At 43.6% G+C, this 144179-nt stretch overlaps 3 protein-coding genes and 1 long non-coding RNA gene across 11 annotated transcripts in view; 3 read left to right on the forward strand and 1 right to left on the reverse strand.

Annotated features, from left to right (window-relative positions):
• LOC308468844 (TLR adapter interacting with SLC15A4 on the lysosome-like) overlaps positions 1–574 on the forward strand; it is a 12530-nt gene extending 11956 nt beyond the window's left edge. For all 5 annotated transcript variants that reach the window (XM_080991323.1, XM_080991322.1, XM_080991324.1 and 2 more), the window contains one exon: positions 1–574. This exon is cut by the window's left edge and continues 695 nt beyond it. In XM_080991323.1, coding sequence (XP_080847449.1) covers positions 1–271 — 271 coding nt within the window. In that variant the 3' untranslated portion in view covers positions 272–574.
• A 19060-nt stretch (positions 575–19634) lies between these two features.
• LOC308468826 (sodium/hydrogen exchanger 2-like) lies at positions 19635–52566 on the forward strand. Its single transcript, XM_080991292.1, has 12 exons — positions 19635–19706; positions 23866–24329; positions 26455–26705; positions 27660–27877; positions 29134–29330; positions 33717–33806; positions 35954–36024; positions 39913–40077; positions 42249–42360; positions 43223–43357; positions 50911–50983; positions 51900–52566. Exons 1-12 carry the CDS (start codon positions 19682–19684, stop codon positions 52037–52039), a joined length of 1941 nt encoding a protein of 646 aa, XP_080847418.1. The 5' UTR covers positions 19635–19681; the 3' UTR covers positions 52040–52566.
• Positions 52567–56750: 4184 nt separating this feature from the next.
• LOC308468847 (transmembrane protein 182-like) lies at positions 56751–78590 on the forward strand. 2 transcript variants are annotated; one of them, XR_013981891.1, is made up of 6 exons: positions 56751–57034; positions 58397–58511; positions 61811–61909; positions 63585–63722; positions 72575–73999; positions 74693–78590. XR_013981891.1 is itself a non-coding variant. In XM_080991329.1 (5 exons), exons 1-5 carry the CDS (start codon positions 56882–56884, stop codon positions 72802–72804), a joined length of 735 nt encoding a protein of 244 aa, XP_080847455.1. In that variant the 5' UTR covers positions 56751–56881; the 3' UTR covers positions 72805–78590. The 2 variants fall into 2 exon arrangements, 1 of the variants encoding a protein (XP_080847455.1); XM_080991329.1 differs by having other exon boundaries at positions 72575–78590.
• Positions 78591–121041: 42451 nt separating this feature from the next.
• LOC308468871 lies at positions 121042–129258 on the reverse strand. Of its 3 annotated transcripts, XR_013981912.1 has the most exons (5): positions 128429–129258; positions 127218–127638; positions 125084–125177; positions 121600–121843; positions 121042–121323 (listed from the first exon to the last, which is right to left on the reverse strand). It is a non-coding gene; the product is annotated as an uncharacterized lncRNA (long non-coding RNA). The 3 variants fall into 3 exon arrangements; XR_013981913.1 differs by having other exon boundaries at positions 121641–121843; positions 127218–129258; XR_013981914.1 differs by having other exon boundaries at positions 127218–129258.
• Positions 129259–144179: the final 14921 nt, after the last annotated feature.

Below are 144179 nucleotides of genomic sequence, written 5' to 3' on the forward strand. Positions count from 1 at the left end.
CTATAAGCAGTTTTTGGAAGAAAAGCTGACCAGGTGCAGTTCCTTAACTCACTTCCTGACATCGAATATGCTGGTGAATAACATCAGTGAGGTGAACCTCCAGCTGCCTCATGAAAAACATGGTGAAGCATCCAAAGCAACACAAACTCTTTTCCATTCCTTAGCTTGGCTTGGTTTGCAAAACACTGGCAGTGGAAACAGCAGTGAATTTAGCACTCCAAATTTACAAATCTCAACACCACATAGCAGAAGGAAGCCCTCTGTGATGTAGTATGCATCATGACAGAAATACACGGTAGAACTGTTGATTTGTAAAGACTGTTTGGTTTAAACAAATTAGCCTTTAAGGTAGCAGAGGGCTCTTGCAACAAAACCAGCAACAGGCTGACAATCACTGCCTGTTCGGTGCTGAATCTCCAACCATTGTACCCTGGCCATAGAAGATGAGCTTGTGATACAAGCAGAAACTAGTTACACTACTGGAGTTTTCAAACAAAACCTCTGCATAGCCTATTAATGGTTGATTGTGAGCTGCTATGGAATTTCAGTGCTATTAAACATCTGCTTTATACCATTTATTGTTATCCAACTGAGATTTCTTATAAAACCCAGCTTCTAACATTCTCTGTTTGCATGGTACTTCTGTCTATGATAGTGATTTATAAAGGGCCCTTCCAGACATCTTTTTTTGCCCTTTCATGATGGTACCAGGGCAGTTATATGCAACCCTACTTTTAATACTGTAAAAGTTTTGGGTAGGACATACTGCTTGGTTTCCAACTGGTGCATATCTTGTAACTTTCTGCTGAAATCCTGTAATTTTTTTTATACCACAAATGGTCCAGTTTATTCTTTGTCCTGCTTTTCTTAGGCTATAGTGCAAGAATGCCCCTCCAGATAGAGGAAAGATTGCAGAACAGCTTACAAAGCGGAATGAGGTGTTGATGGTCCAGTATAAATCTACCATTATCACTGTTGCATCCCTGACATGTTTCAGAATGCATCCTTAAGAAATACCAGTCTTTAGGAGCCCTTGTAATGTGCATGGTGTTTTGAAGAATACAAGAAAGCAGGGTTCTGCCCTGAAGTACCTACAATCTAAAATTCAACATAGGAAAAACAACAAAAAGTAGGGGAAGGCAATGGAGGCAGGGGTAAATGTGAAGAGTATTGGTTCACTTCAGTTACGGATACTCACATCATTATAGACTGAGAGGCTGTGCTACAGGAAGGCTCATTCAAATAAAGCTACCGGTACTTCTAGATGTAAATGTTTTACTAAGGATACCCCAGCAGGTTGATTGGGTGAGTTTCCCAGGGGGTTTTAAGGATGGCAGATAGGACACCCTTCTACTCACAGATCTTTCTCTGTCCTCTGCAAACTCCTCCTCCTGCAGCTGCATGGTGTGTGGCAGGGATATGATTTCAGTCCAGTAGGTTTTAAAAACAGTCTTGCTTAGGGCATCTGGATTTGAGGGAGATGATTCTAGGTGGACTTTGGAAGCAGTCATTGCTGCCAGTTTTCACTTCATTTGTGTTATGGAAAGTCATAATGGAACTTTCCCAAGAAGCCCAAATGTGCTTACATATAAATAAATCTGAATTGTTCTACTGAAATACACACACTTCCCCATCATGACATGTTCAAATATATATTTATGGAACAGTTGGACTGCTTAAGGTCTTGTGATCTTTGCAGAAAAGCAGAGGAACAGAAACAAACCAGGACTTCTCCTTTCCATAGCTGATTTTGAAATGCCATATTCTTGTCACTGTGGAAATCCTTTTTATAGAGCTTTTCTGCTCTTGAAATGCAAACCTTTTTCTCCATTGGGCAGTATTTAGTGAGGATGTAATATTTCTGGGCACTGTGACAAAACAGCTGCTGGGAAGTGTTGTAGGTTAGTGATAGCAGGGGTGAATTTAAGGCAGCACGACCAGGGCACTGTGCTGAGGGAGAGCCTTCCTGTCCAAAGCCCTGTAAGTGCTTGCCCAGCTTTAGGGAGAAGACAGGAGGACCAGAGCCTCTGCTCCTCCTTCCCCAAACCTGGCACCTTGCTTACCTGGTAGGGCTAGGCGATATCTGGTTTTCAACTTTGCAATATATCACCACCTAAACATTGTGATATACCAATATATTACAACGTCTGAAATAAGGATGGAGACATTGGCTGGCTCCATGGTTTCCCCCGCATTGTGATTTTGGCATAACACACACACATCATGATTCACAATTTATTGCCAGGTCAAAAATTATGAAACAGATATTATGATATGGACTTCAAACCAGTTTTGGACAATATCTGGTTTTGGGAAGCCGGTACAAGAGGTAGGTGTGTGTGTAAAATTTTGGCTTTGCACACGGCGCCATATTGCCAAGGTCTTCCACTGGTGCTAGAGCATTTGCTTTGCAATTGCCTGAGGTTCATTCCTCTGCATTTCCTGATGGGGTGGAAATGTCCCCTGTCCAAAATCCTAGAGAGCAGCTGTCAGTCACTGTAGACTATACTGAGCTAGATGGACATTACTGGACTTGGTATAATGCAGCTTCCTATATTCCTAGCTGGTATTCTGATTGTGCATCCAAAAAATTGATCTATGGCTGGATGATGCATTTCTGGCCATATGTTTTAAAGGGGAGGACCATAGATCCTTACAAAGTTTTTAGCACAGGTTTGGGAGAATTTTAAGAAACATACAGTACAAGAACTGCAAAGTTGAGTAATTCCTGATCTTAATGGATGAAAGAATGCTGAGCATGTTAAAGAGAGAATGGAAGTTTCATAAGGACTGATTCAATAACCAAGAAACCACTTTTAAGGGTCACAAGTTATAGAAGAAAAGTAGGTTAAAAAAAGTTTTATTTTATTAATTTCTTAACTCAAAATATTGATTAAATGGACTTTAGCAGGTAGATGATACAAAATATACCCCTACCTCAGAGTAAGCCTCAATAAACCCATTGACCCTTGTTTCCTTCTAGATTGCCAGTCTGACTGAGATTTATTTACTTACTTAAGGTATTTGTATATCGCTTTTCAGGCAGACCTCACAAAGTGGTTCACACTCGAAATAGAGGTGGATGGTCCTTTATAAAGTAGACCAGGAGGTTACTACCTTATGCCGTCCTTTGTACGTGGCTGGAATTACTACCAATCCTAGGACTGGGAAATTTTCTCTGGTTTAAGTCCTTAATTTCACTATTGTCATGGCCAATGAACTTGGGCCTCCTCTGTGTTGTTGATCTCTCCATTGATGAGTGTAACAGAAGTCCCTGTATCTATTTCTATGGCTACTGGATGATAATTGGACAAAATAACTATTTTATAAGGCTCCACTATTTTTTACTTTACACAGTAAACAGTGTGGACCTCCTCATGTGCTTCCTCTCCCTCTTCCTCCTATAAATGATAGGATTTTTGTTTTCTTGCCTGACTCTTGCACTGACTTGGTTGTGCAACCAAATATCTGCCTTGATTGTGCAACCAGATAGTTCTCTTGCTAAATGCCCAGTTTTTCTGCATTTCTATCATTGGGACATTTTGTGTCTATAGAGGATGACTGCATTCCACAATAACAACACCAAATCTCACCCTCTCCTCCAGAACATCCTCCTTAAGCCGGCCAGAAGCTTTCATACTTTAATACTCTAATTTACTGGGAACATTTAGGGGACTTGCCTGCTCCCCCTAGTCCACCGAGCATGCACCACTGGTTTACTGGTGAGCAGGCTAACACAGAACAACATAGGAAAATGAAAGCAACCACAAAAACAAGCTGCTGATTCTTTTAGACCTGTCAGCAGCCTTCGACATGGTCAATCACAAACTCCTGGACCACCGCCTTGCCGACGTGGGGATCCAGGGCACAGTCCTTCAATGGCTGCACTCGTTTCTCTCTGGTCAGGGACAGAGGGTGGTGCTTGGGGCGGGGGAACTGTCGCCGCGCCACTCCTTGGTGTGTGGAGTGCCTCAGGGTGCGATACTCTCCCCGATGCTTTTCAACATCTTTATGCGTCCCCTCACCCAGCTTGTCCGGAGTTTTGTGCTGGGTTGCCATCAGTATGCTGATGACACCCAACTCTATCTGTTGATGGATGGCCATCCTGACTCGGCCCCAGACACACTGATCAGATGCTTGGAAGCTGTGGCTGGATGGTTACGAGGGAGCCGGTTGAAGTTAAATCCTTCGAAGACAGAGGTCCTTTGGCTGGGATGGGACGATATGGGATTGGGGGGGCAACTCCCACCTTTTGCAGGGGCGCAATTAGTGCCAGCACCATCTGTCAAGATCTTCAACACCTCCCTTTCCATGGAGGCGCAGATTGTAGCTGTGACAAAGGCGGCATTTTTTCATCTCCGCCAAGCTAAGCAGCTGGCTCCTTACCTCTCTTACCCTGACCTAGCCACTGTGATCCACACGACGGTCACCTCCAGACTGGATTATTGTAACTCACTCTATGTGGGGCTGCCCTTGAGACTGACCCAGAAACTCCAGCAGGTGCAGAATGCCGCGGTGAGACTCCTTACGGGGTCCTTGCTGCGGGATCACATTCATCCAGTGCTATACCAGCTGCACTGGTGGAGTACAGGATCAGGTTTAAGGTGTTGGTTTTAACCTTTAAAGCCCTATACGGCCTAGGACCCTCGTACCTACGGGACCGCCTCTCCTGGTATGTCCCACGGAGGACCTTACAGTCTTCAAACAAAAAACATCTTGGAGGTCCCAGGCCACAGGGAGGTTAGGCTGGCCTCAACCAGAGCCAGGGCTTTTTCAGCTGTGGCTCTGATCTGGTGGAATGCTTTGTCACAAGAGACTAGGGCCCTGCGGGCTTTGACATCTTTTCGCAGGGCCTGCAAGACAGAGCTGTTCCACCAGGCCTTTGGCCAGGGCACAGCCTGACCCCCTCTTTTGGTAATCCTCACAGAACTCTAGCTCAATGGTTGCCATTAATTTGATTTGAACTGATTTTATAATGAATTGATTTTAGAATGCTGTATTACTTTACTGTTGTTAGCCGCTCTGAGCCCGGCTTCAGCTGGGGAGGGCAGGATATAAATAAATTATTTATTTATTTATTTATTTATTTATTTATTTATTTATTTATTTACTACATTAAGCCAACCTGCTTATGCAGGTTGCCACTATTTCCCCCCTTAGCACTGAGATTTTCAGAGTATACTCCATGGAAGGGGGAAACTGTGGAACAGTCAATAACATCTATACTTGGCCCTGCCTTGTTTAGTTTTTTAAATGACACAGTGCAAGGCCATTTTGATCAGGTATAGATTATCGAACGAGCTAACAAAGATCTTGCCTAGGACTTGTGATTAGCAGTGCTTTTTTCCTAAAAAATGTTTAGGGGTGACTCAAGAAAATCACCATTTAATAGTTCAAATTGGGAAAAATAAATACAGTAAATGGGCAAAAGTACAAAGATTCACAAAATGTTTAGGGGTATGCTTACCCCTGCATCCCCCCAGAAAAAAGCACTGGTGATTAGCATAATAACTGCACCAGGCTGGCACTGGTGCTGCTGCTAAAATGTATTATGTATGTGCTTGATTTGCTTAGCAAAAAAGTTCCTTAAGTGATTTGTTCTGTCGCCCAGTAAATTTCAAGTGGTCTGCAATCTAAAATAAAAATAAAAATCGGAGAACCACATTCTAAGCACACTCTTGTGAACAACCCCATTTATTTTGCAGAAGCAGATGTGGTTTTGAAACACAAGAGGGCAGCCAATGACAATCCAAAAGAAATTCCATCCCCTTTTATTTCAGTGTTTTTTTCTCCCAAAAGGAAGGCCAGCTAGGATCTAAATTCCATTAGTTCCAGTCCTGCCCAGAGCTTGGAGAGTTCATTTTAAAAAGGACCTACTTCTAGTCCAAGTCCAACATGTCCAAAAAGGAATTCCAGTACACATTCAGCTATTGATCTGCCCTGAATTTTCCAATATTCAATTTCATTTGCTGGTCCTGAGTTCTGTCACAAGAGAGAAAAAACCTTCAGTTTCTCCACCACATGCACAAGCTGTTCTGCAACCTCTGAACGATAGTTTGTGCGTGTGATTGTGTGTGTCTTCTAAACAAACAGACCAGAACAGAGCACCATGTTGCTACCAGCAATGTGATTATACAAAGACCCTTCTTCGATCAGTGCAAAGGTCCATCAAATTTCCAACAGTGACCAGTCAGATACCTCTCTGGGAAGCTCACATACAATGGCACAACAATCTCCTCCATTGTTGTCCCCAGGTTCTAGCAGCCAGGGTCTGCGTCTGATCCTGTAAGCTCCATTTACCTGTAAGGGCCAATCGCCAGGGTGGGGCAGTGGTTATGAGTGTTGTACAAGGACAGTGTAAGCCCAGGTTTGAAACCTTGCTCAGCCATGAAGCTTACTTGCCGACCTTGAGTCAGTTTCTCAGCCTAACCTGCCTCAAAGCGTTGTTAGAAAGGATGAAATTGTGGGAAGGAGCACAAAAACCATGCTTCAGCTTCTTGGAGCAGTAGGAGGATTTTAAGGGCCACATTCTCTTCTGGACAACCTTCTGGGGGCCACATGCCGCATGTGCTGAAGCTAAAATAGGCAAGGGTCTCTGTCTTCCATTCAGGCAAGCAAGAAGCATGGTCAAGATTCAAGGTCACATTCCAGCAGAGCAAAAGCCAGTGAAATCTGGTGCGGTATTGGACTAGGGGCTGGGAGACTAGGGTTCAATCCCAACTTGACAAAGAAGCTCATAGGGTGACCTTGGGTTAGTAACGCTGCCTCTCAGAGTAACCTACCTCACAGGGTTGTTGTGAGGATTAAACAAGGAGAGGGAGAACCATGTACACCACCTTGAGCTCCTTGGGAAAAAGGGTGGGAAATAAATGCAATAATAAACAAACAGATAAAATTAGTAAATAAAAAGAAGGTGCAAAGCAATGAGGGCTGGGGCTGGGGAGCGTGCATGTGGCCTACAAACAACCCCCAAGGGCCAGATAGAGAGACTTGGTAGACCACATTCAGTGCCTAGTCCTGAGATTCCCCACCCCCCGTATCAGATAACAATATTGTTGTTGTTTAGTCGTTTAGTCGTGTCCGACTCTTCGTGACCCCATGGACCAGAGCACGCCAGGCACTTCTGTCTTTGATAACAATATAGATAATGGTAATAAAAATAATAGCTGTCAATAGACTTGTGCTCCATCAATACGTCTAATTCCTTTCAAAGCTGCCTAAATCAGTGGTCATCTGGTGGCATGGCAGTGATCTCATTTAGATAATTATGTGCTGTGCAACTGACACTGGGACTCTCTTTACAGAGGAGCTCAGGCACATCCTATAAGATGCAAGTGAGGGACTTGTCTGCATACCTAATTGTATTTATATTAAACAGACCGACTGAGTGCACAAACATTGGTAAACAGTGCTGACAATGAGCTCTCTGATTAAAATTACATGGTGCAGTATGGAATGTTTACATTTTCTGTGACAGCACATAACATCCCCGGATAAGTGCCTTGAAGAACGGATGCAAATCAAGCTCTCAGTGTTGTTTGTTACCATCTTAGAGGCAGGAGTGTGTAGGCTGTGGGGAAACCAGACTCAGAGAGAGGAAGCTTGACATCACAGGGAGAAGTCCCTAACCAGAGCTACGCAGTGGGGAAGACAAGGATTTGGCAATCTTCCTTTTAATGATGTGTGTTGGTTTGATTGGCAGCAGCTGAGAATAGAGCATCTGAGCCTGGCTGAGACGAAACACTGCCACTCCAACTAACTGTGTTTACTTTAAACAGCTACGAACATTGAACTGAAGTGTTCCTTCTCCTCTCGCATGCCCGGGTTGAACAGAGGCTTTCTGTTTTGTTAAATCAGCTTCCTGTGGCATTGATGCTGGGGAACTGTGGTTTAAGCACTGACCCAATGCCAAGCTTTTAAAGATTAGGTGGGGTGACCTCACTCATGGGACTCTCACACTCTACAAATCTGCTACTCTCACACACGTATGCCTCATCTGGGTGGACACACCTGATCCCACCTGGGCAACAGGTAGCTAGTCAAAGCCCTTCCCCATCCCTCATGAGGCTATGTGCTTTGCAGGTGAGAAGGCCAGCAAATCTGCTTCCTGTGCTCTGGCACCTAGATAGAAGGGAGGACTTCTCCCCTTCATCTCTGGGTGCCTGCCTCCTGGCGCCTCCTTGCATCTGCGGTTGCCAGGTCCTGTTGCAGGCAAGGGGTACATGACACCCAGGTCCACCACAGGTTATCTGCTTGAACAGCGTGTGTTTTTTGGGGGGGGTGCTGCTGTTGTTACGCTGTATGCGTTGCTCTTGATTTTTTGTTTTAGAAGTTTTCATGTTCAAGATCAGTGTTGGCTACCAGGGATGATCTTTGTGCTGGAAAGGTGAAAATGTCAGCTCCTGGTCTGCAGGGCTCGTTGGCAAAGTTCCCTCTCATTGACCTCTAGCCACAGGCATCTCTGGCAGCTGTGTGGGGTGGTGGTGACTATTTTATTCCCCCCCACCCAACCCCAGTGCTCAGAAACGCCTGACATGGCAACACTCTGGAGAACTCTAGGAAATTTGAATAGCCTCCGATTGCTACCAAGCGAGACCACACTGAGGTGTTGAGTAGTGCAGATCTCATGGCTGATGGGCCATGGCAGGGTGCAGTACACATCTCAGTACCAGTTGCTGGGTGGAGTCACAGGTGGAGAGAGTTGCTGTTGCTCTCTGATGCTGTTCACAGGTTTCCCAGAAAAGCAGCGCTAGCCCAAGACATTTTGGCACCTGAGGCAAATCACAAAATGGCGCTCGCCTGCCAGGGAAAAAGGAGTGAGCGAAGATCTACATCAGGAACAATGGGAGAATAAAGATCTACATCAGAAACAAGGGTGGGAGGAGACCAGCAGTGCCTCCTATTTGCCAAGAGGCCGTAGAGGTGGTATGGGGGAGGGCTGCCAAGGCAGCAGCAGATCTGGCCTCTAAGGAGCATGCTGCAGTGGTTGTTGCCACCATGGCAGCAGCAGCAGCAGAGGGTGATGCTTTCCTTGGAGGCTGGATCTCCTGCCCTATGGATCCTGCTGCTTGAGGCGGTCACCTCACTTTTTCTCTTGGCCCTGCAGAAGAGGCATCTTGGTTGGCCACTGCAAGAAGTTGAATTAGATGGGCCTTTGGCAGGGCTCTTCTGCAGGGCTCTTCATGTGTTCTTACGAGGATTAGACAGATTCTCAAAGGATAAGACTATCCCTAGCAAGTAGCAGGAACGGCTATATTTCTACCTTTGCTGCTGCAGGGAGTATGCCTCTGAATATCAGTTGCTGGGGATCACAAGAGGGGAGAGTGGGGTTACATTTAGGCACTGCTTTTTGGCTTCCCACAGACATCTGGTCTGCTGTTGTGAGATGGGCCTGATCCAGCCGGCTGTTCTGGAGAAAAGGGTGCCAGGTGTGGTCACTGGCCTGAAAGGCAGGAAACAAATATGTTGAATAAACAAATAAATGTTACTTGGACTAATGTACTACTTGTGGCTTAGAGTAGTTTTAATCTGAGCTGTAAACTGTCTCTCCTGTCTCTGTTTCAACGAACGAAAGGCAGGCTTTTTGCTGCCTTGCATGACCTGCTGTTGATTTGATTCACTGCTGTCAGAGCTGCTTCCAGATCCTAGCTCACAGAGGATCACGCTAGCCAGCGATCATTAAATAAAAGTCTTTATTGAGTTACAGTTTCCATTCTCAAGCTGCTGCGTGCAACTCTACGTCTCATGGTTAGATCGGCGAAGCTCCATCTGAGTCTCCGCCCCTTGTACACCAACTTAATATCCTAGCCTTGCTCCACCTTTTCCGCCTGACTGTTCTTCTCTGGGTCCCTCTGCCCCCCGGGGTCTCTTCCTTCCGGGATTCCTCTGACGCTGACGCTGACCCCCCTGACTCTTCTCCCTCCTTTCGGCGGGCTTTAGGACCTGGCTCCCTTTCCGGGCTGCCTACTGCGCCACCTTCCTGTGCATTTGAACTTGGCACGCGCGCCCAACCTTCCACCTTCCGTCTGACCGTTTCTTCGCTCCCCGATGGAGGTGTGGCCACTCCTGACTCGTGCCCTCCCCCCTGTTGTGAGCTGCCAGCGCTTGATCCCTGGCGCCCTTCCTCTTCCCTGCTCTCTGGCGGTGACGCTGGTCCTGATTTCCAACTGCTCCCCTCTGAGTCCCCTCTGGCTCTATCTTCCTGGGGTGTCCCCCTAGGCTCCTCCCTTGCCCTGGCCACTGGTGCTCCTTTCTGTGAATCTTCTGATTCACTGGAAAGACTCGGAGATCTCGGGTCGTCGTCATCACTCATCTTTTCTTCTGCCTCCTCTCCCTCGCTCTCTGTTTCCTCCCTTGCCCTTGCCTCTGCTCCTGAACCCCTGACATCCATCCCCCCCTCGAAGCCCCCTCTTCCCCCCTCCCCTCCTTCCGGTGCGGGATCTGGGTGCTGCCGTGTCAGGGGGACGAATGTCGGATACAGTTCGCTTCCCGTGGCGGGCCGCCATCCGAAGTCTTCCGGTTCTTCCTCCCTGCTCTCGTTGACGACGGTCACCTCCGCTTCCATCTCTGTGCCGCCGTGCTCGAAACCCGGGTCGTCCCCGAAAACGTCCATGTCCGTCTCTCCCTCGTTGCCTTCTGGAGACGTTGCTCGTCCTGGACCCTCCAGCCACCTTCTGCGGAACTGCTCCTCTGGTCGATCATCCCACCAATACGAGGGTTCTGAAGCAGATCCCGAGGGTGACCCCTCTGGGGAACGGGCGTCTCGTGTCGGTTCCTCGTCCGAGTCGAACCCCCGGAACGTGCTGGCTGAAAGCGTGGGCGTGAAAAGCCAGTCGTCGAAAAAGTCTGCTGGCATTGGCCTATGTGGGAAGAGGGCATGAAACTCTTCTTTGAGCAGAGGTTCGTCTAAAGCGTAGCCCGGCACCCAGCTGTTGGCACTGGCCGGGGTGCCCTCCTTGGCGAGAAGGTATTCTACCCCCTCTTCCCCCCATCTGGAGTCCAAAATCTCCGTGACTTCGTTGATGCGCTCCTCCTGTGCCACTCCCCCTTGCCCGGTTCTCTCTCGGAGCGGACCCGGTGCCGTTCCTGGTTCCTGAAACCTGTGAGGTGCCTTGTAGGGAGTGAGCACCGATCTGTGGAACACCGGATGCATTCTGGAACCCTCCGGAAGAGCCAGCCTGAAAGCCACCGGGTTGACCTGTTCGTCGACTTGGTAGGGCCCCAGTTGTTTATGCCCTAGTTTCTTCTTCGCCAACGACCTGGCCGGCACTGCGTGGGCTGCTAACCAGACCCAGTCTCCCACATGGATCTCTTCGCCAACCCTTCTGTGTTTGTCCGCTTGTACCTTGTATGCGTGTTTAGCCAGCTCCAGGTGCCGCCGCAGCTGATCGTGGACCTCCTGCAACTCCGACGCGAACGCATCTGCTGTCTGCGGCTCCCCCTCCCCCATTCTTTCCAGTCCCGGGAAGGTTCTAGGGTGCCTCCCGTTGTTGGCGAAGAACGGCGTGACCCCCGTGGACACGTGCTTCGTGTTGTTGTAGGCGAACTCGGCGAGAGGCAGGTAATCCACCCACGTCGCAGGCTGTTGATTCGCATAACATCTCAGGTACTGCTGCATGATGGCATTGACCCGCTCCGCTTGCCCGTTGGTCTGCGGGTGTCTAGCCGACGCCAGGTTGATCTTGACGTTCAGGAAGCCCATCAGCCTCTGCCAGAAGTTTGAGATGAACTGTCGCCCTCGGTCGGACAGAATAGACCGCGGCAGACCGTGAACCTTGAACACGTGGTCTATGAACAGTTTGGCGGTTTGTTCCGCCGTGGCCACCTTCGCACACGGAATGAAATGTGCCATCTTGGAGAACAAATCCACCACCACCAGCACAGCCGTCTTGCCCCTCGAGCTGGGCAGATCCGTGACAAAGTCCAGGGCCACTCTCTCCCATGGCTCGAACGGAGTTTGCAGCGGTTCCAGCAGTCCGGCCGGCGGTCTGTGCACTGGTTTGGACCTCTGGCAGGTGTCACACCTCGCCACGTAGTCCGCGACTTCCCCTCTCATTCCGGGCCACCAGAAGTCTCTGGCTACTAATTCCACCGTCTTCTCCTTGCCAAAGTGCCCGGCAGTGGGCGCGTCGTGCAGCTGCTGCAGTACCTTGGCGCGAAGTTCGTCTCCCGGCACGTAGATGGCCCCTTTACGGATGAGCAAACCATCTCGCAGCTGGAACTCGTCGGTCGCTGCCGTGCCCCTGTGCACCTCTGCCATCTTTGCTTGCGCGAAGGAGTCATCCTGCAACGCTCGTCGCACCGCATCCAGGTCAACTGTTGCCGCCGCGCACGCCCACACTGTCGGTGCGAAGATGTGCATGGCGGCCGCTGGCGTTGCCTCCTCCAGATACTGTGGCTTACGGGAGAGAGCATCCGCCATGATGTTGGTGTCCCCCGGGACATACTCTATTCGGAAGTCGAAATTCGCAAAGAACTCAGCCCAACGTATCTGCCTCTGGTTCAGGAACTGTGCCGTGCGCCAGTGCTCTAGATTCTTGTGGTCCGTGCAGACCTGCACCGTGTGCTTGGCGCCGATCAGGAAGTGCCTCCACGCTTTGAACGCTGCATGAATGGCCAGCAACTCCCTGTCCCAGATGGTGTAGTTCTGTTCGGACTTGCTGAGCTTCCTTGAGTAAAACGCTCCCGGCCTCCAAACCCCCTGCGGGTCTTTCTGCAGCAGGACTGCTCCCACGGCTCTGTCCGAAGCGTCTGTCTCCACCCTCATCGGCCTGCTGGGGTTGACATGAAGCAGCTGCTCTTCCGACGCGAAGAGACGCTTGAGTGCCTGAAAGGACTGCTCCGCCTGCTCTGTCCAGATGAACTTCTTTTTCTTGGAGCTGAGCGTGTCCGTGATGGCCGCTGTCTGCATCGCAAAGCCTTTGATAAACTTGCGATAGAAGTTCGCGAAGCCGACAAAGCGTTGGACCTCCTTCCGGTTGCGTGGGCTTTTCCAATCCAACACTGCTCGGACCTTGGCGCTGTCCATGGCGAGCCCTTTATCAGACAACTTGTAGCCCAGGAAATCCACCTCGGTCACGTCGAATTGGCACTTCTCCAGCTTGGCGTAAAGCCTATGTTGCTGTAGCCTGCTCAGCACTTCCTTGACGTGTCTGTCATGCTCCTGCTGCGATTCCGAAAAGATCAGGATGTCATCCAAGAAACAGACGCACGTCTTGTAGAGGAGCCCCGCCAACACGTGATGCATGAAAGCTTGAAAAACGTGGGAGCCATTTTGCAATCCAAAAGGCATAACTCTATATTCGTAGGTGCCCAGGGGCGTGAACATGGCTGTCTTCCACTCATCTCCCTCCCGCATGCGAATGAGGTTGTATGCCCCTCGCAGGTCCAACTTGGTGAACACTCTGCCCTTCCGTACCTTTGCGAGGAGGTCGTCGATTCGGGGCATGGGGAAGTCCGATGGCTTGGTCACACTGTTCAAGATGCGAAAGTCCACTACAAGTCTTTTTTGGGGCGTGTCCCGCTTCTTAACAAAGAATACCGGACTGCCCCCCGCTGCCTTGGACTCTCGGATGAAACCGCGCTCCAAATTATGATCTATGAACTCTTTGAGTTCCTGCAGTTCGTCCTCAGACATGGAATACAGCTTCCCTTTGGGCAGCGCCGCCCCCGGCAGCAGGTCAATTTTGCAGTCATATGGTCTGTGGGGGGGTAGCCTGTCTGCCTCTTTCTCGCAGAAAACCTCCAAAAATTCTGCGTACTTGTGGGGAACCGCTTGCAGCGTGCCTAGCTGCAGCTGTGACTCCTCTTCCCCTCCTTCCTGCCTGGGCACGATGCAGTGTTCAGCGCAAAAGGAAGAGCCGAAGGTCAGCTGCCTCTGGTACCAAGCCAGCGTCGGGCTGTGCTTGTCCAGCCAACTCATGCCCAATACAATGGGCGTGTCCGATAGTTGAGTGACATTGAAGCTGATGATTTCCCTGTGATTCCCAAGTCGCATCACCATTGGTGGCGTCTGCTTCACCACTTGCCCCCCTAGCAGCTCCCTGCCATCCACCGTGACAACCTGCAGGGGCAGCGTGGCAGGCAGCAACTGTATAGCGTGCCGGTCGACAAAGTCCTGCCCTATAAAGTCCGCATTGCTTCCGGAGTCAATGGTGATTGGCACGTCCATGGTGATTCCATTGGGCAGCTGGAGCGACGCGGTGAGCCTCACTACCGGTTTGGGCGGGAGGGGGTCCATGGGCTGTAAAATCTCTGGGGACTGCTTCACTGACACGTCTGGTTGGGCCCCAGTGCCTCTTCCTCCAACCAGACTCCTTCGTTTCCCTGCTGTGGTTGTCCTTGCTGCGTTGCTGCAGTTACCATTGCTGAGGCTGCAGTGTGCTTGTGGAGCCTCTGGGGACACTCTTTCGCCATATGCTGTGGATCATCGCAGATGTAACACTTCCTGTTCCCTCTAGGAGGCTTCGCTTTCACTGCTGCCGGTGCTAGGGCTCTGGCTGCTGACTGAGCCCTTGCACCTCCAACCTCCATAGGTTCCGCTCCTCCTCCTGGCGGAGGCGTGGATTGCGCACGCGCTGCTTCTCTGGGAAGGAAGGAGGAGCCCCTGGCTGGTTCGCGCCCTCCACGCCCTTCGTCCCTGCTCCACGGACGTCCTTCCAGCCGCACCCCCACCGCCAGCGCCCTCTGAACGATCTCCTGCGTGGTCCGGGGTCTCTCCCCCCTCGCAATTTCATCTTTAACCGAGCCGTGCAATCCCTCCCAAAACAGGTCTCTTACAGGAGCCGAATCTCTGTCCCATTCCAGGGCACTGACCAAAGCGAAAAAGCGGGCATGGTACTGCCTTACGCTGGCCCTCCCTTGCTTCAGTCCATGTATCTCCTGCCGAGCAAGATCCACGTCAATGCTTGATAAAAAGCACCCATCCATCGCTTTAATAAAGGCATCCGCATTTTGGAGCGCCGGATCCTTATCTCTCCACAAATTGCGCAGCCATGCTTTAGCATCTCCATGCAAATGGGACATGATGAATCCCACCTTCTCTTGCTCATCTCTAAAGTCTTTGTTCAGCAGTTGCAGTGCACACATTACATCTGCTCTAAAGTTGGGGTACTGTTGCAAATTCCCATCGAAGTGGACAACTGCATATTGTAATTTTAACATTGTTGTGTTTGGAAGAGAATGTTATGCGGCTGCATACAAATGTCATTTAAAAACAAATAAGATTAAAAAGTGAGGGTTATTTTTGGAAAGGCATTCATATCAATCTTAATAGCAACAGGAGCAACACTAACAATGATCTGTTTGTTACTCCTCTCCTCTGTTTTTCTTTCTCTATTGATAGTATTGTTAATATGATATATTAACGCTAGCTAATATACTATTTCCTTCTCTTTTATTTGCTATTGTTGACAGTATACTTTGTAGATGCATTTATAAATAATACAATTACATGTTTAATTAACAACAACACTCCAATATGATAATTCATATTTTGTCCTGGTTTACAGCTTCCCTGTTCTACCCTTTTATGCACCACATTGATCAAATGGCTATTGATTAAAAATAAATGGTTCCAGACCATTACACAGCTTTTCCTTTTAGCCCTCCTTCCTTCTGGAGAATCCAGTTCATCCTTTTGGAGGAAAGAAAAATACGGGAGGAAACATAGCTCACAAATATGTTATACTAGCAGCTGAGCCCTTTCTCACTCTACCCCCCACCCCCTGCCATTCCCCCCATTAACCCCCAGAGTTTCCCTTCCCACCCCATGCAGCTACTAAGCTTGCTTTCCACTTTCCCAACCCCATTTCCGAAGCCACTTCTCTCTTCTGTTCTGCAGCCCCACTCTGAACCCGTTTTCACCCTCACCATGTCGTTGCCTCCCCTCTCCTTGTGTGCAGCCCCCATGGCTACCTCCTGCACCTTGTTCCTCCCCCATTGCATCACAACTATTAAGCTGCCTTTTCACCACCAGCACAATTATGATGCCCCCACCCCTCCTATTCCTCAGGCCCTTTCATGCACCAGTCTTTATCATCAGCCCCATTCACAGTTTTTATCATCAGCCTCCCTCCTCTCTTTTTTTTAAACCTCTGCTGCTGAACCCACATTTTCCCCTTCACACCCTTTGCCCCTCCTCCCCCACCTTCCTCCTTTTCTCAGCTCTCTGTTGCACACAGACCATTATCCCGTATCCATCCCTCCTCCACTCTCTCTCCTTTTTCTGCAGCTGATTGAGGTGGCTGCCTCACTCTGCATAACGCTCCGGCCAGCCCAGATAGCCCACCACCACCACCAGTGTTCATTCAATAAAGAATCGTCAAGGCAAGAGTGCCCGTGACTAATGCATCTCTATAAAAAGCTGTAGGGGAAAAGGTTGTTTGGCTCTTTGATGGCCAAGGTGCTGCTGAATGTAATACTGTAATCCTTCAGGAGGACTTCTCCTTGCACCCTTGCTGTGTGCTAAAAATGGCATCAGAAAGGGGGTTATGTTTTGCTGGTGTTGACAAGCAGTTTTGGACCCCCCCTCCCCTCTCTTGATTTGAATTAGAAGAGAAATAAATAGATCACTAATTTGCCCTTAGTTCAGGTCTGGTGTCATTTAGGAAGCTGGAGCCAAAGTGGGCCATTGATTTTCACCCAGCTGTATTAGCCTTGGGCTTCCACGTTTTAATTAGCTGTGCCCTTCCGAATTCCAGCTATAACATCACTGACTCCAGTGCACCAAGTAGAGCACTGTGCACTACGTAGGGCTTCACATCATTAATATACCTGATAATATCAGCAATTGTGCTCCCTGCGTCCCAAAATGTGTAGGGTGGCCCTGTGTCCTTTGTACAGGGAATTTCTGTATCTGAAGGAACAGGAAAGGGTCTGGCAGTACCATATAAAGGCTAGCAAATGGATCGTGGTATGAACTTTTGTGGGTCCTTGCCCACTTCATCAGAAGCATGAAGTATTAAACCTGAGTTTCATACACACAGGGCTCATCCAGACTTCCCTCTGTGCAGTGTTTCTAGGCTCAGGCTTTAAAGCGCTGTGTCCAAGCACTTTTTGCTTTGCGCTGGTGCTTTCCACCTGAAAAGCTGCTTTTTACTGCTGCAAACAGCAATCTGCAGGAAACCCAAAATGTTGTTTGTTCCAATTCAGCATTAAAGAGTTGCTCTTCGTGTGGAAAGTGCTGGGGCAACGACGACCAAAGCTCTTAGACACAGCGCTTTAAAGCTCCTAGAAAGTATGGGACAAAAGGTATGTGTGGATACACCCCCCCCACTGCCTTACTTCCTGCTTCTGGGGAAGTGGGCAGTAGTCTACAAAAGCTTATGGCAGGATCAATATTTCAAACAATAACAGATATGAAATCTAGAGGTGCATATGCAGAAGGTTGGAAGATGGGAGGAATGAATGTACATTGCTTCATTTACTTCAAAGTATAAGCTGGCCTTGTTGCATTTGGGACTTTCTGCACACTTCCTGTTATGTACTGAAGTTCTCACCCTGGGCCAGCAGGGGGATACTTTAGATAGTTTTCACTCAGGTCCACGTATGCAAATAAGGAATGTAAAGTGATGTTCAGTGATTGGATAGTTACAGAAAGTTGTTACTGTTACGTTGTAGTGGAGCTCTATATAAGCAGGTTGGCTGAACCCTTCAGTTCTGTTTTGTTCTGGGTCTGTGAATAAACAAGAGCTGTTTGAAGAATCGCTGTGTCGTCTGAAATGTTCACCCACAACTTAACACTTCCCTCCCTGATGTTGCCACTGCATGAAAATCAACAGCTTGTTCTCTGCCACCCCAACAGGGCAGGACGAGGGGAGGCTTGCAACATCTCTGGGAGGCTTGTTAATGCCTTTGCTCCCCTGGCACCTTCTGCATCTGTCACCAAGGCCAGGGTCTATGAGAGGCATCAGCAGCCACTCTGGGAGCAAGTGCTTGGCCTGTGTGGGAGGAACACTGAGCTACTGAATTGTAAGTTCTAGGCCAGGAGACTCAGCTGCACAATGTGTATGGTGGCGTATGGTAGGCTCCACCTGCCCACCTGAAAATTTTCATTTGAACTCCTAAGCAGAGAGCCAGACACACATCAATAGCTCAGTTCAGGAATTCAGATACACATGCTGAGTTACTAAACCTGTGCTTTTGTCAGGGAAGTCCTACTATGACTGCATTGCCCCTAAACTGACCCCTTTGCCCAGGAACATATTGCTTTGCTTGGACTATGAGAAGGATCTTATGGGAACACACACACAAATATGTATATATACAGGTATTTGTGTATGTATAGATAAATATCTTGGATCTGCTGCAATGGCTATTGCCTGATTGTCTATCTCATTGTGTTTTAAATGTATTGTAAGCTGCGTTGAGAACTTTAGGTAGTAGGCAGCATGTATAGATCCTCTTAAATGAACAAACAAATTGACTTCAGTGGTAGGAAAGTAGATTTCAATTGAACTTTAGGAAAAATGAATGATTAGTAAGAGCAGTTTCACCACGGAACCAATTTTTTGGAGCCAGGAGCGGACTTTGGTCATCTTTGGTAATATGGTGCTCTCAGTGAGGCCAATATTGGGCGCTCCAAAATGGTTTTTCTCAATTATGGATCTTTTTGATTGTGCACCCTCTGGGCTCAGCACCCAGTGCAAGGGAACCGCCTGTACTGTCCTAAATCTGGCGTTGCTGGAACTTCCCCTCAGGTTGTTGGGCTAGAAGGCCTATGAGGCCTCCTTCAACTCTGTGACTAGTGATGGCTGGTAGGATGGAAGGCAAGGAGGCCAAGAGTAGGTGTATCCAGAGTCAGTGACGGACAGAGGTAGCTAATTCACATTTTGTCCCCATCCTCCGCTTTCCTGATGCTTTCCTGTAAGGGCCACACTAAGAAAGAGGAGGAGGAAGCTGACAGGCAACACTACTCACTGGACTGGTTGAAAATAGGAAGATAGACAAGCAGGTAGGAGCTAGCTGAGCATAGATTGAGGTTAGTGGGACAGTGTCCCATGTGCCCCTAATGGACCACCCTCTATGAATTGGTTCACATCAGGCTGGCCTGCTTTGCAACCTGGGTTTATATGCCTCTTTGGCTTGTTTTTGTTTTGCAAAGTTAGAAGGATTGCTTAGGTTAGGCAGCATAGTTTAGAATGTCTTGATCTGGCTAAGTGGAAAATGCATTTTCCAAGTGACGTAGGTAGTTGCTGCTGGGACTCTTTCTCCCCTCACTCCCTGCTCCAGCAGTGGCTCTTCCCCTTGCACACCCATCCATATAATTTACAGCATGCAGCAGGGTGCATTAAGTAGAGCAGCCTCCAGAACGCTCAGGCAGAAGCAGCAAAAGAGCTGGGCGCCAGTCAGTCAGCCAGCCAGCCAGCCAGCCAGCCAGCCAGCCAGATGCTTGCCAGCCAGCCAGCTTGGCACTTCCCCTGACAGTGAGAACTCCAACTGGCAGATGGAGGCTCTGATCCTTGGACGGGAGGCCATGCCAGGACTTTGGCTTCTGGGATCCTCTGCCTCTGTCCTCCTCTCTCTGCCAGTAGCTGCTGCCTTCAAGAGTTCCACGATGATGGAGTCTCTTGAAGATATGGATTTGGAGACAAGCCAAGCGAATGAGTCTAAAGCCCACCCAGTCTTCTTCTCTCTAGACTATCAGCATGTCCAAGTGCCCTTTGAGATTACCCTGTGGATCATGTTGGCTTCCTTGGCTAAAATAGGTATGTTTCTCCAGGCAGGGGTGGGTGGGCTGGGTAGTAGAGCATCTGCTTCACGTGCAAAAGTTCCCAGGTTGAGGATACGGATTTAGAAGAAAAGACAAGCAAATGCATCTAAAGCCCATCTAGTCTTCTTCTCTCTGGACTATCATCCAGTTAGGGAAGTGAGAGACTCATACCTGCAACCACTAGAAGTCAGTGTTGACAATATGAAGCTAGACAGACCATTGGTTTGACTTGGGATAAGGCAGCTTTCTGTGTTAGTCCCAGGGAGTGGGTTGGGATGGTGGAGAAATTTGGTTTGGTTTGCACTGTAATCTGAACATACCTAATACAAGCTTCCCAAAAGTATATGTGAGTTGAAATGCAGCTGCACTTTGAAATTCGCTGTATTTTGTGACATGGTTCTTCAGCCAGATAATGCGAACAAACGTGCATAATGTTAGGGGGAAGTGTTGCAGAAAAATGCACAAGATAGTGAAAGTACAAAAATGCATCATATTAGGCATAACTGCTTGCAACAAGCTGTATATTAGGATAAATTCACACTAATATGCTGGTGAATTTTCATGAGGACTTAACAAAACGGTTTGCAAACTGATGCGGAAATGTGGAAAGCTGAATTTAAGATTGGAAAAATGGAAGAATTTTTTTAGAAAGTCTGATCCATTCATCTCTAGGGGTGAGGTATATTTTACGAGTGTTTATTGGGCACCATGCCTCTTGCGGGTACCGTTTTGAAATGCATGTAGAGGCTTTTGTTTAACAGCAATGCCAAATGCCAAAACTGTACACCAGCGTCCTGTGAAACAATCAAGAAAGTTCAAAGAAATCAGACCACGTCCAAATCTTTATAGAGGCATATCAATGAGTTATTTTTAGCAATATAAACTGTGACATAACATAATGCATGGTTTAAATTGTAAACAGTGCTTTTTTTCTAGGGAAAAAAAGCACTGATTGTAACACTTTGAAGCTCTTGTTTTGTCTGTACAGGGACTCTGCAACAGGCCTCTCTGATTGCTATCTGTCTATAAAAAAAAATCCAACCTCCTCCAATCCATTTGTTTCCTTCAAGAACAATAAAACAGCTGAATCTTTCCAATGAGACAGTAAGAATCCCCCCATTAATGTATTATTCAGATGCACAAATTAGCCGGCTGCATTGTGCAGCAGTATGGATGGAGGGCTTTAGAAGGCTGCATTGATGTTTTCCGTTCATTTGAAGTATGAATGATTCACGTACATTTAAATTGAATTCTCCACAACTAATAAAGCAGTCTCTGATTACAAGCACTCAAAAGCTTTTTGGAACTGCAGACAATAAACCCTGAGTATATATATTTTTTTAAAAAAGTTAAATGTCTTTCTGAAAGATTATGTTGAGTTGACCACATCATATATTTTGCTTGGGGAAAGTATTTAATGAGCAGCTGTTGAAATCTAAATACCTCTAGCTATTTTTAAAGGTAGGGCTAGATCCAAAAATGCTTGGGATGCAGGATTCTCCCCCCCCCCCCATTGTGCGTCCCTTAATTTTGAGGTGGCTAAGGGATGTTTGTGTATGTCCTTTCTTTCATTCTATATAGCTTGGGCCCTGGTTAGCGAAAAGATCTTATGTCCCTTTGCAAACCCACCTGAATGCTAAGATTCTTGGGTTAGCACATTCTCTTAATCCCATCCACCGCACGGTTGGCGGTGCCACAAGAAAAAAGTCATTTCTCTGGCTGCTCCCGTATCGTGGGATTCCCTTCCAAGAGAGGTTAGACTGGCTCCCCCCTTGTTGTTTTTCCACCTGCAAGCTAAGACCTTCCTATTCTGACAGGCATTTGAAAACTAAGGTGCAGACAATGCTGACCACTAGGCTGCTGTCAGGACAAAGCGTAATTTAATTGCTGGTTAATTAATAATGAAGGTCCTATATGTGTTTCAATGCATTTTAACAATTGTTTTTAACGACCTTGTTTTTATTACTTTGTATTTTATAATGATGTTTTTTAAAAAAATGTTGTAAGCTGCCTTGAATCCCAGCTTGGGAGAAAGGCAGGATAGAATACATTAAATAATAATAAATACAATCTAAAAACTATTTAGCTAATGACCGCACTCTGCAGGAACACCACCTCCTGCCCCCCCCCCCGCTTTCTGCAATTCAGTTAAAGCTCTGAAGAAGACATCACGAGGTATCTCCTTCTTAGGGGCTTTTTTAGATCAGGAAAAGTGGGCAGCTAGGGAGACTGCAGAATGCTGGAGAAATGCTTACTAGAAAGAAACACCTAGACAGTGTGTATACACACCCAGAGGCATAGCAAACCCAGGTGGTACCCAGTGCGGAAAATTTTTTGTCATCCACCCCCCCAAATCGACAGCTCAGTGTAGGCTTGGGAGTCATGGGCGGGTGCCAAATGTCACCCCCTCAGCGAAGACACCTGGGGTGGTCCGCTCCCCCTTCCTACACCTCTGCGCCCCCACCCCCCGACTCCCAAGTACCCTGAGCCATCGGGGAAAGGGGGGAGCGATGCCGCTTTGCCAGGGTGCTGGCAAAGCTGCACAGCTCATCCTCTCAGGAGCCACGGCTCCCGTGCATCCCCCTCCCTCCCTCCCTCCGATACGATACGATACAATAATCTTTATTATCATTGTCCCATACAGAACAACGGAATTGAAAAATCTACATAAAACATTCAAAACCCAACAAGCCTGCTATCCCAGCTATCCCAACCTGGTTAGCCCCCTAAAAACTCTGATACCCCATTTTTAAATACAATATACTCTCATAGAGACTCCTTACACTGTGTTTAAAACCAAAATCGCATTTGGGTAGAAACTTTTTCTCAGGCGGCCCCCCTCCCAGTCTGCCTCCCTCCCTGGCTCGCTGTAAAGCTGCAAAGTAGGAGCCGCTTACGGAGAGCCGGGGGGGGGGCTGCCAGCTCACTGTAAGTGGCTCCTGCCGGTGGTGGAGGGACCCCCCCGCCATCAGTACAGTGCATGTGCGACGTTGCAAAACACAGTGCATGTGTGTGACACCACGCATGCGCTGTACCTAGCGTTTTGTCACCGGCGCTGCCTGAGTGCCGTACGGACGGTGGTGGGATCCTCTGCTTGCGGCTGCAGTGGCAACAGAGGGATCCCACTGCCATCCGTACGGTGGTCGGGTGGCGCCAGTGGCAGACCGCTATCTACAGCTCATGTGCGGCATTGCTATGTACAGCACATGCGTGCGACACCACACATGCGTTGTACATAGTGGTTTGCTGCCGGTGCCACTTGAATGTCGTACAGATGGACAGTGGTGGGATCCTCTGCTTGCGGCTGCAGCCACGAATGGAGGATCCTCGACATGCGGCTGCGGCGGTGCAATGGCTGCTCGTGCCGACACACCCAGGCCGGGTTGGCAGGGCAAGCACCCCCGCGGGGTGCCTTATTGTAACCCCACAGCATGGAACCCGGGGTGCACCGCCCCCCCCGCCCCGACCTTGCAACGCCACTGTACAGACCTATTTACCCTTCATCTACTGTGCTCCCACTGCTGGTTTGAAAAGAAGTGTGCACATAATTTTAGCCACAGTCCATCTACCATAGACAGCCACACTGCCCCCAGCCACCTTTATGATAAACTAAGCTTAAAAAATGCACATCCATTGAAATGAAACCAAATGAAATCAAATGAAATCAAAAGTCCCTTGAAAACGACACAAAAATGAAAGTTTCTGAATAATCCCTACCAGCATTTTAGTGCACATTTCTCCTAATAATCACAAATAACCACATTTTTACTCATGTGCACCTTTCCCCCCAAGCAATTTTCTCCACTTTACTGTATGTGTTATGTTCACCAATATCTTCATTTTTATGCACCGTCTCCCCTAACATGCTTTTTTGTAAATGTCATTTGAAGAACTGCATCACAAAATTGGAGAAGTGCAAATTTGGAAGGATAGTATTTGATTTCCCATATTGTTTTGGAAAGTGGGAATATGATAGGTTCAGCTTTAATGCATACTAGTTCTGACTCCAGCCCACCAGGTGATTAGTTTCTGCTTCCTGACCCACAATTCACACAACACTTGGCTTGGTGGAGACACAAGCACATAAGCTGAAATGACCACAAAGCAACAGATGCTTCTGATTTCCCACTAATGTTGCCTCTTGACCTTTGCAGGTTTCCATTTGTTTGAGAAACTACCTTCCGTTGTCCCCGAAAGCTGCTTATTGATTTTCGTGGGGCTTATCATGGGAGGGATCATTTATGGCTTAAACGACAAATCCCCTCCGGTCATGGACAGTGACATCTTCTTCCTCTACCTCCTGCCACCCATTGTCCTGGATGCTGGCTATTTCATGCCCAGTCGCCCCTTCTTTGAGAACATTGGGACAATCCTCCTATATGCTGTTGTGGGGACGATATGGAACGTCTTTGGAATTGGATTCTCGCTCTATGGGATATGCCAAGTGGACACCTTCCAGCTACGTGATATATCTTTGCTTCATAACCTCTTGTTCAGTAGCTTGATTGCAGCTGTTGACCCTGTTGCTGTGCTGTCTGTGTTCGAAGAGATACATGTCAATGAGAAGCTTCACATTTTGGTATTTGGAGAATCTCTTCTCAATGATGCTGTGACAGTTGTAAGTATGTCTTCTTGAGACCTTGATGTACATCAAAGTGCTGTTTCTAGGGTAGGGACGGGAAACCTCTGGGCCATGTTCCAAATGTGGCCCCCCAGGCCTTTTTATCTGGCCCTCAAGTCTCTTCCCAAGTCTCACCCCTCTCCCCAGTCAAATCAATTCTCTACAGGCCACATCCTTCACCAGACCTGCATTGCACATTGGACATTTTTGCCTGCCTAGATTGTTTCCTCAAATTCTGATAATGCTTCATGCTCGCTTGGATGGATGGAATTTTTGTTGGTTGCTAGGAAAAATAGGTATATAAAAGGATAATCCCCTGGATGCCAAGATCCAGGTTTGGGGCAAATACTCTTTGATGAGAGAACCCCAGCAGAGATTTAAAATCACAAAATATACAACAAAGTAAAGCGTGAAAATTTGGCTGTTAGACCTTTAAAATATGCCCTTCTAAGTACCTTCCAAAGTTCCCCTTTTCCCCAACATAGAAAAACACCACACATTTGGTAAGTTATTTTTTTTATATATACTTACAAATTATTCAAAGGTTAGGTTCATGTGCTTTTCCATATGTCAGTCAGAAAACACAGGCAGTAACACTTGAGTTACTGTGCTGAAAGTTCTTAAATTATTGGTATAGAAACACAATAAAGGCATATTAGAGCCATGCAGTCTGAGTTTGGAGCAACCAGCTCAGACCTCTTTACATGCTGAGCTTCTCAACTACAGGCCTGATTACCTTCCTCCCAAGGTGAGGGGGAGTGACCTAGCTAAGCTTGGCAGGACAGCTTACTCTATGGCATTAACTCCATTCATGTATTAATTAGACATGCTGGAAACCCAGCCAGATGGCTGGGGTAGAAATAAGAAATTTTATTATTATTATTATTATTATTATTATTATTAATGAGGCTGGTTATCCCACAATTATGTGTTGGTCGTTCATTGATGGCATGTGATGCACAACCTTATTGAGGGCTGAGAGTCGGAATGGAGTAGTGGTTGCAGTAGAACTTGGGAGGCAAATGTTTGAACCCTTGCTCAGCAATGGAACTCACTGATTGGCCTTGGTCTCAGTCATTGTGCCTCATCCTAACTGAGTAGTGTGGTGGCAAATACAGAAGTGCAGGGTCACTTCATGATAGTCACAGCCACACACCCCAGAGCCATGCCCCTTTCTAAAATTATACCGCCCCTAAGACTTATAAAGTCTTATAATTATACAATAATAATAATTAGAGAATGCATTGCAGTGATCAATGCAGATCTCCATGTGTTGTCTTTCAGCCAGACCTACTATTTTCTCTGTACATAGATGAGTAAATGATTTGAAGTGCTCCAATATCTTCTTTCAGAATGACTTGTGTTTTCCTTGAAGTTCCATTGCACAAAGTATTTATTGAAACTGAAGCACCTTGTGTTTTCAGTCTTCATAAATTCATAGCTTTGAAGCACAGAGAACAACTCCTTGGTGCTCTTTCCACATGCCTTCTCCAGAGTGACCCTGGGAGCCAATCCTCAATGGCCAACTAACTTGATTTTAATCTGATGGACTCTAAGCAGCCCAAAGAGTGAGAAGACTTCTTCCCAGCAGTTAAAAAGCTTCCCCTTTAAGCTGATTGGGCAGCTCTAAGATGCTGGAGACAGGACCCTGCTGGGACCCTGCTGCAGAAATAATAATGGGTCTTTGATTACCTTCCTCCCGCACTGCACAACCCTAGACCACTACACCTCTGTCCTAGCCTACCTCTTAGAGTTGTTGGGAGGATAAAATGGTATGGGGGAAGAACCATATACATGGCCCCAAGCTGCTTGGAGGAGGAACAGGATTGGATATGTGGAAATCTGGATATGGTCAATGCCTAGACGGAAGACCGCCGGGAATGTCTGTATGCTGCATACTGGGTTCTGCCATGCCGGAAATGCAAAAGATAAATGCAACACACCTATGGATTCAGTAATCCTGCTTAGACCAAAGGTGAAAGGACCAGAATAATAAGCAAAAATGGAGATGATTAATTTGCCACATGTTCCACTACATGGGGATCTCACCTTGTAAAGCTCTCTCTCTCCATCTCTCTCCATTAAAACCTTTCTGTTTTGTTCATTTCTGTCTTCTTCTTAGGTCTTGTATAAGCTGTTCAGGTCCTTCTGTGAAATGCCGTCAATTAAAACAGCGGATGTGTTCGCAGGAATTGGGAAGTTTTTTGTGGTCGGAATCGGCGGAGTCCTGGTGGGCCTCCTGTTTGGCATGATAGCCGCCTTTACCACACGATTCACCAAAAATATTCGTGTGATTGAGCCCCTTTTTGTCTTCCTCTACAGTTACCTGTCCTATCTCACAGCAGAAATGTTCCACCTGTCTGGTATTGTGGCGTAAGTAGATTGAGGAACTTCAGAGTATTTCAGGCTTGCATGGCTCAGTGTTGAACCAAACTGGGCCTAAAGTGCAAGCTTTCAGAAGTATCAGCATTGTGGTTAGGATTATGAGGGTGGTGGCAGTGGAAATCAGTGTGGTAAACAGAAAGTTTTGAGACATTAGCCCAGGGACAAAAACCTATCTGTTGTGGCTATATGAACAGACAGAAATTGGGATGTGATTTCTTTCAAATGTAGTCTGTCAGGGCTTATCCACACTTACCTTTCCTCTGCGCTTTCCAGCTTGTGCTCTAAAGCTCCATGTCCGAGCACCCCTTTAATTGCTCCAGAGCTGAACTTATGAAAACCTGCTCTTTAAAGCTGAACTGAAGAAAATGGCAATCTGTGGAAAAACCAAATAGCTCTTTGCTCTGATTCAGCTTTAGAGAGCAAGTTTTTGCACGGACATGTCTGAAGCAAAAATTAAAGGGGCACTCAGACACAGAGCTTTAAAGTGCAGGCCTTAAAATGCCTGAAAAGAGGTGGATAACCCCTCAGTCCATGTATTGCATTATAATTTGTGGTTTGGAAAGGGAAAGGAATGGGAAGAGCCATTGTTTTGTGGTAGATCATCTGCCTTGCATGCAGAAGACTCCAGGTTCAATTTCCAGCATTTCTAGGTAGGGCTGGAAACCCTTGTATGAAATCAAACCACACAGGCAAAGGCACAGAACTTTGCAAGGCTCCGTTGATCAGCTGACTGTTGGCCCTTGCAAAGCCCTATGCCTTTGTGAGCGCCAGCAATCATAGCAGAACATGCAAAGGCACAAGACTTTGCAAGTGGCAATTGGCTGATTGTTGGCACTTGTAAAGCCCTCCTGTGTGGCTTGGTGGCTTTCTGTGTGCTGGAGATTCCCCACTGTTGCCTGAAGTGGAAAAGTGTGCGGAACTTTCTTTTATTTTCTCTTTCAGAATTATTGCATGCGCAATGGGCATGAAACGCTATGTGGAGGCCAACATTTCTCTGAAGTCCCACACGACCATTAAATACTTCATGAAGATGTGGAGCAGTGTTAGTGACACCCTCATCTTCATCTTCCTAGGAGTCTCCACCATCGGTGACAATCATGAGTGGAGTTGGTCGTACATTTGCTTCACAGTCATTTTCTGTCTCCTTTGGAGAGCACTAGGTATAGAGCCCTTGAAAGATGGTATAAGTTCATGCATGGATCTGATCACAATTGCACAGTATTTACATATACATCCCTGTATCTACCCACCACCAGTGCTATTTGTTCTGCTGGGAAGAAGAATGCAAGCATAGTGCATATATATGTGTATGTGTTTGTATTTTTAACAGTTAATAGCAGCTTTTGGGGAGATGCTTAGACTGGAGAAGTGGTAGAGGAGGAAAGGATTAAATATCCTCTCCACCAGCCCTGGTGTTCCTTCCCCAGTCAAGCTTTGCAATAAAGAAAAAGAATTTCTAGAGGCAGGTCTCTAAGGCCCCAAGACAGGGCCTAGGGGCAGCAGATGACTTCCTCCAGCAAGCACTCAAGTGCCACTGGGCCCTTTCATAGTCATCGGCTGGGGAGCCTCCTGTGGCTCCACTTCCTTTCTGAGAAATGCAGAGCCTTAAAATTGCAGTCCAGCATGTTGCTGCCTGTCCAAAGATTTTTTCACTGGGTATGTTTTCTGTGTCAGCAAGCAGGGTTGGTGGAGTGTGCAGCTTTTAGGAATGAGACTGTTAACCCCCTGATAGATTTGGAGGTCCAGGTTCAGGGCTTTCATGCCTGGTTATTGTCCATTAGTGTTGGGCCTGGACTATGTGTTGAGTCTTGTGTGTACTGCCTTCTGGGTCTCCATCACTAGCCTCTTGTCCCCTGTGTCACTGCTGGAGTCATTACAGAGCATTGGGATTGGCCTTTACTAGGGATGTTGGAGAATTCCAATGGAAACAGGAGTAGAAACTGCTGATATTTTCTTATTTGTCCCATGTCCAGAACATAGCTGTCAACTTTCAGATTTGAAAATAAGGGATCAGCAGTCTCACCTGTCCCGGGGACAGTCTAAGGGGTATCTAACAATCCGGGATAGCAGCGGGAAACAATGCTGCAATAAGGGAATTTCCCACAAAAAAAGGGGTCCAGAACGGACTGTTGTTGCTTTCAGTCTGCAAACAATATGTAATTGATTTCCTCCCACCATTTGGATTGTGTTTCCTTTGCATTGAAATTCATGGGATGGAATAATACGATGACGATGCTGTTAATTCCATCAGTTCCATAACTTATGTAATGTAGTTTTCAGCAGAAGACAAACTGCAGTGAAACATAAGCAACTCTGCATGTGAGGAGTACAGAGTAGATGATGCCTAAACTTCACAATTACCAGTTTAATTCCCTTTCACTCCTGATAACTTGCCAACTTACTTCATCTGTTTTAGGAGTTCTTGTCCTGACTTTCATCATAAACAGATCACATGTCAACACCGTTACACCCAAGGACCAGTTCATTATTGCCTATGGGGGGCTTAGAGGAGCCATCTGTTTCTCCCTGGTTTTCTTGCTCCCTGACTATCCGAGAAAGAAGCTCTTCATTGCAGCAACCACTGTTGTGATCCTCTTCACTGTGTTTGTACAGGTAAAATGAAGGCTGTGACTGTAATTCTCCTCTGAGTAGATTTGTTAACTACTATTGTAGTTTTCTCGTAGACTTGTAAACTACTATTCTGAAGACGTCCTTACATGAAATTTTCACACAGATCTGAATCTGGACACTCTCTCAACACACACGATTATTTATTTAGAGCAATTCAAAAACTGCTTAATGAAAATGAAATCAAATCTCTAAGTGGTGTGCTTAAAATAATGTAAAATAGTAATCAACAAAGCAAGCAAAATCAACCAAGTTTAAAACTGAAAACTACCCGTATTTTTTCCCCTATAAGACGCACCAGACCATAAGATGCACCTAGTTTTTGGAGGAGGAAAACAAGAAAAAAAATATTCTGAATCTCAGAAAGCAGCGATCCCTCTTGTTGTTCTGGCTTCTGGGATAGCTGCGCAGCCTGCATTCGCTCCATAAGACGCACACACACATTTCCCCTTACTTTTTAGGAGGGAAAAAGTGAGTCTTATAGAGCAAAAAATACGGTAAATTATAAGTCATGTTAGGCTTGCTGGAATAAAAAGGGGACAACTGTTGTGAAGGAGTCAACACTGGAGGCACAGGGCATTTTTAGTCAGCACCATGCACTTGTGTGCTTGCATGGGCTGCTGGCATCAGTTGGCATTGCTACTTTGTCAGCAGCTGTGCATATTATTGTGTGCTACCCAATTCTCCTGTCAGTGAAAGACTCCAGGGGTTCCTATGCTTACGCAAGGACTGAGGTGCCCCCTGCCTCCATTGCCACTTTCCAAAAGCCAACAGCAAAGGTGGGCTGCTTTTGCCTCTCATCTCAGCCAATCCACAGGCAAGGCAATTGACTACCTTGAGAAAATACCTGAAAATGTGCAAATGTGTACCAGCTGGTGCACATTTGAAATGATTGCACTCTGCTTCCCCATATTACCTGTGGCTTTTCAAGAGATAGCCTAGGCTTGCCGTATTTCAAAAAGGAAGACCCCAATTATTATTTTTTACAAAAACGCCAATGAAACATCAATTCCGCCTTTGAAATGTATGGCAGCCCTAGGTTTGTCACTCCTACAGCAGATGATATTGTGAGTTTCACCAGAATTAAATTTCTGGTTGCTGTTGACAGACATACTTGTAAACTCCTGAGGAAGATTCTATGATTCTAGGAAACTTTGCTCAATTCGTGTTTTTTTGTGGCATCATGTGCCCTTAATGGGGTGGAGAGGGGTGAGTGGAGGGGGGAATAGCATACAGTATACTGTGCTGTAAAACAGATATAATGTATATATTTGCCTTGCACTGCCATCTTGTGGCTAAACTACATCCTTAATTATAGCACATCTGGGACCTAAATATATTTTTAAATATCTAACTTGAAACAGGAAAGTTGAAACTGGGTACTGGATAGCCCCCCCCCCAATAGCTTTATTGAGTTTTTAAAAATATATATTTTATTTTATTAAAATACAAAATCAAGTGTAAAGCAAACTAGTAACTGAGAACTGGTATGATATTCTGAAGCAGAAACAAAAAGGGGGCCATAGACATCGGAAATGCATTCCGGACTTTTGATATAATAGAAATTATATCATATGGTGCCGTTGCTGTTATATAGACTTGTTATAAATCCAAATAACAACATCAACAGCACCACCATTAACATGCATATCCTTTATGGGATGAGCTGCATTTCCAGTTAAGCTTAGGTTTGTGAAACTATGCACATATTCCTATTTTATTGTACTTTATTCTACTGAGTTTCAATAATGACAGGCAGGTACATTACAAAGAAATGGAACAAAAATAGGTTTTTAAAAAATAAATAAATAAGATTAGTTGTCACAATTCTCAATAAAGAAATATAGTATGCAACTATGTAATTTAAACACAGGGATGTGTGGCGTACAATTACAAAGGGCTCCATGGTCTAAAGCAAAACTGTTTTTAAAAATTCACTTCAAAAAAGAATCTGAAAGCTGTACTAAAACCAGACAGGCACCCAGAGCTGTGGTACCTGATTCTCCTGAGCCAAAGTGTTTGTATATAATATAACATTAAAGCAATTGGTAAAGAAGTGATCTCGAACACTTTGGCCTACGGACACTGAGTTTACATCAGATTTCCCCCCCAAGAAGTGCTATTTGCCAAATCTTGGAATACCAATAGAATGTAGGGTTTCCATTTACAGTGGTGCCTCGCAAGACGAAATTAATTCATTCCGCGAGTTTTGTCGTCTAGCGAATTTTTCGTCTTGCGAAGCACGAAATCCCATAGGAAAACATTGAAATTCAATTAATGCGTTCCTGTGGTCAAAAAAAGTCCAAACAAAGCCAAATTTGGTACAGCAAGAGTTTATTAAGTGCTATTTAAAGTCACACATACTGTAAAGAGCATTTCAAAAATTGAAGGAACAATAAATTCAAAAATTGAAGGAACAATAAAAATCATAAAAATTCAGGAAAAAACCACACAAGCTTCCAGATTCTTGCAAACCCCTCCTCAACTGTTCCCCCAGCCACCCACCACACAGAAATTCAAACCCAGATTTTTTTTTAAAAAAACACAGCAGAGTGGCCCAATGGTCACAGAAAATCATAAAAATTCAGAAAAAAACACACAAGCTTCCAGATTCTTGCAAACCCCTCCCCAACACCAAGTCCTTGAATTCCAAACACCCCAACCCAAAATCCAAAAACCCCCAACAAAGTTTTAAAAGTTTAACTTACCAAATGGCTGCAAAAGAAGTTTTGGAAAAGCTTCAAAAATCACCAAAGTCTTCAAAAACCTCAAAAAAGGCTACCACACCGCGTGCTATGAGTTGTTCCTCGAAGTCAAGTCACAACTGCACCTCTTCAAGCAATGCACCCTGGGTATTAACAGTTTTAAGAAACAGGAAACAAACTTGCAAGACGTTTTTGTCTTGCGGAGCAAGCCCATAGGGAAATTCGTCTTGCGAAGCAGCTCAAAAAACGCAAAACCCTTTCGTCTAGCGAGTTTTTCGTCTTGCGAGGCATTCGTCTTGCGGGGCACCACTGTATTATGTTCACAAGCAAAGAGTCATCACTGTATAGCCCATTTTACAGTGATTTATTTACACATGACATTAATGTGAATTCAAATTTAACATGCAGATTTCAAACAGCATTAGCTTGGGCTGAGGGTGGTAGCGATTGGGATTTCGGCAGGCAGGAATCCACCCAGCACTCATAGGAAATTGTTGCATGATAAAAGTCTGTAATTTTATCAGGACAAGTTATTTGTTATTTACCGTTGTAACAATTGTTTTCTCAAAATTTGCTTTCTCAAAATAAATAAAAACAGTAAAAGAAAAATAGTGGCAGCCCATTTTAACTGATGAGGGTGCAAATTAAGGATAGACGTCTTATTTTTTTGAGGCTATTTTAGTTCTGGCATATTATACTAAACTAAGAAAGCAGGAAGAAAATATGAAGGTTGGCCTTACCTTCTGACTACGAGTGATCAATTTTGTTTGTTAAATATTCTGCCCCCTTCAGCATCTCAAAGGGGCACCTGTGGTTTGTAAAGACAAAATGTAATTTTGCTTTAATAAATTCATTTTATTATATTGGGAGGAGAACCCCCCAAAGCTCTCCTTCCCTGCTGTGATCCTAGGGGGGGGGGGAACCTCCTTCTTTAGCTGGTATTTAACTGGGTGAGAGCAGGGTTTTCTTCCCAGTGCAAATAGCTCCTCAGGACTACAGCAGAAGTGAGAAGTGTTAAACCCCATCTCTGTACCTGCTACATTGCCAGTAAAGTTCATCATCCCAGATGTTTCAGTTTACATTACTGAATCCTGCATGTTAAATGTAAAGACGCATTGGTGTTGCATCTACATTTGGCCCACAGTTTCATTCCTTGTTGAACCTCATGACCTCCTTTAGTGGGCAAACCCCCAAAAGATGAATAGAAAGCCATTAAGTGGAACCTGCAACAAAACGTTGTAGTGTTAAATTCTCCTGCTTGGTGTGCCTCCTTACTGAACGCTCCATTCCAAACCTCCAAACCCCGGGTTTTCTGCCCTCCTTCCCCAAAGTCAGCTGCATTCTATAACCAAGCATGGCCAGCCCTCATTTGCCTGTTTTTGTGTTTCTTCCACACCTTAGGACTCCATCCCCACCACAAGATCTTCTATATTACTTGTTAATATTGTAGTTTTCAGAGCCCACTGACAGGTTCCTCTTGTAGATGGTGTCATTTGGCTCCATAAGCAACCGCACACACAACTGAACATCAGAAACAGAGAGAATGATTTGCCCTGTGATTGATATAGATTTTGAATGAAATGTGCAAATTCTCTCTCTCTCTCTCTCTCTCTCTCTCTCTCTCTCTCTCTCTCTCTCTCTTTTTCATTCTTGTACTCTACGGCAGGGCATGACCATCCGTCCTCTTGTTGACTTGTTAGACGTCACCAGAGAGCAAGAAAGTGCTCCCACCGTGGGAGAACAAATTCATATTCGGGTAAGTTCTCCTCTCTGGGAAAGCAAGGATGTTTGGAAGAGGGCTAGTGGCTACCAGTCATGATAGCTGAGTACTCTCCCCACTCCTGGAGACAGTATGCCTCTGGATATTAATGAATGGGGTGCATAAGGTGGGAGAGAGTGCTGTTGTGCTCGTGTTCCAGGTATCAGGCTTCCACTGTGAGAACCAGAACCTGGACTAGATAGGTGTTTAGGCTGCTCCAGCAAGGCTTTATGTATTTATACCACCTTGAACTCCTTGAAAGAAAGTATAATCGTAAATGTAAGTGTAATAGTAAATTATTTATTTATTTATTTCATTTTTATCCCACCCTTTCCCCAGAAGGCGCTCAAGGTGGAGTACATGGTTCTCAGCCTCCTAATTTAATCCCCACATCAACCCTGTGAAATAGGTTAGGCTGAGAGGCAGGGATAGGACCTGCCCAATAGTTTTTGGTGCCTGAGGTGAACCCCAAAATGGTGGCCCCCCCAACCTCCAGGGAAGAAGGGCCGAGTTAATATCTACATGAGGAACAAGGGGTGGGACGGGACTAAAAATCAGCATCAGGATATGCTGCCCCTGTGGATCCTGCCACCTGGGGTGGTTGCCTCACCTGAAGATGCCAGGGATCGAACCTGGGACCTTCTGCATGCATAGCAGCTGCTGTTCCACCGGAGCCCTTCCCTGGCATTTCCTGCGGGTGGGGTGGGGTGGGGACCCTGCATACATGGCAGCTGAGTATGTGTCACATTCAAAGTAAATTCAGAATCTACTTCTGCACAAGGTCTTAACTGGTGATTATGGTATGACATTCCAGAAAAGGATGTTTGCGCGTCGAGGTCCCCCAGGCCACCCCAATAACTCACACTTCACACATCAATTTTTCTTTAAGGTTTTTGGCATGAATTTGGCCACAACTTTATTTAAATACACACACGTGAATGGTTGCTTAGGCATTGGTTACGACTATCTGTCCTTGCCCCAGGGACAGAACCGACTTCCAGATTCCAGCGGAAGCCAGTATGGGAGAACCATGTGGGGAGAAATGAAGCTGGGCATCAGTCCCTCATCTCTCACCCTCATGCCCCCTGGGGCTTGCACGGCCCAAGTCCAATGCCAGGGACTAGGACAAAAGGGATGGCAAGCCTCTGGATTCTTTTAACGGAATTCCCTTTCAGCACCACCATTGGAGGGGTAGGCACAGCCAAATCCATACCCCTCCACCAATCAATTTTAACCAATGCCTAACCGCCAACCTTACAAGTTGTGACAATTTGCTACGCAGTAGGCAAAAACCAAATGGCAACAGCCCATCAGCCAAATGGACAAAATTCCTACCAGGCCCCTGCCCCAAGGCAGACGACCCCATGACGGGCATAGCAAGGTCAGAGGACAACGAACCCCCCCCCCACACTTTTCAGGGAGGGTGGGCGGGTGATCTGGTGCACGCAGCCCAAGAGAAGGCCCCAGGCTGCGAGCCCTGTATTCAAGACCTCTGACCCCTCCCACACTTTAGCAACATAACATTCTCCCCAGCTACACTCCTTGCCCAATCACAGCATGTGGCCAATTTGCCCAACAACAGTGTGGTGGCCTTTTTGGCCCCCACCGCAACATGTGCTCTCTATTATGGAGAACACGCTTTACAACACTCTAACTGATGTAGTGCTTTTTGTTATGTTTTTTCCCCTCTCCCACCACCAGTTTTTTATATATTTAATAAGTGCACAAAATTGAGCATTTTAAGGAAAGGCAGTTGAGAAGATATCTACCAGTGGAGGATTAAATGGGAAGCTATATAGGCAAATTTCCTTTTTTAAAAAATTGCAGTTGTCGCCAGTGGCGCAGCGTGGGTTGTCAGCACCCGGGGCAAGGCAAGTAATTTGCGCCCCCTAACCCGTGGATTTTAGCAGGGGGCAGAGAGCTGCGAGTGTGAGCGCGCCCCCCCAGATGTTGCGCCCGGTGCGGCCGCCCCCCCCCGCACACCCACGCTACGCCACTGGTTATCTCCTTTGCCAAAAATGTGGTGTTGTTTTATCTGTGGGCTGATAAAACTGTGGGCTGTGGGCTGTCTCTTAGAGTGCATACTTTATGCAACAGCAATCCAGTTTATGTAGCAAAATCCTCTCTCTCTCTCTCTCATTTAGTTCTTGGATCATTTATTGGCTGGCATAGAAGATATATCAGGACACTGGGGACAGTATTATTGGAAAGACAAGTAAGGATTTGATAACAATACAAGTCTCTACATGTGTAAGTGTAAGAAATAAAACTCACAAGCCTGATTTCTGTTTTCACAAAGTCCCTGCTAGGGGTGGCTCAGCACTGCTTGATGGCTGCACCACAAAATGGGACAGCTTTTCCCTTTTCTTCCTCTTTTTCTTTCAACATGAAACACAAGACTCGATTGTTTGGAAGATAAGTTTCTTTACAAAAGAAAAGAGTTTCCCCATTGCTAGGTGTTGCTCACCCTCTGAGCATTAGAACATTTTTCACAGTGGCACCATCAAAGAGTCAGTAAAGAAGATTCTTCAAAGCCAAGATGGTTATTGCAGATGGGTTTCTTCCACACTTTCAGGATAAAATACCAATTTCCTTCACTGGGTTTAGGAGAACTAATTCCTTTTAAACAAGGGAGAAGGACTGCATGCATGGGGATCAAATATGGCCCTCCAGGTCTCTCTCTGTTTGACCCCATGTGAACCTTCCTTGGTCACACCCTATTTTCAGCCACACCCTCTTTCCTAGGCCATGCCCCTCATCAGGCCTACTTAATCACAGAATCACAGTTTTATAGTTGGAAGGGACCATGAGGGACATCTAGCCCATCCCCCTGCAATGCAGGAATCTTTTGCCTAATGTGAGGCTTGAACCCACAACCCTGAGATTAAGAGCCTGATCTGTCCTTCAGCTCCATCTCCTTGAGTGTTTTTGCCTGGCTGGGATGTGTCATTGAATTCTGGTAACACTTCTTGCTGGCCTGAATGGAGGGTAGAGAGGGATGCATGGACAAAGAAATTAGCCTTCTGCACATAGGTGAAATTCTCATTTTTTGCTCTGTCCACTCTTTGCCTCTGGTCGCACCCAACACTGTCATGGGGCCTTGGAAGGTTGCCCAAAAAGGAATGCAGCTTGCCAGCCTGTGCTGCTCCTTGCCACTTTGGTTTCTTGAGCCTGAGACAGAGGGAAGGGCTTGGGTTCAGGTGGAAACCAACTGTTCCTCCAGCACCTTCTGCAGCAGGCATGGCCAAACTTGGCCCTCCAGCTGTTTTGGAACTACAGTGGTGCCTCGCAAGACGAAATTAATCTGTTCCGCGAGTCTCTTCGTCTTGCGGTTTTTTCGTCTTGCGAAGCACGGCTATTAGCGGCTCAGCGGCTTAGCGGCTATTAATGGCTTAGCGGCTTAGCGGCTATTAACAGCTTAGCGCCTTTAAGAAAAAGGAAACAAACTCGCAAGAACTCGCAAGACGTTTCCGTCTTGCGAAGCAAGCCTATAGGGAAATTCGTCTTGCGGAACGACTCAAAAAACACAAAACCCTTTCGTCTAGCGAGTTTTTCGTCTTGCGGGGCACCCCTGTACAGTTCCCATCATCCCTGACCACTGGTCCTGTTAGCTAGGGATGGTGGGAGTTTTAGTCCCAAAACATCTGGAGGGCCAAGTTTTGCCATGCATGTTCTAGAGTAACTAACTTGCCTGCCAAAGACCTCCGGGCCTTGGGCATTCCCAGGTACACCTTCTATCCATAAGCCTTACTTACAGAACTTGATCCAAAACAGACACAAAACAATCACATCCAAATAGCTGCATAAAATCATGTGCTTATGCCACCATATTCTTGATTTCCAATTACTTAGCTTTCCTGACAGACTTCCGTCTTCCTCAATGCGGGTCTGTCTTATCTTTTTGTTAATCTGCTTCTTTGGTCATTTCCCCATTTCCTCTGTTATCTATATGCTATACTTAGAATCTGTCTTGTAATTTGCGAAATTTAATCAAAGCATGTCCAGATTTTGACTTGGGGACAATGCTTTTTTAAAAATATTCTCTATAAGTTTCCCACTCCTTTTTGAACTTTTGGTTTGGCTGTCTCCTAATTGTCTCTGTCATTTTAGCCAATTCTAGATATTCCAATAATTTATCCTGCCATTCCTCTTTTGTTGGTACTGATTCTTCTTTCCATTTTTGGGCATTCAGTATTCTCGCTGCTGTTGTAGCATATAGATTCAGATATTCTCCTTTTTTCATTTGGAATATCTGAATCTAAAATGCCCAAGAGGAAGGCTTCTGGTTTCTTTATAAAATTTTGCTTAAACATTTTTTTTTCAATTCCTCATAAATAATATCCCAGAAATTCTTATTTTTTTGCAGCCCCACCACATATGAAACAATGTCCCTTCTGCCTGTTTACATCTCCAGCAAGTATTAGATCTCATTTTATACATTTTGGCCAGTTTGCTGGGAGTTATATACCACCTATAGAACATCTTCAAGAAATTTTCCTTTAGTGTGTAACAGGCCGTAAATTTCCATTCTTCGTTCCATAATCTTTCCCATGCCGACAATTGGATATTGTTACCAAAATCTTTGGCCCACTTAATCATTACTTCTTTCACCTCTTCATCTTTCACCTCCCACTCCAAAAGAAGCTTGCACATTCTAGATATTACTCTTTTCTTATTTTGTATTAATTCTGTATATAATTTTGATTCTTCTGTTGCAAAACCCTTTTTCCTATCTGTTCTTAAAAACCTCATTTAATTGGTAATATTATAGCCAGTCCGTTAGGTGATGTCTGATTTTTTTGAATTTTTTCATTTTCAATTGGTTATCTTCTAATAGGTCTTTGTATGTGGCTCAGTTTGTTTCCATATTTTTTCTTTTCACTGCAATCGCCTCCAGAGGGGAGAGCCACCAGGGAGTTTTTGGTTCCAATAAATCTTTATACTTCTCCCATACCTTATATAGTGGCTTCCTTATGATATGATTCAGGAAGCCTCTATGAGTTTTAACTTTTTCATATCCCAGGTAGGCATGCCACCCAAAGCAATTATCGAAACCTTCCAAATCTAGTAAATCTGAGTTCTGCAATGTCATCCATTCTTTTAGCCAACATAAGCAAGCTGATTCATAATAAAGTTTCAGATCTGGCAGTGCAAATCCCCCTCTGTTCTTATTGTCTATTAATAATTTGTGTTTAATTCTAGGTTTTTTTGCACTGCCAGATAAACCTTGATATGTCTTTCTGCCATGTCTTGAAGTTTCCCATTCCCCCTCTCACCTGGATCATCTGAAACATGAACATCATCTTTGGGAGTACATTCATTTTTACTGTGAATACTCTCCACCAAAGCGACAGGTTCAGCCTGTTCCATATTTCTAAATCCTTTTTAATTTCCTTCCGTATCTTTATATAATTATCGTTGAATAAATTGCTATTTTTAATTGTAAACCAAATTCCCAAGTATTTGACCTCGTTAATTATTGTCAGACCTGAAATTATTTGCAATTCTTCTTTCACCCGCGCTTGCATATTTTTTTCCAACAGTTTGTTTTTATTTATATTTATTTTAAATCCCGCCACCTTCCCAAATTCATAAATTCTTTCTAAAAAAAATATTTGTAAACTTTCTGCTGGGTTTTTGGTAGTTATTATAAGATCATCTGCAAAGGCCTTTATTTTGTAAGATTTACTTCCTACTACTATTCCTTTTATTTCTGGGTCTTTTCTTATTGCAATTGCCAGTGATTCTAACACCATAATAAACAGAAGAGGTGACAATGGGCAACCTTGCCTAGTCCCTTTCATTATTTTAAAACCTTTTGTTATTTCATTATTTATAATCAGTTTTGCTCTCTTATTTTGTTATAGTGTCTCTATGCCTCAGACGCTTAATTATCATACATCGTTAGTGCGCATAGAAAGAGTGCAGGAGCAGGGCTTTCAGAAGTATTTTAGAATTCCAATTCCTTTATGGTAATCATTATATGGACAGAAATAAAGCTTAATTCTCTCTCTCTCTCTCTCTCTCTCTCTCTCTCTCTCTCTCTGTCTCTCTCTCTGTCTCTCTCTCTCTCTCTCCCCTCCCTCCCAAATTCCCTGGACAGATTGGAATACTTCAATAGCAAATATCTCCAGAAATTTTTGCTCCGGGAATATGTGCAGCCCAAATCGAGCATTGTGCTCCTATATGAGAAGCTGGAGAGGAAACATGCCATTGAGCTAGCTGAAGCAGGGCAGCTCATTTGCGGTCCAACCCATAGCTCATTGCTGTAAGTGGATTTTAACAACAACAACAACAACAACTTATCCATCTCAGGAACGTAGCAACCTGCCTTATCCTGAGTCAGATCACAGGCTCACCTAGCCAAGTACCCTCTACTTCTTTTTATTTGTTTATTTTATTTATTACTTTTATGCCCCACCTTTATCTTCCAAGGATCTCAAGGTCGTGTACATTGTTCTCCTCCTCCCCATTTCATCCTCCCAACATCCCTGTGAGGTAGGTTAGGCTAAGAGATGGTGACTGGCTCAAGGTCACCCAGTGAGTTTCAGGGCTGAGTGGTTGTTAGACTACAGCTCCTGGCATCCTTGACCGTAGGCCATACTGGCTGGGACTGACCGGAGGTCAGCAACATCTGATGAAGGGTTGCAGGTTGGTCTACTTGGATTGCCAGCAGCTCTCCAGGGTCTAGGGCAGAGGTCCCTTTCCCAGCACTGCCCATACACCAGACCATTTTCCTATCAACTTGTTGCCATATACAGAGTATTTTAATCTTCATGTGTGCCAGGCTATTACTCTGCACTTCCTTGCATGTTATAAGCAGGTACTGGGGGAGGAGGTATGGATGGATGGAAAGAAAGATCACTCTGTTTCCAGTTCATGCCGCTCTGCACATCAGTGGTAGAACATCTGTTTTGCATTCAGAAGGTCCCAAGTTCAACCCCTGGTTTCTCCATGTAAGCCTGGAAAAAACTCCTATCTGAACTCATGGAGAGCTGTTGCCAGTCAGCATAGACAAGATGGACCAATGGTCTGACTCAGTATACGGCAGCTTCCCATGTTCCAGTGTCCTGTTTCTGCATTAAAGGGTGATTGCAAATAAATAACTCCGGAGAGAAATTCATATTTAAATGCCTACTTCTAAATGCCTATTCTCTCAAAACACTGCATTAAAAAATGTACTTTGATATGTGTTTTGAGTTGAGAACTGTGCTGCAGTGTTTGGCAAAGTACAAATGCCAATAGACAGCTATGTTGCAACCCACACATGAGTCCCAGAGGTACAAATCAGATTGGTTTGTGCTTAAATTGAGAAAGATCGAATGCCTCAAGCATCCCTTCCGTGTGAAATGTTGGGGAGAGAACACAGTTTAGATGTAGATAATATGTCTTGTATGCGGATGAGCCAAGGTTCAATCCTGCAGTTAAAAGGAACAAGCAGCTTATTATTTTGTTAGCAGGTGTCATGAGCCCCATGCCCTCTGGACACTTCAGCAGAAGTAACCTGAGTTTTGGAAAACATACACAGAGCTGAAGAAGGATTGTGAAGGGGTGTTGCTTCTCCAGCTTCTTCCTTCAGCTCTGTGTACTTCTCAAGGGAATAGAAGGCATACATACCACTTCATGATGCGGGGAAAGGAATTCCAGAGGCTTTGTGGGCACCAGAGGAGAACTTCCAAGCATAGCATCACACCCACAGGAGCTACACTTGGAGACTCACAGGTGCTCAACAACTCTGACTTGGTACAAAGTACCTTCCTGTGCAATCTTTAAAGAAAACCTGTTTCAGTAGCAAGGCTGCATATACACACCATGCATTTAAATGCAGGCTAAACCACAGAGACTAGGGCTTGCCAATCAGAAGGTCGGCGGTACGAATCCCCACGATGGGGTGAGCTCCCATTGCTCGGTCCCTGTTCCTGCCAACCTAGCAGTTCGAAAGCATGTCAAAGTGCAAGTAGATAAATAGGTACCGCTCTGGCGGCAAGGTAAACGGCATTTCCGTGCGCTGCTCTGGTTTGCCAGAAGCGGCTTAGTCATGCTGGTCACATGACCCGGAAGCTGTACGCCGGCTCCCTTGGCCAGTAAAGTGAGATGAGCACCGCAACCCCAGAGGCAGCCACGACTGGACCTAATGGTCAGGGGTCACTTTACCTTTATTTCCCCCAAAGAACCCTGGGAACTGTACTTTAATAAATGGTGTAGTTCCTGCAGGATTCTGTAGGGGGAAAGAATACACTTTAAATGTAATTTAAAGGGGTATGTGCAGAAAGACAAGAGTCTCTCTGTGTCCTACAAAGCATGCTGCAGCAGTAGAACGGAACTCGCTCTCTCCTTCCAGCTTTAATGTCCATTTTGAAGGTCAGTAACTGGTTGTCCTCTTACCTCATATAAAGCATCTTTATAATATTCTATTTCTCTCTTCCCCGCCCACTGTAGCAACAATGACAAACACCCCACCACAGTCAATGACTCGGACAGTCTCAATCTAGATGTGGTGGATGATATCCAGAAGATATTGGAAAGGAACCTGTACAAAACAAGGAGAACCGTGAGCTTTTTTTCTTTAGTTGATAGCAATAGCTATGTAAACAAAAATGTGGCTGGGTCTGTCTGAGCCACCAATGCTAATTTCCTACAATTGCCTTAAAGTGATATTCATTTCCCCCCAATGTTGCATTGTTTGAGGGTACTGTGAGAAACTTAATGGCGGTTCAGATAATGCGACCATAGGCTAATGATGCCACGGCTGCTGCTGCTCACTTCAGCTCAGTGGTGGTTAGTGCCCACTGGGACTGGTAGGGTAGAATTCAGAGAGGCCAACAGTAGGTGGCGCCAGAACCATGGATAGGTGGAGCCAAGGAATTCTAGTTTTCTCCCCATCCTCCTCCCTGCTGAATTATCCAAGGTTAACACTGAGACCTAGGAGGAGAAAGGGGTCACAGGCAGTGTTGCCACTCCCTGGAGAGGTTGTAAGTAAGAAGGCAGACAGGTGGGGACTGGTAGAGGGCAAACTAAGGTTTTGGGGGGAGTGCTCCATTCACACTAATGAACCAGCATCTACTGCTGCCACTATCACAAGCACAGTTGCTGTCCACTGTGGTACACCAGCATAGAATCATAGAATTGTAGAGCCGGAAGGGACCACAAGAGTCATCTAGTCCAACCCCCTGCAATGCAGGAATCTTTTGGAACCTCCCTTGGAAGTGACTTGCAGAAAAGGGTCTCTGAAAATAGCCTAAGGGTCCTGGCAGGCATGCCTTGAACTTCTTGGAGAGGTAAAGCAGGATATAAATATAACATATAATAAATGAACCAATCTACAATGGACAGATGAGTCGGCTCCGCTGGGTAAAGAAGAAAGAAAGAAGCGTTAGCAATTAACATGTCTTGCTTGCATTGTGTATTACCAGGTGCCAGCATACAACAGGCACACTCTGCCTGGAGAAACAGAACCAGTGGAGCAAGCAAAGGAGATCTTGATCCTCAGACACAAGAGCTGGCAGATCCACATGAACAGAAGTGACTCGGATCGCTTGAGCAAAGAGGTACAAGCCAGGGTGGGCGCATTGAAACAGATTCAAATTAAGTAAGCTTTAAGGGACGCGGGTGGCGCTGTGGGTTAAACCACAGAGCCTAGGACTTGCCGATCAGAAGGTTGGCGGTTCGAATCCCCGCGATGGGGTGAGCGCCTGTTTCTCGGTCCCTGCTTCTGCCAACCTAGCAGTTCGAAAGCACGTCAAAGTGCAAGTAGATAATTAGGTACTGCTCCGGCGGGAAGGTAAACAGCGTTTCCGTGCGCTGCTCTGGTTCGCCAGAAGCAGCTTAGTCATGCTGGCCACATGACCCGGAAGCTGTACGCTGGCTCCCTCGGCCAATAAAGCGAGATGAGTGCTGCAACCCCAGAGTCGGCCATAACTGGACCTAATGATCAGGGGTCACTTTACCTTTTTTAAGTAAGCTTTTACTCCAGTTACAGTTCTCAGTCCTCCTGACCTTATGGCAGGGGTGGGGGAACCTTTTTCATCCTGGGGGGGCCACATGCCCTGATGGACAACCTTACAGGGGCTTCATGGCAGTGGTGTACAGTGCCAGAGGTAAAAGTAGCTAGAGTAGAAAGTGTTCATCTTACCTTTGTACATTATAGCTATGCAAAAGTCAAGAGGTTTCTGCATGTACTCCATCCTCCACAAAGGCAAGCTAAAGCCATTGTTGCAGTTCAGGGACACATTTGAGCTTAGCAAAGGCACTTATGGAGGGCGTGGAGAATGGCCATTGAGGGATGCAGACTGGGGGTAGGTAGTGTAGACTGGGAAGAGTCCTGAGGACCACAGAGAGACACAGGCATAAAGCTCTCCAGCAGAGATTTAAAATAGTAGTAACAAAAACATGCGGCAAAGTAAATTGACTCCTTAAAAGGTTTCTTTCCAAAGTTTCCCTCTTTCATCAGCATAGGAAAAGACCACAGGTAAGTTAAAAAAACAGTTTACTTACAAACTTCTCAAAAGGTCAGATTAATATGCTTCAGAAAATTGCACAGGCATTAAACTTGGCTTAGTTGCAAAGTGGTGACAGTTATTAATTATTGGTATAGGAACCCAAGAGTGGCTTGTGTGAGCCTTGCGGCAAACCAGCACAAACCACCTCACCTGTAGTCTGCAGTCATACAAACCAGACACAGGTTTATTCATTTGGTGACAAGTCTCAGGAGAATGTAGCACAATATTTCGGTGTGGCTAACTCTCCATGATAACTCTTCAGTGACAACCAGGCCCGGTTTCACATGGGGTGCTAGTCTTCTTCTCACCACAAGATGGAGCCATTACAATTATTATGTTTACAAGAAGAAGAAAAACACACAGAAAGAATCTTGGGAAAACCATAGGGAAATAATTGTAAATTGTGAAGTATTAAACATAATGGTTAGGAGGGTCATATGTAGTTTTAAAAAAAAGTTGGGAGAATGAAATGAAATATCTTATTTTGGTTTGTGTTTGTGAATTATTTATTGTGAATTATTGTGAAGTTGTTATCTTGGTCATTTCTGGTTGTACTGTGATTTTAAATTATTGTAGGCTGCCCTAAATGGTGCATGGACATGGAACAGATAAAGAAACAATACTTATTTTATATAAAAAAATTAAAAGGACTGGCCAACCTATAAAAATGTGTGTGTGTGTGTGTGTGTGTGTGTGGACTTAAGCTTAAGGGAGTGGACAGACTTGGTGAAACTACTACATTTTATGGGACCCCTTAAACTTGATTGACTTTGGAAAGAACCAAGGCTTTGGGAGTAGAACATCTGCTTTGCATGCAGGGGGTCTGAAATTCAGTTCCCAGCACCTCCAGGTTGGGCTGGGAGAGACCCCCTTTCTGAAATTGTGGGGGGCTACTGCCAGTCTGTGTGGACAGTATTGAGCTAGATGGACCAATGTCTTGACTCGGTACTAGGCAGCTTCCTGTGTTCCTTGTACACCAGAGTCAGGTTCAAAAGACAGATAGACAGACAGAATTAAAGAACAGGGTGCTTCTGTGCACATTTTGAGTCTGGGAATTTGCTGTCGGAGTCTGAAGGGAACTTGCACTCCTTTCTGTCACGTCCACTCCCAGTTACACCAAGTCTTCTAAATTTCACATGTCCCCTCCATACATCATTTTTATTGTCCTGTTGCACGCCACCCAAATCTCTGAGTGGTGGGAGATTCCAGGGGTTCCAGGCATTTAACCAGTGTCCGGCTTCCTCGGAATGAGAGACAGCAGAAACCACCTTGTCTTCAGGATATATGGTCTATTGACACATATATGCAATGAGCATCTATGTAACCTGCTAGAGGGGCTCACAGCATTAACACTCCAATAAGGAGTGTTCTTCCATAGCCACAGCCTTGAATTTGAACAGGAATCAAGCATCTCTCTCCCTCTCCGGTTTCTGTCTGCCTTCTACTTCTAGTCCAGCTCTCTCTCACACACTTGAACTCCCACCTTTCTCCTTCTAACTACCTACCAGTTTCCTGCCAACCTAGCAGTCCAAAAGCACATTTATTGGCTCCCTTGGCCAATAAAGCGAGATGAGTGCCACAACCCCAGAGTTGGCCACAACCCCAGAGTTGGACCTAATGGTCAGCAGTCCCTTTACCTTTACCTTACCTACCAGTTGAGGAAGGCCTCCCCCCTCACTTGACCAGAGCCACAGAGCCAGTTCCTTTGTTACCCTATCAACCCATATTTTAGGTCATTACCAAGAAGCCGGTCTGGCTATTCCAACAATTTAATCCTTGCTGGACCCAGGAATTAGGAGAGTCTCAGGCATGCAGTCTACCCTCCCCTGCCCCCAAACTCACAAATAGTACATTCATGATTACTTGTGCTCACGGTGCACTTGGAGCAGTTATGCATTCAGTACTGTACTGTTTTCATCTGCAAAAGTTGTGTGGTGGGGTGCATGGACTACTTTGTTCCTATTTAGTGTAAGTCTCATAACCTCCTGCTGAAATACTGTTAACTTTTTATACAGTGGTACCTCGGGGTGTGAACAGGATCCGTTCTGGAGCCCCGTTCGCATCCAGAAGCAAACGTAACTAGCGACGGCATGCCTGCGCACGCACGTGTCGCTTTTCGCTACTTCTGCGCATGCGCGTGACGTCATTTTAAGCGTCTGCGCATGCGCAAGCGGCAAAACCTGGAAGTAATGCGCTCCGTTACTTCTGGGTTGCTGTGGAGCGCAACTCGAACGCGCTCAACATGAAGCATATTCAAACCAAAGTATGACTGTACTGCAAATTTTCCATTTATTTCTTTTTTGTCCCACTTTGGTTGTGCTGTCGTGCAAGAGTGCCTTTCCAAACAACAATAATGTTCTCACTTTGGGAAGCATTGCAGAACAACCAGTGCTTTTTTTCTAGAAAAATGTTCAGGAGTACTCTCATTTTGACTCAAATCAAAAACCACCATTTTATAGTTCAAATTGGGAAAAATAAATACTGTAAATGGACAAAAGTACAAAGATTCACAAAATGTTTAGGGGTACGTGTACCCCCGCATCCCCCCCAGAAAAAAAGCGCAGAGAACAACCAATAAAGGCCTATGGGAAGCCTTATACTAGGCCTTAAACCCTTGGTTCATCTAGTTCAGTATTGTCTACACTGACTGGTAGTAGCTCTCCAGGGCTTCAGGCAGGGAACCATTCTCAGCTCTACCTGGAGATGTCAGGGACTGAACCTTCTGCATGCAGAGCAGGTGTTCCACCACTGAACAAAGGCTTCATGTTTCTTTTTTTCCTACTAGGAAAAAATATATATTAAGCACCATATAGGTAACTCTATTCCCCCTCCCCAGGAAAGTTTGCAGAAGCTGTGTGGTCTTTAGGTCAGGAAAATGACAGAAAACAATCTCTCTCCCAGTGCCACTTCTTTGACCAACACCAGAGTCTCCCTCCTCCTTTAAATTACCGTATATCTATAGAAAACCCTCAACAACAGTAAAGCCCAGGAGATCTAATGACTCACCTTCTGCATTATATCTGCTTTTGGGTCCTAAGTTGAATAATTCATTTTTTTATTGCTAAAACTATTACCATCACACAAAACCAATTCCATCTATACATACAAATTTAATGAAATCATACAAATAACATAGGACAGGTTTATTTGATATCCTATTTCTGATATTCAGAGGAGACTGCTTCTGCTTAGGCTACCAAAATGGCAGGGTCCATGAACAAAAGGGAGGCATCAGCAGGATTGTGGGAACTCAAGCGCTTGCTGAAGGACATAAAAAAGTATTTAGGAAGAAGAAGTGGTGGAGGGGGGGACCCAAGTACATATCCTCCAAGTGTCCCGATTTTCCAGGGACAGTCCCAGAATTATGAAAGCAATCCCTGCTTCTGATTTCATCCTGGAATGCCCCTATTTCCTTTTGCCACTGAGCTTGAAGATAAGGATGAGACAGTGGAGTAATGCGTGCGTTATTGTTGTTTTTAAAAAGAATCACAGAATCAAGCAAATAGTTTGCAGGCCATTAACTATGTCAAACTGTATCAAATGAATCCAAATGCTAGAAATCCCCAACATTGCAAACCAGTTGCTTTTTTTTTAAAAAAAAACCCCAACAAATAAAATACATTTCACCATAAACTTCATGTTTGATTATTTTGCCCATTGAAAACACCGAGGCATAGGAAGGTCCCCTTACACTGAATCAGACTACTGGTCCATCTAGTATTGTCAACTCTGTAGGGTTTCAGCTCTGCTTGCAGATGCCAGGGATGGAACTTGTGTGCACAGCAATGATTCTATCACCGAGCTATGGCTGTTTCTCAGTAGATCTACCCTGAATATATGTATATGAAGCTGCTTTTTTGGGTCCCACCAGTGACCCTCTAGCTTTGTATTGTCTATGTCGACTTGTAGTGACTCTCCAAAGTTTTGGGCAGGGATCTCTCACAGTCCTGCTAGGAGATGCTGGGAATTGAACATAGCACCTTTTGCATGCAAAACATGCGCTCTACCACTGAGCTATGGTCCTTCCCCAAACTGGAGCTTAAAGAAAGAAGGGGGAGAATGACCAATTCTTGAACATCCTTTCTACCCTTGATGACCTTTTCAGCTTGAAGAGACACACGCACACACATACACAGAGTGTGCTGCTCAGAAACAATCAAAATAGGATTTGGAAGGCTTATGCCCTGCATGGTGCCTTGCATGTGTTTTATTTTTTGCAATTGTATCTCCATAAAAGTCCTTTTGGGACCTCATTTGGATGACCTTCTCAGGAGTCATTCAACTTCTGTACAACCATGAATCCTATTGTTATTACAATTGCAGAGACATTGAAAAACAATGGGCAAAGAGCACAGGGTCCCTTCTTACTAGTGAAAAGAAACAAAAGCAAACATGGGAAAAAAAATGAATTGGGAAGTATCCAGACTTATTTGGCAGCCCTTACTCTGGGGCCTAGCTGCCAGATCACACATCCATCAGAGGCTTACACTCTGCTTTAGAAACATAGCAGGCATATTTAGGCTTTCAATGTGGGAACAATAGTTCTTGAGGAATGCAGATTAGTGCTTTAGCAAAAGGACATGGCACTCATTTGCACGAGTCTCTTGACTAGCAAGCCCTCCACTGGCTTCTCGTCACAGAGCCAAGGAACACCTCTGCAAAGACAGGCCAAGTTTCTGTTCGATTTTGTGTGGATTGGCAAATCTGCTGCTTTCCAGATTAGGTTGGACAACTGTGTCCAAGGTAGATTGGACTTTGTGCATCACCTTAAAAAATGTATGATCTGTAAACATCACTCCTTGTAAACTGTGAGTCTTGTGTATTTTTAGAAGTCTTTTTCTTATCTTGGCGAAAAAGGAAAATAAATGGAAATAGGCTGGGTGGGAGAGTAACAGATGGCTGTTTGTATGATCCAACTTAATGGTAATCTTCAGGCAAATGTAGAATACTGGAGTTGGAAGGGACCACCAGATGTTTCTGGGACTTTGCTCTCATCAGCCCTACGGAGGGACACAGGTTCCCCATCCTTGCCATAGATAATCAAGCTCCCCAACCTATTGGAAGCTGGAATCTCATCCAAAGCCATCCATGTGTACCCTTACTTCCAGCCATGGATGTATTTGGCTACTGTATTTTGCCGTTTATGGGGCTGCCTTTGGAAACACACTGAAACTTCAGTGCATACCTCTGCTAAGACTCTGAATGGGGAAAAGTATTTGGATGATGTACCCATGTTGTCATGCCTGACACATTGGCAGAGGCATACCTAGGGTCCCTTGCACCCTTGGCAAGAAGCTGTATTGGCATTACCTCCCCACCCCCCATCACCTTTGTGTCACATTTGATCTTGCCACAACAGCAGTGGTTCATTGCCACACATTTTTGCCATACACTGGCTAGTCTGATAGCTGATTTTTGTGTGTGTCCCCCTTGGCCTGTGTCTCCAGCAGGGGCTGGTTTTGCTAACCCCTAGGTATGCCTCTGCACATTGGCTTTTGGTCCAATGCAGGTTCAGTGACTGAGGTGATTTTCTAGAGTTCTAAAATGGGTGAGGTGCCAGCCTCCATGGGAACAACAGGCTCACTCCTGAGATAGTCCGTGTGTCTTGCATTGAAATTAATAATGGTAAATTTATTATTGTGGACACCCATCTGTCTCGAGAGACCACAGAGTATGCCTCTGGGGGTGACGTCAAACTGCTGTGTTAGCAGCGCCAAAGTGACTTCCCTGGGGTGCACGCACACTTAATACATCTAGAAGAGTTTTAACATCACCAGGAAAAGCAATATCAGCAGAATAAAACAATATACACATAAAGCATATAAAACAAGCAATAAAAAACAATGTTTTAAAGCCTGCAACAGTAAGTCTCCAGCGTACATTTCAATTTAAAGGTGTTTGGATTTTTAAAAAGGGGTTTCTTCATGCAAATACAGACCTTCCAAGGACCCCTATTTTCCAGGAACAGTCCTGGATTTACAGAAACCATCCTGGTTTCTGATTTGATCCCAGAATGTCCTGCTTTTCCTTCAGACGTCCCTATTTTCATCAGAGAAATGTGGAGGGTATGGAGTTGTGAGACCCCCAAGCCAAGGAGATAAGTAACTATGCAACCTTTAGAAGACATCTGAAGGCAGCCCTGTATAGGATTTTTTTTAATGTTTCATGGGTGGTAGATGATGATGATGATGTCCCTATTTTCATTGGAGAAATGTTGAAGGGTATGCAAAAATGTGCTCTTTCATATTGCTGGCATGTTCCCTTGGAGTCTTCTGTGGGGCATGCTTAACAGGAAGGCGTGAAATTGTATAGGTAGATGCACAACAGACCCATTTAAGCATATTACACTGGGGATGTGGAACCTGTGGCCCTTCAGATGTTGCCAAACTACACTCCCACCATCCCTTATTATTGGTCACACCGGTTGGGACTGGTGGGAAATGGAGTCCCCTAACACAGGATGAGCTTATCCATCCCTATATTCAGCCTATTCTCTTAAACTTTGAATGTTTTTTCCAATGTTCAGTTCCAGTAATTTTGGGTCTATTATTTCTAAATGGTTAAAGGATCAGACTGTGAATTATGTTCTTTCTTCATTGCAGAAAGATGATTCTTATTCATCAGAAGGGGCTGATGGGACTAACCCCAAACCCAAGTTGTGCAGGTCCCTTACTGGTAAGTTGGAAAACTCTGAGCCTAATTATCCCAACACTGGTCCAGTTTGAGTTCCACATGTTTTCTGTGTGAGAAGATTTCAGATTCATTGATAGGCCTTGATGCTGACCCTGACCCTTCTCCTAGCCACCAGATGCTTTTTGGTAAGTGACAGGAAAATCGTTCTTGCTGAAAATGAAAAAGGGCAGTTGCTGGAAACTTCAGGTGGGAAGAGTGCTGTTGTTGCTTGGGTCTTACTTATGGGTTTCCCAGAGGCATCTTGTTGGAGGCTGTGTGAGCTAGATCCACCTTCCTGATCCAGCAGGCCCTTCTCAGGTTCTTATGTTCAGATGCTGGTGTGTGAGTTTGGCAATGCAATGGTCTTTTGATGTTGTTTCACCTCCTTTGACTAATAAAAGTATAATTGCAACAGGTTTTTATACATGTATATGCAATGGTTTTGTACTACTACTTAGAAGCCTACTTTGGCATTAAGTAGTAGTAGTAGTGCGGGACGCGGGTGGCGCTGTGGGTTAAACCACAGAGCCTAGGACTTGCCGATCAGAAGGTCGGCAGTTTGAATCCCCACGACGGGGTGAGCTCCCGTTGCTCGGTCCCTGCTCCTGACAACCTAGCAGTTCAAAAGCACCTCAAAGTGCAAGTAGATAAATAGGTACCGCTCCGGCGGGAAGGTAAAGGGTGTTTCCGTGTGCAGCTCTGGTTCACCAGAAGCGGTTTAGTCATGCTGGCCACATGGCCCGGAAGCTGTATGCCGGCTCCCTCGGCCAGTAAAGCGAGATGAGCGCCGCGACCCCAGAGTCGGCCACGACTGGACCTAATGGTCAGTGGTCCCTTTACCTTTTACCTTAGTAGTAGTAGTAGTAGTAGTAGTAGTAATGTTTCTAATCAGGCACATATCTTTCCTTCTTTCCTACAGCCAGGCATTCTAGAAAAGCCCCGAGTGTGAAATCTAACAGATCAAAGTCAGTTGGTTTTATTATACCTCTGCAGCCAAGTACTACCCGCTGGGTTAATGACGAAGAAACTGGGAAAAGGCCAATATCAGAAGAGAAGTAACACCATGTCTTGGCTTCCCCCCTGCACTCCTTTTGTACCTGTATTCTTTTCCTGACTTTGTAGAAAACAATAGAAAGTGCTTGAAATGCACTCCCATGTTATCACATTTCCTCTTTCAGTACATTGGAACTGGTTTGTGATTATGTTAAACACTGTATTTATTTAATTAATTTTATTTAGGCAATGCATATACTGATTAATTACAGGCATTTCTATGCAATGTACAAAGAGTGCAATACATTGGTGGGAGGTATGGATCAGCTAAAGCTATAAAATCAGTTAAGATGCCTGCTGGAATAAAAAAAGTTTTCAGGAGGTCCTGGAAGCTCAACAGAGATGGGGCCTGTCTCAAATGGAAGGGAGCTCCATAAAATAAAAGAGGCATGTTCAAACTTATACAGTTTCATGAGGAAATCTCAAAAATCTTAAAAAGAATCCATATGATCATTTTATTTTATTTAACAACATTTAAGATTACAGATTAGGGATGCGGTTGGCGCTGTGGGTTAAACCACAGAGCCTAGGACTTGCCGATCAGAAGGTCGGCGGTTCGAATCCCCACGACGGGGTGAGCTCCCGTTGTTCAGTCCCGCTCCTGCCAACCTAGCAGTTCGAAAGCATGTCAAAGTGCAAGTAGAGAAATAGGTACCGCTTCGGCGGGAAGGTAAACAGTGTTTCCGTGCGCTGTTCTGGTTCACCAGAAGAGGCTTAGTCATGCTGGCCACATGGCCCGGAAGCTGTACGCCGGCTCCCTTGGCCAATAAAGCGAGATGAGCGCCGCAACCCCAGAGTCGGCCATGACTGGACCTAATGGTCAGGGGTCCCCTTTACCTTTACCTTTAAGATTACAGATTAAGATAGACACCAATTTTACATGTCTGAGTAGCTAGCCCTGCAGAAAGATAAAATATTTTAGCAGGCACCTCCCCAAAAACTACAGCAAAGACTCCTGGCTAATTTCAATGGGCTATTTATTTTTTTGTTTACCAACCTTTACCAGTCATACAACATGAGTGAATTTTACAGTGATTGCTTGAGACAGTACATTAAGGAAAAAGAAACCGTGTGGCACAACCCTTTCAGAACAACACACTTTCAGAAGCAGGGGGTAGGTGGGTGGGTTTCCTGCCACAAAAGAGCTCTGTGTTGCAACCCTATGCACGTCTACTTGGAAGTACCTTCTGTTGAGTTCAGTGGGCCTCATTGTCACAGGTGTATGCATAAGGATTGCACCTGGAATCTAGTGTTTTAGTTGCCTATGCCCAGGGAGCTTTCTATGAGATGGAGCAATAAAACATGTGATCACACCTCTTGCTTTCTAGAATGGCCAGAAAATGGCAGAACCGTCTCTGCTCCTTTTCCTGAGCATATAGACTGGCTCTTATAGGCCAGATTCTTTGGAAAAGAGCACTTTAGCAGTGCACTATCTTGACGGCAGCAACCATTTAATGTAAACTCGCTTTAAATGAAAAATATATATTAAACATTTCTGTATTTTGTCTGTCTATCTCGCTATCTATCAGAAATAAAAATGCAGTGTGTGTGTAAGAGAGAAGGTTTGCATCTATGTGGAGTACAATAGTGTTGTCATAATATTTTTACTGTCACTACAATTACTTTCATGACTATTATTCCTTCTGATTAAGATACTTTGTGTGTGTGTGGTTGTATCTATACACCATCCCATTATATTGCTGAGTCCACTGAAGCTGTAAATCAGGAATGGGGAACCTGTGGTCCTCCAGAGTTCATCAGATTCCAGCTCCCATCAACCCCAGCGAGCACAGGAAATGGCCAGAGATGAGAGGAGCTGTAGTCCACCTAGGGAGGGCCACAGGTTCCCTATCTCAGCTGTGGATGATGACCTGTGGGCTGGATGATACTATGGATAGATTCACAACTTGGTAGAGCAACCATACCCAACAGATGCTCATGAAAGGCTCTGTAGATACCTGGAGAGAGGTCTCAAGTGGAATGGCCCTGTGCAGTTGAACATTTCTATAAATAATTTAGATGCTGCTGCAGATGGCTAATCAAATCTACAGATGGAACAAAAGCAGGGCAGAACAGAACAGTGGACTGAAACCAACAAGATGAAATTCAGCAGAGATGTAAAGTTCTGCATTTAGGTACCCAAAACAATTGAAACAAAGGACAGAGGAGGTCTGGTTTGGCAGTAGCATATAAGAAAATGATCTAGGTGACTTAGTAGATCACAATGTGCACATGGGCCAGCAGTGTGATGCAGCTGCTAAAAAAAACGCAAATGCAACCTTAGACTGCATTAACAGAAGCCCAGTGTCCAGATCACATGGGTCCATCTTCTTCTATACTGGTCAGGGCACATCTGGAATAACTAGGGTTGCCATGTGTTCAGAATTTCCTGGACATAGCTGGGATTCGGTCATCAGAGACAGCATCCTGGTGGAAATTGCTTAAATGTCTGGGAAGTGTAGATTTTGGTGAATTTCCTTAGAAATAGCTCAAAAGCTATTTCAAAAAGTGTCTAGTTTTTCACTTTTTGAAATATGGCAACCATAGGAATAACATGCCCAGTTATGGGTGTCATATAAAATGTTATATTACATATGTCCATAAGAGGGTGACTCAGCAAGGGAGCTGGAAACTGATTCCTATGATGAATGCTTGAAGAACTGGGGTATGTTTAGTCTAGGGAAGAGAAGATTAAGGGGAGACATGATTTCCTTCTATTATTCTTATTCTTATTCTTATTCTTATTACTGCAATTTATAGACCACCCTTTATCAAAAGGCAGCAGAGGATGAAGCAGGGGAGAAGAGTGTGAGGGGGCACTGTTCAACATGGCAGTCCTTCAGATATTTGAAGGCAATTATGTGTCCTTGAACGATGATAATGCCTTCTAGTAGTTGACTGGAAGACGTATTTGTGTGCTGTAAAACCTCTGACTTCTGCATGGCTGGAAAGTAGGCTATTGCACAGAGGTAAGAGTCATAGTCACTGACCCACCCACTTTTGCTACTGGCCACTCCTCTTTACCTGCGACCCCACCCACCACTGGCACGTGACCCACCCACCCCAAAGCAAAATGTCTTGTGCTGGCCCTGAGTTTTGCCCTGCAACTCTGGGTCCCTCACACCGAAAGCAACACCGATTCCATCTCAGAATGATCTCTTTTGATATGCAGCATTTCAAAATCCCACAGTTAAGTGGAAAATGCTTTAAAAGTTGGGATCTCAATGCATGGCAAATTAATTCGCTGTGGAGTTTCAGGCTTATGAAAAGTGTTTAAATTCACTGTGTCATTGAGTACTGCATGCCTGTGTGGAAATAAATTGTTGCCATTTGATCCACACACATTTCGCTCACACAGCTCCGAAATCCTCTCTCTTCTTCTTCTTTCACTAGAATAGCAATAACATCTTTTAGCTGTGTACCTTTTGGCTTTTTTTTTTAAAGGGTACACCTAAAAATCTGAAGATTGAATGCAGCATATACATGCTTGCAAATACTTGTAAGGCACATGCTTTAGTGGGCTGGGGTTGGCTCCACCTCCCTGTGGAGCACAATTTCCCTGACATACAGTCATACCTCGGCTCCCAAACGCCTTGGAAGTCAAATGTTCTGGCTTTCGAACGATCGAAAACTGGAAGGAAGTTTTCCGGTTTTCGAACGTTCTTTTGGAAGCCAAACATCCGACAGGGCTTCCATGGCTTCTGATTGGCCCAAAGGAGCTTCCTGCGGCCAATCAGAAGCCAAGCTTTGGAAGTCGAATGTTTCGGAAGTCGAATGGACTTCCAGAATGGATTCGGTTCAACTTCTGAGGTACGACTGTATGATTCTGTGTAAAGTGGCCCTTCTAGTTGGTTGACTTTTAAAAGCAGAAAATAAATAGGTGTTCACTTGGGAACACTTAATGCAATGGCACTAAAGTCTTCTTCACCTTTTACTTGTGCAAAGGCACAAGTGTGTAGAAAGAGAAGCTGTGCTACAAGGATCCCACACCAGCACCATAAAACCGGGGGGGGGGGGGGGCAGGCGACCAAAACACCTTTCTTCTTCAGTCAGGGTCAACTCTACTATTAGCAAACTGTTAGTTATTTAATGCCACTGCCAGTGGGGAGTGGCAAGGAGAGGCCTTTATGGGATCTTTTGCTTTAGGGGATCAAATAGATTTATGAATCTTGGGCACCATGTGATTTGTTTGAGGTAGATTGGGTTGAGATGTCAGGTGTAGGGAGACTGTGAAATGAGATTTGCTTTTCCTTGGAGCAGGAGATTTTGAGCCGATGCATTTTTTTGCCCACAGGAGCCCCAGACTTAATTTTATTTCTGAGTAATTTGGTTTGTGGAAGAGCCATAGCTCAGTGCTAGAGCATCTGCCTGCCTGGAATCCTGAATAGGAGAATTCCACACAGCAACATCTTGGACTCCCAACATTTTGTTGCAGGTTCCACTTCTCTATTTTCATGAGAGAATTTGGTTGCAATATGTGCAGGTGACAGCATGCAGCTCTTTTTCGGACAGAATGTCAGTTACCTTGATGCAGATTGAAAGTTCAGAGTATACATACATGGGTGTGCTTTAATGCCTTAGCTGCTTGGTAGGCCCAAGTCATCAGCTTTTCATAGCTCTCTCCTTAGTGCCCTGTGAAATGAACACCAGTCATGAAATGATGCTGATCTGTGTCTTAAAATAGAACCCCTACTCTTCATTCTCTACTCCCTGCTCCTCTCTCTCTCTCTCTCTCTCTCTCTCTCTCTCTCTGCCTCCCTTCCTCTCCCTCTCCCCAAAACAAGAACATTCTCTTCTTCCTTTGCTGAGTTTTGAGCTGCCCACCCCCTCCTGCTTTGTCTTTCTGTCATGAAGATCAAAATAGCTGCCTTTTTAGCAGGGATCATCGCAGTCCTTGGGGTCCTTCTCTTTCTTGTAGCCTTTGGGACAGATTATTGGCTCCTGGCGACGGAGACGTGTGGAGGATTCATACCTGAGAACGGCACCTATCACACTGAGGAGGTAAACCTGGAGAAATAGTTTGTGAAGAACCTTCTGTAGCTTTAATGAACCGTTATCAGGGGAAAAGAGAATGCTCTTGGAAAGGAGAGGAAAATGAAAGAGATTGAGAGTTTTGATCTCAAATAAGAAACTCTCGTGCATGCTCTCTTTTCACCTGACATAGTCAGATTAAATTAATTCTTAAACAACCAGACTATCACCAGTGACTGTCATCTGCAAAGAAAATACAATGTTTTCCTTAGAATTATGTGTGTGCCCCCCCCTTACATGCAGATCTAATGGATGAATTAGTGCAGTAAAACTCATATAATGACTCGGCTAATGTTTATTTAACCTGGTGTCACCCCTGCTAAAAAACAAGGACATATTGTAGCAAATATTATACTCCAGTTCTGGTAACTGGCTAAGCCTAAGGTCCTATTCACCCTTACCTGGGAGTAATCTGATTGTACATACTGGGCCTTACTTTCAAAGTAAATATGCATAATATTAGAGGGCAAAAACCAGCCAGGCTTGTAAAATTCTGTAAAATGCCAAATAGCAAACCTTGACTGTGTGAATGTAGGAAATGTCCTTGGGGATTCTCTCAACTCCATCCATTGTGTCTCCAGTTTCTTTGGCATGTTACTCACTCTTCCAAGTGGAGGAGGAAGCAGGGGAGAGGTCCAGTTCAAAACATGCTTTTACCCAGTGTATTTATTCCAACTGCTGGAATGAGATATTATTAACCCCACACCCAGATTCTTTTAAAACATTGGCTGGGATCCAAAGAACCAGGCTGCTTGTTCTGTGCCCACCAACCAGACTTTTAAGGCTTATGTTTTCCTATGGTTTCCCCCACCTCTCCTTCTGCATGACAATCCACTTTTGAAACTGAAGGACCTTCAGAAACAGTTTGACTTTGTGACAAGCCTTAGGGAAATGGACTGCTGCTTAAAAAAATGAGAAAACAGCACCCACACACCTGCAAAACACACTGTGAATGTTTCCAGTCCTTGGGTGTACATAAAGTAGTCATTTGGGTTTTGGAGAATGATGTCCAAAACTTGCATTTAAGTTAATAAACAACAACACATTGGCTAGCTAGTATGCTCTGTCTTTGTATATATAAGCAGTGATTGGTATATTAGGGATTCAAGCTCAATTTTAACACTATCTGCCTATTAATACCTTGTTTAAAAATATAACCTATCTAACAAGAGTTGTTGTGATGATAAAATGAAGTGGGCAGTACCCCATACAATATCTTACAAGAAAAGTGGGGTACAAATGTAACTGTAAATGAATAAATGCTTCTGTGCTAAATGGAATGCAATAATTTCCATAGAACTCCAGGATTTTCATTTCATTTTTTAAAAATAGGTTGGGACGGGAAATTGGACAAAAGGAATTCTTACGTTTCACCATGAAGGTTTCTTTTGGCGGTGCTGGTTCTTTGGTGAAGATTACAAGGAGACCATATGGAACTTCTGGTTTAGTGAGTACAAGTGGAATCGGCAGCACAGTGTTGCAGTATTTAGTAGCTACCTAACAAGAGTGCTTCTGTTGAGGTTGTAGCCACCCAGAAGAAGGCATTGATTTTCGTCCTGCCCTCTATTAATCACATGTGTCACTGTTTCTATTCCACTGCAGTTCACCTTCCACCAAAAATGACATTATTCAACTCACAGTCCACTGTGGCAAAATTATGTAACGTACATTGTGATTACATTATTCTACTCCCTTCATTTCACTGCAAAGGAAGCTTAGTACAAATGGTGGGAGATCTGTAATCAATTATGTGTCATTTGCAGACTGAAAGCAGCAGTCGTATTTGTTGGATTGGTTTGCCATCCAGCCTGCAGCTTTGGTTTAAGCATAGTAACCTTGAGACTGCATTATTGAACTGCACTCTATGTGGGGCTGCCCTTGTGCCTGGTCTGGAAGCTCCAGCTGGTGTAGAATGCAATAATTGGTCTGCTGATGGGGGCAGGTGACTGACAGCATCTGCTAAGACACCTGCACTGGTTGTCCATATGCAACCAGCCAGGTTCAAGGCTCTTGTGTTGATATACAAAGCCCTGAATAACTTGGACAAAGCATACTTTGAGCCCTTGAGCCCTTATATCCAGGTTTAATCAGCAAGAAAGCTGTTGTCCCCCATGTAACAGAAGCCTGACTGGCCTCAGCTGCAAGTTGGACATTGAGTGTCAATGGTCACATGCTGTGGACCAGTCTTCCAGCAGGGATTATTAGGCAGTCACCCTCACATCTGTCTTTCAGGTGCCTCTTGAAGTCCTTTTAATTACAGCAGGCCATTGCAGGTGTTTTAATTAGTCAATTGCTTTTATTTGAATTGCTTTTAACTGTGTGTTTTTTATTTTATTATGAATCCCTGACCTGATAGTTTATGGTTTGGGAGTAGATAAATATGTTTAATAAATAAGCATGATAGTTATCCAGGAATTTTGTGTATGCGCTTCCACATTCCTGATTCTAGAAACTCACCAGCATTTTATTCTGACTTCTGATCCCAAGCATATTTACTTGGAAGCAGACCTCACTTGGCCCCACAATGCCAAGTATGTGTGCACAGAACTGCCAACTGAGTCTTCTAATAGCCTTCCTTATATTGTACTTCTAGCATTCATCGATAAAGTATAGATAATTCTGGATTGCCACGTTAATGTAATAATGGAGGCCATCCAAGCCTAATTATTATAATACGTTGTATAACATGATATTACCTTAAGTCAAATGATCAAATTAAACATCACTTGAAGCCCATTCCCATAGCGCAAGATATTCTTGATAACCAGGAGATCTTTTATTACTTTTTGTGTCTGCATTAATGAGACCGAACGCAGCAAATTCATTTTGCCGCTTTTTGCAGATGCAATAATTAATGCAGTTGAAATTTCATTAGTCACTTAGCACGAACGAGTGTCCATTTATTATAAAGTGCCCCCCATTTTGTGGGAAGCATTTTTAAGTAAAGTGGATAATCATTAATTAATTTGTTGAACATTCATCCTATTACCGTTCATCATGATAAGCCTTGGTGACATTAATATTGATGGGACACCTCTGCAGTAATGGCCCCTCTACTTCCTCGGAAGTATGCCATCCTTAGGCACTGCAGCACTCAAAAATGGTAACTATTCCTAGGTCAATTCCCAGGCAATGCAGGATGAATTCAATCAATAGGTGAACTGCTACCTGAAAGTGGTGGTGGGGAGATCATAGATTATGATAGCTTCTACCACATCAAGCTTAGAACAAAGTAGGAAATGCAACAAAGGTCACACCAACGCAATACATTGAAAGCACATTTAACACGCATTTAAAGTATATAAAGGACCCCTGACCATTAAGTCCAGTCGTGGCCGACTCTGGGGTTGCGGCGCTCATCTCGCTTTATTGGCTGAGGGAGCCGGAGTACAGCTTCCGGGTAATGTGGCCAGCATGACTAAGCCACTTCTGGCGAACCAGAGCAGCGCACGGAAATGCCGTTTACCTTCCCGCCGGAGTGGTATCTATTTATCTACTTGCACTTTGACGTGCTTTTGAACTGCTTGGTTGGCAGGAGCAGGGACCGAGCAAGGGGAGCTCACCCCGTCACAGGGATTCGAACCGCCAACCTTCTGATCGGCAAGTCCTAGGCTCTGTGGTTTAACCCACAGCTTCTCCCAAAGAATCCTGAGCACTGTAGTTTGTTAAGGGTGCTGGTAGTTGTAGCTCTGTGAGGGGGAAAACTATATTTCCTAAGATTCTATGAGGGAAGCTATATGCTTTAAATGTGCATTGAATGTGCTTTAAATGCTTGGTGCGGATGTGACCCAAAGGTGTAGTGTGGAATGCATCTGCTTGGGGTTGAGGACCCTCCATTCCATTCCCACTTCCACCTGATTTTCTATCTCCTCCCATCAGTCAGTATTCTAGGGGCACTGAACATGCTCAGTCCTCATTAGGTTGCTTGGGAATCTCCCACGCTGTGCCTCCCCTAAAGATTTTTTGTACTTTTGTAAAAACAGAGATTTTCCCAAGCTTGTTGCTACCCTCTACTTGCGTGTGGATGGTGCCATGTTGGCGGCAATGACACAAACAGCCTTGACATTGTAAACAGAGAGAATAATGATTTACTAAAGAAACAGTCATGTAAAAATATATATAGTAACGAGGATTTTCATTGGGATTTCTTCCCACTAAATAGTGCCCTTCACCACTCTAAGAGATACTATTGACAAAAACTCAACCACCCTTGGAGTAACTTTTGTGTTCATGTCAGACAGATAGAATCTGATATTTCCATTGTGCCGTGATGTTAGACTACGTGTTTGCCTAGCTGGTTGTACAATGGACAGTAGAAAAGAATAAGTTCTACAGTGTCTGGCCCCCAAAAATGCAATTTTTGGTTTACTTGTTGAAGATCTAGGACAAACTGCCACCTTCTGGAAATCCCCCCTGGACGTCACTTCCATCTTTGAAATCCTGGTAATGTCTGGGAAATCCCGGATGTACGGCAGCCCTAATTAAAAGCAAGACAGCTCCTGCCTGCAGGCTTACAATCTAAAAAACAAACAAAAAGACTCACAAGGGGAAAGGTCAGAGCTGGTAGGAAATAAGTAAACTTGGGCACCAATTCTTAAACAGTTGCTCTGATAACAGCCAGCTTGCATATTTTAGATGTTCTTGCATTACAGATGCATGATTAGAACCCTTGTAGACCTGATTACCGTGACTGTTAAACCACAGAGGCAGCAGACAACTGTCCTGTTTTCTATTTTTTTCTTCCAGCGAGTCAAGCACATCCAAAACATTGCATGCATGGCTACCTGTTTCCTATGCCTATTGCACTTGGACCTCATCCTCACCCCTCCTACGATGCAACTGCAGGTATGCATATGTTAAGAGGTAACCAAATAACACATGTATTAGGTCAGCTGTTGTTGTAGGTGTATGTTGAGCAGTAAAAATGTAGCAAGCAGCAACACCTCTACAACTGTGTTTTAGGGCTGGGGGGTAATGGTGGGAAAACCCCTGTGCCCAGGCCAAATGAGATGGATGATGCAGGCAGCAGATGTCTGGGATGGCAGCATCCCTCCTATCATTCCCCCTGAGCTGATCTACAGCCCTCAGGTACTGAAAAGTATGTTGTCTCATTGTGTTGAAGTAAGGTTTACCTGCTAGTCCGACCAGATTACATGCATCAATCAGAGGGAATGGGGAGGCATCTTTTTATTTATTGTCTCTGCCTCTATCACCATAGAGTGGGTGGACAGCAATTTTTCTTGGCAAACTCACTCGCTGGGCCAGCCATTAAAATTTTGACCCCATAGACTATGTCTACTGTGATCCTACCACCTCGGGTGCAGTGGTTAAGAACGGTGGACTCGTAATCAGGTGAACCGGGTTCGCGTCTCCGCTCCTTCACATGCAGCTGCTGGGTGACCTTGGGCTAGTCACACTTCTTTGAAGTCTCTCAACCCCACTCACCTCACAGAGTGTTTGTTGTGGGGGAGGAATGGAAAGGAGAATGTTAGCCGCTTTGAGACTCCTTAAGGGGAGTGAAAGGCGGGATATCAAGTTCAAATTCCTCCTCCTCCTCCTCCTCCTCCTCTTCTTTTTCCATTGCATGTATACACCCAATTTGACTTCTAAGTAAACAGGGAAGGGCTATAGTAGCACAGGGGTAAAGCACATGTTTTGCATGCAAAAGGTTCAAAGCCCCCTTATCTCAAAGGAATGGCTGAGAAAGATTCCTGTGTGAAACCCTGAATTGCTGATCCATTGTTCTGCTGGGAAGAGGGCTTAACCCTTTGCCTTTGCACTGTAATCCTAATGAACAATAGAACACCAGATTATTGGCTCATATCTCAATATTGCCTACACTGACTGGTAGCATCTGTCCAGTGTTGGGACATTTCCAGCCTTACCTGGAGATGGTGGGGACTGATCCAGGGACTTTCTGCAATCAAAGTAGATGCTTTTACTACTGAGCTACAGCAGAGGTAGCCAACGCAGTGCCTTCCAGATGTTGTTGGACTACAGTTCCCATTATCCCCAGCCAACATAGCAAGTTATTAAGGATGATGGGAATTGTAGTCCAACATCACCTGTAGGGTGCCATGGACTCTGGCTGTGGCCCTTTCTCTGCATACCATGGTTGCAATTGTAATCACCTCCTCCAACCCCTCCCCCATGAAATATGATCATCCATTTATCATGTTTGTAAACATAGAAGGGACATGGCTATTCAACACTGGTGTTCTGTGTATAACATGATACCTACCACATGATGCACCCTGGTTATGCTTGCGAGTTAGGGTGCAGAGATCAGCTGAGTCCATTGCAGCAGCTCCATAAAACTGACAAGAACCTGATTCTGAATTACTGGTGATAATCCTGGGATTTGTTTCATTTTCTCCCCCCCCCCCTCCCGACTTTCCCCAAATTGTTTGCTGGAGAAACTTGGAACAAATTGGTTTGCTACAAGCCTCTCCTGAAAGGAGATCCGATTATGTGAGTTTACTCAGCGTTCCCCTATACTTTCTTCTTTCCGATTGCGCAGTGTACAGGGGCTTCTGGACAGCGTTCATTGTGCTGGCTGTCACCACCAGCCTCGTAGGAGGATTTCTCTTGGTGTGTGGTGTGCCTTTTGTCAGTGCACGGTTCTATAAAGTAGGAGGCGGATTCTTCATCACGGCTGGTAAGCTGCCAATTCATGATAATTGGATATATGGGTGCCTGGGATGCTGAGGCTAATTCCCACTTTGTGTAGCCTGTGTGTGTGTGTGTGTGTGCGCGCGCACGCATGCGCATAAGAGAGAAAGAGAGAGATTGAGAATGAATTTGAATGTGTGCAAAAAAATCACATGGGTCTTCTCATAATAAATTACACAGTATTTCATAAAGTGTGCATGTACTGACCACTGGTTAGTTTCTCTTTCCTTCTTTCTGGCATAGTAGTTGGAGTGTTGGATTTCATAGAATCATAGACCTGTAGAGTTGGAAGGGACCCTGAGGATCATCTAGTCTAATCCCCTGCAATGTAGCTGTCCCAAAGGGGGATCGAACCGGCATCCTCAGCATTATCAGCATGTTCTAACCAACTGAGCTATCCAGGATTTGGATCCTGAGACCCAGATTTGAATCCCAGCAAGCCCACAAAACTCACTGAGTCCGCTAATTCCTCCCTCTTGTTTGTGGGTGTGTATAAGTGTACCTTCGCTGTATAAGGGTCATCAGCACTCAGAGAATGAAGGTCATTATGATGTTGCTATGAGTTTTGAGGTGGGTGGAGAATAGGCTGTATGCTGAGGCCCTTCTAACCCCTGGATCCAACAAGTGTTAAAATATAAGCCATGCTAGATTCCTGATGAGGTGATTGCCTGGGTAATGGGCCATTAAGGGGAACAAAGGAAATGAGCTGTGTGAGAGACAAACACACAGATAGAAAGACAAGGCAGAATTGAGAGAAACTGAAACTTACAGATTTGGTAACTCCTACTTCTGAATAATTGAGATGACATTCATCTATCACTGTTCATTGCTGTTAATAGATGTGGCCTTCATACATCATTGGACTACATTTTCCATCATTTTTGACCATTGACTATGCAGGCTGGGCTTGATAGGGGTTGGAGTCCAATGACAGATGCAACTAGAGCCCCTCTCCCAGCCTGCATTGTTAATGGTCAGGAATGATGGGAATTGTAGTTCAACAACATTGGGAGGGCCTCAGGTTCCACAGTGCTGATTCCTCATTCCTTTTTAAGGCATCTAAGGTAGTAGACACCACTATATTTAGTGTTAGAATGTTGCAATAAGTTAATTATACACTGTGTGAAAAGTACTTTATTTTGTCTGTTCCAAACCTCTGGCCAATCCATTTCATCTGGAGACTCTTGAATTTTATACACCTATATTTGATTCTCCACATAATGCATATGTGATTTATACCCTGCTCCTTCAATAAAATTCCCAGGGCCGCTAAACAAAACTTCCAGTCCAATAAAACAAATGTAGGACTAAACAAAATACAATTGTACAAAGTACAATTAATACATCTAGTAAATACTTTAATCTAAACTGGTTCTTATGATTGTTCCAGTAATATTTAGTCAAAGGTCTTCGTACGAGATAATCTGGACCATCATCTGAATCTCTGAATAGAGTTCTGTAATGTTTATTTACACTGGCTGCTACTTCTGTTGTTATACACTGTCATACAATGGTTCCACTCCTTCCTCCTGGGCCGTGTCCAGAAAGTGGTGGTGGGGGATGAGTGTTCAGACCCCTGGGCCCTCACTTGTGGGGTGCCTCAGGGTTCTGTCCTCTCCCCCATGCTTTTCAACATTTACATGCAGCCGCTGGGAGAGATCATCAGGAGGTTTGGGCTGGGTGTTCATCAGTATGCAGATGATACCCAGCTCTACCTCTCTTTTAAATCAGAACCAGTGAAGGTGGTGAAGGTCCTGTGTGAGTGTCTGGAGGCGGTTGGAGGATGGATGGCGGCTAACAGATTGAGGTTGAATCCTGACAAGACAGAAGTACTGTTTTTGGGGGACAGGAGGCGGGCAGGTATGGAGGATTCCCTGGTCCTGAATGGGGTAACTGTGCCCCTGAAGGACCAGGTGCGCAGCCTGGGAGTCATTTTGGACTCACAGCTGTCCATGGAGGCACAGGTCAAATCTGTGTCCAGGGCAGCTGTTTACCAGCTCCATCTGGTACGTAGGCTGAGACCCTATCTGCCTGCGGACTGTCTCGCCAGAGTGGTGCATGCTCTGGTTATCTTCCGCTTGGACTACTGCAATGCGCTCTACGTGGGGCTACCTTTGAAGGTGACTCGGAAACTACAACTAATCCAGAATGTGGCAGCTAGACTGGTGACTGGGGGCGGCCGCCGAGACCATATAACACCGGTCTTGAAAGACCTACATTGGCTCCCAGTACATTTCCGAGCACAATTCAAAGTGTTGGTGCTGACCTTTAAAGCCCTAAACGGCCTCGGTCCTGTATACCTGAAGGAGTATCTCCACCCCCATCGTTCTGCCCGGACGCTGAGGTCCAGCGCCGAGAGCCTTCTGGCGGTTCCCTCATTGCGAGAAGCAAAGCGACAGGGAACCAGGCAGAGGGCCTTCTCGGTAGTGGCACCCGCCCTGTGGAACGCCCTCCCACGAGATGTCAAAGCGATAAACAACTACCTGGCATTCAGAAGACATCTTAAGGCAGCCCTGTTCAGGGAAGTTTTTAACGTGTGATATTTTAGTGTATTTTTGGTTTCTATGGAAGCCGCCCAGAGTGGCTGGGGAGGCCCAGCCAGATGGGCGGGGTATAAATAATAAATTATTATTATTATTATTATTATTATTATTATTATTATTCCTCTGTTAGTCATACTCAGAGCGGATCGATTCAAATTAATGAATGTGGCTAATCTAGGGGACGTTAATTTCAGTGGCTCAACTCTGAGTGGATTTGTAGCAGGATCCACACCCAATAATAATTCAATGTATGAATTGCTTGACAAATAAGGAGTCTCAAGGTGACTTACAAATTTAAAGACATAAAACATCATAAAACCAGGAAAACAAAAACGAATTACAACAAAAGTTATAAAATAAACTATAAAATAGACTGAGTGGGGGGTTATTGGGTTGTTTTTGTTTTTACTTTTATTTTGTGTTTGTGTATTGTGACTTTATGCTGTAACCACCCTGAGACCTGCGGGTATAGGGCGGTATACAAATTTAATAAATAATAATAACTAATAAAATAAGCAGCAGCAAAAGCTCTGACAAGGATACACAATCAATGAACTGCAAAATCATTTTATACACCATCCACTCTAAGAATAAAATAAGAATCCATTGCTATCTTATAAAATTCAATAACATCAACAGTATTTCTTTCACAGCCTTAGGATTTGGAATGACAACAGAAGGGGGAAACTGTCATTGTCATCTGATATGGATGGCAGATCATCCTTAATTAACTTACGTGTCCCGGAGATCTTTCCTTCGAGAAAAGTGAACGTGATTGTAATTTATAGGGAGGGGGAATTTGCCTTGGGATTAAGTTCTGAGATAGGAAATCAGGATTCTGCCTACACCCTAAAGTAGAGACTTTCTCTGCTTCTAAATAATAATCTGATTGATTGATTGATTGATTGATCGATTGCTTGAAAATACATCATCCTCCACTTGCCACCCTATTTGCATTTTTTGGGGGGAATAAGGACAGGAAAATTCATGGTGGTGGTGGGAACAAAATCCACCAGCACTATCAGAAGAACTTTCAAATACACACTAGCCATCTTTCTTTTTTACATAGAAGACCCTGTCATGACAGTATTTCAGGACTGAGGTCACCAACATACTACCTGTAAGCACTCAGACAACCCCCTTGGGACTTGTCATGGCCCCCTACCCCCTAATTCTGATTTGGGGGGGGTGTTGCCTGAGGTTTTGGTCTGTGTTTTGTTTTGAGGTAGGTATAGGTTGCTTATTACAGATAGGAGTTCTGAGCACTGCCACTATTATGATGTGCCTGTGACAGTTCCTAAAATTTTCAAGTGTGTCCCTGGGCCACAAATGCTTGGGGACCACTGATGAAGGGTGTTTTTAGGTGTGTGTTTTTTTAAAAAAAGTAAACTAAGTGTTGTTGCCCCTAGTTGCTCCACTCACCATCCCTGCAATGTAATGTTAGAATGAACTTGTTAAGTGCTATTGAGGCTTTTCATGTCTCCTGTGCCTTCTCCTTTCACCTTTTGGCCTATTTTATTGTAGTTCACTGTGGTAGCTGAATCACCACCCAACAGCTTCTTTATTATGTCGTGACCATGTGTGACAATAGACTCTGGAAGGCTATTGGAAGTTTCTTGCAAGTGGTCTCTATTTTTATGCATTTAACACCGCAATTGTAAACACACCTGAAAGTTGGAGGCATCCATCTGCCCTAAGAGTCAATGAAGTACACCTCTGGAGGCGAAGTCTAATAGCTGCATTAGCAGCACATAAGTAACCTCCCAGGGGTGCAAGCCTGGTCAGTGTTTATAAAGGTCCTGGGCTTCCCAGACCACAAGATTCCCCTCTCAGCCTCGCGGATGTTGACCAAAGGAAAGCAGAGTAACACATTTGTCACCAGCTGGGCTGCAGAAGTTGCTGGAAGGAGGTGTACAAGGCACCATCCAACCATTTCAGGGACTTCACTCCAGATTTGGGTAGGGTTTACTCTTTAGCCTATTCTTCTCCTGAGGATATCCTGCAAGCCAGCAGAGGTTTAGGATCAGAGCTGAAGTGTATGTCTGCATATGGTGATCAGGAAATGACACTGTGTTACACCTCTAGGGATGGGGAAATCCACCAATGTTAGTTTCTCTCTGTTTCTCATTTTTTCCCAATCTTAAATACAGTTCCCCACATCTTCACATCATTTTGTGTGCTTAAAAAAACAACCCACCAGCATTTTAGTGCAGTTTTCACTTAATGTACTCTATGAAAGCAATCTTGCCTAATATACACATTTTTCTAAAGCACTTCCCCTTAATATAATGCACTTTATTGCATGTTACTTTTGCATTAGGTAGGTTCACAAATAAATGCAAACTGAATCAAATTTCTTCCCTATCCCTAAATGTCCCCCAGTGACTAAAACATGGGCAAGGTTTAGGGATTTCAAAGCCAGAAGAAGGGGAATGTGTCTTGAAACCTAGCAGGATCTCAGGTTCAAAGTGACAGAAGTTGGTAGGACTGCATGCTGTGCCAGCAGAGACCTTTTTCAATTACAAACAGGGCTTCAGTGGGGAAAGATTTGATCATCTCATTGCATTCTTTCTTTCTAAGAATGTCAGGCAATTATTGACCGTGTTTTAGAGCATCTGCCTGGTAACCTGCCAGCTACCTTAACAAAATCTTTCTAGGTGTTTTTTTCCGGAGGCACCCTTTCAAAATGAACCAGCTCATCTACACTTGTAGGCTGAGAAGATTATTCAGCAGATGGACCTGGAAGCTTTTTGATATTTATTGCTATCTTCTCTTGGAGACCTTTATCCCTACCAAGCTACTGGCTGTGTTGCCAACTGCTTTATCAGATAATGAAACACATTTTCTGTGAGAACTGCTTTGCCATGAGGTGTTCTTAACCATGTTTGACATGTGACAGTTAACTTGAGAGAGGCTTTCTTTGCAAATTCATATAACAGTTTCCAGTGGGGTAGCCTTGCAGCAGCAAAAACCAACCAAGTATACTTTAAAGACTAACAGATTTATTGGATTAGAGCTGGAATTTAGTCCATGAATATGTATGTCATATCACAGGGGTGGGAAAACTCAAATGTGGTCCTTCAAATCTCCCCAGTTGGCCCCCACAACTCTTCCTGGGCCACACCCCTCATTGACCCTGCTTCACACAGAGAATGTTTTGCTCTGGGTGGAATGCATACTTTAACCACAGTATTTCCTCTCTCTTGGAGACTAGAGAGGGGTGTGTGAGTGTGTGTCGAAACTAGCCTACTGTACACAGACAAAACTTATAACAATTGCTCCATCAACCTTCATATCTAGTCCTGCCCAGAACTGGCATGTGGCCCTTGGAAGATTGTTCAGAAGGCAACACAGCCCTCAGAGTGAAAAAGATCCCCCTCACCTGCTTAAATCCCCGCTTCTACACAATATTATGGATGGAGCATGAGTCCTGCCCTCTTTTCCACCTGGACGCTCTACATGCACCTGAAAGACCTCCTATCATATGAAAGGATCAAAAATGAAACTGCCAGTATCAGAATTCCTTTACGCAAATCTATGGTGCAGAAACACTTGGAATACTCTGAACATTCTCCATTCAGAAAAGATATACTGGAGCTAGCAAGGGTGCAGAAAAGGGCAGCCAAAATAATCAAGATCCTGGAGACACTCCCTAGGGTGGGTGCAAAATGGAGATTGGATAAATTCATGGTGGTTAAGGCTATTAGGTCATGATGATGCCTATGTTCTAATGCCACTGTTAGAGGCCACATGCCTCTAAAAACCAGTTAATGGGAACCATTAATTAATGGAAATCAATAACAGCAACCTGAGGAGAGTGGCCATTGCAGTCATATTCTGCTGGTGGACTTCCCATAGTCATCTGATTGGCTGCTGTAGAACAAGATGCTGGACCAGATAGGCCTTTGACTTGATCTAGTTTTATCTGATGAGTGTAACAAGTGGCCTTGCTCACAGGGATTCTTCCCAGTCCTTGACGGAGTTCCACCAAACCTTTTAAAGAAAGAAAATAATAGAGAGAAAGTGGGGGCGGGGGAGAGAGAGATAGCCAACACTTTATATTACAAATTGTTCTCTCAAAGTTAATAGTTCCATATTGTGGCTGCTATAAGCTGCTCATATATCATATGCATTTGCACTTATGAATTGCCAATAAAGATATCAGCATCTCATTATTTTTCCTTAGTTTTTTTGGATGTTTTTGCTAGGCAAGGAGGTGAGAAAAAAGGGGGGGGGGTTTGAAAGTTCACTTTCCCTGTAATTAGCAAATTATAGACAGGCTTCGGAAGTTCTGAAGAGAGTCTGAAGTTCACCCACTTGTCTCTACAATTAGCCAACAAGGTTTCACGATGCTATGAAGCGAGAAAGGATGGCACAGAGTTTAGTGAACAATTTACTTGAAATTAAGTTGCTACCATCCTTTGACTGAGAAGGAGGAGTTAGGAAGACTTGCAGTCAGCCCCTAGACAATTGTTGCAAGAACTTAAAGGCGAAAGGTGTCATAGCACGGTTCAACGCCCTTGCAATTAGTCCCTCCCCAGAAGATACTATTGACCTAAATCAACATTGAAATGGAAACTCTCAATTAATCGCAGGCCCTAATGGGTGGAGGCAGAGAGCGTTTAAAGAAAGGAAGGGATCAGTTCTGTCAATATATGCAGCCAGCCAATGCCATGAAGCAAAGCTGAACAAATGCATACAATTGTGCTATGAGTAAAACTAAAGACTAGATCGGTCCCAACACAGGATTCCAGGAGCTGTTATCTGGCCTCAAAACCAGAAGGTGCCTTCAAAAAAGTGTGTGTGTGAGAGAGAGAGAGAGAAGGGGGGGGGGCTGCTTCCCTTCCTTCATATTCTGCTCACTCCCACTATACCTTACTTCTGCCAATGCAAACATCTCCCACCAGTCCTGCCCCATAGAAATAAGCAATTAGAGCAGGGGCATCTAATCTTTTATTTTGGCTTAAGAGCCCCATCAATAATTGGCAAACCCTTTGAGGGCCACATTATGCTAGTTGTGGGCACAGCCAAAGTGGACAAGGGCCATTTCCTTGCATGTGTTCATGCACACACTCACCACATATGCATCACACATACAGACCTCTCACATACCAGCATTTTAATACGAATATCCCCTGGTATGTGAATTTTTGTATGCAAATTTCCTTAATATATACATTTTTGCAAGCAATTCCCCCTTAGATGATATGCATTTTTGCATATTATTTCCCTCTCAGATAATGCATTTTCTCCTAATAGACACCTTTTGGCACACATTATTTGGTTAGAGAACTGCACTGCAGAGAACTGCAAATTTTGAAGGATAAAAGCATTTTGGTTAGCATATTTTTTTCATGAAATGTGAATTAAAGAGTTAAAGAGTTTTGTATTAAAATGCAAACTGAACTGAATGTATCTCCCATCCCTATGTACCTTCGGTTCCTTGGTACCCATCTCCTATGTGGCAAACCTGCCCTTTTAGGCCACCCTGAACTTTCCACCTTATGAGGAAGAGACAGCACAAAACAATATATACATTTAAAGTTTTTATAAACTTTTGCTCTTGTTTGGATTGTATAAAAATATTACCCTCCCTGTGTCCTGATCTGGAGAAGTCCAATAAATAAACAGTCTTTCCCCAAACATTGCAAGAGGGTATGTAACATAATCACTGTGAAGTGTATTTTGGAAATCTGAAACCAATGGCTAAGAAACAAGTTCAGCAACATGCAGAGAGTGATAATGGCACCTCATGCAAATCTAGGAATTCATGACTTTTGCAGCTCAAGAGAATAGAAACAAGGTAATCTTTTATGCAATTTGGTCACACGTCCTAGAATTATATCAATAGCTTTGCATAGCATGCATAAAACATGTGACAAAACATTGCAACAGATCCTCCCTCCTTGCTGCTGAAATCCTGTAACTTTCCATACCACAGATGTTCCAGGGGTTTGCTTTGTTTCTTTGTCTTGATTTTGTTGCGCTATAGAGCAATATTGCCCTTCCAGACACCAATAATGTGGTAACATCAGGGAAGCATTGTAGAACAAACTAATAGTGCAGAATGGTGTGTGGATGGTCTAGCATAGGTCCACCACTAATGCATGATTACTGCACCAATGACATGTTGCAGAATACAACCGCAACCCTGCCCTCACAAAACACCTGTCTTCAGGGGCCCTGTTTGTAAGCTACTTTGGGATTCATTCAAGTAGGAAGTGCCATAGAAATACAAATAAACAATCAAACCAACCCAACCCAACCAAGCCTCTCTCTTCTTCTTCTCTCCCAGGTGCTTTATTTGCCCTGCTCATATTCATGTTTGCAATGTGGAAGGAATTTGCTGCCGATCTCCCGAAGTACATACTTCTAGAAAGAAGCGAAAGATGCCTCGACGATACCCCTGTGAACGTTTATTACGGGTGGTCATTCATGTTTGCAGCTGCGGGAGTCCCCTTAGTGTTTATTTCTGGAATCCTTTTCTACCTTGTCGGTTACAGTATCCCGAAGGAGCTGGAATAAGAAAGGGCTGGGCCTCTGTGGGAGATGTGCAGGAGGGGAATGATCTGATGCTATCTTGGCATTGGGGAAAGCGTTTGTAGAAATATTTGTGTCATTTAAGTGTTTGATGGCAAAGCACTCTAAAACAATGGCGGTGGATCACTTTAGCACAGAGGTAGGGAACCTCAGGCCCGGCGACCAAATGTCTGGACCTCGGGACACCCTTCACAGCCACAGCTCCTTCACTAGCTCTTATTAGCACCTTTCTTGTGTGCTTTTGTGCCTGGCTGGAAAGTGTTTATGAATTCTGATAATGCCTCTTGCTTGTGTTACGGAGGATAAAGGGGTGTGTGTGTGTGTGTGTGTGTTTAGAAACTAGCCTACTGGACAAAAGTAAAGTTTATATTTGTTGCTTTGCCCACTTTTGCAACTGGCTCCACCCGCCACTGGCATGTGGTTCCTAGAAGGTTGTCCATTGTGGTCCTTGGACAGAAATAGGTTCTCCACCTCTGCCTTAGTGGGAAATATGTCATTTGCTACCTCGTAGGGCATGTCATTTTTTGGGGAGGAGGGGGGTTGAAACTTAATTTTTGAAAATTTCTTCAGCAAGGGGGTCTTATATATATGTTATTTTGGGTGTGAGGAATTCAAACATGCCATTATTTTTGTGACTGGACAACATTTAGCTTGGTAAATCCAGGTTTGATTAAAAAAACTGTTCTTGGAAAACCAAATAATTTTAATTTTAATTTCTGAAAATGTAGGCAATGCTATAAAAAAGTTAGTTTCTCTGCACAAAGCATATCCAACTAAGCATACAACATTACCTTGTACTCATACAGCAATATTAGAAAGCAATGACATCAGTTCATAAGAAATTTAAACAGCAAGTTTCATCAAGTCTTGCTTGGCTTCGTCCTTGGCCATCAGCCACTTCTTGGCCTCTGATGTAGCCCTGCTGCCTCTGTGACTTGCTGCACACACCTCTCTATAGACTGAGCATAACAGGACTGTTGCCGAACTTTCATGGGCTCAGCAATAAACTTATTCACTTCCACTGTAGTAAGATGACATGTCAAAGGAGGTTCATATACCCCATCAGACTAATTGATCAGCTCAAACAGGGACAAAGCACTGGGGTTCATGGAAGGAGTCTTCCTCAGACATACAAAAGGTTCTCTCAGTGCCCCTCAAGTCAACAATCTTTTGGATACCAGTTCTCCTCTTCTCACTGTCATCTGAGTTCAAGGGTATCTGGATTATTATTTTGCTGAATGCATACCATGCTGAGCACTGAATCGTTGGCAAAGCCTGTTTGCTGTTGTTAACCATTTTGAATGGCTCTCTGGATTAATATCAAGAAGGTCCAGATCCATGTCATGTATTCCTATCATTATGGCCTGTGTGATCCAATACCCATACACTTGATCAGTAGAGAGATTAGTTACAATATTGTCACTCAGTGAAGTAAGAGGCTCTCCAATTGAGAGTTTGGTGACTGAAGGACTACTGTGTTTTTCCGTCTGTAAGACACCCCCATGCATAAGACACTCCCTATTTTTGCGGACTCAGATTTAAGAAAATGGAGGGAGATGGCCCTGTGTATAACCCCCCCCCTAATTTTTGACATTATTTTTAAGGGAAAAAACCTAGTCTTATGCACAGAAAAATATGGTAATTTCACGTAATGTAGCAGTGTCTAGCATCTTGCCAATGTCAACTGTCCACTTGCTGTTAGACAGGATCTTTCCATCCAGTGCTGTGATCAAGTGTTGCAGGGGGAACTCGTTGATGTGGAGGGCATAAACCAACCAGATCAACTGTTATGGACAGGCTGGATCGAGAGAAGTGGTGGGAGGCACCAACTGGGGAACCCCCAAAGGAACCCCCAAGGAAAGAAGGCTCAGAGCCAGGGGATTGGTGGTGGGATGACAATGAGTGGTCAGAAGGTGAAGAGGGAGAAGACTGGGAGGAGGAGGTGTTGGAAGCTGAAGAGGTGAGCAGGAAGTGTCTGGTAGAGAGCAGTCCAGAACCAGAGGCAGCGATGAGTTAGGCTTGTGAGGAAGCCAGGTTGTCTCCCCCCCACCCCATGTCTTCCAGAACCAGAAGAGGTATGAAGAGGCTGGGCAAAGGGAGACAAAACACTGGAGTCTCAGATTGCTTGGGAAGGACCTGGCAGAGGAAGAGACTTGGAGATCTGTGGGACAGTGGGGGCCTTCAGCCCTTGCAACAGCCTCATTGGGGCAAGATCTACTGGGAAGGGCTCACTAGGCCTGACCTCCTGAGCTGTTTTGTTTCTTTGAATAAAGAGAATTAACTTCACTGACACCATGTCTCCTGAAACCTACCCTGACATCAGCTTACAACCAAGCTTGACCTCTACCCGATTCATGGTACCACCCTCCCAGCCTTCTTCTTTAGGAAATCTACAAGATTATTAGCTTGTTTCCCCCTCTTTGAGCTTTTGTCTGGAGTGAAGTGGTAGAGGTATCTTCCGTCAGGCTCACTGCACACTGAATAATGCTTTCCTGTGATGATGTGGAACTGCTTTCAGCATAACTTTAGTTGTATCTTCACAGCCGTCAAAGAAGATGCAGTCAATATCACCTTTCTGAAAAAGACCGTCAAATTATTGATCCAGGGATTTCATAACCTTTTATTGGGCCCTCTTGACTTTATTGTGATCAATGGCAAGTCTCTGGTCTTCTCCAGTGATCAAGCCAGCATCCATAAAGGCAGCAGTGGTGATGGCAGCTGTAGCACGCAGGCCAACTCCATATCCAATGTTCTGCATAGCAACATTGTGTATTTCTGATGTTTTGTACTCTTTTTATTAGAAGTGGAAGGTGTACTTGATTTTTTTGCAAGCGGGGCAGCAAAATGCAGAGCAGAGGAAAAAAATTACACTTGCAATTGAGGATGTCAAAAAGCTTGTCGAGTTTTGAAGTGAAAGCCTCTTTGACATCTAGCATTTCTCTACCAAGAGATATGTTTGCTCCCAGGTCTCTTGAATCCTCTTTAAGACTGTGACTCGTGAATATACACTGGGAGTGGCAAAAGAACTGTTTGCTTGTTCCCACTTTAGGGTGAATGTCTTTTGCAAGACTGGCTGCTGGGTAGTTTCTGACATCCTCATCACTTTGTTCTCTTAGCAGTAGCCCCTACGTCACGACGCCTTGCAGAGTTGGGAGTTCAGAGGGCAACAACTCTCTGCCAGTTCCAATTAGGTTGCTCATATGCACCAATGTCCCCAGTCTTGTTCTCTGTTTAGAAGTCATTGTAGGTCAATTCCCAATGGTTGGGATGGTAGTAGCAGCAGCACTGATGGACAAGTAATATAACTGCAAGTACTTAGCAATCATTTTTAATTATTTTCATGCAGTTTTCCACACATTTCCCCCCACAATATTTTTTTAATAAGGCAAGTTTAAAATTATTAGAAATGCAAAAAACACACACACACGTCAGTATTGTTATGTAGTTATATACCAAGCAAAATGAAATCATATTAATTTACCCAAAATATGCTTTGGATTCCCAAGTCATGTTACAACTTTTTAGCACCCCTCATTTGGGGAATATGAAAGTTGAAAAATTCAACATGCCCTAATACCTCAACATTTGCCAACCTGGTGTCCCCCTCCCTCTTGTTTCGGTCCACAGCTTCTACTACCTCTAGCCAGCTTTGGGTGGGTGTAAGGAGAGGGAGGGGAACTCTCCAAAATTTTAGGAAGGGGGTTGCCACTTGCCATAGGTATCCATATGACATGGCCAAGGGTTTCTGGTTCTTTCTTTCTTTCTTTCTTTCTTTCTTTCTTTCTTTGTTGAAGCCTCCCCTGATTGGCTCCCTGTGCAGCCTCCTCACCAGCTACATTTCCTGGAACCCAATGGGAACAACACATTTTTCTATCACATCTCATTGATCCCAAGGCATCCTAGCTTCTTCTACAGAATGATTTGCTCATTTGAGAGCCATGAAATGTAAATAGGCTTGAAACTGGTATGCATTTGTAATGTAGACCTAGTGATGTCTGGACCTGCCAATTATAATTTCTATCATTTTTCAATCTCAAGGTAAGTTCTCCACATTTGTATACCAGTTTGTATCCCCCCCCCATATTAAAAATCACTCCTGAAAATTAAGCATAATTTTAATGCTGATTTTTCGTAATATGCACATGTCTCTATGTAATTTTGTGCAATATACCCATTTTTGCAAGTGGGTTATCCCTGAGGATAATGCATTTTTGTATGCTGTATTAATATATACATTTTAATGCATGCTTTACCCTCAGTATATGCATTTCTGTACATATTACTTGGCTGCAGATCTGCCCTGCAAATTTCAGATAAGGGCAGGTGTCAGAGTATGGCTGTGCTTCAGTTTGCTCATTTTTTGGGAAAGTGCAGTTTAAGCAGCTTCTCCTTTAAGTGACAACTGAATAAAATCCACCACCAACCATCCCTACTGGAGACACATTGCAGAAGAAGCTGTGCAAGGCCCTAAAGCCTTTTCCCATTCACTAATATTCCAGAGGTACCCCAGAGAGCTAATAGAATCCCCATCTACTGCTCTAAGAATTTCACTGGGCTTTGCCCAGATGTGAGAGTTTACCCTCACTTCCACATCTATAGGAGCTAAAGATTAGCTTTTAAACAACTGAAGGAGAGAAATATTTATTAAATTATGCAAGACCTTAGGGTTGCCATATTTCAAAACATGAAAATCTGGGCACAAAAGTTGTTGAACTTGATTTTCCCAGACATTCCAGCGATTTCTGCATGGACAGTGTTGGTGAGGGCTGAATACTGGCTGTCCCCAACCCAGTGTCCCCCATGGAAATCCCATACCCAGAACAGCATCCGAAATCATGTAAATCGAACCACTTAGTCCATGTGTGTATTGCTGGGTGCATGTGGGATGGATCATTCCACTGAAACAAATAGGGAACAGCACATTTATCAAGATCCCTCTGCAAGCTTGAATAGTCACCAGCATCTTCAGATGCTTACCTGGTCTGGAGAACCTGTTACTACAGTGGACTAATAGAAGCACACCACTCACCATCACTGTGATAAAATAACATGTGATACATAATAAATTTATGTGCATGCCTGTATGCACAGAGGCTTAAACTGTTCAAATCTTAAACCTCAAAACAGCGGAGAAATATTGAGTGACACGGATCTCCAGATTTTGGGAGCCCTTGGTAAAGCTGCCCTCTGAGAGACGCCCCCTAGTGGCTAAATTGTTGCAAATCAAGGTTTATAATCTTTGTCCCTAAATTTAAGCAACGATGAAGCATGAGTGCATTCATGTGTGTGTGTGCAATTGTCCTCAGTGGGATGCAGTTTGCACTTAAGTGAGCCTGGTGAAATGCTGGCTGTCTCTTCAATATTTATATTAACCACAGTTATAAATATTCAGCGTTAAGTCCCAATTGACCTTATTTCTTGTTGAATGCAATCAAATCTGGCTGACATCATGTATACTATTAGCTCTATTTGTAAATGCTAATTAAATATATATGTTTTTAAAAGGAAAAAAATACTTCAACTGACATAAAAGGGTGACTGTTAACATGTCTTTTAAATATTTTAACGTAGCGTTATGCTGAGAAGATGAAACAGGGGAACTATGTTGGTTTTAGAACATGTATTTTGTTTGCATTTATATTTTGGGCAAAATAATTCTTTGATTCTTTGCAAACCTTGATGAAGACATTGAATCCCAAACTTTAGTGGACCCACTAACTTCAGAAGGCTTGGCAGTCACCATACAATTAAATGTACTGTTTGTGTATTAAGTTACCTTTGTATTCTGTTGCACAGAACCTTCAGTTCTGTCAAAGCCTGCTAATCTTAACACTGTATGCAATCTGGTTTTTACTGCAGAGTTTAAAATGACGACTGCCCCTGCTCAGTTCAATATGAGAAGCTGCCATACCAGGTATTTGACGCACCTAGCTCAGTACTGTCTACACTGGCTTGCAACAGCTCTCTAGGGTTTCAGGTAGGAACACTGAGCCAGGTTGAAGCTCCTTGTATTAACTTACAAAGTCCAGGACAACTTGGTCCAGGGTACCCTAGGGACCACCGGAACCCTTATATCCCACCCCAGCCACTGAGGTAAACAGCAGGAATTTTGTTGGATGTTCCCATAGCTGGTGAGGTTTGCTTGACATCAACATGAAAACCGAGCCTTTCATAGGGTTGCCATACTTCCTCTTTTACCAGGACATGCCCTCTTTTTCATGGGTAGAGTCGCCATACTGATCCATAGTAGAAGTTGGCAAATGCATCTTCTTTTTTGCTCTTCAAAATATGGCAACCTTACTTTAGAGTCAGTGGTGGCTACCAGCTTGGATGGCTTTAGAAGAGAATTATACAAATTAATTGAGAGTAAGGCTAACAATAGGGACACGGGTGGCGCTATAGGGACGTGGGGGGCGCTGTGGGTTAAACCACAGAGCCTAGGACTTGCCGATCAGAAGGTCGGCAGTTCGAGTCCCCGCGACAGGGTGAGCTCCCATTGCTCAGTCCCTGCTCCTGCCAACCTAGCAGTTCGAAAGCACGTCAAAGTGCAAGTAGATAAATAGGTACTGCTCCGGCGGGAAGGTAAACGGCGTTTCTGTGCGCTGCTCTGGTTCGCCAGAAGCGGCTTAGTCATGCTGGCCACATGACCCGGAACCAGTACACCGGCTCACTTGGCCTGTAAAGCGAGATGAGCGCCGCAACCCCAGAGTCGGTCACGACTGGACCTAATGGTCAGGGGTCCCTTTCCCTTTCCCTTTTTAAGGCTACCAATAACTATTAACCCTGATGGCTATCTTCTGCCTCTTTTGTCAGAGGCAATATGCCTCTGAGTGCCAGTTGCTGCAAACTGGCTATTGTACAGAGTGCTGTTGTACTAAGGTCCTGCTTGCAGGTTTCCCACGAGCACCTGGTTTGCCCCTGTGAAAACAGGAAAGTGACTGATGTAGTGGCATTCAAATATTACCTGGGATTTCCAAGGCACCCCCCCCCCCCCATGTTTCTTCACTACTATCCTTCCAGTCTTAAACTGCAACTGATACATTATGGGAAAAGTAGCAGCAGGTGAGGCGGGCTCTGAGAGCTCAAAACTCTGAAGCTTTCCAATATGAAGGATTTTTTTTAAAAAAGAACTAAAACAGAGTTGAGGATCCTATGGAGATACTTTTGGGCTACACCTCCTATCAGCTCTGACCATTGGCTATGCTTTTATTTCACGCCTCCCTGAAGCAAAAGGAAAGTCACACATCTCTCCTTTCCAGCCCGCAGATAGGTATTTTCATTTCTTAATCTGAAGCATTTAACCATTATGACCTTTAGGATTACGCTGGTTCCCCCTCAGATCCCCGAGTGATAATTTTGCTTTATAAATTCTCTTTTTGGATAATTTTTTTTGCCATTTTAATAACCCATCTGATGTCAGGACAGACACTTATGGGTCACACAGAATAAAAGATGAGAATCCAGGAGCAGAGGAAGATTTACAGTCATTTGCCTTTCATCGATCCCATAAAACAACCCGAGCATGTACAAATGATGATCTCGTAAGAGTCGCCTGGGCAGGAGCATGAGAACGGAATGTGAAATCCATCAGACTTATTGATACCTGCAAAGCAGAGGATCCCCGAAGTTGTGAATATGGAAGTGAATTTTATATTAGAAAATGAAATATTTATTAACTTTCCCCATCTGTTCTTTTTCTTTTTTTTTAAGTTTCATGTCATCAAGTCATTTGTGAAATATATTTAATTTAACCACCCATTCATGCCATAGGGAAAAGGTTTTCCTTTGAGGCTCCCAGGATCTGTTCAAGAACTTATTTGGAACTGCATTTAAAATAGTCCCCCTTGCTCGGCACATCAGCAAGCTGTGAAAATGGATCCATGGCACACATTAGAAGATGCTCAGAATTTCCTTGTGGCTTTACACAATGTAGGGGAAAGACCTATTTGAGGAAAGCAGGCGGTGGGAAACGATACATAGTAGGTAACCTGCTTAGGGCTTTGAATGCTGAAAACCAAACCTTGAACTGCACCCAGTAGCATAGTGCCAGTCAGTGCACCTGCTTCAGGTGTCATAGGGATGTTAAATGTGGGCAAATTTCAGACAAAGGTTTTTAATTTTTTTTAAAAAAATGCATGCCTCGCTTCATGAAACAAATGTAAAGTTGCTTATGAACAAAATTATATATATATATATATATATATATATATATATATATATCACAATTAAAAACAAACCAACTTCAAGTTACTAAAACCAATTAATAAAAAAGGAGAATCAACCAGTTCAGCATAAATACAAATGGGCAAAACTTTAGCCCATGTTAAAGTCTCAGCAGAATCAAAAATGTCTCAGCAGCTCAAATGAAACTTAAGAGAAAGGGGGCCAACCCAGCCCCTTTGGTTTTTCTCAGTTTCTCATTTATACAGTTTTAAATTCAGTTCTCCACATTTCCACATCATATATCTAGATATCTAGATACTGACACATTTATATAAAATTCATAAGCATTTTAGTGTGAATTTATTCTAATATACACATTTTTGTATGCAATTTTTGCAAATATAATGCATTTTTAAAATATTGTTTTCATTAACATGCATCTTTATGCACTTTGGGTCAGTATGTGCATTCTTGTTCACATTACTTGGCTGGAGAACTGCAATGCAAAATTCTGAGAAGTATGAATTTCAAAGGACAGTGATCCAAATAATGTAGTTTTCTTGGCAGAGGATGAACTGCAGTGGAAGAGAAACAGTGCTGCATGCAATGAATACAGACATGGCAGAGTGGAAAACTGTGCCTTCATACATCCCAACTTTATAGTCTCTTGGACACTCTTCCAGGGCCCATAGGATTGCTCCCTAAGTGACCTAGCTGGAAAAGCAGATTCCTATTATGGATGAATAGTGAGGCATGAAGGAATAGGAAAGTGGCAAGATGGATTACAGTACTACTGGATTCAGAGTTCATTTTCTGTATGCTGGAGTCAACTTTGTCAAAGTCAGTGGCACCTCGCCAGTATCAGAAGCTGGTGCATGGCAGGTCGGAATTGGTTCTAATAAATACACCTTTTCAAAAATGCATAATTAAAACAGTGATTTGATCTCCCTCTAATGAATTTTAGTCAAGGTTCTCTTCAAGGATACTTTTCTCCCATTAGCATTTGACATTAGTAAGCAATGAATAATTCCATTTTTTTCTTGCCAACAGCTGGGACACTTCCTGCTTTATTTGCTATCCACTCAACAGTCTGCAAGAAATGCTAATGAGCCCTGAGTGTAAAAAATAAAAAATTCCATCCACTTGATCACAGGCAGGAACCAAGGTAAAAAAGAGAAAGACTCGAGAGCTTTCAAATTAGGACATTTGGGTAAAGGCAACTTGAAAAGCTTTAAACAAGGGGTGGAAAGCTCAGGCTAGGGGGGCAAATGCAGCCCCCATGATTCTCTATCCAAACTGTGGTCTGCAGTCTTCATGCAGATAGATATGGATCTGCAGCACATTCATCATATCAAATATTTCACACACACATTTTTTTGTGTGTAATAATTTTTATTAAATTTTTCCTTTTACAAATTCACCATCTCAAACAATTTTCACAAATTTCAACTTTTTGGACTTCCACCAGCTTCTCCACCAATCATCCATATTTTCCATTTTTACGCATTCTCTATATGTAATATTGCCATTTAATATTATCCTTTCAGTTCTATTTCTTTTTTACAATACATCTTTAACTTTCACAAAGCCTCTTTAAATCCCACTAGCGTTGTCTGTTCGTCACATATGCTTTTCAGATAATCTGTAAACTTGCCCCAGTCCTCGATGAACTTGTGATCCCGTTGATATCTGATCTTCCCAGTCAATTTGTCCAATTCTGCATAGTCCATAAGTTTCATTCTTACACATATATTTTTTATTATATTTTATTCCTTCTTTTATTTCTAATACAGTGGTACCTCGTGTTACATACGCTTCAGGTTACATATGCTTCAGGTTACAGACTCTGCTAACCCAGAAATAGTGCTTCAGGTTAAGAACTTTGCTTCAGGATGAGAACAGAAATCGTGCTCTGGTGGCGCGGCGGCAGCAGGAGGCCCCATTAGCTAAAGTGGTGCTTCAGATTAAGAACAATTTCAGGTTAAGTACGGACCTCCGGAACGAATTAAGTACTTAACCCGAGGTACCACTGTACTGAATTCTGGGGAATTCAAATTGTGATACAATGAAGCACAATAAAAAAGCAGGAAAAATGCAATTAAATACTGCACAGCATCTATTGTTTACAGTGCATTATAATCACCATAATAGGCAGAGAAATCATTAAGCGGTTCACCAGTGCCAGCAACCTTTTTCAGGTAGTTTTGACAGTGGGTGGATGGGAGAGTTTGCGAACCAGTGCACTAGGCCATGCCCCAACTCCACAGGCCACACCTCCAACCAGCCCTGCTTTGCAACTTCCTTGAGTGTTTCTATCTGGCTAGAGAATTGAGAGATTTCTGTGTAGCTGGAAAGTAGCCTACAGTGAAAAAATAAAGAGTCTCATGAGTTTCTCCAGTCACTTTTTGCCTCTCTGCCCACCCACCATTGGAATGTGGGCCTCGGAAAGTTTGAAATGTGGCCCCTGGGCTAGAAAAGGTGTCCCAACTACTGGAAGACATTGGTCCAGTAAAACCATGTCAGTGTCCCTTGTCAGGGGTGGAGGGAGGTGGTCTTATTTCCTTAAAAAACTTTATCCTCATTTTGGCACCATTTTGAAATTCAAGTCATTTTCACCTGAATCATTTTGGCCCTTGCCTATTAACAATATTTGGCATTTGTTTGTGCACACGTACAAGAGAGAGAGAAAGGGCTAGAGAGATAGCAGTTCAGATGATATGGATGTGAAAGCAAGTGTTCTTGCATGCTGTTAAGTGTCCCAATTTTATCAGTCATTTTTGGAGGTCATACAAATGTCTCCATTTCCAAATGCAGATGGAACAGTTCTTGCAACATGGCCCGAAGCCGGGGAAAATATAGTCATTCAGGAGCAATGCAGTTAAGCCAGAGTGAATGGATATAAGCCAAGGATGTTCTATCGACTTCATCGGAATAAAATCAGATACAATCAAAGCCCTCGGACTTAACTGGGTTTGTAGATCAGATGGGAAATCGGCAATTAGATGCTAATTTGGCTGCCAGTAAATTTCACATCTGATTACAGCTTTTTACGCTGAGGCTTAGTTTGCTTAAGCCCCACCCACCCACCCACAATAGAGAACACTTTCCCTCTGTTATGTGGCCTGATTAAAATGATCTCTCATGGAAAGTGGCCGTGTAAATAAATGGCCCAGAGACTAACAACAATCTTCTGTTCTGATATTCATCTCATTTACAAGGATTCTGTTGGTGCTTTTGCAAGAGAAAGATGGCTTGGTGTACAGGAAGGCTTATGACAACAAATCTAAATATGCTGACTTGTAAAAAAGTATTATAGAAACCAATTGTGCTTAGACTTCCTGCTAATAAATAGCATGGCAAGGTAAATAATAAAATGATGACTTTTTCCCCCACAGCTAACAAGCATGTTCCTACCTTACACTCTACCTACAAAAGCCTTTGCTAAAGCTTTCTGACATTTTTTTTTTTTGGTGGGTGGTATACAAGCAATTGGGACATGGGTGGCATTGTGGGTTAAACCACAGAGCCTAGGACTTGCTGATCAGAAGGTCGGCGGTTCGAATCCCCACGATGGGGTGAGCTCCCGTTGCTCAGTCCCTGCTCCTGCCAACCTAGCAGTTCAAAAGCATGTCAAAGTGCAAGTAGATAAATAGGTACTGCTCTGGCGGGAAGGTAAACGGCGTGTCTGTGCGCTGCTCTGGTTTGCCAGAAGTGGCTTAGTCATGCTGGCCACATGACCCGGAAGCTGTACGCTGGCTCCCTCGGCCAATAAAGCGAGATGAGCGCCGCAACCCCAGAGTCGGCCCCGACTAGACCTAATGGCCAGGGGTCCCTTTACCTTTATTATACAGGCAATCAGAATTAATAATGCAGGGGAAAAAACCCTGATGTATTTTTTGGTTCATTTGCATCACTTATACTCAGAGGAAGGAAGTAGGAAACACCAGGATTTAACCACGTTTTACTCAGCATAGACCCATTGAAATTAATGCGCATGACTAAGCTAGGTATAATAACCTCAGTGAGTAAAATTCAGTTGAATTCCACCCATTGAGCTATGATGACATATTAGAAATGATGGCCATCAGAGTTGAACCACTCAGCTATGACCTTTCTCTAAACCATGGCAAATGCTATTAAAACAAATAATTCTACCCTGCAATGTAACATTGAATATATTGATTTATTTAACAGCTACATCTTTCCTCTGCGGAGCTCAAGGTGGTATATACACTGTTCTTCCCTTGCATTTCATCCTACAACAACCCTGTGAGGTAAGTTAGGGAAAGAGGCAGGTGATTAGACTTAGGCCAGCCTGTACATTTCATGGTTTAGTGGAGATTTAAACTGGGGTCTCTCCAGTGCTTGCCCAACACTTTAACTACAACTACCACCACACAGGTTATCATCCAAAGAAGACTTTTCAACTGCTTAAATCCCCTGAGCTGAAATCTCTCCTGCCCTGCCTGGCCTAAAATTGCTAAGGATTGCATAGGCTGTGGCGTTTGTATGGAGCCCCCGGTCGCCTCACGGACTATTGACCCGTACACCACTAATCCGCTGCCACCAACCAGGTCCTCCCTGGTAAAATCACTTCAGTCTCAGTCAGCTTTTCAATTAATAAAGAAGAGTGTATTTTATTTCAGACACAAACAAAACTTTTACAGCATTCCAAACATTGTTGCTCTTTACTTTCTTAGTCTTATTTTCCTCTCTCTATCTCTGCTATCTCCCCACACTCAAGAACCCACTGCCCTAACTGTCTCTCTAGTTTTATAGACCCACTGACTCCACCCCCCAGGTCCTCTCTGTGCAACCTATTTAACTATTTCCCCTCCGGCACTCTCTCATATATGTTAATGTCACATAGGCCTGAGTATGTTATGGTTTATTTGTACACAGTTTTTGACCCAAAGGACTCAAAAGCAGCAAACAGCATATGAACAGGAAAAAAGATGCAACGAAAGGAGAATCAATGAATCAAAACAATATAAAACAACAAAATAATGAAATACCAACCAATAACACTGGATATGCATTTGTGAATTGCATGCTCTCACTATATACATGATTCATTTGCATTCCATCTCTCAATTAGAAGCCAAGTTATTTCACATTCAACCCCCCCCAGCTGTTCCAAGGAGCAAGTCAATCAATTGCCCATTGGGAGTACCCTTACCACATAACACACAATTATTTTTTGGCATGTGGCCCTTTGGCACTACCCCACCTGGGCTGATGCACTGCTAGTGATTCATCATCAATGGTGGTCTCAAAATTAATATGCTTCCCCATGGGAAATCAGCCACAGCTGAGTTCCTGCTCTTCATGAATGGGGCTAACTTCTGGCTCCTCCAACAAGCTGCTGTTCTCCAGATGCAGCAGAAAAGGGGGTTAGGTTGTACCTACCCCTTAGCCCAGGGTTTTCCAAACTTGGGTCTCCAGCTGTTTTTGGACTACAGTTCCCACCATCCCTGATCACTGGTCCTGCTGGCTAGGGATAATGGGAGTTGTAGTCCAAAAACAGCTTGAGACCCAAGTTTGGGAAAACCTGCATTAGCCAGTAATAGCCTTGCTTCTGCTATCTCCTTTTGGAGCCAACAGTGGCCTTTGAATAAAAATACTTCCTCTGTGGAAGTAGTGCCCCATAAATTGTCTGAGTTTACACTGAACTAAAAGTAAAGATAAAGGACCCCTGACAGTTAAGTCCATTCGCGAACGATTCTGGGGTTGCAGCGCTTGTTATGTACTGAAGTTCTCATCCTGGGCCAGCAGGGGGATACTGTAGATAGTTATGCAAATAAGGGATCGAAAGTGACGTTCAGTGATTGGATAGTTTTAGAAAATTGTTACAGTTACATTGTACTGGAGCTCTATATAAGCAGGCTGACTGAACCCTTCAGTTCAGTTCTGTTCTGGCCTGTGAATAAACAAGAGCTGTTTGAAGAATCGCTGTGTCGTCTGATATGTTCACCCACAACTTAACACGAAGGTGGGATCGATGGACATCAGAGCACAGCCAGATGCGGTCACTCTCTGAGCTGAATCACTGAGCTGAATCACTGACCGAAATCATGGAGCAGAACCAATTCAGAGCTGACCGTTCTGGCTAGAGCACGGTGTTCCATCCATCGCCTCCACGTCGGCGTTGGAACCATGGCTTCACTCGTGCCTCTACTGCCGTTTACCCCAGCCTCTGAATCATGGGACTCCTACCTCGCTCGGTTCGACTGCTACCTCCAAGCCAATGAGCTGACAGAAGTATCACAGGAGCGGAAGCAGGGCCTATTCCTCAGCCTCTGTGGGCCTGAGGTGTTTGAGACGGCCCGAGCATTGGTTGCACCTGTAGCAGTCCAGGCAGCACCGTGGGACATGATTAAAGAGAAGCTCTGCAACCACTACGCGCCACAAGCGTCGGTCTTCGAGTGCCACCTGGTACGAGCGAGGTCCAGTGACTCCCACTACTGTGGCTGGCACCCAAGGAATGTCCCCCACAAAGTTCCGGGCAAAGACCTGGTTTCCTGGAACAAATGATCGTGGTGCATTGGCACAGCCTTGGGGTTCGGCCACGGCAAAGTCTGGGTGCAGCCGGTCGAGCGGGGACCTGAGGCGGCAGCCCATAAGCAGTTCGGCAGGACTCTGCCCTGTAGTGGCCGAGGGAGCTGGCGTTTGTCCACAGACAGCTTCCAGGTCATGTGGCCAGCATGACTAAGCCGCTTCTGGCGAAACCAGAGCAGCGCATGGAAATGCCATTTACCTTCCTACTGAAGCGGTACCTATTTATCTACTTGCACTTTGACGTGCTTTCGAACTACTACTTTGTTAAATAACAAGAGCCAGTGTGGTGCGGCTGCAGCCTTCGGACCAACCTCAGAAAGGTACAATGCCACCAAGTGAAATTTCTTACTTTTTCTTTTGAGATTTCTGCACTGCCCTTCACCAGAAACGGTGACAGGGCAGTTTGCAAAAATAAGGTAACATGACAAAATAATACATAGCAAATTAATACACTAGGATAATTTTTACAAACAGCATGGTTATTTTTTCTTTGGGTATTTTCAAAAGTGCATTTGGAATTCTTACTTAAGAGAAGTGAAAAGAGAGTTTTGAAAAGACCAGCAAAATCCAAGTCTGTGCATTTAGGTACATTCTAACTAATTCTCCTCCTTGAGGGTTGCCTTTTTTTTGTTTTTTTTTTAAGGGGGTGGGAAGTGATCCCATGATCCCACCACCTACAAGGCCTCAGAAGCTACAGGGCCTTCTTTGAGGTCTGTGCCTGGGAGCACATTTCTTGCAGCAGTGGCTCTCCCTAATCCTGAGGATTCGACCTCAAATATTTAAAAGCCATTGGCTTTGCCATGTAAAACTGCCTCAGCCTAAGCCACAAACACTTCAAAAGACATCAAAGACAAGAATTACCCACAGCTCAGTCTGAAGATGAGGCTGAGAGTCAGCTGATGCCGACAGTTTCAGGATCTTAGAGCATGAAGCACTTTTCATTCATTTTAAATTAATTAAAGTGAGGAAACATGGAAGAAGAAAAAATAGCTCAAGATTCCTTTTTCTTTTAAAAGTTCTTTCTCTTGAAAATGCCAATTTGAGATTAAAATAACCCCACACTGTTTAAATAGACCTTTTTTTTAAACCATGAAAAATATTTAGAGTTTTTAAAGTGGCGACAAACCCACTGCTTGCAGCCATTTCAACAAGGGAAGTTTGCAATCTTCCTTTCAAGCAGAGGTGTAGAGGGGGCCCCTGGAAACTGAGGGCCATATTCCTCATGACCTAGATCAGAGGCAAAAGCTGGTGGGAAACAGATGTGTGTTGTGAGTTGGCCTCTGTCTGTTTCAAGAGACAATGGATTGTGCCTCTGGGGTTGAAGTGTCAGCAGCAGTGAAGTGACTTCCCTGGCGTGCTAGCCTGGGCAGTGCGTATGGAGGTCCTTGCCTGCCCAGATGATAAGCCTCCTCTCTCAGCCTTGCTGAAAATCCAAAAGAAAGCAGAGCAGTACATTTGGCACCAGCTTGACTGCAGGAGTTGCTGGAAGGAGGTGTACAACCATCTTAGGGACCCCACTCTGTATTTGTGCAGGATTTACTCATTAGCCTTTTCTTCTCCCAAAGATATCCCACAAGGCAGCAGAGGCTTAGGATCAGAGTTTTCCTTGTCGTAGATGGGGCAGCTTTGACGAGCCCCCCCTCCTACTGGTCTCGTCTGCTCCAGGCACACCAGGATCTGTCCAACATTTTGGGTGTTGGGTGCATCGTCCTCGAAATCCCAGTTCTCTGAGTTCTACTGCTTATGTAGTCAAACACAACTGAGGCTGGGCATGGGATGCTGGCTGACTGTTGAGGCTGGTAGTGGGAAAAACAGGAAACTACTGGAAAGCGAAAACAGAACGGAGTGTTCACAGCTGATTGGCAGGAACCCTGGACAGTGGAACCACTCCATGCTGCAATATTTTGTTGCATGTCCCACTTGTTAATCTCTTCCTTTACTTTTTTGGGGGTGGGTGGGTTATTTATTTATATTTATTGAATTTGCATACCACCCTTCATCTGAAGATCACAGGGCAATTCACAACATAAAAGTACAAAATGAGAACATAAAATACATAATGATAACCCCCCCCCACAAAAAATAACCCCATCTCTCACAAACACATTTAGTAGGCTACATAATGTTTAATCAGCCAAAGGCCTGGTTAAACAGAAACGTTTTGACCTGGCGCCTAGCGAAGGGGCCAGGCGAGCCTCCCTAGGGAAAGCATTCCAAAAACAGAGAGCCCATTCTTGTGTTGCTGCCCTCCTGGACTCTCATGGTGGGGGGACACGAAGAAGGGCCTCAACGAAAGAAAAGGGTTCCAGACACACCTTGCAGAGTCCCTTCAGATTTGCCATGTACTCAGAGCAAAAGAGGGGAAAGTACTACAATTCATCAGGGCTCAGTGGAGTTGCTTTTCATTGTGCAATATGGAATAGATTAGGGTTTCTCAGTACGACGTTCATTCATAGAGTACCTCAAAGCACTTTATCCCCCCTCAAAGAAAAGGAGCAAAAAAACCTGGGTAGTTCAGTAACTCTGCAAGCCAACAGCGCATCCATTATAAACTGAACAATGGACCACACACAAAGTCCAAGTCCTAATACACTGCAAGAGAAATTGTTAAATTGCACTCTGGTTGGCTCCTATGGGTTTCAAACAGAGCCATTTAGTTTCCACTCACACCTTAACCTTACTGTACCTCCTTTCTTGCAACTCAGCTTGCACACCTGTCAATTAAAGAATCTGCATCAAAATAAATCAATGCAGGGCTTCATACTGAAAATCAAAAGCCAGGATCACATTCACGAGCCAAAGAAGGTTAGGAAAAAGATTATTGAAGAGTGGGCCAATCTCTCCCCTCCCCCCTCCTAATATCTGCAGTAGTTCAATGATGCTGATTATTAGGAGATACAGGGTATAGAAAGGGATGGACATTTTCACATAGAGAATGATTAAATTATGAGGAAGGACCATAGCGCAGAGGCAAAGCACATGATTTGCATGCATAAAGCCTTCATATCAATTCCCTGGAATCTTTCGGGGGAAAGATCACATAGAAGGTGATGGAGACCTTTCTGAGATCTTGGAGAGATGCTCCAAGTCAAAATAATCAGAGTAACACAATTTGGGAGAGAGTTGTTGCTTCACTCAGGTCCTGTTCGCAGGTATCCTGTAGGCGTCTGGTTGGTTGCAATGAAAATAGGATGCCTGACTGGATGGGTTTTTGGGATGATACAACAGGGATTTTCTGATATTCCCAAATAATGGGCTATATATAACCTATGCATGGACAATTCATAGATACACAGAATCATAGAACTGTAGAATTGGAAGGTACCCTGAGGATCATCTAGTCCAGGGGTGGTCAACCTTTTTATACCTACTGCCCACTAATGCATCTTTCTTGATGGTAAAATTTTCTTCCCACCCACCCGTGCTCGATGGAAGGTGGATTCAGCTTGTGCCATAGAACACCCACCGCCCACCTAGAATCCTGTAACACCCACTAGTGGGCAGTAGGAGCCAGGTTGACCACCCTGATCTAGTCAACCCTCCTGCAATGCAGGAATATGCAGCTGTCCCATAAGGGGCTCAAATCTGCAATCTTGGTGTTAACAGCACCATGCTCTAACCACATGAGCTACCCACCTGCCAAAGTCCATTTTTCTTGGCTTCCAATTATTTCAACATTAAGTTCAGTTCATGCTATTTCTGTATCCATTTATGGATTTAAAAAAAAATAAAAAATCCAATAACATTTCTACTTATTTTTGTGTGCATTTCTCCTAAATACACATTTTGACTTTAAATTTGCCTCCCATGTGCGTTTTTGTGGGGGAGGGGGAGAATCAGCAATATAATGCATTTTTTAAAATGCTGTTTTCTCTAATATACCCATTGTTGTGCACACTTTCCCTAAACATATACAGTGGTACCTCGGGTTACATATGCTTCAGGTTACATGCGCTTCAGGTAACATACGCTTCAGGTTACAGACTCCGCTAATCCAGAAATATTACCTTGGGTTAAGAACTTTGCTACAGGATGAGAACAGAAATCGTGTTCCGGCGGCACGGCAGCAGCGGGAAGCCCCATTAGCTAAAGTGGTGCTTCAGGTTTAGAACAGTTTCAGGTTACGAACGGACCTCCAGAACGAATTAAGTTCTTAACCCGAGGTACCACTGTATGCATTTTAGTATGTGAATTTTTGTACATGAATTTTGAATGACAGTTGCATATTGATTTGGAGAGGGCAAATGAGGCAGGTTCACTTTTAAGAGGCAAGTTGTATTCATTTCTCCCCTTACCCAACTGAAGCTGACATGAGACAGCTTTCTGTATTCCTGTGGAACTCACTCTCATCAGATGCAACAATGGTTGTAATGTTCTCTGTTTAATAATAAGCAGAAGAGTTGAAGAAGCAATAGTTTTATTAAAGAACTGTGTATAACAAGGCCTTCTTTCATTTAACTACTTTCTCACTCTGGCTTCTAGCTCTACCTTCTGTTTAGGCCCAGGGGAGCCAAGTATGGGGGGGGGGCTGTGGGAGCCAAGCCCCCCCACAAAATTCTAAATCAGAGGGCCACCCCAACTTCTGTGGTGGCAGTGGTTGCACACCACTGGGTGTGCACAGATGACATCAGCATCCATGTGCAACATCAGCATGGCCCAGGGCATGCATGCATTGCACACTGATGCCATGAGGCCCTGGGCCCCCTCTTTCTTGGGGGCAAGGCAACACATTTCCTTGGGCCTGACATCCTAAACAAGATAGGGGTTGGGTTCTTAAAGGTATAATCAAATCTATCCTTACAGTGATCACCAGCCCAGATGGCTTTAGACAGACAATTAGATAAACTGATGGAGGAGAGTTCTATAAGCAGGTGTTGGCCATTATGGGATCTCCAGGTTGAAAGGCAGCATGCCATAGAATACCAGTTGCTGTGGGTGGTGGTGGGGCAACCACAGGGAAAGGCTACTGCTTCCATGCCCTGGGTTTGTGGGCTTCCCAGAGGCATCTGATTGGTTACTTTGGGAAGTAAGTTGTAGGAGTACATTGGCCTTTGATCTGATTCATCAGGACTCCTTCAATATTCTTAAAAAGTGCAAGTGAATGTTCCTCATCCTCTTGGTGATTCAACGATTTGGTGTTTTACCATGGCATCCACTCTGCATCTGGCATAGTTTTCTCCTACCAAAATCAGGGACATGTGCTCAGCAAGGGCGAGTTGTTGTAATAGGCCTCTCCTTGCCTGAAGTCTAGGGTGAGGAGAGAAGGCGCATTTCAGGTCCCATGAAGGTACACAATAGTTGAACAGGCGCCCTGCTCTTTCACACAAACGCTTGTTTGTTCATAAGATTTCTTACTTGCGTGTCACTATAACATTCCAGGGTGTTATGGCAATAGAACAGATGAAACCTTTACAATAAAAAAAACCCCCAAACAAAATTACTGCAGACAGAACAGAACCTTATAAATTCGGCAAAATAGATTGGTCCCACAAAACAAAATGCCTTCACTTTCAAAGGCAACCCCAATATCATTGGATGGAAGAATATTAACTGCTTTTAGATGTTTTCAATTTTAGTTGTTTTTAAAATGATTATAGACTGTTTTAGAATGCTTTTGCTTTGCTTGCATTTTTAAACTGTGCTTTTGTGGAGATATAAATTCAAGAAATGCAAACAAACAAACAAATAAAGACCAGGGTAAAAAGAGTTCATACCTGTGCTCGGTGTACTGTAATGTGTGAACAAGTCTAGGGCAAAAATACTTTGTTTACCAGGCTCACAAATTACCTCAAGCAAAACCTATATGCAAATTTCCCAATCTTACAGTGTAATCGCCATGTCACCCTGCTCTGCCTTTATTTACAGCTGTCCCTTGCCTCAGTTAAACCCATAACGAAAGCCCATCACAAAAGCTGACTCATGCCTTCCCCTTTTCATGCTGCAGCATCATAAGCAAAACATGCCACTAACTGTTGAAGGATGGTGTGATTTCTAATTACAGATAATACAGCTAATCAGGACCAATCAACACTTTATGATCTTGACTTACTATTTTATCATAATCTTAATTATAATTGCATTCGCCACGAATCGTGCGAAATGCTAGGTGTCATTTGCATTCCCAGCATGCTTCAACTCACGTGTGTGTGTGTGTTTAAGAAATATATATTCCCTATTGGGTGTGATAAACGATAGGTATGGCAAAGGCAAATTGTTTAGAGGCTGTAGCAAATCTCCACAGAAGACGGTTTTTACAGAGACTCCGCTTCTAACACCAGGGGGCGCACCTGGCTCTTAACATTTCTTATTAGAACAAACCTATCTACATACTGTCCTTACCGGGTTCATTTTTTTTACAGTGCTGTTTGTTTAACCTAAGAAAGGTGGAAGAGGGAGGCAGAGAAATGTTAGTTTGTGTACATATTATTAAAATTGAGTTTTATATCATGCACAAGTACCTTGCAGCTACAAACAAGCGATGGTCGTTTAATTAAAAACATATTTCCCCCCCAATTTAAGACGAATAGGAATGCAATTCCCTGAATTCTGAAGTATGTTTCATTCTATTACGCCTTGTTATTCATATTGCAAAACTTAGTCAAAAAAGAAAAGAAAAAGAGCCTATCCAGGAACTTCACGCTTTAGAGAACAACCCAGATGGAGGATTCTAAATTGTGGAAGGCCACTTTGTGGCAGGGGTGTCAAAAGTAATAATAATTTATAATAATAATAATAATTTATTATTTATACCCCGCCCATCTGGCTGAGTTTCCCCAGCCACTCTGGGCAGCACCTAATCAAGTGTTAAAAACAGTTGTTGTTGTTGTTTAGTCGTTTAGTCGTGTCCGACACTTCGTGACCCCATGGACCAGAGCATGCCAGGCACTCCTATCTTCCACTGCCTCCCGCAGTTTGGTCAGACTCATGTTTGTAGCTTCGAGAACAGTGTCCAACCATCTCGTCCTCTGTTGTCCCCTTCTTCTTATGCCCTCAATCTTTCCCAACATCAGGGTCTTTTCCAGGGAGTCTTCTCTTCTCATGAGGTGGCCAAAGTATTGGAGCCTCAGCTTCACGATCTGTTAAAAACAGTACAGCGTTAAATATTAAAAACTTCCCTGAACAGGGCTGCCTTCAGATGTCTTTTAAAGATAGGATAGCTGCTTATTTCCTTCACATCTGAAGGGAGCGTGTTCCACAGGGTGGGCGCCACTACCGAGAAGGCCCTCTGTCTGGTTCCCTGTGGAGTGTATTCCACAGAATCATAGAATTGGAAGGCGACTCGGGGGTCCACCCCCTGCAATGCAGGACTTTTTCACCCAACATGGGACTTGAACCCACAACCCTGAGATTAAGAGTTGTGCTTTACCGACTGAACCATGCAGCCTAGCCTATCTTAACAGGAACAGGGGCCTGGCAGCTCTGCTTGTGGCAGGATACGATATATGACACCCCACCACCACCATGAAACAGGAAGCTGACTTAAACTGAGGCAGGTCATAGGTTCTTCTAGCTTAGCGTTGTCTGCACTGACTGGCAGCAGTAGTTTTCCTAGGTCTTTCCCCAACCCTGCCTAGAAATGCCAGGAAGTGAACTTGGGACCTTTCGTTTTCATTTTGCAGTTGCATTTCTTTTCATTATTAAAGACTTAATTCATTTTGTTGCTCATGTCAGCTTTCATTGTATTCTCCCCTGCCCCCACCCCCCGGGTTTTTTTTGCTGCTGGTTCTGTGGCAGCACCATAATTCCATGTGGCTTCCTGATGGCTGCCATTTTATTTGCCCAGAACGCTGTGGGAGTAGTGCCATTCTGGGGGCATTTTTGGAGTAGGAGAAAATGGTCTCTCTTTCTCTCTCTCTCTCTCTCTCTCTCTCTCTCTCACACACACACACACACACACACACAAATGGTGGTTGCCATTATTCCTCCAAAATGCTTTTAAAAAATGACACAACCTGGGTTCCCTCTGGAAAGAAGGCAACCACCAAGAGGTAGGGATAGAGGAGAAATTCTGTTCAGTTTGTGTTTAAAAGCAAACTGCTTAATTTACACTTTCTAAAACAATGCATGAACCAAAACAGCTATTCTTCAAAATTCACACTTCTCTGAATATTGAAATGCAGTTCTTCTGCCAAGTAATGTGTACATGTATGCATCTGCTACAGCAGAGTGCATTTATAGAGGCATATCTTGATGAAAATAACTTACAGAAAAACAACATGTTAGGCCAAACTGTGTGCAAAATTATGTATATTAGGAGAAATTTGCACGAAAATGCTGATGAATTTTCAAAAGGGCTTTTTAAACCCACCCACCCCCCAAGAACAACCCAACAACATCCCCACCACCTGCCTGCAAACTGGTGTGGAAATCTGGAAAGCTGAATTTAAGATTGGAAGAATGACAAACCAAGAGAAAGCAAAATTGGCATATTCACCTGTCCTCAGAGGACCTGTACTACTGCTGCTGAAAAAGGCATGCCATCTAGCTCTGAATGAGTCATGAACAGGACAACAGACATCAACCCAATTCATTTCCTTTCATTCAGGGATAGCTCTAGGTTTGGATGAGGCCTTTGGTGGGCTGCTATCTCTTACCTAGTGTTGGCAGACAGGTGGAAGTCCTTTGAGCAGACCTGCAAGGAACAACACAATGCCCTTGGGATGACACTACATGAAGGGCATTGTGGGAAATTAATATGGCAGCAATGGGCCTTGCTGGTTACTAGCAGCTGTATTTGCTTTCACAATAAAATACAACCATTGTTCTCTGGGAATTCTATCTGTGCTGTGGAGATACCCTAAAGAGATGCCACTTTACCCAGTAGCAGGGGTGCCAACTTGAATAAAATATTGTGTGTGTGTTGGAGGCAGGTAAGCCCCGCCCTGCATAATCGATCACATGATGTGACACCCACCCCACCATCTGAATGGCAATGCTTATCATCTTTGGGGGGAGGGCAGCTCCCTCGAATATTTTATTGGTGGGGGGCAAAGGGACTTTGGCCCCTAGGAGTTGGCTCCTAGGCCCAGTACCCATCCTAAGTGAGGATGTGTATCATATTTGGTTTTGATATCCTAAGAGGTGTTGGAATGTAAAGACAATAGACAGACAATTTCCTAAAATAGGAGGAGGAAGAGGAGGAGGAGGAGGAGGAGGAGAAGGTTGTGGAGAAGAACTACCAAATGGGGCCCATTTATTTCAGTGTTTCATTTGTTATGAAATCAATGCATGCCCCCACTATCTGTATGGAATACAGCTCTTTGTAACACGGGGAAATGTATGTGTCTGTGTTCTCCTTGTCATGTGGGCAAGCAGTATGAAATTATTGGTTCCCTTCATGGTTGTATACACTTGGTGCTGAGTTGCCAGCTTGCTGTCTAAGAGCTAGCTCTCGCCATATGCCTGTTCATCACTGCAGCAAGACGTGGTGTGGGTGTGTGCCTCTGTGTGAACAAAACATCACAGGCCAAATATCCATTTTGATTTCTGACAATGCCCCAGAGCAATGCTACTTTGGGGGCATCTTGGTAAATGAAAATGGCTCCTCATGGAGCTGGGCTCCCAAGACAATCAGAAGTGTTGATGGGCCCTGTCAGAGTGGTAGAATGCTGGCAACTGCCTGAGGGTGCCAGGTGCTGATGCTCAACCAGGCAGGATGACTGTCAATTTAGCAATGACAATTGCAGTTTGCTGTTGCTAGAAGTTCCTTGCCTTTTCTTTTCAAGTGATAGGCTGCACAATGCACCCGCTCTTCTTTTGTGACCCTTTCGCTACAGCATTCCTTGATTCGAAACTGTGATTCTACACACGTGTGCACTCCCCCCCCTCAAAGGCTTAAAAACAATTGCCAAATGAATTAAATATCAACAAGATGGGGAAGAGGGCCAGGGAAATGCTAAACACGCATCTCCTGCTATCCATCTACTGAGATCACGAGTCAAATTTGTATAAAATCCAGCCTCTGTTAGGAGATGTCACTGACGTTTAGGTAGATAGGAGCATTTAACGTGGAGGGCTGCCAGGTTTGTCAGCAGCAACAACAAATATCGACACATTTTATTTCCTAAGCACTCAAGGACAAAAAATAAAATAAAATGCTTGATGTATCATTGTGCCAAGTTGAAAGAGGTTGGCGTAATTGAAAATTCTCTTTCCCCCCCTTTCCCCCTCACTGACAACCTGCTTTACTGCAAGGAAGAGAAGCGATACAGGCATATATTTGACGTCACTGGTGACACTGTAGGATACAAGCAGATTAGAGGACAATTAGATGCTAAACTGCACAGAGCCCAGTTTGCACAAGGTGTAAGTTTTATGTTATCTAGCATTTGGTGGATGGGGTCTATGTAAAGATAGCGTGTGTATTTGCGCATGTGTTTGTTTACAGAGAATGGCTCATAGCAGGTGCAATATTACAACATTTATATTATATGTATTATTTATTATTATTTTAAAATTACAGATCTGGAAATTTCTGGTTGATTGCCAGACATTTCTGATTTCCTGTTCCTTAACTATGGCAATAAAAAGGTAAAGGTAAAGGGACCCCTGACCATTAGGTCTAGTTGTGGCCGACTCTGGGGTTGCGGCGCTCATCTTGCTTTATTGGCCGAGGGAGCCAGCGTACAGCTTCCGGGTCATGTGGCCAGCATGACTAAGCCGCTTCTGGCGAACCAGAGCAGCGCATGGAAACACCGTTTACCTTCCCGCCAGAGCGGTACCTATTTATCTACTTGCACTGGTGTGCTTTCAAACTGCTAGGTTGACAGGAGCAGGGACTGAGCAATGGGAGCTCACCCTGTCACGGGGATTCGAACCGCCGACCTTCTGATCAGCAAGTCCTAGGCTCTGTGGTTTAACCCACAGTGCCACCTGTGTCCCTTAACTATGGCAATACCCCCCTCTTAATTTGCTGTAGAAATGAAGGAAGTTTGGGGTAACTAAAAGTGATATCAGTTCAGTTCTGGTACTAAAACCAAATTCTGAGGTTCAGAATGTGCTCAGGGGCTCTTCAGTTTAAACTGCATGTCTTTTGCATCAGGCTCTGACTGGTGGATCCTGGGATTGTAATTATATTAACAACAATAACAATAATAACCCAAAGCAGGTCCTGCAAGCTTGGCAGGCCAAAGAGAATGGTCTTGCCATCCAATTGCAGTTTACACAGAACTCAGCAAGTTCCTACCCTCAAGCAGCCTTATTGTTTTGTATTGTGATTGGCTGGTCACATTGCTTGTAAGTGAGATCACTCAAAGCTATATGCATCCATCATATTGAATGGTGCTAGATTACCGTACTACCTGATGTTTTATGGTACATCAGGTGTCTGTTTTAGGAAGTTGCAGGAGCTGGTTAATTTGGAGTTAGGAATGTCGACAATTCAGAAACAGCAGCAGAAATTGTTGACATTCTGTTATTCATCCCATGTCCAGAACGCTAATCAATCCAGCGAATATAATCAGTATCCACTGTTGTTGCTCTCAGTCTGCAAATGATCCATAATTGATTAAGGGCTTTTCCTATTTGCATTGTGCTCCTATTGCCTTACTTGAACTGTCTGTGTTAAGTTGTGGGTGAACATATCAGACGACACAGCGATTCTTCAAACAGCTCTTGTTTATTCACAGGCCAGAACAGAACAGAACTGAAGGGTTCAGCCAGCCTGCTTATATAGAGCTCCACTAGAACGCAACAGTAACCATTTTCTGTAACTATCCAATCACTGAACGTCACTTTTGATCCCTTATTTGCATATGTGGACCTGAGTGAAAATTATCTACAGTATCCCCCTTCTGGCCCAGGGTGAGAACTTCAGTACCTAACAGTCTGCACATACTTCTTTCCTGCAGCAACATTTTATCTTAGCTTACCTTACAAAAGGGAATACAGTGGTACCTTGGGTTAAGTACTTAATTCGTTCTGGAGGTCTGTTCTTAACCTGAAACTGTTCTTTAACCTGAAGCACCACTTTAGCTAATGGGGCCTCCTGCTGCTGCCGTGCCACTGCTGCACGATTTCTGTTCTCATCCTGAAGCAAAGTTCTTAACCCGAGGTACTATTTATGGGTTAGCGGAGTCTGTAACCTGAAGCGTATGTAACATGAAGCATATGTAACCCGAGGTACCACTGTATCTAACAAACTAGGCCTGGGCTGTGACCTTCATGATCCAGATCCAGAATTGCAAAATTGGAGGGAATCCCGAAAACCTAGCCCCAATTCCATAACATTATAAATGTGGTTGTACCATAGACCTGCAGTTTATGATGGCATTATAAACTTGTTTTTATTTTTCAGCCAAATTGCTAACAATGAATTTGTGACAGCAACAGCATACTGAACTAATGTTGGCCCCCTTCATCCCGTTGTGGGATGTTCTTGGTAATGAAGATAATGTGCAATTCTAGGAATGTCTAGCTAAAGGATAATGCACTGCAGAACAAATACTCTGCTGGTATAAAACGGTATACAGCCATTGACATGTTGATTTATGCCTGCTGTGTGATCCCAGCTTTACAACCTGCCAGAAAGAGGTAGAAGACCTTGTTTTAATATGGGGTGCTGAATTTTCTTATATGGCCGTTGGTTCTGATTTGAATTTAATGTGGGTTTCTGTTTGTTTTGCTTTTGAAGAGGGGGAGGATTATGACTTTACTTGTGTGTGATTTTGGTAGGCTGCCTAGACTTACTGCAAACAAGGCAGGGTATATAATATTTTGAAGAGAAAGAAAATAAATAACAGAACCTGAGCTTTGAAATATTACTATTGGAATATCAATGTTATTTCAAGGACTTTTTTTGAGAAACCCCCAGAGCCACGGGACACCTTTGCACCTGGGTAGATGAAGTGATGAAGGATTTCCTTGATGGTTCCAGCAAAATGTTCAGACCCTTGACCAAAAATGTCACTGACCAAAGGGGCTGTTTTTCTTCAGTCTATGAAAATGGAGCTTGTGTGTTTTGTTGAGGGTTCTGAGGATATTAGATAGCATTTCAGATTATAGCTGCTAACTTGCCATTCCTGTAATTAACTGCAGGTGGATTACATCAAGCAAAACTCTATAGTCATTAAAAAGTTATTAAAGTGATTTAACACATATTCTTACAAACAATGTATTTTTCCGTATTTTTATGGGTAAGATATTCTTATGCTGCACACGTCCTGCTAGTGGACTTGTCATAGGCAATTGGTCAGTCACTGCAAGAACTGGCTGTTGGGCCAGATGAATTTGGTCTGATGGTTAAATGGATGACATGGACAAGAAGTGATAACATTGAGATAATTACAGATCCTCCAAGTGTCCCTATTTTCCAGGGATGTCCCTGATTTAGAGAAGCCATCCCAGTTTCTGATTTTATCCCAGAATGTCCGACTTTTCCTTAGAATGTCTCTGTTTTCATTGGAGAAATGCTGGAAAGTATGGCAGGATGTCCCTATTTTTGTTGGAGAAAGGTTGGAGGATATGGAGTTATTTGACCCCCCAAGCCATCTGAAGGCAATTCTGTATAGGGAAGTTTTTAAATGTTTAATGTTTTACTATGTTTTTATATATGTTAGAAGCTGCCCACAGTGGCTGGGGTAATCCAGTAAGATGTGTGGGGTATAAATAGTAAAAATATTATTATGGAATCGAATGTCCCTCTCTTCATTGGATTAATGTTGAAGGGTATGTCTTCCAGAGGAATGTTGTTAGTTGTTCCCTGCATTACAGAGGCCCGGCTGGCCTCAGCTAGAAGACAGGCATGTAATGTTATCAGTCCCATGCTGTGGAACACTTTCCCAGCAGAGATGTGGTGCTCTTCTGTTTGGTTTACAGTTCAGTTTACAAATATTAGTGAAAAGACAGACCCTGATCTCAGAGTCATAGAACTGTAGACTTGGAAGAGACCCTGAGGGTCTTCTATTCCAACTTCCAGGACTCTCAACATGAGGTCCCCCATCCAATTTGAAACCATACCAGACCTTGCTTAGCTTTGCACATGTGCTATGAGTTTTATTGCTGCACCACTAAGAGGACACAAAAGGAAATAGGAGTGGGAGGGAGGAAGAAGCAGCAGCACTAATTCTTAAATACAGAGGTTTTGTAGTAAGATTCAGAAATGAAAACTTAGGAGAAGAGCCAAAAGAGGCTGGTCTTTCAACAGAGCTGGTGGAGAGGCCTGGCAGCCCCATATCTCCCCTTCTCCTATTGAATGGTGGGGTATCTGCTATAATAAATTTTAAAATAAATAAAATAATAAAATGAATTGATTCAGGAAGTCTTGGGGAAGAAAAGAAATGTTTTCAAAAGAAGTCAAAAACACTGGAATGGGGGGGGGGGGGGCTTGCCTCACATCTAGGGGAAGAGAGTTTCAGCATGCTGGTGCCGCTACACTAAAAGCACCTGCTAGGTTCATATTTAGAAAGTAACAAGTGAGCTGAACTTTAAATTCTGCACCTGTTTCATGTTTTAAATTTATTTTAAAGAGCTTCTAAACCAATTACTGTTTCAAAAAATCTCTAAGTGGTGATGCTATGTATTATGAAAAAACAGTATCCACCAAAACAAAAACAGAACCACTAAACCAATAAAACAACAGCATACAGGCAAATAAAACAATGAAAGCTATACAATGAAGATTATTATTATTATTTTCACTACAACAGCACATATATAAAATCAATTCAAATCCAAGACAGATACCAGATGGGATAAAAACATCCATTTAGAAAGCTTGTTGAAAGAGGGGACATCTTTAGAAGCTGTTGAAAAGACAACAGAGGAGGCACGAGTCTGATATATACTGGGAGGGAGTTCCAAAGGGTACGTGCCACCACGCTAAAGGCCTGTTTCAAACATTGTGCAGAACCAGACTTCCTGATAGGATGGTATCTGAAGGATGCCCTCTGCTGCCAGATGCAGTGATTAGTTAGTTATCCTTGTCCCAAGCTGTATACGGTTAGACACACCTCCGTGATGCGGGAGTTCCACAATTTAGTGGGGCTTGCACAGAAGAAAAAATAGCTCTTTCCTGTATTGTCATTCTCCACACATCTAAAAGTTGGAGGAACTAGCAAGAGAGCCACCTCCACAAATCTTAATCCCCAAGTAGATTGATAGGCATGGAAATATATTTGGGGTCTAAGCCACTTAGGGCTTTCAAAACCAACGAGAGCACATTGAACTGGGCCCAGAAATGAACTGACAACCAGTGCCCTGTGTCCTACTTTGCAGAGGTGAGACCTATTTGAAGGTGACTTCTTTGTGAAGAGCTGTCTGGTCTAAGACTACTTTAAAGCCAAAGTTCCCGAAAAAGAGACAGACTGCTCCCCCCCAAGACACTTGAGGTTGCCCATCAACTGTGTGCAGCTGAACAACAGACCGAGCAGGCACAGAGTTCACCTGGTCACAGTCTTACCCTCTATGGGGAGATGCCTTTTACTTGTTTAAAGCAATTCTCCCCACATTTCCATGTTTACCTATGAATAAGCACATGCATCACCAAGAAAGAAGACACTAAAGTTGCATGTGCTAATTTATAGGTAAACATGGAAATGTGAGGAGAATCCTCTTTTTCTTTGGAGATGCATAAGTGGACACCCTATATTAAAGATCTTGGGGCTTTCTGCATGCAAGCTATATGCTCTATTGGTGCCTCTGAGTTATTTCTATTTCTGGGCTTTCCCCCCTGCTATTGCCCCTGTACCATTGAATGCCCTGCTCTTTGCCAAATGTGAAGCAGCAAATATCGGTTGCTTCAGACATACAGTAGTAACGTAAACTTCGGGATGCAAAAGCAGCAAACCCAGAAGTATCTGACCAGGTTTCACCGTGCACGCATGCGCAGAAGTGGCCCTCAGGTTGCGGAAACCTCGGGATCCTACCGGACCTCCAAACGCATCCCGTTCGCTACCGGAGGTACCACTGTATTGTAAACAGAGGCACCTTCCCGGTTTACAAGTTTCCCACAGGCATCTGGTTGGCCACTGTGGGAACAGGATGCTGGACAAGATGAGCCACTGACTTGATCCAGCAGGCACTTTTTCAGGGGCAGCGTGCATGCACAACACACACACATTCGGGAGGAGGGCACATAACAGGCAAAGGCAGGGCTCTCCCCCCCAGTCAGAGCTCTCTGGAACTCCGTTCTGGCACCTCTTGAGTGGGCAACACTGCCATTCTAAGAGAACGAAGGAGGTGTTCATGGTGAGTTCTGGCACCTCTTTTCTAGAAAAATAGCACTGGGCAAAGTATATTTCTAGGTGGGTGAGAGATAGAAAAATAACAGTATATACTACGACATAAGTCTAGCAATGGGAGGGGCAAGTGGAAAGTGTCTTTGTTTGGGGGGTGCACTTGCCCCCACCCCCAATGCTGTCCATGTTCTTATGTAAAGATTTATCCAACTAAATTTTACTCAGAGTGAACCCATTGAAATCAGTGCACCTATACAATGTGGCATATATTGGATATTGTGGAACTGAAAATAATAAAAGCTATTTAAAAAGAAATAAAATCAGTGCACCATTAATCTCACTGGGTCTGCTTGGAGTAGAACCACCACTGGATAAAACTCTTACATTCTCCCTCAGGCTTCCCCTGGTTCATGAGATTGGATTTTGTTTTCCATGTTTTCAATCCCTGGTTCATTTGTTTGCATAAGCTTTATGTTACTGCTTTATTGGTTTTATGGTGAGATTTTGTTTTAATTATATTGCTTTTATATTGTACAGCACTTAGATATTCCCCCCCCCCCAAAAAAAATATTAAGCAGTTTCTTCTCTCTAAGCACACGGATCCAAAAAGATTTTACTGGGCAAAGATATGCAATAAACATTACATATTAAGAACGAGTGCAGTAGCAGAATCATTTATCTAGCAGTTCCTGATGCACTAACACACACACACACGCCAGATTAAAACCATGCATCAGAAGCTTTGCTATCTAGATGGTGTCCCTCATTTCCTAGCTTAGCGTCTGTAACAGACCCTGCTATTTGAAGGAAATTTTAAGATCAGAGCACGAGGCCACTGAAAAATTGTATACAAGCAGCTGAGCACCAGCAATTGCCTGTCTGAAAGCCATCAGGAAATCAACCATCACACAATAATCCAGCTTTGGGAAGTGCAGGTTCATATGGCGAATACAGTGGTGCCTCGCAAGACGAAATTAATTCGTTCCGCGAGTTTTGTCGTCTTGCGATTTTTTTCGTCTTGCGAAGCACGGTGTCGGGAAAGTTTTGGAAAAGCTTCAAAAATCACCAAAGTCTTTAAAAACCTCAAAAAAGGCTACCACACCGCGTTCTATGAGTTGCTCCTCAAAGTCAAGTCGCAACTGTATTAACGGTGTTAAGAAAAAGGAAACAAACTTGCAAGACGTTTCCATCTTGCGAAGCAAGCCCATAGCGAAAATCGTCTTGCAAAGCAGCTCAAAAAACAAAAAACCCTTTCGTCTAGCGAGTTTTTTGTCTTGCGAGGCATTCGTCTTGCGAGGTACCACTGTATGGGTTAGTTTATAATATGGTTGGTCACTTTCTTTTTTTAACCCCAACATGAGTTTTCCTTTTTCCTTTTTAAATCATTCATATATATATATATATATATATATATATATATATATATATGTATGGCGCATAGCTATAGAAGAAGTGGAGGAGACCCCTATCTTAAAGCTAAGTTTCTTTTGCCACATGTCCTTAGCACATGGTTATGAAGCTAATGTGCAGCGCATGTGATAAGACGCTCCTGAAGCTGTGTGCCATCATTTCTACCTAAAAAGCAAATGAAACTGGCATAAATAATTGTGCTGTAGAAAGCCTTTCTGTTGCACCTTGCCTATCACTGACAATTTACATATCTTAGGAAAACCTTTGTCAGCTTCTGTCATTTCAGCACTATTATGTGCCTTTCTGGATAATTACCAGTTAATGTGAAAAAGCAGATGGGGGGGAAGAAAACCTTGAAATTTCCGATAGAGAATCCTCAAACCTCTCCTCTTATCTGTGTGCAGCAGCTTCCTGATTTCAAAAGAAGTTTGAAAACCTTTGTTAGAAATGTCCCTGATTCCCAGTTTGAATGAACTGAATGACATTCAGCGAAAATTATTCAGCTTTTTTCCCACAATTAAATTCCATTATCGTGAACTGTCAACGTAAAATGGAAGGTCTCTTAACTAATGTGTCACTTGTTTGGTTGCGTCCCCCACCCCCTCCCTTCCTCTGTGGTGCACATTGTATAAAGCTGTGTGAAGTAGAAGGAGGAGGAGGAAGAATAACGGTAATTTTGCATCAATGAGTGGGGCATTTCTCATCCCTTCATTTACAGGAATGTGGCATTTCCCTTTCCATCACCTTCCTCACCTTCCTCTTCCTCCTCCTCCTGAGAATCATGCAGCATTTTGGCAGAAATGAGACGTGGAAAGGATGGTATCAAATGATACTATTTGACCCTTAATGATCTGCTGAGTCAGGGTCTTGATTTGCTCAACATGATTCAGCAGTTCCTTGCAGGATATGAGAGCTCCAGTACTGAAACCAACAAGGATTTCCATATTCAGGGGGGAGGAGAAAAAAAACACAGGCAGCAATGTATGTAGAGACTAGCCCTACTGCTGAAGTGTCTAGGGTAGCCCACTTGGATAACTATTCATACATCACAAAAAAAGAAAGAAAAAAGGACACAGATTTGCATATGATGCATATGATCAACTGCAAATATAGAAATAATTACTATAATTTAAATACATGGGGGAAATTGACCTGCTCAGTCTGCTGTCAAGGTGCAAACTACTGATGGGCAGCTTCAGTGTTCCTGCCTTCCTTTGGAATGGGGGACAATGGAGACTGTGGTATCGTTATGATATATGATTTATTTACACATATATACAACTTGAGCCTTCGATGGAGGGGCTCACTAGCATTTAACACTCCCAATATGGTCTTGCTTCTCCCATTGCCACAACCTTGGATTCCAGCAGAAATCAGGCATGATTCTGTCTTTCAGGTGCCCAGCCTGCTTCCAGCTCACTCACCTCAGTTCTGGCTTTTATTTCTAACTGACAGTTGAGGGAAGGAGGTCCACCCATTTGTTCTCTGGCATAGAGACATTCCCTTTGTAACCTTAACAACTCATACTTTGGGGGCCACTATGGCCCTTGCCTCTCCTGCCAACCTAGCAGTTCGAAAGGACCTCAGAGTGCAAGTAGATAAATAGGTACCGCTCCGGCGGGAAGGTAAATGGCGTTTCCGTCCGCTGCTCTAGTTCTCCAGAAGCGGCTTAGTCATGCTGGCCACATGACCTGGAAGCTGTATGCCGGCTCCCTCAGCCAATAAAGCGAGATGAGCACCGCAACCCCAGAGTCGGTCACAACTGGACCTAATGGTCAGGGGTCCCTTTACCTTTTATGGCCCTTGCCTGGCTAATTCAGCAATTGAATGCCTCCTGGATCCACAAATTAGAAGGGACTCAGGCAGACAGCCTACCCCCCCCCCCCGGCAAACCCTCACAACATTTTGTGTGTGTGCTACAATGGTACTAAGTCCTTCCATTGCCTCCTTTTTTTCTGATGCTGCCCACCACCAGTATGTAAACTCGGGAAGCTTGTCCACAAGGGAATGAAGCCCTCAAACAGAAATAGGTTCCTTACTCCAGGTCTACACTGACTGGCAGTAGGTTTCCAGGGTTTCAGATAGGAGGCTTTGTCAGACATACCTGGTAATGCTCAGGATTGAACCTGAGAACCTGCATTCAAAGCATATTCCCTCCTACTGAGCTATGGCTTATTCCTTTAAGTTCCTGAATTTCAGCCCAGTTCTTTCCAGCCCAATAGCACTCTAAGCACTACATCACACAGGCTTTCATGTAACTCTGAAGTGCATTTTACTCTAATATGAGGTGTTAAGCTGGTGAGCATGAGCAGTAGAGGCATTTTCTTCAGGGAAGCCTGCTGTTGAGCAGAATTGGTGGCCTTCAGGTTCAGCTCACACTCTTCAGTGTCTGTGCCTCACTCAACTCCTGTCAGTCATAAGCCTTGCTGCCGTCAGGAAATTGCAGGTGCAGTAGGATTGTGGATCCACAATTTGCACTCTACTTGACAATTTTCTCTCTGCTCTGACTTAGGCAGGGCCATTGTTTCAATGTGCCGTTGAGTAGGTGCCAGACTGATGCTTGTAGAACTCTGCCTAATTCCCCAAATTCCCCAGGCCATTTCAAAAGAGGGTCAATCATATGACACCAGGCAAATGCAGAAGGAAACAGGACAGGGTGTCAGGTGAGTGGGAAAATAAGGGTGGAAAAATAGCAGCAGGGATGAAAGAAGGAAGTCAAATGAAAGCATTAAGTGTCTGGGCGTGACTGAGGGGGACCACCACAGCTCTGAGAGAACAAATCCCATAGTTTCACTACACACTCTGCTAAATCTTCCAACATTCAGCTTCACTGGACGGCCTCAGTATTATAGAAAGGGACGCAGGTGGCACTGTGGTCTGAACCACCGAGCCTTTTGGGCTTGCCAATCATTAGGTCGGCAGTTCGAATCAGCTCCCGTTGCTCTGTCCCAGCTCCTGCCAAACAGCAGTATGAAAGCATACCAGCGCAAGTAGAAAAATAGGTACTGCTGTGGTGGGAAGGTAAATGGCATTTCTGTGCACTCTGGCTTCCATCATGGTGTCCCGTTGCACCAGAAGCAGTTTAGTCATGCTGGCCACATGATCTGGAAAACTGGCTGTGGACAAACGCTGGCTACCTTGGCCTGAAAGCGAGATGAGCACTGCACCCCATACAGTGATACCTCCGGTTACTAACGGGATCTGTTCCAGAGGCCTGGCCATATCCCAAAATCATTGTAACCAGAGGTGCCCTTCTGCTCATGTGCGTGGTGCGCAGAGCACTTCTGTGCATGCGCGCGGCAAAACCCAAAGGTAATGTAACCCGAGGGTCCACTGTAGTTGAATTTGACGGACTTAACTGTCTAGGGGTCCTTTTTCTTTTACCTTACCCTAGTATTATAAGATTTAATTTTTTATACAATCTACTTTTATCTATTATCTATTGTCTTTTATCTGTTTTCCCCAGCATGCAAAGTTTTATAGCCCTCTTTGGGGTCTGTGTTTTCTCAACATCTCCCCCCAAAAGGGGATGCAACTTGAAGAGATTAGCTTGTTGGGTAAGTTTATCACACTTCAACTAATGCTATCTACCATCCCAAAAATCAGATGTTGAAAAACAATCCCTGTTAGCCATTCATAGGAAAGGGGAGAAATTTGAGTCATTTAAAAGGGGAACCTTCCCAAATCACACTTGTTGAAATAAAACACAGTCATCCTTTGAACTCTGCACTTCTATGAATCTTGCAATTCTGTCCTCCAGCCAAGCAATGCGGACAAAAATGGATATACTGTCATAATGTGTGTGCATGAAATACATATGTTAATGAAAATAATGCATGGTTTAGGGGGAAATTGCTTTGCAAAAATGTGTATATTACGAGAAGTGCTGATGAAGTTTCATGAGGACTTAATTACTGTAGAAATGAATTTAAGATTGGGAAATGAGAAATCAAGAGAAACTGAAATGAGCAAATGTGCCCATCCCTTGTCATTTGTTCACCCCACACTTTTCCGTGCAGTTCCTTGTCAATAACCAATGTACTAAAAGTTAGATTCTTTTTAAAAATGGATTTGTTGCACATGGGTATCAGAACACTTTACTTTAACTGTGTGAACTTAAAGCAGTGGTTCTCAAAGTGTGGGGCACACCACACTGGTGTGGTGCGAGAGGATGGTAAGTCTTTTCCAATGTATTCTTAGGAATAGAAAGTTCAGTGTGCCACAAACAATTCTTTATTCTGAAAGTGTGGCCGAAGAAAAAGGTTTGAGAATCACTGACTTAAAATTCCAGTATGTGCTTGAGTCCCTCCCACAAGATAGTGACAGCCTGGAGACATCCATTAGTTGCTTCCTCTTTCACCCTGTAGAGCAGGGGTAGCCAACATGGTGCCCTTCAGTTGTAGCTAAACTACAACTCCCAACGTTCCTGACCATTGCCCACACTGGCAGGGGCTGATGGGTGTTGTAGTCCAACAACATCTGGAAGGCACCATGTTGTGTATGCCTGCCATTGAAGATCATTAGTTGAGCCTGATGGTCATACTAACAAAAGTTGGATGAACAAACGGTATGACATAATAGGAAATAGCATGTCAGGAGCAAAATTGTAAGGCACGAAGAAGGTTAATGTTGTGGCGTTACAGAAGACAGGCACATAATCTTTGTCTTATATACACATGATGATCACGATTATTTAAACAGGTGTTGTGGTTCCCTTCTAATTGGCCTTTAAAGATCTTATTGCTCATAGGATGGCATTTCAGCTCCTGATTGAAATCAACAGTTTTATTGTAGAAGAAAAGTTTTGGTTTTCAAAGATAAAGCTGTTGCTCAAGCAAAAAGTGATATAGCACAAATGAATCAAAATGCAAAGTAGAGGTTTTAATACAGCCCCCCCTCCATTGGTCATTTCATACAATTCACGCTTACTGCTTCTTTGTAAGCCTTTCAAGTTCTGGCTTTTGATATTATCAAGTTAAATCAAATCTTTCTCTCCCTTGATTCTTTATTAACCTTTATTGCAATGGAGGCCGGTCCATTTGGGTGAATGGTGGAATGCCCCAACCCACCTTTAGCCAGCCCCCACCTGCATGCCTTCTTATTTACAAACAGTCTTGAACCCTCTGGTCAAATAGTGACAGTCTGTAGACACCCTAAACAGTCCTCTAATTATTTGACATATTTGCATTTGTATTATTTCTTGCAGCGTTTATGAAAGGTACCCACGTTAATAATTAGCACTGTTGGTCATAACAGTTGTAATATTGAAGACTGCATTGGGCATATCTAATTTGCATTCATGCCATATACTTTTTTTAAAAAAACAGATCACACAACATGCACGTCTATATCCCACTGTTTCACTGAACATCTGTTGGGTGCAAATCAAGCTTACTCAAACAGGCTGGGGGGAAGCACCTTGACTTGAAAATAAATTAAAGCAATGTATCTGCCTCTGGCCAAAGAGATCAATTGATGGCTGTCATCAGTGTAAATATGCAGAAATCTATCTAATGAGATGATGTGTGCCGTTGAAATGATAAGAATAACATTGCTTCAACATATGGATTCTTCAGTTCTACCTCATTTCCTTTGTAGTTGAAGGATCATTATGCTATTTACAGGAATTAAAGATAATTAAAAAGTTTAAACTGGGGAAGCTAAGCATGTATACTGAAAATTCAGATTAGGGTATGCCTGCACCAGAACTTCTGTTATCCCTAGATTGACATTAAATTCATTCAACTTTGTATACCGCTTTTCTTCTGTTTCAGTAAAAATAAGGAGCATTACAAAGTAAACTTACTGTAGCAGTAGTAGTAGCAGTAGCTCATTTCCGTGGGAATTCCCCCCCTTCAGATTCTTGCAGAAATGAGTTCTGAATTTGAGAATTTGGAAAGTGAGAAACAGAGAAAAACTGAAAATGATAGATTCATCCACTCTCCACACCTGAGCAGTAGTTTTAGACCTCCACCAACTTGCTGCACATACTCTCACTGTCTGTTAATGTTAACCTAAGAAATGACTTCAAGTCATTTAGCACATTCTTGCAATTTCTATTTCACCTTGAGCACAATTCCACTTGGCCCAATTGCTGCTTCCAGTTGCTCTTCAATCGACATGACACTGGAATCCCATTTCATCCCTGTAGTCTAACAGCCTATCAAATATTCTTTGGAGCGCTGATAGCCTTGGTTGTAATCACTTGCACGAAAGAGAGCGCACCTCTTTTGGGGCAGGCACTTAACAATCTATTATATTGTAATTAAGCTTGGCCATGTTTACACTGCCTGATGATGATACATAAAGATTAATTTACCTTTCTGTCACTGTTGTGAGAATATACCACAGTACCATCCCATTAAAACACAGTGGTAGCAGCAGCAATAAAGTCCTCCAATTATTTTATATTGCCCTAAAGTCTATCTTAATCCATCATTTTATACATGGTTATCTTCACTTATTGCTTTGCTATCTATTTATGTAAGGGCAATTATTGCAAATTATTTTGTGTATGTTTTAAACAAGACTGTAATACTTTTCCCATCAAGAAAAACAATCTTCAAATTGCATTCTATTTGCAGTTCCCCCTATTGCAGACCCTGATAGACAAAGCCTTGTTTATTTGTCTGCAGAGCCTGACAGCATAGGTAATCCTCACCAAGGAATGTTGCTACATTGGTTTTGACTTCAAGGGATTGCACCATGATGCAATTTAAATTGGATCTTCAGAATGTCTGTCCAATTGAAAATTAAAGGAAAGGGATGCCAACATCCCCCTCTTCCCTCTCATGCATGTAGAAAGAGCGGGAAAGTCTGTCACAGCAAAACAGAAGCCAATCTGTTGCAGCAACTGGGTTTTCATTTCCCCAGAGGGATTGAGAGATTTGCACGTTCAGCAGAAATGGAAATAATTCCCCTCTCCTCTTACAAGGTCAGAGTTTGCATTTCTGCATATAAATGGCACTTCCATTTGACTTTGTGTTAGGGCATAGCCCCCCCCCCCCGTAGACATGGCCATAATGCCACAGGACCTCCCCATGGCCAATAGTTTGTAAAATCTTCCCATCCAATCACTGATCCCAGTGTGGCTGGCAGATTGCCAGGTGGGGATGAATTCTATGATTAGCTACACCCAAATTATTCTCAATTCTTCCAAATATTAATGTGGCACTGCGTCACGCTCCAGGGGGTGCCCTCTGTAAGCCAACGTCAAGCCAACAATCAGTCTAGGTACAGAATGTGATCTAAAAGCAAGGTCAGAAAACTGTCCATAATCAACATCACAGGGAATTCAACAAGGTAGAGGAACTAGGTGTACAGTAGGAGCCATAGACCTGTGCTGTTTCCAGCTACTAGTAGGCCAAAGTAGAGGCCTCAACTGGTCTCCTAAGCTGCACCTATCCTTGACTTCTGACAGTGATAAGGGATCTAGATCTAGAGGAACTAGACCCCTTACTCATGAGTAGACTGACTGCTCTGTGTCTAGAGATACATACTGTGCCATCACTCATTGGCTTGGATGTGAAGCTTTTTGTGTTGGCCTCCTCTGATAGTTCTGGTTGGTCTTCATTAGGTATCAGCCTAGAGACTCCCCCAAGAGGATCCCAAATACTAGGTTCAGGGACCCCTGCCTACTCCCCTGGGTCCCCAACCCTGTGAAGGGTCTGGAATCAGGTATGGGCTAGGCATGACATAGTATGGGACCAACCCACACAGAAATGTTACCCACAGTCCTATGGACTAGATGATCCTCCGCGTCCTTTCCAGCCCTACCATTTCATGATTCTAACTTCTCCAACCGAACAGTATGTACAAAAAAATTGCAAGTATTAGTGAAAAAATAGCATACACAAATGCATTACTACTCAAAAAGGTAAAAAGGGACCCCTGACCATTAGGTCCAGTCATCTCACTTTATTGGCCGAGGGAGCCGGCGTACAGCTTCCGGGTCATGTGGCCAGCATGACTGCTCATAAACTTCAGTAATTAAGCAGTATATAAGTAGCTTATGTAAATGAATAATTATATTAGGTAAAATTGCTTGCAAAAATGTGTATATTAATGAAAATTACATACAAATGCGCTTGGCAGAAGAAATTTGTGCTAAAAAACTGATTTGTTTTCAAAAAGTTTTACTTATTATTTTTTAATTTTAAAAATGCACATTGCTGTGGAAATGTGGAGAACTAAATTTAAGGTTGGAAAGATGAGAAAAGGTGAAAAACCAAAACTGACTGGTATTTTCATTCTTACTGAGGAACAGCCTTCCATTCCTACCACACATCAACACCAACCAGCAAGCATGTGAGGGGCAGGCAGTGAATAGTGGAATGTTGATGGAGCCAGCAGGATTCTGCCCAAGCTGAATCTGCCTTACCCCCATCCTTTTGTAAAGAGAGGTTCAGATTCCTCTGTTCATTATAGAGAAAGGGAGATCAGTTTTCTTTCCACTGTTTTTCAAAATCAGATGGTGCTATTTCTTGTGAATTGGGAAATTTGTTTGAACGCATACCTATTTAAAGGCACATTCTTACATAAAATGACTTGATTCACACCTCTAGTGTGTGGATTTTCCAAATTTTATTCTTCTCTGAATACTGCAAAAAAATTACCGTACCAGAAGTTTAAACATAGCAAAACACACATTAAAATGAATATTTGAGATAAAATGAATATTATCATACATATCAAAATATTTAAGTATGTTCATTTTTGAGAGGATTAAAACATTGCAGATGAATGAAAAACAGAACAGAATAATGAATTAGATCTGTCCATCTTTAACGCACAAACATGCATTTTTGCTTTTGCCTTTTTTTATCCTTAACACATTTTCATTATCACCCATGAAGAAAGCACTTAATAGTTATTTCTCCTTTGCCTTCCATGTATTCTCTTTGATTTTTTTTTCCAATTTAAGGAACTCATTTGAAAATGTTCAGGAGCCCTCAAGTAGCTCTTCCATAATCCTGTCATTTGTTCTCTGCTCTTTTCCCTTATAAATGTATTTCTGAGTGAAATGGCCTTTAAGCTTTGAAGTGTCCTTTAGGGGGTTAAAAATAAAATCCAGATGAACAATTGCCTTGAGTGGCATAATGGTGATTGGCGAAGAGGAAAAGGCACACAATAGTGGCTGATTGTAAAGCTGCATTTATCCTCACAGTCCAAACTTCATTAGCCAGCCATTAGTAAGTTTATGGGCAGAGGGTTTGAATTTCTCCAGAGTATGGGGAAACAATGATTGATTGGACTGGATTCAGTGCCAGACAGTAGTAGACATTGGCACACCTCAAGCAAAAGTCACCATTACAACTTCTTCTGTTTTGGACTTAATAATAATAATATTAATACTGCACTGGAATGGTTGTTGGAAACAAGAAATCATCATCCTGGAATCAGTTGATCTAAGGAATTCCTTAGTCATTCCTTCATGGTACTTCTGGCCCCCTTGTGGTAGTGAAATAGTGTCATTTGTGGAAGAAAGTGAGTAAACACATTGTGACACTGGAATTTTCTCCCAGCCTTTTCAAGTTTTAACACGTCCTAGTAAATAGAGGGCAAATTTTACTATGGGCAAAACTATATTATATATGAGGTTACAGGCCTAACACTAATTAGCTATAGTACATAAGGCTGACAATTTGTTGCATTGAATGTTTGTCTTATATTATAGTTTTATGGGTAATGACAAGCAACTGACATGGTTGTTCTCTCTCATCTCATTCCCTCTATATAATTTTTCTATATATATTAAAGTGTTATTGACTGCTGTAATATTGAAACTTCCTTCTTCCCACTGCCTTCTTCTTCCTCTTCCTCTGACTCTTGTTCCTCCTCTCCCCCCCATTATTATAAGGGCTGAAACAACAATTAGATCAATTGCTTCAAAAAAGTCACTCATGTCCAAATTTAATTGATAGGTTAACTTACTAGAATGCATGTGAACAAATAATTAAATGTTTTTAATTTGATTGTATCCTTAATTATTATTACCACTACCACCATTCTTTTATGTGTGTAGAGCTTTTACGGTGTGTACAGAGCTTCAACATAAATTATTTCAATGGTCCTTACAACACTGCTATAAGGTAGACCAGCATTTTTCTCTTCAGATTGCAGAGGGGTGGGGTGGGCAAGCCAAGGCTTACAAGCCATCTCTTTCCTAAGAATGCATAAAGAGTTTTCCCCGAAAATGAAATTTCAATTGTGATTTTTATCATTCCTGGTTATCACTCCAACCTAAACTATTTATTATTGCTTAATTATATCATATGCTTAAAGGTAAAAGTAAAGGACCTCTGACAGTTAAGTCCAGTCGCGAACAACTCTGGGGTTGCGGTGCTCATCTCGCTTTAGTGGCCGAGGGAGCCGACGTTTATCCGCAGACAGTTTTTCCGGGTCATGTAGCCAGCATGACTATGCTGCTTCTGGTGAACCAGAGCAGCGCACGGAAATGCCGTTTACCTTCCTGCCGGAGCGGTACCTATTTATCTACTTGTAGTTTGATGTGCTTTCAAACTGCTAGGTTGGCAGGAGTTGGGATTGAACAACGGGAGCTCACCCCGTCGTGGGGATTCGAACTGCCAACCTTCTGATCGGTAAGCCCTAGGCTCTGTGGTTTAGACCACAGTGCCACCCACGTCCCTGTATCATATACACTTATATACTGCTTAATACCAAGCACATGGGTTACCAAAAATAACAAATATGATATATAACAAAACAGTAAAACTGAAAAGCTATGATACCAAATAAAATAATAAAACAAAAGTATAGTGTCCAAATCAAGGGAAGTAATAGAACCTCTCTATTATTCTGCTTTGATCAGACCATACCCGGAATACTGTGTCCAGTTCTGGGTGCTTCAATTTAAGCATCTTGACAAGCTGGAATGGGTACAGAAGAGGGTGACTGATATGATCAAGGGTCTCAAAACCAAGCTTTTTGAAAAATGGTTGAGTTTGGTATGTTCAGCTTGGGTAGGTAGAGACTGAGAGGAGATATGGTAGCCATCTTCAAATGTCTAAAGGACATGGAAGATGGCACAAGTTTTTCTCCAGCTCCAGAGGATAGGATTCAAGTTACAAGAAAGGAGTTACAAGAAACACCAGGAAGAGCTTTCTGGCAGCAAGAGCTGTTTGACATTGGAATGGACTCCTTCAGAAGATGGTGGACTCTCCTTCCTTGAAGGTTTCAAAGCAGAGGTTGGATGGCCATCTGTCATGTATGATTTAACTGAGATTCCTGTGCTGCAGGGGGTTGGACTAGATGACCCATGGAACCATACATGATTCCATGAACAAAAGCAGTGTATAACTTGAGGAGACATGAGCTGATAGGTCTTGTCTTTCTTACTACTTGTATATAGCAGGGAGGCATATAAATAAACATACAGAGGAAAAACTCCTCAGGATTGTGCGGTCAATCAAGGAACATGTTACCTCGGCAAACATCATGCCCCTCTGATTGGGTGTGAAGCAACCCTTCCACCACTCCTCTTGGTTAGCTGATTTGCTGATAACAGAACTAACCATTATGTTACAAACTGTATGAACTTGCTGTTGCATTTCCAGCCCCACCTAGGCCTCATTCCCAACTTATTTTGCAACACATGTAGACTGGGTCTTAAACTGCTATTGGGGCCTTGTTCCTAGTGTTCTGTCACAGAGCTATTGCGCTGTGGATAATTTTTATGGCTGTGGCTAGAGATAGAGGAGGTCATTAACTGAGGAGCAGGTTTATGGAAAAAAGACAAAATGGTCACCCTCTCAACACATACAGTGGTGTGAGAAAGTTGCACTAACTCTCTAGGAATTAGAAGAAATCCAGTTTGATAATATAGCTGAAATGCTTTCAGTGTGCAAAGTTGCTTCCCCTGCTCTTAGCTCTAATTTTATAGTGTTCTGCAGCTGAAGTAGTTCATAACAGGGCACATGCTTGAAAATGCTATCATAAATTCAACTCTTGTTTAGTTTGGATCCACTGGCACTTGGTGCCTTTCCTGTTGGCTGGTATTTTATGCCTCAGTACTCCAGGAAGAGGAAAATGCTTTGTTTGCACTAGTGCTAATATGAAAAAACCTCTCCCTGACATTTAAACTTTTAGTACCAGTTTGCCTACAGTGTTAATATCACTGAAATGGCTTACACAGATTAAAACAGCCTACAGTATATAATGCAAAATATGAACGTAACATTATTTGCTGATTCAAACACTTGAAGGAATTATTACCATTGAGATATTTAAGGTCACCTTTACAAATCCAATAAATCAGAAGCATGTCAAACAAAGGGACTTGGAGGCAGCAGAAACCAGGAAGTGAAATTCTGGCCATCACAAGTATAGAGCATATGAAGAAGATACAGAAGGGAGCTACCACAATGATTGGGGAACTGGAAGGGTTTAAAGCAGTTAAAAGCCTGTTCATTTGAAAACAAGTTAACAGAGAGGTGGAGTGAACTCATCACATGGCACTGATCCTAACGTAGCAGCGCCGGCTGTTTGTACAATTCTTTTTTCATAAGATTTTATTAAAGCTTTTCCATAATACAATAAGATAAAACAAACCAATCCAAACAAAAACAGAGAATGAAACTGAAAAGGAAATGCAGAGTCCTCTCTCAAAGGTAGCTTTTAAGCCTTGCCATGCACAGAAAGCAGTGGACCCTCCCAGTTCTCACCTGGGAGCTTTCCCTTCTTCTCCCAGTCTCTCACCTTGGGAGATCTTCACTTCCCTGTCTCTCTCATGGGGTCCTTCCACTTCTGAGCCAAATTCTAAATACTGACTTTGAACTACAAAGCCCTGTATGGCTCACGACTCAGCTTCTCTCCCAGACCCTTCAATCTTTAACTGAGGTCCTCCTCCAGCTGCCCTCTCTGAGGGAGGTTTGGAGGCTGGTGACAAGAGACTGGGCCTTTTGAGTTGTGGCTCCCTGCTTTTGGAAGTGCTCTCCCTGATGAGGCCGGCCTGCTGCCATCGCTAACACCCTTTCAGCACCAGGCAAAAACCTTTGTCTTCTCCCAGGCATTTGGCAGATTATAGATAATTTACTAATTAGTTAAGTTTCTATACCAACCTTCACCTGAGAATCACAGGGCAGTTTGTAATATAAAGACTCAAAAATACATACCATAGTAACAAACATACCATAGTAACAAACAAAAACAATAACCCCCAAGCACAAATTGCTTAATTAGCCAGAGGCCTGGGAGAAGATGGATGTTTTTGCCTGGTGTCTAAGGATGTATAATGAAGGCGCTAGGTGAGCTTCCTTGAGGAAAGCATTCCACAAGCAGGGAACCACTACTGAAAAGGCCTATTCTCATGTTGTTGCCCTCCGGACCTCTGATGGAGGAGGCACATGAAGAAGGACCTCAAATGATGATTGCCAGGTCTAGGTTGGTTCATATGGGAAGAAGCAGTCCATGAGGCATACCAGTCTTGAACTATTTTGCTGTTTATTGTTGGTATATTTTTTGCTGCTGAAGGTTTGCTGTTGTTTTATTAGGTCAACTTTATAGGTTATTGTATGGTCACTATTGCAATACATTGCTATTTTTTTGACCTTGTTCTATGCTTTTAAAATTTTGTAAGTCACATGGAGACTCCGAGATCTGATAAATGACTAATAAGCTGAACCATAAGTGGGATAAGTGAAACATTAGCTGTAGTATAATACTTCAAGATCATCAGGAAAAGTGACTAGGCAGTCAGTTTAAGAAAAGAAAGAGGTACTGCTTTGTGCAGCATGACTGAACTACAAAACTCATTAGCCATAGGATATTATGCTGTCTACAAACATATATATTGTTAAGCTCACCCCACTTCTCTCAGCAGTGAGGTGCATAGGTGGAGGTTTAAATGCTCCAACAGGCAGTCCAAGCCCTCATACCAGATCTCTAGGGAGACAGACAAAATGCCTGAAGAGCCTAAACTCATCTCTCTGTGCCTTTCTCTGCCTCAGACTGCACTCTGTTCTGTTTACACTCTGAAACTGCACTCTGACACCTAATTGCGACATCCCCAGCCAAGAGCTGGAAGAGCAGTGAAAGGTAGAGAGCAGCATGACCTTTTACCAAATTGACTCTCATCTTCCAGAGAAGTGTGCAGATATTTTCTACCTGTAATTTCCTGGAAAAAAGAGGAAATACTTGTCCATATTGCCAAGGCTTTTAAAGGCAGTCCCCAGCAGCTCTGTTGTCTCATTAACCCTATCCAACTCCAACTGTCTGTCTTGGGAGGTAACTCAGCCAGATTTAGGACTTAGGGGTTTACTGCAACATGTGCCATGCAGGAACCTGGTTTTGAATGGAGAAGTAGTGGTAGGAAAGGGGTGCTTGTGAGACCAAACACACATGGAGTTGGGGAATGCGTAGGTGGCAGGTATGGAAATGGCTAATCACCCCTCTGCCTGACACATCTGTCCAAATTCCATCCTGTTGAAGATATTTTTCTTAAAGAAAGCAGAATCTGAAATTTATTTATGCACATCTGTGTGGAGCCTCAGAACTGCATCAACTTCCTGCTGTCTCTGGGAGCTGTCCAGGGTCCTGCATCACACTAGCCTTACCAGCTCCTTATGGTGCATTACCTTTTTCCATGCTTCCTCCTTGTATCCACTGATTTTACCAGGGAGGTTATGGATTTCAATAGACAGGTTGTGAAGAAGAGTCTGGGGGAAAACATTTGGGATTTGGAAGTATTATTTTTGAGTGCTCATGCAACACTGGGATGTGGGCCTTTAATTATAGAAGGCAGGGACACTGCATCCAGCCAGATGTATTCAAGATACAAGAAATTATTATGAAAATAATTCTTTGAGCTACACATGCTGCATGAGGTTTTTCTGTTTGAAGGGTGTCTGAGTGTCTTCTTCATCTCACAGTTGCTGCCATGCAGTTCAGGCCTAGCAGGAAAATTCATAAACTATTTGAAGCATTTCTGTGTTCATTGAGTGGACACATTCTGTTAAGCGTTTGTGTGTATGTTTTCCATTGCTGTGTCTTGCGGGTTTATTGCCCTTGATGGTCCAAGGGTTGTAGAACAGTGTGGATCTCCCTCTTCAATGGTCAAACTCAAAAAGGAAAATACCACGTAGTCTCCTCCCCAACACCATCTGTGACCCTAGCCTCACTGATGACAGAGCTCCAACTTCAACAGAGGTGAAAAGCTGGCAGAGCAGAGTGGATCAGGGACACACCTGGAAAAGCAGGGAAGAAAGTACACCAGTGTGGAGCTGGTATACTGAGTTTTCCTCCCATCGGGATATATACTCATCCCAAGCATTTTACTGCCTGAGATGAAGGACAAGACATTGCACATCCCATTCAGCTTACAGGAAGCAACTGAACTGGCAACTGACTCTTCCTTCAGCACTAGTGGCATGGCAGCATCCTCCACTGCACCCAAGGACTCCAGGCTACTACAACCTGGCACCTCTGTTGATGCACCCTGGATCCTACCAACACTGTGCCTCATCTTCATTCAGGTAAGCAGCAGCTACATTGGTGTTGGGAAGGCAGCTCTGCCCCACCACAGGGGCCATTACCGATGCCCATAATGCTCCTAGATCCTGAGGAAAGTTAGAGATGACACTTACAAAGACCACAGTGAGCGCTTGCAAAGGATGCTTACAAAAGCCCACTGGTTTTTGAGGCAAACAAATGAGTTTTCACCCATGCTCCAAGGAGCTCAAGAACATAATGTTCTCCCTCTCCCCATTTTATTTCCACAGCAACCCTGTGAAGATAGCAATTTGATTGAGGATTTGAACTGGGTCTCCCAAATCCAAGTCCACTACAGTATACACGCCTGATTTTTCACAACTGATTCGGCAAGAACTAATTTAACAGAGAAATAAAACAGCAGATTTAGTTTTCAGAGTCATCTGGGTTTTTTTTTAATGCCCTCATTCTTAATTTCAGTATTCTTAATTAAATATTACCCTAATTATACTCTGCAGAATTATTTTATGCCCTCCTTGGCTTTTCCAGTCTTCAAATATTTGTCCACTAATATCATTATCCCCCGGCATTCACTCATTCAGCCTTCTCTCTTAACGTTATTCTCACCAGGGCTCCTAATTATGTTTGCTTCCATGCCATGGACATCTTCCAGGTTGCTGTTATCTCTCAGGCATCTGGGGATGCCACCAAGGGTTGCCAGCTGCAGTTTCCGTCTTTACCTTTCACAGTGCTGTGGAATCAAGACAGAAGGAACTGTGGCTTCTTCCAGATGCTCTCCCACTCCTTTTGCTCACCACCTGTTGTATTGAATAGTGCTGCAGATGCATAATGCAGCAGGCCAGGGAGAGGAGCAGGTGAGAAGGCCTGGGGCAGGGGAAATGGGCAGGAGAAGCCATGGCTGCCTCAGCTCCCATTTTTTAGCAGAAGCTTAAAATTTAAAGGTTATATATATATAGGTTATATATAAAGGCAAATCAATCGAACAATCCTAGCTGCTAGTACAAACCTACAATCACCCTCAAACCAGGGCATGGATGGAATCTTTACCCATGACGTGTACTGGAACTGGATCATGCTGTTGACCATCCTCCAGGTTTTGCACAGTTCAGTATCCCCTTATATCCCCAGTAAGTCAATGTGTTCTGCAAGAGAGCCTTTCCTTGGAGTTCTTGAAATATCAGTAGCCTGCTCCACAGCAACTCAGTGCAGGGCTTTCACTGTGACGGCCCCTGTTTTGTGGATCAGCATCCCTGTTGAGATATGACAGGGACTTGCTATCTGTACTTTCCAGAAACAACTAAATATATATATTTGTATCAACAAACTTTCCCAGTAGGATGAAAAGGCCTCTGCCTTTGATGTTTATCTTGTGTTGTTTTTAGTTTAGTTGCTATTTTCTATTGTTTTAAGCCTATTTTAAATTGTTTTTATTGTATGATTGCAAATTGCCTTGAAATCTACATGTAAGGTACCCCAACTAAAGAATCATGGCAAGAAAAATTGATGGGCTATGCAGAATTGGCAAAACTGACATATAATCTATGGGACAAGGATAACTGTGACTTTACAGATGAATGGGAACCCTTTACAAAGTATTTGAAGATGCAACAAAGCAAACTGGATTCCTTGGCTGGCTTTGAATAAACATTCACAAACTCTTTATTGATAATAATCAGCTAAATAGTTTGAGGATCTATACAACTTTGTAACATGCAGAAAACAGCATTCTCAGAGAAACCAAAGACTGGAACTGAGGGAAGCCGGGGGGGTGGGGGTGGGTGGGTTTTGTGTGGGAGGGTGGGGGGAGGGAGGAAAAATGGGGGGGGGGGAATAAGGATGATATGTTTCTGGGTAATATGTTTTGTTTTAATTTTGAATAAAAAAATAAAAAAGAAAAGAAATCTATATGAAAGGTGAACCATAAACTAACATAATGTAACACCAACACCAACACCAACACTGCAGCACATAACATAAGCCCTGACTATCCACATTATAGAATTAAAGAGTTGGAGGGGCCCCTGTGAGTCATCTATCCCAACCCCTGCCCAATCCACAACTACAGATAGCTGCCCAAATTCTGCATGAAGCTCTCCAATGAGAAAGTATCCACCACCCCACTATCAAAGAATCACAGAATGGAAGAGTTAGAAGGGACCATTTAGATCATCTTGTCCCGCCCCCTGCAATGCAGGCATCTTTTTGCCCAACATGGGGCTCATGGAACCAATCACATAATTGGCTTCATTGTCAAACTGCTCTTACTATCAATCTGTTTCTCCTACTGTTGAACAAAAATCCATGTATGCCCATTAAATCTGATCCTGCCTTCCGATCTTTGCCCTAGTACTTCCAAACATTTTGGACTACAACTCCCATCAACCCTAGCCAGCACAGCTCTCCAAAAACATCTGGAGAACACAAGGTTTGGGAAGGCTGTTCCAGATACACAAAATGTCCCATGAACAGCCATGGAACTGATGGGTGTCCAAAAACATCTGGAAGGCACAAGCTGGTGAAGGCTGGTCTATAGATAGAGGTCATAGAGTTAGGTCAATAGTTTTTAAAATATGCCTTACGCCCTTTACCAAAAGTTGCTAGGCAGCTTATGGCAATAATATATGCAATTAGAAAATCAATTAAAACAAGATACAGTCATAAAGCACAAAAAAGAAAAAAAAGGTGTGTGGTTTTAAATAAAAAACTATTTAAAACAATTCCAAACATAAAAAACATAAAAACAATACTAACATTTAAGAACAATTCTATACATAAAAAGCAGTTAAAATTGATTCCAATACAGATGCAGACTGGGATAATTGTTGAGGTCTAGGGATTCTTCCATGCATAAACTGATAGTTGGATTGTTTCCTTAAAAATATAGAGTTTTTTAAGGGGAAAACAGGCGTACCCCTACATTTACCAATAGCTGTGTTTAATGAGATGTCTCCCACCTATTCCAGTCTGTCGTCAATAATTATTCTGATTTGTAATGAATAGACATTTTTCAAGCATGACACTGACATTGCAGTTTCAGAACAGCCCCATCCCAGTTTGATGAGCTCACAAGTGCCCTCACCTGGCACAAGGATATTTTGTTTTCGGGGGCACCCTTATAATGAGAAACAAAACCATAGATTCCCAAGACAGATCCCTTTTACTGTTATCAAGTGAGCACCTGCCTTTTTTAAACCTGTTATATGTTATGCAATAGTTTCTATCATCAAACCAAGCTTTCACAAGGAGTATGCACCTGTTGCCCAAACTTTCTCATTTAGGCTGAGCCTCTATACCAATTTACTTGGAAGTAAATGCCATTGGGTTTTTTTTTAACTTTTTTATTAGGAATTTAAACAAAACATATTATCTTAAAACATATCATCCTTAATTTCCCCCATTTTTCTCCTCCCCTCCCTCCCATAAATCAACCCTCCCTTCCCACCCACCCCGACTTCCCTCAGTTCCAATCTCCGGTTTCTCTATAAATGCTGTTCTCTGCATGTTACAAAATTGTAGAAATCCTTGATTTGTCTAACTATGGTAGTTATTTTCAATAAAATGTTTGTGAGTGTTTATTCAAAACCTATGTGTCAATTTTGCCAATTCTGCGTAGTCCATCAGTTTCTCTTGCCATAATTCTTTAGTCGGGATTTCCTCAGTCTTCCATCTTTGTGCTATTAAGACTCTCGCAGCCGTTGTCGCATACATGAAGATGTTTTTCAACTTCTTTGGCAGGTCTTTTCCTACAATCCCTAACAGAAATGCTTCAGGTTTTTAAACAAATGTTAGATGGAACATTTTCTTCAATTCATTGTATATCATTTCCCAATTTTTTAAAATCTCATTACAGTCCCACCACATATGGTAAAATGTCCCCTCCTTTTCTTTACACTTCCAACACATATTTAGCTTGTTTTATACATTTTTCCTAATTGCACTGGTGTCATATACCATCTATACATCATCTCCATATAATTTTCTTTCAACAAAGAACAATCTGTAAATTTTAAATCGGTTTTCCATAACCTTTCCCAATCTTCCATCATAATATTATGACCTATATCTTGTGCCCATTTGATCATGACTGATTTTACCTCTTCATCTTTCATCTCCCATTCTAGTAGTATACTGTATGCGGCCTTCAGTAGTTTCACGGGAGTAAATGCCATTGAACCCAGTGGGGCTTCCCCCTGAGTAGACATGCAGGATTGCACTGTTAGAACCGATTGTTAATTTTTAGAGTAGGTTTGTTGATATCCACTGTGTGTTATGTTCTTTATTGGGTTATATCCAATGCCACACAAGCAGACTTCTGCTCATGCCATGGGACTTCCCCTTCCTCTCCTCCTCCCAGAGAATCCCACAATTTAGCTCTCGAGGACCCCACAACCCTCTGTAGCAGATTTGGAGGTGCAGGGCTGTAGGGAGAGGAGAAATCCATTCCACAGACAGACAGAGGTTGCTGAAGAAACCACATTAATTGTTATTACCTTGCTCCTAGGTGAGAGAGATGGGAGCAGCAAGGCTCAGGTTGGGTGGTGAAGGTTAACCTGCCTTCCAAATGAGAGGTGGAATGCTAGGGAGCTGCATTTGGGGACGAGAACATGAACACAGCTCATGAATGCACATTTATTATTACTTATTGAATTTATATCCCACTTTTCTCCCAAGCTGGGATTCTAGGCAGCTAACTCCATTTAAAATTAACATTATAAAATGCAAAGTAATAAAAAATAAACTAGTCATAGAGATCCTTTAGCTGTGATTCCTGCATCGCAGGGAGCTGAACTAGATGACCCTTGGGGTCCCTTCCAACTCTTCTGGTTCTATGATTCTATGACAAACAGTAATTGAAATACATCAGAACACATTTAGAATAAGAAATTACAGTTTGCCCTGACAGCAGCCCAGCGGTAAGCACTGTCTGCACCTTTGTTTTCAAAGCCCTGCCTGAGCAATAAGCAGTTCACCTGTAAGCTGCCTTAAGTTCCTGTCAGGGAAAAAGGCAAGATATAAATGAATGAATGCATCAGCTGCCTGTTCCTAGGGTTGGTTGTAAGCTGAGCTGCAGAAGGACACTGGAACTAAGGGGTGGCACCATATAATTAATGGAAAAGATTTGCTTCACAGAATCATAGAATTGTATAGATGGAAGGGACCATGAGGGTCATCTGGTCCAACCCCTTGCAATGCAGGAATCTTTTGCCCAATGTGGGGCTCGAACTTATGACCCCAGGATTAAGAGTCTTGTGCTCTACCAACTGAACTATGCATGTGTTATTGGTTATATCCTGGGCACAGAAGCCCTGGGAGGCAAACACCAAAACGCTTAAATGAATACAGTTAAAAATAAAGTGGTTAAATGTGTAGCATCAGAGAGGGAGCAGGGGGCCAAGCACCCCGATGAGGAGTGTGGCCTGGGGACATGTTTGAGGGCCATGTTGTTGTTGTTTAGTCGTTTAGTCGTGTCCGACTCTTCGTGACCCCATGGACCAGAGCACGCCAGGCACTCCTGTCTTCCACTGCCTCCCGCAGTTTGGTCAAACTCATGCTGGTAGCTTCGAGAACACTATCCAGCCATAGGTAAAGGTAAAGGGACCCCTGACCATTAGGTCCAGTCGTGACCGCCTCTGGGATTGCGGCGCTCATCTCGCTTTACTGGCCGAGGGAGCCGGCATACAGCTTCCGGGTCATGTGGCCAGCATGACTAAGCCGCTTCTGGCGAACCAGAGCAGCGCACGGAAATGCCGTACCTTCCTGCCAGAGCGGTACCTATTTATCTACTAGCACTTTGACATGCTTTCGAACTGCTAGGTTGGCAGGAGCAGGGACTGAGCAACGGGAGCTCACCCCGTCACGGGGATTCGAACCACCGACCTTCTGATTGGCAAGTCCTAGGCTCTGTGGTTTAACCCACAGCGCCACCCACATCCACTATCCAGCCATATAGCTATACAAATCAAAGTCTAAAATGTGCTGGAAATGTAAAGAAAAAGAAAAAGAGGGTATTTTTTATCATATGTGGTGGTCATATTTCTGGGATATGATATATAATGAACTGAAAGAAATGTTGAAAATAACTTTTCCTAAGAAACCAGAAGCTTTTCTTTCAGGCATTATAGAACCAGAGATCCCAAAGGACCAGACGAAACTATTTATGTACGCAACCACAGCTGCGCAGACTCTGTTAGCCCAGAAATGGAAAGAAGAGTGGCAGACAAAATTGATGAACTATGCAGAGATGGCAAAGCTTACAGGAAGAATTAGAAATCAGGAAGAGGAGGTCTTTAATAAAGAATGGGGAATGTTTATAATTTATTTGAAAAGCCGCTGAAAACAATTACATACATTGGTAGGATTGACAGAAAACTTGTAAAATTTCAAACTATGGATTGACAAAGGATTTATAAAAATAGAGTTATGAAAGAGATGTGGAGGGGGAAATCATTACATTAAGATTAACAATGGGGGTGGAAGTCAAAAGAGATTATATGTTTATGTATTTAATTCATTTGTTAAAGAGGCCTAGGGGCAACCCTTTGCTCCTGAGTACAAGGTTCCCTGTTGTATTTGTCTGCAAATTCTCTCACACCTGACAAAATAAACTATAGGAGTACAACATACCTTAACACCAGCTGATCAGTAAGTAGCATTGAATTGGCTTCCAGGGTTTAGTTGATTCTTATTACTGGAAGGATTGCTCCTTGTTGTGTTCACACCCCATCTTGAACCAACTGCATGCCTCCCCTTTGCACAGGGGCCTTTGGTGATACAAACAGTAGAGAATCTGGTTCTAAGCTGGGTAGCACAGTGCCTTTATTGGGATGTCACAAATTAACATCCATATGAATTCCAGTCAATTTATTCATGGACTCATCTCATAGGCAATACCTATCTCAGTGTCTTGGTTCTTTCAGCTATTCCCATTTGGGCAGAAATTTCCAGCTCTCTCTGCATCTGCTGTCTTTGCTTGCAGACAGGTGTCTCGTGTTCTGCTGTTCTGATTTAGCATCTTAATGCCCTTTTAACTTATGCATAGGCACCCCTGAAAAATCAACAACACATTAAACACTTGATACTTCTTTTTCTGCCCCCCTCCCTGACAAATCCTTCTGTAGAAATGGGATGTGGCATGATACAGATAGCCAATGAAACCGTTTAAAGATTTTTGGGATATCCTCCAGGTTCCTTAAAATGTTAGTGGGGGCTGAAACTGACAAGAGTTATTAAGAGGAAGATGAAAGTGGGATAGGAGAGACAACATTGCCTGTGGCATACACACTCATTTTCAATGCCTGTAGACAAAGAGGTTTGCAGGACTGGCCCTGGATGGCCCACTAGAGGCAAAACCAAAAATGCCACCTTTCCCTCTCCCCTCCACCTCCTTCTTGACTGTGCACCTGTTGTTATGCACCCATCTCCTGTAGCAGGTGCATTCACACACCACCACCTCCTCCTCCGTGCAACAGCTCCATGCCCACTGTACACCCGCTCTTGTGTGTCTGCCCTCTGCCTTCCAGTGTTGGCAGTGGGCGTGCAGACTGTGGGTGTGCAGTGGAGGAGGACCAGGCAGTCTTTCTAAGTTATCCAGAGCCTGCCATCCTGAGGTAATTGCCTCACCTTGCCTCATGGGTGGAAAGGCCCTGGAGGTGTGGCAGGTTTGGAAAGTGCTATGAAAGCCTGCAACACCTGTATAATACAATGACAGTGGAATGAGTTAGCACACCACAGCAGACCATATGCCTTTATCATATCACCTTGTTGATTTGTATGTTTCATTGTTTTATAAAATGTACAGTCCAACATTCAATATAAATATTTCAAGGATGGCTTACTCTATGGAAGGAAACAGAGAGAATAACATCTGAAAACAGAGATAAACAATGGAGTTGTTGGCGTCTGTCTGCCTTGGGAGACCAATGAAAGAGCAGACCCTCAAGGGTTAAGTCAAACCACTGGAAAGCTGCAGCACCTGCTGCGGCTGTAGAGACTGAAACATGGAAAGACATGTCTTATTGTAGGATGTGCGTCATTCGGGAGGAATTGAAGTTGGCTTTCAGCACTTCTGTTGGGATTTCTTCCTGTCCTGGGGCTTTACCACATGCCTGAGACTTGATGGCTTTCTTCAGCTTATAATGACAGGAAGGGACATCCAGCTCTCCCAAGACCCACAGAGTCTGGACACTGTTGACTGCTGTGTCAGCGGCCATGCATTATCATGAGTACAGTTCTTGATAGTGCTCTGCCCATTGCTTCATCTGCTTGCTGCAGTCTGTGATTGTCTCTCAGAGCAGTTCTCAGCAGTGCAGTTTTCCTGACTATTGGCCCAAAGGCTTTTCTTCATGCTTTTGTACATTTTGCAAGTGTTGCTACTATCAGCAGTAAGTTGAATGCTTTGACACAGCTTTAGCCATTGGCTGGCGATCTGCTGGGCATCGCTCCTTGCCTGTCTCAGTGAAGCAAGCATCTTCTTGCAGGGTACAAACTTCTACCCTTGCACTTTGCAGCAGTAACTGGCTCAATGCCTGTCATCACATCAGGGGTGCCAACTATGGGGGGCTATGGGTGCCTGAGCACCCATAAAAGTTTTGTTGTGGGTGCTCATCACCCACACCGCAGCGCCCCCATGCAACTTCCAAGGCCTTCTGAGACCTCAGAATCTGACTTCTGGTGCCACTAGAAGTCAGGTTCCAAGGCTGGGGGGCGTCATACTTGACATCATGACATCACATCGTAACATGACACCATGATGTCATGCACACTAGGCACCCATAACCCGGGGCCCAGGTTGGCTCCCGTGCTTCACATGTACGGGATAGACAAGTCCTCTAACTCACCAAGAGTTTGAGACCTATTGGCTACCCTCACCTGGTTTAGCCAGCCAATTGAAGCCATTCCTGGGGTGTGGCCACTATTGCCTTCTGATAGCTTCTAAAAGCCACAGGTGAGAGTTGAGTGCAGGGTGGGAACAAAAGGTGGATGAAGGACCTCAGACTAAAGCAGAGGAAACAACAGAATAAATCAGCATGAATTTGTGATATTAAAACAATCTTGTCCAAGGGTGAAATACCTGTTGTTGTGTTTTAAAAAAATGTTTGTTACCTGGTGCAGAAAATAAAACATCAAACTGAGCCTCTAGGGAGGGAGCATTGCACAAGTGGGCTGCCACAGCCAGGAAGCCATTTTTCTAATTGCTAAATGCTCATCCTTAACCGTGAAAGTGCCTGGAGGAGAGCCTATGAAGATTAGCTTAGCATGTGGGCAGGCTGATGTTTGAGAAGGCCAGGGGTGGAGAACTGAACTGAGTCAGTAGATTGGGGTTTGATCTCCCTGAGCCACTGTGAGTGAGTAATTTTCCTTTGTTTACACATTTTGAAATCAAACCATATGGGCAAAAGTGACCAGAGATATCAGCAAACCCTACTTTGGGCAGGTAGCAATGTCTTTACCTGCCCCACACATGACATCATATATAATGTCAGGTGTGAAGACTAGGTGGTATGGCTTGAAACAAACAGCCTTGCAGGTCAAATTCAAATTAGGATCCCTGGTAGTCATGCATTTGTATGCCTCTACAGCTGTTTAAATAAAATAAAAAACCCACTTAGAAATGCAAACTTCAAAGGCAATGTCTTCCAACATGGCCCATGGGCTGGAAAGGTCACTCAGTCCTAGAGTAGACAGATAATAAGGGGGAAATGTTATGCAACTCTTATTCTCCCTTGAATCTTCCCCTAAAATTTGCTGCCTCTAATGCTGTTTCTTTTATTTAAAAAAATCAGAGCAAATGCACAGACAACTGTAAGTCACATGTAGTTTTGAGCTATAATAAAGGCATTGTTTCCATGACAAACATTAATTTCCTTTGTCCCTCAGTTGCCTTCCCTGAGGCAGATTTTTTGTAAATTTACAGAGCCCTATGAAAACCACAAAACTGCTTCCTGGATATGATAGCATGATGAGCATCCACTTCAGGCAATGATGACTTTTTCATTCTACCTTCAACTCATTGGGGGGAGGGGAGAGTCTCATGAACTCAAACCTAATAGTAATAATAGTAAGTATAATAACAATAATTTATTATTTATAGCCCGCCCATCTGGCTGGGTTTCCCCAGCCACTCTGGGCAGCTCCCAACAAAATATTAAACAGAATAAAACTTCTAACATTAAAAACTTCCCTAAACAGGGATGCCTTCAGATGTCTTCTAAAAGTCAAGACCCAAGACCCAGTTAGCATGGCCACTTATGTATACATCACCATAAAAGAGAGCAAAAGAGAATACAACTTTGCATATTCAAGTACAACTGCAAATTTTGGCAAGCCTACCCAGATGTTCAGAACGTTTGTAGGAGTTTTAATTTGTTTTAGTCTATTTTATTGCAGTTTTAACCTTCTGTATGTTTTAAATTATGGTTGTAAATTTTTTTTAGTGTTAATTTTATTGTTTTATCTTGCTTGCACACTGCTTTGAGGTTTTTCTGAAAACAAGCAACATTGTAAATTTCATGAAATAAAAAATTATATTAAATTTGTAGATACAGATTTGTGTGCCTCAAGGCATATGATAGCTCAGTTGGTACAGCATGAAACTCTTAATCTTAGGGTCTTGGGTTCAAGCCCCATGCTGGGCAAAAGATTCCAGCATTGCTGGGGGATGGACTTGATGACCCTTGGGGTAACTTCCAATTCTACAATTCTTTGATTCTATGAGGTATAATTTAAACAGAAATACAATCCATAGCAGGGAAGACTTACTGGATCACCCAAGTACCTACTCAGTCTGCTCTTTTTCCTCCAAGTTCTTCATCTTTAAATCAGACTTGGACAGCCCTGCAAACAGAGGACTGTCTTCTCTAAAGTAGGACACACGGCCACCCTAAACCCATATCAGCTTATTTAAGCAAGATTTCCATCTTTCCTTCCCCCACTCCACTCCCCTGCCAGACTTGTGTCTGTTTAACAGCACAAAACTAGGGTTGTAATTAGCTGTCATCAGAAATTAAGGCAATATCCCTGCATCCATTTCCCATCCAGTGGGCAAAATGCCTCAGTGTAATCTGCCATTGTTTTAGAGAGGCTCAGAGCACAACTGACATATTTTCCTGATTAGGCAAGAATGAAAATCTCATTGGGTTCCCAGCAAAATAGAATTCCTCTTCCCCCAAACTGAGATAAAGATCTTGAAGCTTCAACTTCAGAAGATGCATAGTCTTTTTCAATCCCTCCTTCCTAGTCTCTAAGTGAAACAAGCCAACGATTTGCTCACCATGCTTTCTTAAAAGCATTAGCTAGTTATCTTTTGATTGATGAGATGGGCCACAATCCAGAGGGCTATGCAAGTAGTTCTGTCTTGCCCAAGGGGTTTTTGGATTTATATTTCTCAGACAGCAGCCTGCCCTCCCCACTCCAGTTCTTCATCATACAAACCACGTAGCAAGCCACGTCTAAAATAATGGAAAATTTCAAAAGTCATTTTCAATTAGAGTTGCCAGGTCAGGAGCATCCCAGGACCTGAGATTTCAGGGCCTAAACCTGAGACCTAGAGGAGGCCCATAGTGATGTGATAGGGTGATCCCCAGTGAACATCTGTGATAGGAATTTTATGGTCTTAGATATATGGTAATGTTCATAACTGCACATACATAGATCAACACAGGAAGACCAACCTGGAACCATTTTGATTCCTAAACTGACCAAATCCTTTCTCTGCAAGGTTAAACTGGAAAAGCCTCCCCATTGTCTCTTTCCTCACAAATCCTGTCTCAAGGATATGTCTGTTTGAATAAGGTGTGAGCCTGTGACCTGGCCCAGGAAATAAGTATTTTACCACTACAAAAGAATGGCCAGGCTCCCCAGGCAATCCAATCAAGTAACTTGCCAGACAGGAGATAAACTGTGACAGGAGAAAAACAACATTTAAATTTCTGTGATGTAAGTGGGATGTATCTGAGGGGTGGTCTTAGGTTACACCCCTTCTGTGATGTATGCATAATGTTTCTGGGGGTGGTCTTGATCTAGAGGATGGGAATTTCAAAAGTCTTTATAAGCCATTGCACAGCATTTTTGTGGGTCCTCCTCCTCTCCTGCGTGTGAGGGAGTACCCTGTTGCAACAGATCAATAAAGATCAAGCTTACTAGCTGCTTTGCTTCTCAATATTCTCTGGTTGGCCTCTGTTATTTTCTCCTACCAATAGGGAACCTATGTAAGGACTCTATATGGGCTCTTGGATACCCCATAAGGGAAAAGGGCATATTTTTATTTACAACAGACCCCATAAGGGAAAAGGGCATATTTTTATTTACAACAGACCCCATAAGGGAAAAGGGCATATTTTTATTTACAACACATCACAGGGTGGGTCTTGGAGATGGAGGTTAATTGGAAGCAGACCTCACCCTGCCAGTATCTGTGCTATTATTTGCAGCCAGCTCCTACCAGGCTGTAGCTCACAAGATGCCTTTCCTCCTAAAGAACTCCATCTGGTTTATGTTTTATTTCCACCTCTCCCATTTTACCCTCACACTGCAACCCAGTGAGGTAGGTTAGGCTGAGAGGCTGTGATTGGCCGAAGCTCATTCTGTGAGTTTCACAGCTGAGTAGATATTTGAAGCTGGGTCTCCCTAATTCTAGGCAAACACTCACTTCACCACACTGGCTCTCAATTATGCATCACTTACAGTAGTCATTTCAGTAAGTGAATTAATGCTCAAGGTATTCATTCTTAAAATGAAACTAAATGGTACAGGATGTTCTTTCTTTATTATCCCTACAAAGGCAGTTGGGAACATAAATTGTTTCTTGTTAAATTTCCCTGAGTAATTTGCATTTAAGGATTAGCAGATAAGATCTCTCATTTTGACACCCCTTTAACGAGCAGATATTCCACTTTTTACTCCCAGCATTTTCTTTCCTTTCTTCTTCTTTTTTTTTATTAAAGATTTTCTTGTAGATGGTGTCATCTTACAGTAAAATAGCCTGATTTTACACACACACACACACAGAGAGAGAGAGAGAGAGAGAGAGAGAGAGAGAGAGAGAGAGACACTCCTTTCAAGCCGCTCCTGTCTGCATTTTTTTGGGTGGCTTCTGTGGATTAGAATGGCTGTTATGAATTTGACAATGGTTCCTGAAATTCCCCCGTGGAGAGGGTTCACTGTCGAGGATATTATGGTCAAATGTTTCACATATTGCAATCAACCCATTTGTATTTCGTTTGAGAGAAATTCCAAAAGAAATCTGTCAGCTAAGAAAAGAAGTTGAAGTAGCTTGGAGCTTGTGGCGCATGTTGAGCCAATTATGATGATCCACTCATATCCTTCAGTCTCTCTCCCCCCCCCGCCCCGCCATCCCCCAAAAAATCAATTTTCATTTTAGCTCAGGGGACTTCCCTCCCTCTACCCATCCACTCCCTCTTTTTGGTAATGTAGAGAAACATCTGTAAGTGTATTTCAGATGCTTTGTCTCAGGAAATTTATTTGCCTTTTGCTTTATCCCCCCCCCCCAAGAATATTGAACTCTGTACAGATTATTATTATTATTATTATTATTATTATTATTTATTGCAAGTATTATTTTTGTCTGTGTTGTATGCAGCTCAGTGGTCCATAGTTAACAGAATATAAGGCTGCATCGAGACAGCACTTTATTCTGCTTTCCTAACATTTTGCTACCTGATTTTTTTGGGCATTTTATGAGATCTTTCACATGATGTAGAAGCCTCTTCTGGAAATCTAGAGGAATCAAGTAGAAGTTTAGCACTCATTTCTGTGTTGGTTTCTTCTGGGGGCAAAATCTGTTTGCAACCCATTTCATCAAGACAATCATGGGATGAAATTGGGGGTAATATACTGCCATACAGTCTTCCCTTCCTGTTTTTATGGATGGATAATGGAGGGGGGGGGCAAGAAGTGCATATGCACATGGGGGAGGGACCTGTCCAAGGATGTCTGCTGTGTCACACTACCACAAATGAAATGTACCCTGAAATGGCAGTATATCGATCAAAAAGCCACAGTTCCATAACACAACAGGTAATGTAGTCTAAAAGGAATGCTAGAAACTGGGACTGAAGCACTAGCTTTACAACCAGGAAAATGAAGACAATAATTCAGTACCTAAGTATACTCTAAATCAGGGGTGGCCAACTCCCAAGAGACTGTGATCTACTCACAGAGTTAAAAACTGGCAGTGATCTACCCCCTTTTTTGGGGTTCAGGTCAAAGTTGTTGAGTTTTTTCAGGGAGGAGGGAAAATGTTGAGCTTTTTTAAGGGGAGCCACAGTTGTTCAGCTTCTTTGCGGGGAGACAATGATCTACCAGTGATCTACCACAGATATCCAGTGATCTACCAGTAGATCATGATCTACCTGTTGGACATGCCTGCTCTAAATCATCATGCTAACATAACACAAGAACATGAGAAGACCCTTCTGGATCTGGTGAGTGGCCCATCTAGTCCAGCAATCTTTTCTCAAAGTGGCCAACCAGATGCCTGTGGAAAACCAGTGAACAGGACATGAGCACGAGAGCACGCTCCCCTCCCATGCTTTTCCAGCAACTGGTATTTGGAAGCATTGCTGCCTCTGACTGTGGAGGTAGAGGATAACCATCATGGCTGTTTGCATGCATGTCCAGCTGAACTTCTGCAGCCTGAAAAGGAAAGGGATATTCCACTGAGCTGACGGAAGAGGCTGACAGTAGTGACAGCTACCAACTTGTACGGCTTTAAAAGAGGATTAGGCAAGTGAATGTAGGATGAGATTAGCATAGGCTACAAGCCACAATGGCTATGTTGTAGCTCCACAGTCAGAGCAGTTTGCAGTTGCAGGAAATCGTAAGTGTGTCAAATGCTGTTGTATTCTAGTCCTGCTTGTGGGCTTCCCATAGGCAACTGACTGGCCACTGGGAGAACAGAATGCTGGACTAGATGGGCCATTGGCCTGATTAAAAAGCAGAGACATCACCTTGCTGACAAAGGTCCGTAGAGTTAAAGCTATGGTTTTCCCAGTAGTGATGTATGGAAGTCAGAGCTGGACCGAAAAGAAGGCTGATCGCCGAAGAATTGATGCTTTTGAATTATGGTGCTGGAGGAGACTCTTGAGAGTCCCATGGACTGCAAGAAGATCAAACCTATCCATTCTTAAGGAAATCAGCCCTGAGTGCTCATTGGAAGGACAGATCGTGAAGCTGAGGCTCCAATACTTTGGCCACCTCACGAGAAGAGAAGACTCCCTGGAAAAACCCTGATGTTGGGAAAGATTGAGGGCACCAGGAGAAGGTGATGACAGAGGTCGAGATGGTTGGACAGTGGTCTCAAAGCTATTAACATGAGTTTGACCAAACTGCGGAAGGCAGTGGAAGACAGGAGTGCCTGGCGTGCTCTGGTCCATGGGGTCATGAAAAGCTGGACACAACTAAACAACAAAAATACAAGAAGAAGGGAGCTACAGTACAACAATGTTCCATCCACATGTTCAAAATGTGCATTCTGAGGCACAACCCTATATATGCCTACTCAGAAATAAGTCCCATTGAGTTCAATCAGACCTATATGTCCAGGTAACTAACTATAAGATTGCAGTCTCAAAGTTTCAGGGACATCACACATGGGCTTTAATCCCATCAATTTTATTTGACTCCAGGTTTCTCTTCAGTGATTGTGATGTAAATTATGAGATGCTGAAGGTGAAAGTTGTAAATTATCAAGCACTGTCAACTTCAATATCCTCCACCTCATGCATACGTGATTTGGCACCAATCTGCTTGTCAGTCATCCTTGCAGAGTGTTAATATCCTATATTATCCAAATGTGGCCAGCAACTCTTAAACCTGATTTCTGAAATGCAGAAGGGCAATGGATTAAGTAGATTTATCAGACCATTCACCTTAGTGTTGGAACCATAGGATTGGATACAGACAGAAATTAGTTAAGCTTTATTCCTATTGAAATTAAAGTGGCAACTTAGTCATAATTAGCTTATGTCCCATTGGTTTCAATGGGAATAAAGGAGTGAGGAACCTGCAGCCCTCCAGGTGTTGTTGAAGTACAGCTCCCACCACCCCTGATCACTGCTTGTTGGAGTTGATGGGAGTTATTATCTGGAGAGCCACAGGTCCCCCATTGCTGTATTCAAGCACAACTATTAATCCAACCCATGGAATTTTAGAGTTGGAGGGGATTTGGGAGTTCATTTAGTCCGCGTGACCCCTGCTCAGTGCCAGAATCTTGAAATTACAGTATCCCTGACAGGCGGTCATTCAGCCTTCAAAGGAGGGCCCATCTTACAGTCTTAGAGTTAGGAAGTACCTTCTAATATTTAGTTAAATATGTGTTGGTTTAACAAGTTTCCATTACCAGCTAAAATTATTATTGTATTTATTCACTATAATTCTTACTGTGAAGACTCTGAAAAAACAAATAAAGAACAAGAACAGGGGTAGGCACCATGGGGTCCTCCAGGTTACGTTGAACCTTCCATCAACCCCAGCTAGATATTACCAATTGTCAAATATAATGGAATGTGTAATCCAACAACCTCTAGAGGGCATCATGTTAACTATTTGTGATGTAGAAGGTTTGCAGTACATAATAAGAGCCCTGCTGGATCAAACCATTGGCCCATCTACTCTAGCTTTGTTGTAGATTACTCCCTCTTCACAATAAGATCCCAAGGTAGTGATGGAGAAAAATACTGTTTTTCAAAGTGATGTCCCAACTGTGGCTGAATTCACACTGCACTTTATTTAATTTTCCTGATGTTTCCCTAACTGTTATTTTCTGCATCATATGACATAGAAGCCACTTCTGGAAAACTTTGAGTTTAGCTCTTATTTCTTATTTCTGTGTTATTTGATCCCAGGAAAAAAACATCTGCGGCCCTCTCAATCACGAAAACGGCAGGAGCAATTTCCCTACCTTTTTCACAAGTTCATGCCACAGCTACTCATGTAGCAAGTCTGAGGTAGCATACCAGCATGTGCTTCCTGCCCATTTCAAAGCTTGTGCCTTTTGGTGGGGGGGGGGGGGAGTGATGAGAAAGTGTGCCACTGCTTCAGCTTTGTATACCTGAAGGAGCATCGCCACCTCCATCATTCATCTTGGACACTTAGATCCAGCTCCAAGGGCCTTCTGAGGGTTCCCTCATTGCGAGAAGTGAGGTTACAGAGAATCAGGCCCAGGGCCTTCTTGCTAGATGCGCCTGCCCTGTGGAACGCCCTCCCAGCAAATGTCAAGGCAATAAACACTATCTGACTTTTAGAAAACATCTGAAGCCAACCCTGTTTAGGGAAGTTTGATATTTTACTGTGGTTTTATAATTTGTTGGATGCCGCCCAGAGTGGCTAGGGCAACAGTCAAATGAACATATAAATAATAAGTTGTTGTTGTTGTTGTTAGAAGTAGTAGTTGTCGTAATGCCAAAAATGTAAAGCCTAGAAGAATGGCAGAATGCAGAGGGAGAGAGACAACAAGCAAGAATGACATGTGTGAATGGGTTTTTATCCTACCACAGGTGTTAATTTTCTTATCAGGATGTGTGAGTTATCATCAACACTGTGAATGGGCACTGTAATTATTTCACTACTTGTAGTGGCCTGTCGCTACAGGCAATAAATATTTATCATCTTGTTAAGTATTTTACATATATTTAAGCTTTAAAGAAGGGTTAGGGAACTTGAGCCCTAATTTCTTCAGGGGGGTTCATCTTAATTTAATGGGTAGGGAAACCAATATAATGCAAGCAGGGTAAGAATGAAGAGCAGCACAACCCAATCGATCAATACGAAGAGCCTTTTAGTTCAGAGAAGAGACAAGTAAGGGTGGACATTATTTTTGTTGTTGTTGTTGTTTAGTCATTTAGTCATATCCAACTCTTCGTGACCCCATGGACCAGAGCACGCCAGGCACTCGTGTCTTCCACTGCCTCCCGTAGTTTGGTCAAACTCATGCTGGTAGCTTCAAGAACATCGTCCAACCATCTCATCCTGTGTTGTCCCCTTCTCCTTGTGCCCTCCATCTTTCCTATCATCAGGGTCTTTTCCAGGGAGTCTTCTCTTCTCATGAGGTGGCCAAAGTATTGGAGCCTCAGCTTCAGGATCTGTCCTTCCAGTGAGCACTCAGGGCTGATTTCCTTCAGAATGGATAGGTTTGATCTTCTTGCAGTCCATGGGACTAGACATTATAAAGGTGTGTAAAAGGTGCGGAGAAAGTGAAAAGAGGAAACTTTTCGTCTCTTTGCCATAATTAGATACTCAGGAGTATTTGATGAAGCTGAATGTTAGAAGGTTCAGGGCAGACAAGATACGGGAATTTCTTCATGCAGTGTGTAATTAAACCATCAAATTTACTCGCACAAGATGTTGTGATGGCCACCGACTTGGATGGCTTTAAAAGAGGATTAGACAAATTCAGGGAGAATGAGGCTATCAATGGCTACCAGACCTGATGGCTATGTGCTACCTCCACCGTCAGAGAAAATATGACTGAATACCAGTTTGCTGGGAATCATAAATAGGGAGAGTGCTGCTGAACTCATATCTTGCTTCCGGGCTTCCCATTTGCATCTGGATGGTGATTGTGAGAATAGAATGGACTCGATGGGCTTTTGGCCAGATCCAGCAGGGCTCATCTTACTTTCTTACATAAATCCCTTTACTGGCAATTCCTTGTGGAAAAAGAATGTAAAAAATAAAGAAATCACAATTTTGTGCTCATATTACTGTTTATTGCTCTGATATTGTCATGCTACAAAAACACAATAAAATTATATTATTCAAAACAATAACAGGGGACTGTCCTCTTCAAAGAAAGACAAATGAATATCCTACAGCTAATAGACTTGGAGAATCATAGAATCATAAAACTGTAGAGTTGGAAGGGACCCAGACGGTCACCCAGTCCAGCCTCCTGAAATGTAGAAATCTCAGCTAAAATAACCATGACAGATGGCCATCCAACCTCTGCTTGAAAACCTCCAAGGCCCACAGCTTCTCAAGGGAGACAGTTCCATTGTCATAAAGTTATTCCTTATGTTTATTAATAGGCAGCAACAGCAAGGAGGAGGAAAAGCAACAGAGGCAAGGGGCTTGGGAGGTCACTAGGAACCCCCTTCTTCGATATATGAGCCTTTGCAGGTGCCTGATAATGCCAGCCACTGATGCAAGCCCTCAGAAAAAGGTTCCATTGCACAGCAAGTGATGCATGAGTGTTCTTGTACTCTCAGGACTTTGTTGACTTTTGTTCTTGCTAAATCTGGAAAGAGGGAACTGCATAGTGAAAACCCAACGAGTATGGTGTTTCTGGTCCTGAAAAATAATTATAATAATCATAACACCAATGATGATAATCAAAGTTAAAGTCCCCAGTTTGAGACGTTATATTCAATCATAATGACCATGTTATAGGTGGTTATCTACAGAGGGGGGTGGGGATGGGAAGTGATTAAAAAAAAATAAAAATAAAAAATGCTTTGTATATTTTGTTTGGGAAAATGTTGCTGTAGCAACAAAACAATTTCTGAGATGATCCACAACAATGTGAAAGATACAGGTAAAGAAGAGTTACCTCAGACTTTAATAACATAGAGCCTTTCTTTGCAGTACCGAACAAAATGCATGATCTTTGCAGTACCGAACAAAATGCATGATTTTAATTTTTTTCCCATTTTATGATTCCCCCCCCCCAATGTTTCCTTAAATCAGCTTTGTCAACAATGCTTGGTAGTTTTCCAATCTCTGCGGGGGGGGGGGGGAATTGTACTCATTTCAAGAGAAACAGAAGACATACAGTGTAATTAACAAACACACAGCCACAAGTGAAAATACACACTCCCCTTTGATTGATGGCTGGAGGTAGACTAAATTTGGGTGTTGACAATTCACAAATGACTCTGTTAAGACCTGTGCACAAAAAAATGTGAGTGATTGTAGTAAATGAACAGCCATTAATCACGAGCTACTGCCTGGCCTCCTATAGCAGCGTACGGCAGCTTTTAATGTATGTTTCCCTAATTGGAAGTTACGGTGGTGGTGCCGAATCCCTGATGAATAACAACTTCTGTTGTGCCAAGCTGCACAGTGGAAGCTTTCTTGCATTTTACTTTGGAAGATCAGCTGAAAAGTTGGAAAAATTTATGATCCCCACCATTTATCCTCCTAAGCTATAAAAATATGCCAGCAGAGAGCCCCGGAAAGGTTTAACGCATTGACAAAGCACTAATTTCATTCTTCATTATCCCCCCAAATCTACATTTAAAGCTGGGCCCTCTGAACTACGGAGGGCTGTTGTTTAATGCATATCTGTATGTAGATCCTTGACAGAATCCATTTTTCTTGCCTCTCTGGTGGCTCATATAGAAAGATTTATGCCCATTATGCATAAATTCTTTGTCTCATAATATTGCTCCAGCATAATCAGCAGAAAATCTGAGAAAAGGCACCCACTACAGCCACAAAATAATAAAGAAGCCTGGATCTAGGCCACCTTTGGTAGCTTTCTAGGTATATATATATATATATATATATATATATATATCCAAATCTCCATATTTCAGACCTTAGTATCTGCAATGTCACCATCAGAGAACAACACGTAATGAAAACATAATGCTAGTGTCTATTAACACCATATTTTTTATCACATTAAATTAGGATTTCTGTATAGTTTACAGAATCTATAGGTTTTTAATTTTAAACTCTTAATGCTACACTATTCTTTTCCTAATGTAGCTCTCTTCTTCTCCCTTGAGACATTTTAGAACCACCTTCCACAACTTGGTTCCATCCAGATGTTGCTGAACTACAGTGCCCTTCACTTTGACCACTGGTCATACTGACTGAGGCTGATTGGAGGTGGACTCATCTGGAAGGAATTAGGATGAGGAATCTGTTTTAGAATTAACCCAAGATTCAAGATGTACAAATTCTAAATGGGCACGGAACATGTTTTTTTTTTTTAAAAAAAATAAAAATATCACCCATCTGTTTCAATCCATTTTGAACTAGACCAATCCGAAATGGATCCAAATTGGCCTCTGGCCCCTGTAGTTGTATTTCTCGGGAGCCATTTTCACTAAATCTCACTTTGTACAGCTTTGCTGGAGGAAAGGAAGATGGACAATGAGAGACGCTATGGGGACTAAGACTCTGGACACAGTTTAAGATCATCACTGTAGCATACCAGGATACTGGTAAGAACAGTTCACAGCAAGAACAGTTTGACAGCAAAACCAATTGCTTAGAAGGGTGGACAAGCTCTCTGCCACTTGAAGTCTCAAGTTTTATAGTCATCCTTTGAGAATGCTCTCAGTCTCTATTTCTTCCATCACAGACAGCTATGGGCAGCCTGCAGGATCCCTGTTATTTTGACTTCAACATTCAACTTCCTCTCTGTGGGGGACAAGGCTGGGGACCTGGAGGAAAGCGTCAAAGGGTGAAAGTGAATTGCTTTCAGAGTCAATCTTGGAAGTCTCCACTGCTCCAGAAGCTCTGCCAGCCTGCGGTTGCACTGCCACCCTCCAACTTCAGTGCGGAAGCTGCAGTGGAACCTGTAGCTTCTCTGGTTGAAAAAGCCAAAGCTGGTGAAATAGGCAAGGCCCTTTGAAACAAGAGGATTTCCCTTTTAACATGTGATGGGAAAGTTGAGGCCTTCCAGATAATGTAGGACGACAACTCTCCATCAATTCCATCCTACATGGTCAATTGCCAGTACAACAACACCTGGAGGGCAACAGCTTCCCCAGTCCTGTTTTAGCACAAGAGGCTTTGGGAGATGAAGCTAACCATTCAGACTGAGCTGCTGCCCAGATTAATCTCAGCCTGGGATTACCAGTTGGTAAAGCTATTTCTGAAACTTGCTACAGGTCCACAAGGAGTTATGCAGTTTGAACTTTTGCTTTTGTTTGCTTTAACTTGGATCTGCTCTAATTGGCTGCGCTCTGCATGACCCTGCTTTGCATCACCTCAATAAGCTTGCTATTACCCCACACCCCAGATTTGGAACATAACCATTTGCTGGGATCATCACTTGGAGCAGAACAGCTCCCTTCCATGGAACGTGTAGAATTTATACTTCTGGTCCTGAATCAGAGACACTTGCAATTCACTAATAAACGGAAGCTACAATACCATGTTAGTTTTCACAGTTGTTGCTTAATTGGCCTCTACCCTGACCTCCCAATTAGCCCGAAGTCTTGCATAATTATTATTTTTTGACTGGGAAAATTAAGGCTGTAGAGAAGGGGTAGGTAATCAGATTTCTCAAATCCCTCATGTGACAAATTTAACAGGTGGGTGGGACTGCCCACCTGTCAGTCACTTGATGCCCCATTCATCCTTTTTCAGAGGAGCTCCCAATCCTCCAGAGAGGGTTTTGTTTTGTTTTGTTTTGTTTTGTTTTGTTTTGTTTTGTTTTGTTTTGTTTGGTGGGAGGGGGAGCTGTGGGTGGCTGCAAGGATAATATGGAAAATATTTCTTTCATGAATTTCTTCAAGCTAATTTACCTTAGGATCTAAGAGTTAAGCTGCAATCCTACATACACTTACCTGGAATAACCAATTCAACTAAGAGAGTCTTACTTCTGAGTAGACATGCATAGGATTGAACTTTTAGTTTGTAAAATGCCACAATATTATTATTATTTTGTGTGGTTTTTTTAAATGGGGGCTGTTAATTTTTTTTTAAGAACAATCCTGTCTATCATCTTGTTCAATATTAAGGCAACCGTAATAAAAAAAACCTATGGTACTCAAAGAACCATGCTAGTGAACAGGCTTAGTTTTGTGCTCGTGGAAGAGGGTCTTCTTCTTCTTCTTCTTCTTCTTCTTCTTCTTCTTCTTCTTCTTCTTCTTCTTCTTTCTTTATAAAAAGGTCAGAAATTCTATAAGAAAAATTACATGGAAGATTAGCCTGCACTGTCACTTTCTTCAGATGCTTCTCATTTCTTGGTTATGGCTATATTTTGCAAATTTCCCTTCCAGAAATCACATTTCTTTCCAATCAGATTGGCTGCCCTGGGGTTATTGACCTTTTACTTTGCCCATCTGGGAAACAAATGAAGCAGGAAGGCTAGCAAAATGAGATACTAATCAGAGGTGCTGTTTGTTTTGGGGGGGTGCGCGACTTCCAACTTATATTTCTCCCTAGAGGCACAGTCAGCAATACAGTGGATAGTTCAACAATAAGGGAAACCAGCAGTTTGGCTAAATTCTCCCTCCCTCCCTCTCTCTCAGTTCCTCTGTTTTGGTGTCATCTTGTTGGCAGGAAAAGCTGGTGCAGAAATCATAAAAGTGTAGAGTTGGAAGGGACCCTGAGGGCCACTTAGTCCAACCCCCTGCAATGCAAGCATTTCAACTAAAGCATTCATGGCAGATGGCCATCCAATCTCTACTTAAAAACTCCTGATGAAGGAGAGTCCACAACCTCCTGAGGGTGACAGCTCTTACTGTCAGAAAGTTCTTCCAGATGGTAAAATCTTCCTTCTTGTAACCTGAAGTCATTGGTTCAGGTCCCACCCTGTGCAGCAGGGTAAAACAAGCTTGCTCCATCTTCCATTTGACAGCCCTTGGGATATTTGAAGATGGCTACCCT

The sequence above is a fragment of the Podarcis pityusensis genome, assembly GCF_964106645.2.
Source record: "Podarcis pityusensis genome assembly, chromosome: Z".
Classification (NCBI taxonomy): domain Eukaryota; kingdom Metazoa; phylum Chordata; class Lepidosauria; order Squamata; family Lacertidae; genus Podarcis; species Podarcis pityusensis.

Coding starts and splice junctions, on each gene's coding strand:
- LOC308468826 (XM_080991292.1), top strand. CDS start 19,682: ATGTTGGCTTCCTTGGCTAAAATAG. Junction 19,707..23,865: donor GGCTTCCTTGGCTAAAATAG/GTATGTTTCTCC, acceptor TGACCTTTGCAG/GTTTCCATTTGTTTGAGAAA. Junction 36,025..39,912: donor CAGTATTATTGGAAAGACAA/GTAAGGATTTGA, acceptor TTCCCTGGACAG/ATTGGAATACTTCAATAGCA.
- LOC308468847 (XM_080991329.1), top strand. CDS start 56,882: ATGAAGATCAAAATAGCTGCCTTTTTAGCAGGGATCATCGCAGTCCTT. Junction 58,512..61,810: donor CATATGGAACTTCTGGTTTA/GTGAGTACAAGT, acceptor TTTTTCTTCCAG/CGAGTCAAGCACATCCAAAA. Junction 61,910..63,584: donor CTCCTACGATGCAACTGCAG/GTATGCATATGT, acceptor CCGATTGCGCAG/TGTACAGGGGCTTCTGGACA.